The 144,179-nt window shown below is 42.5% G+C and overlaps 17 non-coding genes and 4 pseudogenes across 17 annotated transcripts; 8 read left to right on the top strand and 13 right to left on the bottom strand.

The window, feature by feature from the left end:
- Positions 1-16,061: 16,061 nt before the first annotated feature.
- Positions 16,062-16,143, bottom strand: trnas-gcu (transfer RNA serine (anticodon GCU)). The gene has a single exon. It is a non-coding gene; the product is annotated as a tRNA-Ser (tRNA).
- Positions 16,144-23,691: 7,548 nt separating this feature from the next.
- On the bottom strand, positions 23,692-23,763 carry trnaw-cca (transfer RNA tryptophan (anticodon CCA)). Its single transcript has one exon. It is a non-coding gene; the product is annotated as a tRNA-Trp (tRNA).
- A 2,457-nt stretch (positions 23,764-26,220) lies between these two features.
- trnal-uaa (transfer RNA leucine (anticodon UAA)) lies at positions 26,221-26,303 on the bottom strand. The gene has a single exon. It is a non-coding gene; the product is annotated as a tRNA-Leu (tRNA).
- Positions 26,304-35,713: 9,410 nt separating this feature from the next.
- Positions 35,714-35,795, bottom strand: trnas-gcu (transfer RNA serine (anticodon GCU)). Its single transcript has one exon. It is a non-coding gene; the product is annotated as a tRNA-Ser (tRNA).
- A 7,590-nt stretch (positions 35,796-43,385) lies between these two features.
- trnaw-cca (transfer RNA tryptophan (anticodon CCA)) lies at positions 43,386-43,457 on the bottom strand. Its single transcript has one exon. It is a non-coding gene; the product is annotated as a tRNA-Trp (tRNA).
- Positions 43,458-45,919: 2,462 nt separating this feature from the next.
- Positions 45,920-46,002, bottom strand: trnal-uaa (transfer RNA leucine (anticodon UAA)). The gene has a single exon. It is a non-coding gene; the product is annotated as a tRNA-Leu (tRNA).
- A 3,494-nt stretch (positions 46,003-49,496) lies between these two features.
- trnay-gua (transfer RNA tyrosine (anticodon GUA)) lies at positions 49,497-49,584 on the bottom strand. The gene is given in 2 exon segments: positions 49,497-49,532; positions 49,548-49,584. It is a non-coding gene; the product is annotated as a tRNA-Tyr (tRNA).
- A 7,544-nt stretch (positions 49,585-57,128) lies between these two features.
- trnak-uuu (transfer RNA lysine (anticodon UUU)) lies at positions 57,129-57,201 on the top strand. The gene has a single exon. It is a non-coding gene; the product is annotated as a tRNA-Lys (tRNA).
- Positions 57,202-60,059: 2,858 nt separating this feature from the next.
- trnat-agu (transfer RNA threonine (anticodon AGU)) lies at positions 60,060-60,133 on the top strand. Its single transcript has one exon. It is a non-coding gene; the product is annotated as a tRNA-Thr (tRNA).
- Positions 60,134-63,901: 3,768 nt separating this feature from the next.
- trnal-caa (transfer RNA leucine (anticodon CAA)) lies at positions 63,902-64,012 on the bottom strand. The gene is made up of 2 exons: positions 63,975-64,012; positions 63,902-63,947 (listed from the first exon to the last, which is right to left on the bottom strand). It is a non-coding gene; the product is annotated as a tRNA-Leu (tRNA).
- A 1,296-nt stretch (positions 64,013-65,308) lies between these two features.
- Positions 65,309-65,391, top strand: trnal-uaa (transfer RNA leucine (anticodon UAA)). The gene has a single exon. It is a non-coding gene; the product is annotated as a tRNA-Leu (tRNA).
- Positions 65,392-75,415: 10,024 nt separating this feature from the next.
- On the bottom strand, positions 75,416-75,487 carry trnaa-cgc (transfer RNA alanine (anticodon CGC)). The gene has a single exon. It is a non-coding gene; the product is annotated as a tRNA-Ala (tRNA).
- Positions 75,488-84,993: 9,506 nt separating this feature from the next.
- Positions 84,994-85,086, bottom strand: trnar-ucu (transfer RNA arginine (anticodon UCU)). Its single transcript has 2 exons — positions 85,050-85,086; positions 84,994-85,029 (listed from the first exon to the last, which is right to left on the bottom strand). It is a non-coding gene; the product is annotated as a tRNA-Arg (tRNA).
- Positions 85,087-110,144: 25,058 nt separating this feature from the next.
- On the bottom strand, positions 110,145-110,263 carry LOC148811488 (5S ribosomal RNA; annotated as a pseudogene).
- A 537-nt stretch (positions 110,264-110,800) lies between these two features.
- On the bottom strand, positions 110,801-110,919 carry LOC148811487 (5S ribosomal RNA; annotated as a pseudogene).
- An 11,653-nt stretch (positions 110,920-122,572) lies between these two features.
- trnah-gug (transfer RNA histidin (anticodon GUG)) lies at positions 122,573-122,644 on the bottom strand. The gene has a single exon. It is a non-coding gene; the product is annotated as a tRNA-His (tRNA).
- A 201-nt stretch (positions 122,645-122,845) lies between these two features.
- On the top strand, positions 122,846-122,917 carry trnae-uuc (transfer RNA glutamic acid (anticodon UUC)). The gene has a single exon. It is a non-coding gene; the product is annotated as a tRNA-Glu (tRNA).
- Positions 122,918-123,370: 453 nt separating this feature from the next.
- Positions 123,371-123,443, top strand: trnav-cac (transfer RNA valine (anticodon CAC)). The gene has a single exon. It is a non-coding gene; the product is annotated as a tRNA-Val (tRNA).
- Positions 123,444-126,218: 2,775 nt separating this feature from the next.
- On the top strand, positions 126,219-126,290 carry trnae-uuc (transfer RNA glutamic acid (anticodon UUC)). Its single transcript has one exon. It is a non-coding gene; the product is annotated as a tRNA-Glu (tRNA).
- A 6,978-nt stretch (positions 126,291-133,268) lies between these two features.
- Positions 133,269-133,387, top strand: LOC148811482 (5S ribosomal RNA; annotated as a pseudogene).
- Positions 133,388-133,794: 407 nt separating this feature from the next.
- Positions 133,795-133,913, top strand: LOC148811481 (5S ribosomal RNA; annotated as a pseudogene).
- The last annotated feature ends 10,266 nt before the right edge of the window (positions 133,914-144,179 follow it).

Genomic DNA, 144,179 nt, shown 5'->3' with positions numbered 1-144,179 from the left:
CTTTTTTAACTCTTTGCTTAAAGTACACAAAAAGCACCTTCCTTCGAGCCAGCGACCTAAGGATTCCCTGCTGATTCCACTACACTCCTCCGCTCTACCAACTGAGCTATAAAAGGGATGTCAGTATGCTCTTTGGCACATACTGCCCAATGTAGTGAAATGTTTCCAACTCGTTTCCTTAGTCTTGTTTACCTTGAATTTAAGCCACGAACCAGGATTCTACTGTATAATCTTCCAGGGATATTATAAAATGTTTGATCGGGCATCAATCATTCCAGGCGGAAATTGACTCCTTTTTTTTCTCGAGGGATCATATTAAACATTTCATTAGTATCGAGAGGAGGATCACCATGAGACACAAAACAAAGAGTTTCTTTCTGTCTTTATTATAAAGTAGCGTTTGTTCTACATTAATAATATTTTCGTGGAAATAAAGAAGTTGTAAATTTTAAAATTTATATTTGAATCGAAATGTGGTTTTGAGTTAAATATTAGCGTGTTCATGTAATAAGTTTGTGTTTGTCATTACTATATATATATTGCCATGTTACTAGAATTTGTAACTGAAGTTTACTAGTTGTGTTTTTTTTATCATGATTAGACATTTGTTGATTACAATATTGTATATAATCTATAATTTGAACTACATATTTTTCAGGTGTGAATAATTGTATATTTTAAGAATACATTTCTAAAATAAATCATTGGCTTTATTTACTAGTTTCTACACCTATAAAAATCTTTCTTTGATTTATAATAGACCTTTAACTATATATGTATTATAGTCTTCTAAATTTATCCGTATAATAGAACTCCAATCATTTATGTATAATAAACATATAATCATAGATGTCTAATTGACGTATAACGATATACGTATATTAGAATTTCATTCTAGACCAGTTACGGAGCACATTTACACGTCTAAGGTATGCGTTTAATAGTCGTATATTCTACATCTTTTGCCCACTGGGATGTGCCGATTTTAACTTAGCAAACCAAGATACACATTTTCTAATGAAGCCTTAATTAAAAGACAGTTTGTTTCTCTAAAGCGTGTTATGTAAAAAAAAAGAGAAAAACGAAAATATATGGATGACAATCTTTCAAAGCTGAAGATTTTACTTTTGAAAAATTGACATTTTATGTATGCAGATGCATTCGCTGGTTTTAGAACTTTACTGTACTTCCTGAATCATTTTCAGTATTATAAAGTGGGTGTAGATTTTTCTTTCAGGTTAGGACGCGAGTGTGTACATGTGTTTGATTTTCGTTTCACTGATTCTCATTGAAGATTTGGGAATTAACGACGAAAGAATGAGTTGCCTCGGAAAGCAGAAGGTTTGGTTCTCAACGATATTGAAGACACGCACATGTAGAGCAGCGGGTGATGTTTTGTACTATAAAAGACCAAGTGCTCAAAGTGACGTCTGCGTTTCCCGTTTAGACTTTTCATCTCGGGCGCACTTTTAGAAAGCAAAAATAGAGCAGTTGTGTTGAATCGCCACCTGACAGCTGTCAGCAGAGTGGCGCAGCGGAAGCGTGCTGGGCCCATAACCCAGAGGTCGATGGATCGAAACCATCCTCTGCTATGTGGACTTTATGCATGATTGATAAGCACACCATCAATTTAATGAAATGCATTAAAACTGTTTTTTTCTCTCGTGTGTATGCAAGCTTTACACTTAAGGTACTCTTTCATCTTTACCAATAGCAGATGCCCAAGTGTATCTTTGGTTGTTCTGCGATCCTTCATAGTTTCCTCAATTCCTTCAAATGAACATCCATATCAAAGCAATTATGTATGTATATATATATATTACAATTAAGGTACATATTAAAAATATCAACGCACATTTGTATAATGCTCATTTAATAATGATTGTCAAGGACTGTCAAGTTCTCCAACAAATCTGTGTTCTAATTTTAAAATCTTTTTGCTAAGGATACAACGGGTGTATAAATGAATTCTCCCAACAGCCAGTTAAAGAAAAATCCCACACGTGAAGATGGTTTTCTTGGACATTGACTTAGGTACTTAATTGTTTACTTGTTGTAGTTGCACACGAGTAAAACACGAAGATTTCCTGCAACATTCAAGAGGGTTTGCGAAGAAATCCCTTCAATTTTAAGCGGAGATTATGTTTACATCATCACAATCTGAAGCGCATCCCTGAGTGCGTTTGACCCACCAGCCCTTTGTTTAACAGCTGCACAAGGACACATTCCCGTTGCTTTTCACAAATCACTGGCATTTTATTGCAGCATTTCTTCTGTCCTGAGAAGCAAGATTTGTATTTTATCTTTCAGAAGTTGTATGAATTTCTTGAAGTTCAGAAACAACTTGTTCCAGAAAAGAAATGAACACTTGCTTCAAAGTAAATCAAGACGTATGTGTCTCTTGCTGTATGTGCTCTTATCTGTCCATCTCTCTCTCCTCTTCTCTCACTCTGGCAGTCTGTGCAGAGTATCTGAAGGAGATGTAACACCACTTGGAAAAGAAGAAAAATTCTCAGGAAAAATTCTCAGGAAAATTCTCAGGCAGAATAAAAAATCATTATTCTCTTCTCAGTCAGATTCACAGCTCAGACTCACACTCAGACAGGATCTCAACTCCGTACTGCTCTCTATCCTCACAATCCAGAACCAGAAGATATTCAGACAATCAGTGCTGCTACATGAACAATATCAGACAGAACAGCCTGGACTCATGTCACATTTCCCTTTTTTATCCTTCCTCCCAGCCCTCTTAGAGACATAAAAGAGCTCCTGGTTCTCCTCTCTGTGAACTGGGCTCAGGGGTCACTGATCTGGCAGTTGTGGGCTCTGATCCAGGTCGAAAGCAAGAAGGTTTTATTAACGCTTTCCAGGACTTCCAGCCCTTCAGTATTACTTTCTTTACTGTATGTCAGCCTCCCAAAATGTTTATAAATGTTTTATAACACATATGAGTATGGAATTATCTTATTATTTATATATAGTATTTATGTAATAAACACCAATAGTGACTCTATGATCAGTATATTGATTATTTGTAGCCGATGGTCCGATGGTCGTGTCTACAATAGTGACCATTTGACCAGTCTGTAGCTCTGAGCAGTGGGACTCAGATCACACAGAAGACCTGTCTGTGTGTGATTCCATACCAGCCCTGGGATTCAGCTACTCTCACAAATGTCTCATAGACCGTCTTATAAATTTACAATTTGATGAAGTCATGTAACAGTTTTACAGATAATTTAAATAATCAGACAGCAGTTTTGCCAGTGGATACATCTCCACATGGGGGAAAGAAACTGAAATATATGTGCTCACTGTAAAGTAGGAAGAGGTGGTCAGACAAGCAATACAACTTTGCAGGTAATGTGAAGTGACATTGTTTTATGTCAATCAGCTCACAGATTTCACTTCATGTGCCTTAAGCTGTGCAATTTGTATGGTTGTTGAATGAGATTGATTTCTTCACAAGCCCAGTCAATTGCCAGTGGAGAGCTTGCCGACGCACACCTTCATGAAGACTCTCTTTAAGATTTCATTGTCACGTCGCCTCCGTTGCATACAATAGTAGCTCCGACACTAAGAGAAAGGATGAGAAATGGCGTTTTTCAAGCGATTGCAGTGTTTGTTTGACTGAGGATCCTTGTGTGCTGAACTGGCCTCTGAAGAAAGTGTAGTGCAGTAAAACAGAAGGTTTGTGTCACTCAAGATTGTTACAGAACAATACAATTACAATACTTTTATGAGAGTAAATATTACTGGTGCATCACAGTTCTTATAATGGTGAAAACAGGAGCACTTCCTCTACATTTTTGACTGAAGTATTTAAACGGAAAGAAATACTATCACTATGCAATTCATAAATGCAATTGAGCTCCTCTAAATGTTCTAGTCTGATGAAACAATGTATAGAATTAGGTGACAATATCGGAATTCATTCAAATGCACAAGATTAATTTTCAGCAACAAAAAAAGTGCTTGGAAATATTTTACAAGAATGAAACCTTACATTCACCTAAATAAACATTCACCCTCTACATTAGCAGAGAACAGTAGGACAGAAGGTTAGTGTCACTGGACACTGCATCAGAGAGGCCGATCTCTTCTCCCTCATTATGCAGGCTTACCCAATCATGATGAACTGTCCTCCAGCGATACTCAGCTGCCATCATCGACTCAGACGTCATGTACATATCATACCTTAATATAGCACTGCGTTACAATAATTTGATCAAAACAACTGGTGAAAAAAAAAATCAAATATTTCTTTCCTTCTTTTAGTAGATAAAGACTTTGTCCAAAAAAGAAGCATTTATACCTTTACTCTCCTACCAGCCCTTACAAGTCACCCAGTTTTTAATTTAGAGCTGGATTAAAGCTCTAGTCTCTTTGGGGGTGTGAGTTGGAATCCCACTGCTGCCAAATATCTCCAACTATCTCAGTGTTAAGAAGCAAAAAAACACACATTTGCTGCAGAAGGAACAGGAGAATTTGTGCCATTCAGCCTTATAGCGTGATGTCATTTTCTCATGCTCATTTTTAGATGCTTGTGATTGAATCTATGATTATTATGAGTGTGCCCTCCATAAAGGTAGAACATATATAACGTGCCAAGTTTTCAGAGAATCATATTAAATACAGGTCAGAAGAAGGTGACAAAGTGTCTGCTAGACAGTTCAGCAATTTTAACGGTGTTCTCTGTTGTTTAGGTCCAGAATGACACCCGTTACAACCAGGAAACACACAGTGTCAGGCATCAAAAAGACTTCCCAAAACCCTGATCCTCTCCTTGATCCGGTAATGGCATCCAGACATTTCCTGCAACAAAGCCAGGATACAGTCTTCAACAACACGAGTGAAAGGCTAATTCCCAACCTTTGCAATCCTTTGCAAAGAAGGACCGCATGTGCTCAGTGTTAAATGCACTGTTCATTATTATTAATAATAATAATCTTTGCATTATATAGGGGCTTTAAAGGTGGCATTTCAAAGCGCTTTACAGAATGAAACCAATAAAGTTAAAAAATACACAAGATAAGCAGGATGAGAATACACAGTTAGAGGAGACAATAGATGGTGGTATTAAATACAGTAGGAACAGAGGGGTAAAGAATAGTTCATTAAAGGCTCTTCTAAAGAAGAGGGTTTTGAGTCTGGATTTGAAGGAGTTTAGAGAAGGTGACTCTCTGATATCCTTGGGGATAAAGATCCAGAGCTTTGGGGCAAAACAGGAGAAGGCCCTGTCACCCATAGAGTGTAGATGGACTGGGGGACAGATAGGAGACCAGATTTAGAAGAGCAAAGGTTGTGAGGTGGGGAGTAGGGCGATAACCCAGACAGGTACTGAGGTGCCAACCCATGGAGAGCCTTATAGGTGAGCATGAGGATTTTGAAGTTGACAGGAAGCCAGTGCAAGGACTCCAGGACAGGAGTAATGTGATCACAGTCCAGTGCTAATTTCTTTCTTGTGGCTGCTGGTTCATTTTCAACTGTGGACTCTTAAGAAGTCCTTTATTTGACTTGATCAACACCAATCCCTAGAGGATTTCGAAAGGTTGAATCAAAATGATACATGACTCTGGTGGGACTCGAACCCACAACCTTTTAATGACTTCATTCTATCAAGCCCTAAAAGTCCAATGCACTCTCATGGTTTTTAGTGAGGCATCTTAACCAGCTAAGCCACGGCGCCAAACCTGCTAAATGTTATCCACAACTTCAAACACCTGTTAGAAACGGGCAACTGCAGTGTTACGCCTGCTGGCTCAACAGATAATCCTTTTCAAAGTTTAAGGAGAGGATTTCTTTGTTAATTCAATTAAAAGTTTCAGAAATGCTGAACGATTGATGTGTTTCCCGCGCAGCGCTGGCTCTCCTTTGCTTACAAATATTTTTTTTTACACCAATTTACTCAACTACGATTTTTGCTGAGCATTTTGTTTGATTGCTTCCTATTGTATACTGCACTGATTTCTGTATTGTTCAATTTCCCTGTTGATTTTAATTTCTTGTTTTCTAAGACAATCAGACCAGCTGTTCTGACCTTACCTTGCACTGGAGCCACTCTTTTCTTTCCAAAGGCATGGAGAGAGATGCTACTGCAGGCAACACCCCATGAGAAACATCATGAGCATCTGTAAAAGCTCTCTACCTGCCCGCTCCCCACACCGACGTGTGTGAGCGGGGATTTAAAGGGACATTCTGAAGTGTAGAAACATTTTATCGTTACGTACTTTTCTGTGCAGTTAGTTCTCCTTCAACTCCGCCCAACAACAGAGGTCGTTTTTAATACAGGAGTAAAGGCACACTGCACATCTGCAAAACATCACGTACAGGTTTAGGGAGAGCGACATCAGTGATTGGAAGGTAGGAAGTTTCGGGTCACTTTTTATTATAGATTCAAGCAGCCCTGAATACCTTTTCAAGAAACATTTCAGAATCCCAGTCACATCCAGTATGATTTCTACACAGGTCTACAGTATACAATCAGAATACTGTTTGTGCGTTATATAAAACACACCGCCCAAAGCATTTCTAAAACAGTTACACGTTTCTGAATGCACTCTCCTTTATAAATCAAATAAAAGGTCTGAAGCCTGCTCCAAAAAAGAACTATATTCAGAGCTGACAAAAAAGTGATAGGAAACATCTCGGAAAACGAAGGTGCAGTCATTTCCACGCGTCTCACAAGAGCTGAACCCACCTGGCGCTCTCTGAAAAAGTAAGGTGTTGGGAGCGTGGCTGGGTGGTCTAAGGTGCTAGTTTTGTGCTCCAATTTCTTTGCTGGGTTACGTTTGAATCTCGCCTCTGCTAAGTATTTGTGGGTTAAGACCTTCCTTCTATTGCGAGTTCAATGGGTAAAAGCTTTGCTTGACAGTCTGTCGAGAGACTGAACTAGGTGTTTCAAGATAGTCTTTGTCAGCTTAACATCAAGGCATAAAAAAGCCTAATTTTGTCTTCCCAACACCAAAGCTCTTTGGTCCCTTCAGCGTTATGCAGGGAGCAACATCTGCCGTGATCACTTTTGAGTCAGTGTGAATCGTAGTGTGCCGCAGTTGTTTTTAAAATTGGTTTTGTAGGCATGGTGCATTTGTCTGTGAAACTTGAATGCTGTGCTTTTTCACGCCTAATCATCGGCAGGAGCAAAGCTTATTCAATCTTTACGCACAGTGCTCCATCAGAAATACTTTGTCCAAGTTTTGAAGAGATTGTGGGATTCTCTGCACACGTTCACATCGCGTACCTCAGACAACACCACCATTCGATGAGAAATTGATTCTGCTTCTTGCAGTTGGTCCTGTGGTTGTGATAGTTACAAAGTTGCACTTTCCTCCACGTTCTGCTATAGTATTCACTGGGTGAGCTTCATAATTTGGCTCAGAAAGGTCAACTGTGCTTCGGAAAAAATCAGCAATAAGTCTTTATTTTGTCGGTAAGTATGGCTGTCTTTTAAAGCACATGAAAATCACGAGTTTGTGGATTTCTCCAAATAGCAACGAATTCAGTTGTGCAGTGCTTTACTGCTTTCAGAGGGTCTTTTATCGCCGCTGCTGTAGTAGAGAAGTGACATAATCACAAACGCAACCATTTGTGCTGGCTGTTTCACTAAGTATTAAGCTTTTTTAACTATCACATGATTTTAACTAATTTAACATAATCTCCAGGAGAGCACCTCGCACTGCTCACTGAGCTGATGTATGTGCCCATTTCTCAAAAAATTAAATATCATCTGAACTGATTTTTTTCTACTTTAAATGCTTTCCTACTCTTTTAATATTTCAGTTAAATCTTTTATTTTGAAGTACTTTCCATTGATATTAATCCTAGTCCCGATGAATGAATCTGGGACATGGTGCGTCTTGAATAATGTTCTTATAGGTTTCAGTTTGGAAAAGTGCGCTCTTCAGAAGCTACCGAAACCTCTAATGGTCGCACAAAGCTTAATGAAATAGCAACGTTTGGGGTTGAAAAAGAATATAACTTGCTATGAATACGAACACTGTTACAGGAGGCGTGTAAGGACTATTTTAGCTCAGATCATCAATTTATCTTACATTTCTACTCCATTAATATCGCTATTGAGTGCTAAAGGTAGGTCCTGGCAATACTTCTTGAGATCTTCTTTAGAAAACTTAAAAAAATATATTTCCAGTACTAAACAAAAAGTAAAAAATACCGATTACGTGCAACTGATAAAATCTCTCTTCCAGGGACGTTGTAGCTACATGCAAATTACAATGGAAAACTTTTATCAGCTTTAAAAGTTTCTTTTGCATTTATAAGACGATCAGCATGACACTCAAAACATACCTGTATTCAGTAAGCGCTGAGTCTGCTGGCTGAGCAAGTTGCCTCCTCACACACAATAGCAGCCCCGACGCTAAGATAAATGAAGCTTTTATTGCTTTTATTGGGCACTTTTCATATCCGATGAGCTTGACATCTCCCAAAGGCGATGGAGTTTTTTTGCGACACTGCTTTTCCCTTTTTTCTTCTTTCTGTACTCTGATGGAAAAAAAAAAATAGAAATCATGTTAGGGAAAAATGTATTTTTTTTCGTGGAGAAAACGTGCACCAGGAAATGTTTTGTTTTGAAGAAGTGATTTAACATGATACATGACCTAATTTACTGGAGTAAATGCTCACACTGCAAGGTCTGCTTTACTACAAGAGAGAAGTAGAGTGAAATATGTCATAATTTCACTGCGTTGTTGAAGAAAACCTTTTTCTTTGAATTCTAAATCAATCAGAATTTCAAAGTGACACACAAACCCTTTGTCTGTATGAAAGAGATGATATTTTAAAACTGATAAAAATGTAGAAAACACGTTTCTCACTTAGAAATTTTAGATGGGATGGTGTATTACTAGTTGCAGCGCTGAACTCACCATGGTGCAATTCAGTTACATGATTGGCCAGTGGTTTAATGAATAACGCGTCTGATTTTGCATCATGAGATTGTAGGTTCGACTTCTACCGGGTTCGTGTGTTTTTAAATCAGGCTACTCAGAAATAGATGTCCATTATGTGAATGAACCGCACCTGAAAGCAAACGTTGGTCGGGTTTCCTTCTTTCCAGCATGAAATAGCAAATTGTTACAAAAAGCACCAGCTAATGTCCAATAGCGTTAGTCGTTTTAATTAACATGAATATACTGTAAGGTCTTGGTACATGGGATTGGATTTCATCCACAATTTAAAAGGGCAAATTATATTTATAGGCTTCAGACACTTTTTAATACAAAAGTGACCTAAAACTCTGTAACTTTCAGGTTAGTTTGAACCTGTAATGAAAAAGGGGCCTGAAACTTCCATTCTGTGATGTACAGATGCAGCCATTCAAAATGCACGGGCGATACCGCATTATTTTCCGGTACGCTGTATGCAGTCTACCGCGAGTTACCGGTAAATACCGCTAGCAAAATAATAGTATCCGGAATTTCCGCAAGTTGGAGCTAATAAAGCTCAACCTCTCATGTTTGAGCTGTAGCTATCAAAGTCTTTAACAAAGATATTACTGATAGTATTAATAATAAATGACCTTGGACAAGCTGTAAACTCAAAGTATTGCCCTGGTCCACATTCTTTTTTTCATTGACCGTCTTTGTAAAAGTAACACCACAGCATTTCGCAATCACGCATTTTTTTCCAATCATGCAAAGTACAGTAATTTTTGAGAATCGATTCACCATGCCTTTCACATGCTCATAAAAGAGATTGATTTAGGAACATAAACATATTACCGTATGCAAACTGTACTGTATACAGTATGTATATGTATATTTAATGTCTTAACTGTGCCCATTTAAGTATTGAATATTTATATGGAATTTTAGCTCTGAAGGGAAATCTTAGTGCCTGAGCATAAAAAAAATAGGAGCATACTGCAATGCGTGTGAAGGCCATAAACAATATTAATTTTGGAACATAAACATACAGTATATGGCTGGTCTCGGTACTTTAAAGAAAACATACACGAAACATGGTTTCATTATGACCAGAATCGGTCTTGAGATATTTTTAACTTGATTTACAGTATTTGAGAGGTATGTCTTGACACCAATACTACGTAAATACTGCTCAGGTATATGTTTCTAGGTTTATATTATGCATTTCATACGGTCAAATTACTTTTGAGCAACTGATAAGAAGCGCGAAACGGTAGGCCCAGGGCGTTTTAGTTTCGTTTTGTGCGGGGACTGCTTTAACTATATCGCCGTGGATTGATTAGAGATATCAAGTACATACAAGTCATTTTTTAAATGTTGTAGTTCGTCTTGTAAAAATGTTACGAGTACATCATCTGTCAACAATTACACAGGTTCTGTTTCCATATTGCGGATTTTGGTTACGTAATATTATTTTCTAATTTCATATTGTGAATATATGTGTAACGTTGCCATAGCCAAAATGTAATGTAGTGGCTCTCTGAAGGCACTAGTTCTGTAGGGTTTGGGCATTTACTGTGACAATTATTAATTGTAGCAGTAAATCACAAAGTTGATTCTTGCGATGGCTTTAGAATCCAACCATGCGACATAACTCAAACAACTCACACACACAGGTACTAATACACGAGGATACATTTATTAATACATAGAATATGCAAATAAACCTAACAGATCTTATCAAGAGGGTTATCAGAATACAAAAGGTATATATTCAATCAGTTACGAAGAGTTACACATCAAGAGGACATATGTTCAGTATATCATTCATTTAGACCGTTTCATAAATGAACTTGGTTATAACTTCTACATTAGATACTCAAAACAAGTACATAGCTCTTAGGAATTAAATTGATATCAACTGGTTGGGATAACAATTGAATTCTTGAGCTGTAATGCATTGAAGTTGAATACTCATCCAATCTCTGGGGATTCAGATCTCCTGCGGGCACAAAGAAACAGTTGCAGGCTGTTGCTGTCCAATCCGCGCTCTCTGGCTGCATGCCAGGCTGTGCTGTGCGGCTTGCGACGGTGCGCTGCAGATGCTCACTGGCCGGCTAGTTAGTGTTGGCTTTAACTAGCAAAGTTTGCGCACAGGAGAAAAGATGACTGTGAGTCCCAGCAAGTCAGGAAGAGGACCGGTTCGTTTCTGATGAAGAGCTAGTTCTGAATAGTGATTCAGCTGTCCACAGTTCCGACCTGTTCACGAGGCACGATGCTAACCTCAGGTGGATCCTCTGGTTACTCTCTGGCAACCTCCGCTCTAGACTCTTAAAACAAAGCAAAGTTCTGGCACTCGGACACACTGGCCGTTCCGTGGTTGTCCGGGCTGAGTCTCAGGATGGTCAGGAGGCGCGGTGCGAGAATGTCCTGCTCTTGGGAGCCTTCTGCTCCTGGGCTGTCCTGCCCTGGAATTCACCTTTGAATTCCCTTTAGAAAAGTCCACTGAATCTTCCTGAATCTCCCAGGCTCTCTGTGTTGCCTGTTTTTACCTGAAGGAACTTCAGCTCGTTGATTGGCTGAAAGTTCCATGGGCATCAGAGTCCCACGTGGGTTACTCGGCCCTACCAGTCCCTGATTGGTTGATCAAGGTGAGATATGAGTCACTTACTCCTGACACTTAGGAATGCAGTCCAGATGTCCATCTGGCACTCCCTAGACAGATAGGCGCCAATGGATGACCATTGATCATGATAGCCAGGCTTAGCTAAGTGCATCCCCCTTTGGGAGCTGTCCTAGGAAACCTTATCAAAAGAAACCTTAAATCAGCCTGAATGAATAGTTTCTCTGTGGCTGCACCACAGAGATGAACAGAGAGATGAGGCCTAATTTGGGAAAGCTCAGAAACACTTAATTCTTTCTTATTAATAAGCCTCGCCACTACATATGATTTGGGCAAACAGAGCCGCAAAGAAGTACATTATGGGTTGTTGTTTTTTTTGCAGTTTTATCTAGAACAAGCGATGCTTAAACCTTTGTCTGATTCTTGTGAAACTATCCACACGACAGTTACCTAGGAGTTGACTTCAGTGATGTCACTGATGGGATGTTTCTAAAAATCCATCCTCTGTAAAACTTCTTCTCCAGTTATCCTGCATATGTATTCGCTAATGAAGCTGTGTGTTCTGAGCCTGGTTCTCTACATTTCTGTATGAACCAGCTTAGAGGGCTAAAGACAGCTTGTGTTTAAATTGAGTGTAAGGTAATTTATGCTTCTAAAGTCATGGTCAGCATTTATTATTGTACTGTGCTGTAAACTTGTTCTGTGCCTAATTACATTATTTTATAGCTTTATCAAATCTGTACATTGTCTGTCGATAATGTTTCTGTAGTGCTTTTTCAGACCTCAGCATGCGACCATGCTGGTGGTGCTGTGGGTTAGTTTCCTGACTCCCATGTCACATGGTCTGCGATTGAATCCAATGGAACTATGACTTTATTTTTTAACAAACATTTCTTTGAAAAAATGAAACGTTTCCCTTGGTCAGAGATTAAATAAAACCTCACTAGCACCAAACAAATTTATATTTCTACATATCACAACATGATCGGATTGAAGTCTTTTTAATAACAATGAATAGTCACCTATGCGTTACAAAATAAACATTTATATTGATTTGAATCGCGTTTTGATTTAAATCGTAAACACGTGTTTAAATATATGTGTTTAAAGGCGATATACTGTATAAAAGTGCTGATTCTTATGGAATGTGTTCCACCGGGGATTCAAAAAATGTATTTTTTTTAATCGCGTATCTAATGAAAATTGCAGTATAACTTTGTTAAAAGTTACAAACAGTGACATGTTACATTATAATTTGGGTGTCTCCTCTTGCCAGAAAGCTCTAAATTGCATTTTGAGTGCGGTTTTTGATTTTTTCTAAATTGCAACCCATAAATAAAGCTGATACAGTTTAGACTTACTGTATTCTAAACTGTATTACAACAGCACATTGGACAATGCAATGTAAATTGCAAAAATGCACTTGGAATCTGTCCAAGCCCTACTACCAAAATTATTTAAACTGCGACACTTATCATTCACCTTTAATAAACTTTATTTTATATAGCGTTTTAAGCGAATAGGTAATTAGATTGCTCATAAACCTAATCGCTTTTTCTACATAAACACAGCGTGATTGCTCTCTGAAAATGCTTTTCCTTTATATTTAGGCTCAGATTTCAACTATAGATCGTATTATTATAAACTTTCTTGGAAAAATGTCTTTTATGTAAACCATGTTTGCTATTAATTCATTTAGGGCTAAAATACGTTCATTGTCTTCCAATCGAGTCAAGTTGACATTGGAAGCTTGCCACGCCCGGACTGTTACACCAACGCATTAGCATGTTAAAGCGATTTCATTGAGGAGCCTAGCTACTAGTTAACACTGTACTTACTACTTTGAAAATACCTGTGAAACCAGTTTAATTCGTCACAGCCAGCACTCCTGCAGAGAGGGGGGGTTGTACTCATTAATGTCCGATGACATACAAGTGGAAAGATTACAGATTTTAATCATCTTTTTTCTGAACCAGGGAAAATCTGATCATGTTTCTCTATAACAATAATAAAAAAACTTTATTTTACATATCACCTTTAAAAGTGGCATCTCAAAACAAATAAAATAAAATAAAAATAAATATTTTTATATTATATATTTTTATATATAAATAAAATGTAAAATAAAGTTTTTTATTATTGTTATAGAGAAACATGATCAGATTTTCCCTGGTTCAGAAAAAAGACGATTAAAATCTGTAATCTTTGCACTTGTACAGTATGTCATCGGAAAATACAATCAGTTTCTGCTTTGTGTAAGGATGGTGTCAAAAAGTAATCTAAGTGGTGAGAAAGCTGTGCTCCTCAAAGCGCTTTACAGGATAAAAACAATAACAACAACAGTGGCTGGGAAAACGATTTTTTTATATAGAAATACAAAATGAGATACTGTATAATGATGTGCATGAACAAAGTTATACTGCTATTTTCCTTAGATATGCGATTAAGAAAAATACATTTTTTTTAATCCCCAGTGGAACACATTCCAAACAGCAGAAATATTGGCGATCTGTGGCTACAGAAAATAGTGTGAACTTTATAGGCAAATGTAAGGTTATATTAAAGAAAAACACTTATTGTCACCTTTATCAACGTGATTATTTAAGACAGTTGTTCGGAACAGTATCTCTTCTCATATCTGTGGCTGTTGTCCTACAACAACGGTGGTGAAACAGGCAGAATGTGTGGAAAGGACTGGAGATGGAACAGGAGACTCATCCAGTCAATAGTAAGGTTGTGTAGGACCGCACACACTAGGGGACAGTGTTGAGTAGCGTGGTTTAAAAGCTTGACGAGCCAGGCAGGAATCGAACCTGCAATCTTCTGATCCGAAGTCAGACGCGTTATACATTGCGCCCTACTGTCACTTTAGTCAACTGCACTACAGTGAGCTCAGAGCCGCTACTAGTAATGCATTGCCCCTGTCCACATTTTCTCAATTAGATTCACGTGTTTTTTACGTGTGTCTAATTACTACGTCTTTCGTTTTGTCTGGTTTTAAAAAAATGTCTCTTTAAAACAGACAAAGGGTTTATGTGTCTCCCTGAAATTCACACACGAGGGAAGTCACACGAGGAAGGAAAGATATCGCGTTTAAAAGGAATCCGGAGTGGAGACGCCGGCGATTGAAAACGAAGCTTCATAGAGTACGTGCGCGCTACCACTGAACTAAACTCCCGATACCTAGTTTTTTCCGCAGGTCTTTAATAGTGTTAGGAAGAGTGAACCGTCAACAGTGCACATTTTAAAGGTCAAAGCAAGACAATCAGACGTGAGGATAGATCAGAACAGGAGCCTCTGCTTCTCTGTTTACTGAGCGTTTGGTGAACGTAAAAGTGAAAGACAAATTCGCTGTTTTCACTTTTTAATTAAGGAACAAGAAAACACCATGCTTCGAGCCGGATTCAAAACAGCGACATAACAATCACCCGTTGTTTTTTAAAACAGTTTTACGCTCTAGCAACTGAGCTATGGAAAGGTCACCTCAAAACGCCCACGTTTTGTCATACGCGTAGCCCAATGTAGTGTACTGTTTCTGTTTATTTAAATTCCAGTTCGACATCAAAATACTCACTCCCATAGTCTCTTTTAGTAGAAGAAATAGAGCACGATTCTACTGTATATTCTACCTGAGATCTTACAAATCGTTTGAAGGGATATCAGTGCAGGCAGAAATTGACTCTTTTTCTAGTGGAATCGGGATCATACAAAACCTTTCTTTTGAATTGAGAAGAGGATCATGGTGACACTCAAAACATCCCTGCCATTGTTTCTTTCGAGGACTAATGGATTATTGAGGTGCAAACATCGGTTCAAATCAAAACTCCGCTACTGGAGTTGCTTCTTGGAGAGTTTCTTCAAATCTTTCAGCTGAACGTCGATATCTTGGGATATTAACGATGATATACAGAGTGGTTTTCTTTTGATCGAAAATTTTATTAAAATATGAGCCTCTTTTACCTTTGTCTTGGATGTTTCGCAAGGTATAATACTTTCCCTTGCATCCTCAGATAAACATTATAAATACCACAAAGTTACAATATATGGAATAGCATTTACTTTTACATATATTTTAAAATTTACTCTTATTTAAAGCTACATTTAGTGCTAGGTAAAGATAACGTTGCTAATACTGATGTAGTAGAAATGTAAGATGAATTGATAGCTTTATCTGAGGTAAAAAAAAGTCCTAAAACGCCTCCTGTAACAGGTGAGGACTCATATCTAGATTCAACTCCAAACGTTGCTATTGCATTGCGCATTATGTAAACACGACCTGTTTCAGCTTCTAGTGAGTGCAGTTTTTCCAAATTGAAATTAACAAGAACATTTTTCAAGATGCACCATGTCCCAAAACCGTTCATCAGGACTACTATTAATATCAGGTGAAAGCAGTACAAAACATAAGTGTAACCTAAATATTAAGAGACTATTGTCTGTCATCTACTGCTGTAAGCCATGTTTAGCCAGCGCTAGAAATATTACTGCTCTACTACAGTAGCACAAGTGCACAAACCCGACTTAGAAACGGTTCACAAGTCAAAAGCTGAAGACGACGAGGATGGGATTCGAACCCACGCGTGCAGAGCACAATGGATTAGCAGTCCATCGCCTTAACCACTCGGCCACCTCGTCGAGAAAGTCAGCCCCTGCGGACATGAGTTGGCGTGCTCAAGATCATCTTTCTTCATTCTTGATGGTCATTTTCTTCTTCCACCTGCCATTTCACTATTTTGCTTGAGTGATGTCAATCCACCAGGCGTGTCCTGTGCTTCAGTGGCGAGTATAGAGGACACCCTGTTGTACACGGAAAGCACATCGATCTCCTTGGATATGAAAAGTGCCAGATAAAAGCCATTTCTCTTCCTGTCTCTTAGTATCGGGGCTGCTAGTGCATGAAAAGGAGGCAACTTGCTCGGCGAGCAGGCTCAGCGCACACCGAACGCAGATGTCTCAGAGCGGTGTGTCCACGCGGCTGTAAGCATAGCGCTCTGCCGGCGCCGTGGTTTAGCTGGTTAAAGCACCTGTTTAATAAAGAGGAAATTCTGCGTTCAAATTCTTAGCGAAACCTTTCTTCCTGTTTTGTTTTACAGAACAGATCATTTGGGACACTCACAGAAGGCTTGATTTGGTTTAATGCATGTATTCATTTCCTTTGTCGGACTTTTTTAAATCATATATCTTACGAAAGATGAAATGTGGGCGAATTTTGTGTTCACCAAAAGTATGTAAATGGCAAAAAGCGGCGGGTAAGCGTTTCTGTGGTGCATTTGGTTGGCGTGTTCGGATCTTAACCCAACGTTGGGTGTTTTGAGCCCACCCAGGGACGCACTTCCTCCCATAGTAAACATCATCACCCCAGATATTTAATTTGTCCGCAAAACCTTAACTATTTTGATATTTGCAGTAGCAAACAATTGAGGGTTGGTCAGAGGTAAAGACTGCGATAGAGTCAACATTACCGGGAATTTCCAATAATTACCGACAAGGGCAACTTCCAAGCAGATAGTATTCACCCATGGAAATTTATGTTCCAATGTGTGGCGGGAGAATTCACTTATACTCCTGTTGCATCCTCAGCTAAAATAATTAAAATTATCTGAGAACTTGACAAGCAAAAACGACAGATCGCCGGAGTTATATTTTAATATTTTCGTATATTTACCTTAATTTGAATTCTAAATGTTAACCTAGTGTAATTTTGTTGTTCCTTTAAAATATTTTAGCTGAAGATGCGAGGGAGGATATTACACCTTGCCAAACATCTAAAATAACTGTAAAAGAGGCTGGCATTTTAATAAAACAGGCGATCAAAAGAAAGCTACAGATAGTATGGTATTATCCACAATATCCCTCGATATTGAAAGTCAGATCAGGAATTTGAAGAAACTATCAAAGAAGCAACGGCAATAGCAGAGGATGTTGATTTTGAACCAATGTTTACACGTCAATAATCCAGCAGTCCTCGCTTGCCAGACTTCTTCAAGATATTCTGTGTTCTATACAGAAAATCGAAAATTAAGCGCACATGCCGCAAGAGGGGTGGTCCGAAGCAAAGACTGCGGTAGAGGAGGAAAAAACTCCGCACGATGACTCGTGTCTAATATTCGGCCCCTGAAAAGCATCATATTCGTTGAATTGCTTGTGAGCGTGTGATTTCGCAATGCCTGTGTGCGGGCTTATACTTCCGGAATATCAATGGTCAGACGCTTGCGATGAGTGATTGTGTTTTGTATTATTTAGATAATTGAAAATAAAACATTTTCAAATTTACAGCTCGAATGAAATAAAAAAGTTAATTTGTCTCTTTTTTGTAACAACATTGCCATAACTATTCAGATACATCAGAATAGTACCTGGACGTGACAGGACTTTATTGGATTTTAGGGGATTTATTTTTGCGCATCTTCGCCTACGATCAGGAATACCTTCCTGTTTTCAGCGTGTTTATTGTTTCTGCCTGTGATCTCGGAAAGAAAGACCCAACAAATGTTCACCGAGTTTGCTGTGGTTTGAGAGGAGTGTATGAAGGTAATAAAGGAGGGAGGACGCGCGCATTCCGCATGGGGAGCGCAGAGTAATGAGCCGCACCTGCAGCTCGCTGAGTCTTTTCTCATATAACCGCTCAGCCTAGACACACAGCGCCTCCAGTCTGTGTTGGAGATTTGCAGTTCAGAAAACAGCTGTGTCGAGCAGAAACTGATCTTCCTGCTTTAGTTAAGGTTATTGGAATCGACGGTTACTGTGGGGGTATAGCGCTTGTATCTCTCTTCTCTGGCTAAACACTATCTACTGTAAAGTATAGAAATAGACAGAAGCTGAAATACAGCTACAAATACTTCAGTAAGGCCAGGCACATAGGAAAGTTTAATACAAATGTTCTATGAATCACTTTGCCTAGATTTTCGAACTCTGTTCGAGCTCTGATATACTGTAATCGTCTCGGCTCCTGCCGCTGTCACTGGGAGAGTGACTGCATTCCGTAGGGCTACAGGTTGATTTCACAATGCCACATTTAGTGAAATACAGGAGAAACTGCAAGGAAAACAATGTTTTAATAAATCTTCTTCTGTTTTTTTTTTATTGCGGTCTTTCACATTTGAATGCATACCTTGGAGTAAATCTTTCCAGATTTCAGGCAGCCCAAACAGTTCTTAAGGCAGAATTCGAAGCCTATTTGACTTTCTGCTGATCACATTGAAGAGTTCACGAAGCATTTCCCTGCCTATCATGTGCCCGCAAACTGGTTTCTCCATTTTTCCGTGTTAGCGAGCACAACAGTCGGGAAACATGCAAGATAGTAGCTGTAAGGAGTGGGATATGAACCCACGCGTCTAGTCAGAGGACCGGGACACCCAAGCAAGGAAAGACAAGAGTTTTTGAGTTTGGCGCCTTAGACCACTCAGCCATCTTGATGAGCTAAATAAAACGGTCTGTTAAAAGCACCAGTAAAGTAAATGCTTTGCAGGAGAAGCGCCAAGTTCCCTGTTGGAGCCTAAACGGTTCGCGGAAATCAAATTTTCGGATCGATTCAGAGTGTGCTTTACAGCCTTTGTGTAATATTTTGATCTGCTAGGATGCAGTTGTCTTCACAATCTGGATTATCTCATAAAGAGCGACGTCAGTGTAAAACAGCTATCATTTTTAAGAACAGACGTTGTTTTGCATTATTCTAATTGGTTTATTTTCCTGATTGCAAGGTATTGTGAAGCATAAAAGCCAGCTGCATAAATCTCTAATTCGCGTCTTTGATGAAGGCGCTTCAAATAGCAGCCAGTGCAGGATTAACGCTTTTAGAGCATGCATTACATTGTATATAGTAATACATAAGCTTAAATTCGCACACTGTTATTTAGACAGTGCCAACCAGTCTGACCTCCTACAACTTTCTGTGCTGACGGATTAGGTCTTACAGCAGCTGCAGCCAGAGTAGCCGTAATGGCAACACAGTGCTTGGAGTTCGGCTATTCTTATTTCTTCTGCAGAACCAGCGGTATCGGAATATATTGATCCGCATAAGAAGCGCTTTCGGTTTCTGATCGTTTTTATTGAGCGCTGCTCTAAACTTTACATGTGCTCGTACTAGTTTTCCCTATGAACAAAAGACATTTCCCTAATTACATGATTTCACAATTTTCTTTTCAACAAGTAGAAAGAAATAAAATATAATTCCATATAAAAGCCCCAGGCAGGATGGTTGGTGGTCTAAGGCGTTGCATTCAGGTTGCAGTTTCTCCTTGAGGCGTTTGTTGAAATTCCACTTCTGACAAAGAAGTTAGAGTAGAAACGATAAAATCCCTAGGGAGAAAACATCTCTCATTTCACGTGTTTAATGTTAATTGTCTCAGTGGTTGCCTCGGTGATTGATGGATCTTCTCTCTTGCAGGGTGACGGCAAACGTCTTCAGAGAGGGAGTCTCACACGCACGGCTTTTCTTCATCAGGCGCGGAGACAACAGAAACAGACTTCAAACTGAAATGAATTACTTCTTGAGCGTTTATGACTGTCTATAAAATGCTGAGAGCAGGTGAAAACGTCTTTTGAAATGAGGAAATGTCTGCTGACAGTAAACAGAGCTCACGCTGAGCTGCAAACAAGTGCTCCTCGTTAGTACAGTGCTGAGTACCCCCGCTTGTTGCGCGGGAGACGGGGGTACGTTTCTGTGACAGGGCGCTGGTTTAATTTTTTAACAACCTGACTTCACTTAAAAAGTGTGTACTGTGTTCTAAGTTTCGGACTAGTTAGTGTGGTAGAATATGGAGATCATCCCCAGCTCTGAGCTCAAATGCAACAACATGTCATGCTGAACAAAGTCAGAGCCCAGCTGAACGTGTGCTCAGTGTAGTGCTCAGGACTCAGGAGCATTGTTGAGCAATTTATCTGATCAGTAAATTAAAATGCAGGACACTGTAAAATAGGATTATGACTGTGTCTCTGTCTCGTTTGTCCCTCACAGTTTAAAAGATACCAGTAAGGACACACAACTACTAATGTGATACTTATTGGAAATAGTCCCAAAACAAGCACGTCTGGCAGCTGGTAGACTCCTGTAATTTTGCAGTGACAGAACACTTAGAAGATTTGCAATCTATTTAAATATGAATTTACTAAATTTCAGTTCTCTTCACTCCCCGGCATAACTGAACTTTCACTGTCGCATACTAAAGGCTTTACATGCATTAGCTGTGATAAAGCTTCTAATAAACACATAATGAAACTTAGTTTTGTTCCTCATGATCCTCTTCTCGATCCAAATGAAATGTTTAATATGATCCCCTGAGAAAAAAAAATGAGTCCATTTCCGCCTGGAATGATTGATGCCTCATCAAACATTTTGTAATATCCCCGGAAGTTTATACAGAAGAATCCTGGTTCGTGGGTTAAATTCAAGGTAAGAAAGACTAAGGAAACGAGTGGGAAACGATGTCGATCTGTGATTTAAATCATCCGGAACATTGCACAACATCGGGCAGTATGTGACAGAGAGCAATACCTGATATCCCTTCGATAGCTCAGCTAGTAGAGCGAAGGACTGTAGTAAAAACAGCTGGGAATCCTTAGATGTCTGGTTTGACTCCGGCACGAAGGAAGGTAATTTAATCAAATAGTTAAAATAGCGAATCTGTTTCATTCAGACATTGTTCAAAAGCTCAATAAATGAAGCAGAGGCTCCTGTTCTGAATTCAGCTCACGTCTGATTGTCTTGTTTTGGCCAAGATCTGATCTTTCAATTAAGGGACAACTCTGTCTGCTTTGTAATTCAAAAATACATACAAATGTCAAGTTTTTTTGTAGATATAAAGGTTCTCTCTGTTTTCAAAGGATGGCTACTTAATTGGCTTTATGATTTGGTATTGATTTTGTATCGTTGTATTATTAAGTTTGTGCTTTCTGTGTTTTTATCGTATTGTGAACTTATTTTTTAAACAAATGCTTACAAAGGCAGACAAGGCACACATCTGTTTATACCAGTGGTGAATTGTACATTTTTATTAAGTACAATCTACTGTGCACTTTTGGGAGTATAACAGGTTCGATATAAAGTGGCAAAAAATATAAAAGGGAAAAATACCTCAGACTGCGTGTAAAGGCCTCGTTGTGACTGTTTTATTTTTAGATAAAGACGGTGTACTGTGCACAAAATGTTGCAGAAACACAATCTGATATTTTAATAACTATTATTTTAATAATTGGATAAGTATGAGGCCCCGGATCCAAATCATCAGTCTTGATATTTTTAAAAATGATATCTTCCCTTCCTCTCGTGGAAGTCACACGATGTGAACAATTGTTTTTTTTTTTTCCACGTTGTGATCCAAAGAGCCTCAGACGCACAGTCAACAGTAACCAAACCAGGATGGATTCTGCTGGGAGCCGGACTGAGCTCATTCTCACTCCCTGTGCTGAAAACAGAATTATCTCTTCCCCGAACATCGTCTACAGCTGCTAGATATTGCTCTGCGTCCTACTGCTCAAGCAATTCCTTTGACCAAAGACAGATCACTTGTGCGCTTTTAACCTTCTTGCAGCTACAGGCGAGACTGAAGCTGGAGATGTGAAGGCACCCGCTGGTGCATGTTCTCCAAATTTCACAATCGTGACAGACTTCTCTTTTTTAAAAAAGTAGATATAGCCCTGAAAAAGCATTAGCTTTATCAGTTTTTACATTAATCAAACATGATATTTTTATTACATTTGTTTAAACTTATATAGCGCTTTTCTGGACACTCCACTCAAAGCGCTTTACAGGTAATGGGGACTCCCCTAGTGCGCCAGAACACTCACCACACATCAGCTATTAATGGGGAGGAGAGCAGAGTGATGAAGCCAGTTCAGAGATGGGGATTATTAGGAGGCCATGAGTAAGGGTCAATGGGTAATTTGGCCAGGATGCCGGGGTTACACCCCTACGCTTTCGAGAGACGACCTGGGATTTTTAATGACCACAGAGTCAGGACCTCGGTTTTACGTCTCAGCCAAAGGACGGCACCTGTTTACAGTCCAGTGTCCCCGTCATAATACTGGGGCATTAGAACCCACACAGACCCGCCCAGCGACAGAAACCAGACGGTACCGTGTGTCGGGCTCGGCTGCGAGCAGGAAAATGACGTTATGGGGACAAAGTAGAGAAAATCAAAACGGTTCTATAAAAGAACTGTGTCAGCTGTCAGTTCGCAGTCTGTACTCTAAATCCACCGATCCGATTTCAAATCTCTCTAACACCTGAGCTGCGGCTTTTTTCGAGTAGTTATTCAGGAGAACATTATGTTAATCATATAGATGAAACGTTTAATATATTCAGGTGGGTAGCTACGTCAGCATTCGAATCTGCAAAGGAACAAGTAATACTGTAGGTTTATTCCATGCTGAAAAGAGAAGAGAGAAAACAAACCTGAAGAAGGTTTCACAGCTGAAACGTGATGTTTTCTCTCTTCTCTTTTCAGCATGGAATAAACCTATTCCCAGTGGGCGGTGATTCGTCGAATATAGGTATATTCACAGCGAAAATACGGCTATACGTATATATACGTCGTTGCGACGTATAATCAACGTCGAATTGCAACCGTAAAATTGACGACATTAATAAACGCATATATAACGTCGAAAACACATCTAACACAGTGCCTGAGGCTTTTTACTGTATATATTGTTTGTGCCGCAACTAGGAGTATACGGCACTCTGCATAGTGTACGAAGTAAATTTATTTTATTATTTTATTAATAAATATAATAAATTAATTAATTACTGCGAAAATAATTTACTTCGTACACTGTGCAGAGTGCCGTATACTCCTAGTTTTAAAACTGACAAAAATGTAGAAAACACGTTTCTCACTTAGAATTTAAGATGGGGGTGGGGTATTACTAGTAGCGGCGCAGAACTCACCATGGTGCAATTCATTTACGTGACGGGCTAGTGGTTTAATGGATAACGCGTCTGATTTCGTTTTATAAGATTGTCGATTCGACTTCTACCGGGGTTTTGTGATTTAAATCAGGCTTTTTGGGCAGTGTGCCTTTTCTCTTGTCGAGTTTAAGATGATTCGCTGCATAAGCTCCTGACTGGGTGTTCTGTACTGCTCTGTTATTTCATTCAGATTACTTAAGTGGTGTACAGATAAAACCCAACTGCGTGGTATAATTTCCGGGTTCGGCACCAGCAGCACCTGCAAACATATCAGCTGACCTCGACGTGAGTTGAACACACAACTTTCTAATCTGGAGTCAGACACGCTACCGTTGCGCCACGAGGTCACTCGCCACAAGTGCTTTTAATTCCCCCAAAGAGAAAAATCAGCGTCCCTGGAAAAGATTTTTTTCATTCTCTCCTGTGAGGAGCGCCGCTCTTCCAACGAGGGTCTCTTCTTCCCAGACCACAGATTATTCTTCCCGCCAGGCTCTCTCACAGAGAGCACACACACCGTCTCCACTAATGTGTTTACTACATCTATAGATCTGACCCCCTACAGCCCCGATATACAGCCCGGATATTCGATATTCCCCATTAAAGAACAAAAAATATTCCTGGATAGGATATTTACCACCAGCCTCGTGAACATCTCATCTTGACCTCTTCCAGGAGGAGCACAATTAACACAGAATCCTCTCTCCATTTAGCAAATAACACAAAACACTGTTTACCTGTCAAGACAGAAAACCAGGCTGCTCCAGGTGAGGCTTAAACTCACAACCTCGGCATGACTCCACTGATGATGTCATTTTACATGGCCTGAACCAGGAAAGAGTTTGGAAGTTATGGTGTTGTTTTAATACTTGCCTACTCTTTTAATTTTTCGGTCAAATCTTTTATTTGGGAGTACTTTCAATTGATGTTAATCCTTGTCCCGATGCACGATTCTGGGCCATGGTGCATCTTGAATAATGTTCTTATAGGCTTCAGTTTGGAAAAGTGCGCTCTTCAGAAGCTACCGAAACCGCTAATGGTTACATAACACTTAATGCAAAAGCAACGGTCGGGTTTGAAAAAGAATATTACTTGCTATGAATACAAACACTGCTACAGGAGGGGTGTTAGGGCTATTTTAGCTTAGATCATCAATTCATCTGACATTTCTTCTCCATCTATATCAACAGCGAAATCGCTACTGAGCGCTAAAGGCAGGTCCTGGCAAAACAATCTTCTTTAGAAAACATTATTCAAACTATTTCTACTACCATACGTCAAGTAAAAGATACCGATTGCACGCAACTAATACAATCTCTTTTCCAGGGACGTTGTAGCTAGATGCAAATTACAATCGAAAATGTATCAGCTTTAAAATTTTCTTTTGGATCCACAGGATGATCAGCATGAACCATCAAAGAGCCTGTAGCTGCAAGAAGGTTAAAAGCGCACAAGTGATCTGTCTTTGGTCAAAGGAATTGCTGGAGCAGTAGGACGCAGAGCAATATCTAGCAGCTGTAGACGATGTTCGGGGAAGAGATAATTCTGTTTTCAGCACAGGGAGTGAGAATGAGCTCAGTCCGGCTCCCAGCAGAATCCATTCTGGTTTGGTTACTGTCAGACTGTGCGTCTGAGGCTCTTTGGATCGCAACGTGAAAAAAAAAAAGAACAAAAAACATTTGCTCACATCTTGTGATTTCCACGAGAGGAAGAGAAGATATCACAAAAAAAATCAGAACTGAAGATTTGGATCCGGGACCTCATACTTGTCAAATGATTAAAATAATAATTATGAAAATATTAGGTTGTGTTTCTGCAACACATCGTGCACAGTACGCCATTTTTTCTAAAAATACAGTAGATTGTACTTAATAAAAATGTACAATTCATCGCTGGTGTAAACAGATGTGTGCTGTGTTTGCCTTTGTAAGCATTTGTTTAAAAAAGAAGTTCACAATATGATAAAAACACAGAAAGCACAAACCTAATAATATAACGATACAAAATCAATACCAAATCATAAAGCCAATTAAGTACCTATCCTTTGAAAACAGTGACATTTGTATATACATTTGAATTACAAATAAGACAGAGTAGTCCCTTAATTCAAAGATCTTGGCCAAAACAAGACAATTAGATGTTAGCTAAGCCTCTGCTTCATCGTTTATTGAGCTTTTGATCAACGTCTGAGCGAAAAAGATTCGCTATTTTAACTCTTTGATTAAAGTTCACAAAAGCACCTTCCTTCGAGCTGGAGTGAAAACAGTGACTTGAGGATTCCTAACTGTTTTTAATACAGTCCGCCACGCTACCAACTGAGCTATCGAAGGGATCTAAAGTGCTCCTCTCTGGCACATATTGCCCAATGTAGTGAAATATTCCGGGTGATTAAATTCCAGTTCGACATCAAGTTTCCAACTCGTTTCCTTAGTCTTGTTTACCTTGAATTTAAGCCACAAACCAGGATTCTACTGTATAAACTTCCGGGGATGTTACAAAATGTTTGAGGGGGCATCAATCATTACAGGCGGAAATTCACTCCTTTTTTTTTCTCGAGGCATCATATTAAACATTTCATTTGGATCGAGAAGAGGATCACCATGCGAGACAGAACAAACTGTTTGATTCTGTCTTTATTGGGAGCTGTATCACAGCTAATGGATGTAAAGCCTTCAGTATGCGATAGTGAGAGTTCAGTTATGCCAGGGAGTGGGAGTGAAGAGAACTGAACTGAAATTTAGTGAATTCATATTTAAATAGAGTGTAAATCATCAAAGTGTTCTGTCACTTCAAACTTAGTACGACACTACCAGGAGTGGGGATCGAACCCACGTGGACTTTCGTCCATTGGATCTTAAGTCCAACGCCTTAACCACTCGGCCATCCTGGTCTACAGCAATATGCTGCTCAGTTGTTTAACATTTGAATATGATTCATCTATTAAAAAAAAACAGCGCCCTGTCACAGAAACGTACCCCGGTCTCCCGCGCAACAAGCAGGGGTACTCAGCACTGTACTAACGAGGAGCGCTTGTCCGCAGCTCACCGTGAGCTCTGTTTACTGTCAGCAGACATTTCCTCATTTCAAAAGACGTTTTCGCCTGCTCTCAGTAATTAATGTCGGTTTGAAGTCTGTTCCTGTTGTCTCCACTCTTGACGAAGAGCAGCCTTACGTAGGAGACTCCCTCTCTCAAGAATTTTGCCATCACCCTGCAAGAGAGAAGAGCCATCAACCACCAAGACACTTAACATTAAACACATGAAATGTGAAATGTTTTTTACTTAAGGATGTTACCGTTTCCACTCTAACTTCTTTGTCAGAAGTGGGATATGAACAAACATCTCTAGGGGAAGCTACAACCTGAACGCAACGCCTTGGACCACCAGCCATCCTGCCTGTGGCTCTTAAATGGAATGATATGTTTTATTTCTACTTGATGATAAGGGAAAAAAAAAGTTAAATGTAATTAGGGAAATGTCTTTTTTTCATGGGGAAAACAAGTCTAAGCAAATGTAAAGTTTAGAGCAGCACTCAATAAAAACTATCTGAAACCGGTAGCGCTTCTTATGCGGATCAGTATATTCCGATACCAGTGGTTCCGCAGAAGAAATAAGAAAAGCTGAACTCCAAGCACTGTGTTGCCATTACTGCTACTCTAGCTGTAGCTGCTTTAAGATCTACTCAGCGGGCACAGAATGTTGTATGAGGTCAGACTGGTTTGCGATGTCTAAATAACAGCATGCGAATTTAAGCTTATTTAAGTATTTTAAGTATTTAGAATATAATACATGCTCCAAAAACGTTAATCCTTCACTGGCTGCTATTTGAAACGCCTTCATAAATGACACGTAATAGAGATTTATGCAGCTAGATTTTATGCTTCACCATACATTGCAGTCAGGAAAATAAATCAATTTTCTTTAACACCTCTGGATAAAGTTCTTGGATAAAGTGGAGCAGGTTTCAGACCTCTGCGTACAGCGCCCTTGATGTCATTTTATTTTTACAGCAGCAAGCATCCTGAAAGTTTTTTTTATATTTTTTTATTTGAACAACAAAAATACATATAATACAAAAAAGATCACATATGACGTATCAACAACATCGTCAGGGGCACGTGCTATAATCCAATTACACTTTCTGAAAAATCTACTGTCCATGCAAATGTACATGCTGGGTTCTTTTCTGCACTGAGCTGCTCATTTGAAATCCAGAAGGCAACACAGACGCGCTCCTATACCAAGAGTCTTATCTGGACCACCTGGGTAAAAAAAACAGGAAACCTAAGCACTATTCTATACTGACAGCTTTTGAAAAGGAGCTCTGTAATATGCACATATACAAAGACAAGGTATAAATACTCCATAGGTTTAAAATTCAGGAATATGAATGGTCAATTGTTTACAATTGGAGTTTTTATGTTTCGTATGATTTAGCGACTTTTTTTCAACATGTAAAAAAAAAAACAGCACACCTAAATGACAAAGCCTTAGAGCTACAGAGAAAAAACAAATTGCGTTTAAAGTAATTTTAAAGGCTCGAGAAAACATTGCACTATGAACGCAAATGTTTGTCTTCTTTGTCGCACTTACGTTTTGTTGCTTTAGCAAATTTCATGCAGTTTATTTCTGACACAAGACTTAACAAGCTTGTGTATTTATGACAAAAAACCAGGGCAACAATTTTCATTGACCTTGAAACTAAAATTGTTAAAAAGTAAGTTAAACGCACATATAGTAAATATATTTTCTCATATAATGGTGTGTTTTTCTGTCTAATAATTCTTCATGAATGGTTTAACAGACACTTTGCATGATTAAAACAAATATTTACGAATTTTAACGTTTTATACAATAAAGTTTTATTGTGAACATGAGCCCTGTTTATCGATATCACCAATACAGTTCTGGATTTTATTCTGCCTTCCTACGCACATATGAATTTTCTTTCACACAACAGCTCGCATGTGTGGTAGGGTATTAGCGCCAGGGATAAAAAGAATGATGTTGGCTTTTAAATGATAAACCATTTGCGTTTATACAAAATCACAATGCGTTGTCGCAGACATTGGGACATACTCTGTTTAAACACCTGTCGTTTTCTCTTATATTGGCTCCTGTGCTTCGGTCCATTCGGTCCATTCGGTCCAAAAAGTGGATTTTGCACCTGCGCCAGTGCTGTAGTGGTATCATACAGACGCCCATACAAATCCATCACACGCTGAAAGCTCCGGAAGGCAACATAAAATATTGCTCTGTCTGTTGGTGGATTAGGTATGCACGCTTTTTTCAATGTAAAATACAATGTAAAAAGATCAAATTTGATTTAAAATCGATTAATGTAAAAACCAAAAAAGCTCATGTTTTTTATCTAGTTTTATCTTTATCTATATCTATATCTAGTTTTTCAAAGGTCTTTTAAAAAGAAAGTTTATCGCGATTGTGAAAGTTAGAGAAGGTGTACCAGCACGTGCCTTCATATCTCGCCTGTAGCTGCGAGAAGGTTAAAAGCGCACAAGTAATCTGTCTTTCGTCAAAATAATTGCTGGAGCAGCAGGACGCAGAGTACCATCCAGCAGCTGTAGATGGTACTCTCAGTCCGGCTCCCAGCAGAATCCATTCTGGTTTGGTTACTGTCAGACTGGGCGTCTGAGGCTCTTCGGATCACAACGTGAAAAAAAAAAAGAACAAAAAACAATTGCTCACATCGTGTGATTTCCACGAGAGGAAGGGAAGATATCACTTAAAAAAAAACAGAACTGAATATTTGGATCCGGGGCCTCATACTTATCAAATTATTAAAATAATGATTATTAAAATATCAGATTGTGTTTCTGCAACATTTCGTGCACAGTACCCCGTATTTAACAATAAAACAACAGTCACAACGAGGGCTTTACACGCAGTCTGGGGTATTTTCCCTTTTTATATTTTTGCCACTTTATATCGAACCTGTTATACTCCCAAAAGTGCACAGTAGCTTGTAAATAAAAATGTACAATTCACCGCTGGTATAAACAGATGTGTGCCTTGTTTGCCTTTGTACGTTAAAAACACAAAAAACACAAACTTAATAATATAACGATACAAAATCAATACCAAATCATAAAGCCAATTGAGTACATATCCTTTCCTTTGAAAACAGAGAACACCTTTATATCTACAAAATAAAACGTGACATTTGTATATTCTTTTGAATTACGAAGCAGACAGAGTAGTCCCTTAATTCAAAGATCATATTTTGGCCAAAACAAGACATTCAGACGGGAGTTTAATTTGGAACAAGAGCCTCTGCTTCGTGGTTTATTGAGCTTTTGATCAACGTCTGAGTGAAAAAGATTTGCTATTTTAACTGTTTGATTAAAGTTCACAAAAAGCACCTTTTTTCGAGCTGGAGTCAAACCAGCAACCTAAGGATGCCTCACCATTTCCACTACAGTCCTCCGCTCTACCAACTGAGCTATCGAAGGGAAGGGGGGAATACTGTTTACCTTGAATTTAAGCCACGAATCAGGTTTCTACAGTATGAACTTCCGGGGATATTACAAAATGTTTGATGGGGCATCAATCGTTCCAGGCGGATATTGACTCCTTTTTTTTCTCGAGGGATCATATTAAACATTTCATTCGTATCGAGAGGAGGATCACCATGAGACACAGAACAGTTTCATTCTGTCTTTATTAGAAAGTAGTGTTTGTGCTACATTAATAATATTTTCGTGGAAATATAGAAGTTGTAATTTTTAAAGTTTTTAAAAGTTAAATATTAGCATGTTAATGTAATTAGTTTGTGTTTGTCATTACTATACATATTCCCATGTTACTATAATTTGTAGCTGAAGTTTACTAGTTGTGTTTTTTATGATGATTATCATGTTTATTACAATATTGTATAAAATGCATAATTTGAACTACATATTTTTCAGGTGTGAATAATTGTATATTTTCAGAATAAATTTCTAAACCAAATCATTTGCTTGATTTACTAGTTTCTACACCTATAAGACCTATCTTTGATGTATAATAGACCTTTAACTACATAGGTATAACAGTCCTCTACATGTATCCGTATAATAGAACTCCAACCATTTATGTATAATGGACATACTGTATAATCAGAGATGTCTAATTGACGTATAATGATATACGTATATTAGAATTTCATTCTAGACCCATTACGGACCACATTTATATGTCTAAGGTATGTGTTTAATCAACGTATATTCTACAGTACATCTTTTGCCCACTGGGGAGACACTACAACAGAGCATCTGTAAAAGCTCTCTACCTGCCCGCTCTTAACAGAGACGTGACGAGGGTCTAAAGGGACATTTTGAGCCGTAGAAACATTTTATCATTCTGTACTTTCCTGTGCAGTCAGGCCAATTCCACTTCAACTGCGCCCGACAACAGAGGTCGTTTTGAAAACAACGAGAGTAAAGGGACACTGCATATCTGCAGAACATCACCTCCGAGTTTCAGGACAGTAACATCAGAGATTGGAAGCTAGGGAGTTTCAGGTCTGTTTTTTTATTATAGGTTCATGAAAGTCATACCTTTGCAATAAATATTTCAGAATACCAGTCAAATTAAGTACAATTGCTGCACAGATCTGCATTCTACAATAAGAAAACTGTCCGTTTAATCAAACACGCCGCATAAAGCATTTTTAAAACAGGAGATATTGTTTTGGAATGCATCTTTCTATAAAAATAAAATGATTTGAAGGGCGCTATAAGCAGAGGTGTGAAAGCCTGCTCTACAGAAGAACTATATCCAGAGGTGCCAAATAAGTCGAGGTTTCACCTCGTGAGAGAAAGCATCTCAGAAAACGAAGTTGCAGTCGCTTCCATGCCTCATAACACCACTAGGTCAGACAACAAGAGCTGAAGAGCCGCTGTCGAGAGTAACGCAGCCGAGCTCTCTAAGGAGCTGGATTAAAGCTCCAGTCTCTTGTCAGGCCCCCCGGGTGATTCAGGGGCACGATCCGGCACACTTGCTCCCCGGCTTGCAGGCCCGGTCCGCTCCGGTGACTGCCACCGCCACTGCCTCTTTTTCCCCCGGCTCCGGCAAGCCCGTGTCCCTCGGCCTTCGCCGGGCCTGCCCTCCACCAGGTGAAGTCGCTCTCCCTGCCACACCAACTCCTGCCAGCCCAAGTACAAATTGGCCCCTGCCTGCTGCAGCAGGTCCAGCCCCAGGATGCAGTCCTCCTGGATGGGTGCGAGGTAGCAGGGGTGGCGCACCGTCACTGTACCCAGACGGAAGGCAAGCACCTGTTTCCCCTGGACTGCAGCAAGCTGTCCCATCATGGTCTTCAGCTGCAGGCTGGAGGCCTCCCATCCTGGGGGGTTGGTGCCCTCGGTGTCGGGGAGGACGCCAGGCCGGAGTAGGGTTACCGATGAACCGGTGTCGAGCAGGGCCAGGCAGGGTTGGTCCTCGATTCGGCAGTGGAGGTACAGGCCCTGGCTACAGCTGACTCGCCCCGCAGTGGCGTGCAGGGCGCCGGTCTTCACAGCGCTCTCCGGAGCTGGGGTTGAGGTGTTCCAATGGCGGCCGTCCCCGCGCTGAGCCGCCCCGTTCCCGTTTTCCGATGCCGATGTAATTGTGTGAGGCTTTGGGGCCCGGCAGTCCCGGGCTCGGTGTCCCCTCTTCCCACAGCCTTGGTAAAACCAAAACCAAAACCGTTGGTCAGCCGGCAGGGCGCACTGCATCTGCTGGCGCTTCCAGCCACCCCAAATACGGCCTCAGCCCATGTAGCAAGGGCCAAGGCCTGCCCCAGCGAGGCCGGCGCGGCCAGCTGTACGTGGCGCCGCTGCTCCTCAGGTGAGAGGGCCTTGAGAAAGGCCTGGAGAGCCATCTCCCGCTGCGCCTCCTGGGGGAAAGCTGGGTATCCTCGGCGGGCGAGGAATATGACATCAGCGGCGACCGAGCCCAGTCGCTCTCCTGGTCGGCGCCGCCGTAGGGCCAGCCTCTCCCGCATCAGGTCAGGCGCCTCCTCCACCTCCAGCCGGAGAGCTGCTGCCAGTGCCGCATATTCTCCTCGGTCCTCCTCCAGGACATCCAGGAGCACCTGGCAGGCTGCTCCTTCCAGCGCCACAGCCAGGTGGCTGGCCATCTCTGCCCAGTTCCAGCCATTCGTTTGGGCCGCGAGCTGGAACTGCCTTAGGTTTCCCAAGGTGCTTCCCAGTCGTAGAGACCGGGTCGCACCCGTACCAATGAGTGTGGGAATCGCTGGTCGGCTCTGGCAGGGAGAGTATCTTCTCTCTGGGGTGTCTGCTGGCCAGGCGTAGCAGGCAGTTGCCCCAATTCTACCGGCAGAACCACTACTGAGTAGCCCTGGTAAGGGCTGTGGCCACCTGTCGCACCCAGGAGTTGCTCAGGCTCCATATGTGCGCTGCCGGTGGGTTCTGTCTCTTTTAGAGTCAGCCACCGCTTGAAAGAATCGGTTAATGTCTGCCACGGTTTGTCCATCCTGCCCGCTTCTGACACCAATGTAGCATTTACAGGTTCTTCTCAGGACAAAGGACCAATGGAGATGAGATAAATGAACCAAACGATAGCTTTATTCTTTATCAACCACACAAAACCAAACACAGAATATACACACACATGAGGAGACTGACAGAGCATGTAAACATCTTTAGGGTGGTAATTACTTAACAACAAGCTATACACTTATAAGACTACACAGGACACTAGAACTACTATGACATTATTTACACAGGTAGGGTCAGCTGCTGGTCATCGTGCTGACCCTCAGACTCTCCCCGGCTACAACTCCCAGCCTGCCCAGCGGTACTATGAGCGCCTAGGGGCGCTTCCTCTTCACAACCGGGAGAGGGCGTTACAATACGTATGTTTGACGAATCACTGCCCACTGGCGTTGCTTTCCAGACACCACAACTATTCACGATGAATCTTATGAATACACATCTTTATGAATAATAGTATTATTTATTAATAATTAACTTTAATGTATATCTTTATTAGTAGCTGTATTACAGGTAATGCATGTACAGCCTTTATTATGTGATAGTGAATTTGCAGGTATCCTGGGGAGGGAAGAGAACTGAAATGAAGGAAATACATATTTAAAGGGGGTGTAAGTCTTACATCCGTTCTGTCACATCTGGGTGTTAACTGAATAGATTTGTGGTATTATTTATTGTGTTTGAACTCTATACTTGTGTTTCTCAGGAGACAGCAGAAATATTGGCGATCTGTGGCTACAGAAAATAGTGTGAACTTTATAGGCAAATGTAAGGTTACGTTAATGAAAAAAACTTATTGTCACCTTTATCAACGTGATTATTTAAGACAGTTGTTCGGAACAGTATCTCTTCTCATATCTGTGGCTGTTGTCCTACAATAACGGTGGTGAAACAGGCAGAATGTGTGGAAAGAACTGGAGATGGAACAGGAGACTTATCCAGTCAATAGTAAGGTTGTGTAGGACCGCACACACTAGGGGACAGTGTTGAGTAGCGTGGTTTAAAAGCTTCACGAGCCAGGAAGGAATCTATCCTCCAATCTTCTAATCCGAAGTCAGACGCGTTATCTATTGCGCCTCTGGCCCTACTGTCACTTTAGTCAACTGCACTACAGTGAGCTCAGAGCCGCTACTAGTAATGCATTGCCCCTGTCCACATTTTCTCAATTAGATTCACGTGTTTTTTACGTGTGTCTAATTACTACGTCTTTCGTTTTGTCTGGTTTTAAAAAAATGTCTCTTTAAAACAGACAAAGGGTTTATGTGTCTCCCTGAAATTCACACACGAGGGAAGTCACACGAGGAAGGAAAGATATCGCGTTTAAAAGGAATCGGGAGTGGAGACGCCGGCGATTGAAAACGAAGCTTCATAGAGTACGTGCGCGCTACCACTGAACTAAACTCCCAATACCAAGTTTTTTCCGCAGGTCTTTAATAGTGTTAGGAACTCCCATGTCACATGGTCTGTGATTGAATCCAATGGACCGTCAACGGTGCACATTTTAAAGGTCAAAGCAAGACAATCAGACGTGACGATAGATCAGAACAGAAGTCTCTGCTTCTCTGTTTGCTGAGCGTTTGGTGAACGTAAAAGTGAAAGACAAATTCGCTGTTTTCACTTTTTAATTAAGGAACAAGAAAACACCATGCTTCGAGCCGGATTCAAAACAGCGACATAACAATCACCCGTTGTTTTTTAAAACAGTTTTACGCTCTAGCAACTGAGCTATGGAAAGGTCACCTCAAAACGCCCACGTTTTGTCATACGCGTAGCCCAATGTAGTGTACTGTTTCTGTTTATTTAAATTCCAGTTCGACATCAAAATACTCACTCCCATAGTCTCTTTTAGTAGAAGAAATAGACCACGATTCTACTGTATATTCTACCTGAGATCTTACAAATCGTTTGAAGGGATATCAGTGCAGGCAGAAATTGACTCTTTTTCTACTGGAATCAGGATCATACAAAACCTTTCTTTTGAATTGAGAAGAGGATCATGGTGACACTCAAAACATCCCTGCCATTGTTTCTTTCGAGGACTAATGGATTATTGAGGTGCAAACATCGGTTCAAATCAAAACTCCGCTACTGGAGTTGCTTCTTGGAGAGTTTCTTCAAATCTTTCAGCTCAACGTCGATATCTTGGGATATTAACGATGATATACAGAGTGGTTTTCTTTTGATCGAAAATTTTATTAAAATATGAGCCTCTTTTACCTTTGTCTTGGATGTTTCGCAAGGTATAATACTTTCCCTTGCATCCTCAGATAAACATTATAAATACCACAAAGTTACAATATATGGAATAGCATTTACTTTTACATATATTTTAAAATTTACTCTTATTTAAAGCTACATTTAGTGCTAGGTAAAGATAACGTTGCTAATACTGATGTAGTAGAAATGTAAGATGAATTGATAGCTTTATCTGAGGTAAAAAAAAGTCCTAAAACGCCTCCTGTAACAGGTGAGGACTCATATCTAGATTCAACTCCAAACGTTGCTATTGCATTGCGCATTATGTAAACACGACCTGTTTCAGTTTCTGGTGAGTGCAGTTTTTCCAAATTGAAATTAACAAGAACATTTTTCAAGATGCACCATGTCCCAAAACCGTTCATCAGGACTACTATTAATATCAGGTGAAAGCAGTACAAAACATAAGTGTAACCTAAATATTAAGAGACTATTGTCTGTCAGTTACTGCTGTAAGCCATGTTTAGCCAGCGCTAGAAATATTACTGCTCTACTACAGTAGCACAAGTGCACAAACCCGACTTAGAAACGGATCACAAGTCAAAAGCTCAAGACGACAAGGATGGGATTCGAACCCACGCGTGCAGAGCACAATGGATTAGCAGTCCATCGCCTTAACCACTCGGCCACCTCGTCGAGAAAATCAGCCACTTCGGACATGAGTTGGCGCGCTCAAGATCATCTTTCTTCATTCTTGATGGTCATTTTCTTCTTCCACCTGCCATTTCACTATTTTGCTTGAGTGATGTCAATCCACCAGGCGTGTCCTGTGCTTCAGTGGCGAGTATAGAGGACACCCTGTTGTACACGGAAAGCACATCGATCTCCTTGGATATGAAAAGTGACAGATAAAAGCCATTTCTCTTCCTATCTCTTAGTATCGGGGCTGCTAGTGCATGAAAAGGAGGCAACTTGCTCGGCGAGCAGGCTCAGCGCACACTGAACGCAGATGTCTCAGAGCGGTGTGTCCACGCGGCTGTAAGCATAGCGCTTTGCTAGCGCCGTGGTTTAGCTGGTTAAAGCACCTGTTTAATAAAGAGGAAATTCTGCGTTCAAATTCTTAGCGAAACCTTTCTTCCTGTTTTGTTTTACAGAACAGATCATTTGGGACACTCACAGAAGGCTTGATTTGGTTTAATGCATGTATTCATTTCCTTTGTCGGACTTTTTTAAATCATATATCTTACGAAAGATGAAATGTGGGCGAATTTTGTGTTCACCAAAAGTATGTAAATGGCAAAAAGCGGCGGGTAAGCGTTTCTGTGGTGCATTTGGTTGGCGTGTTCGGATCTTAACCCAACGTTGGGTGTTTTGAGCCCACCCAGGGAAGCACTTCCTCCCATAGTAAACATCATCACCACAGATATTTAATTTGTCCGCAAAACCTTAACTATTTTGATATTTGCAGTAGTAAACAATTGAGGGTTGGTCAGAGGTAAAGACTGCGACAGAGTCAACATTACCGGGAATTTCCAATAATTACCGACAAGGGCAACTTCCAAGCAGATAGTATTCACCCATGGAAATTTATGTTCCAATGTGTGGCGGGAGAATTCACTTATACTCCTGTTGCATCCTCAGCTAAAATAATTAAAATTATCTGAGAACTTGACAAGCAAAAACGACAGATCGCCGGAGTTATATTTTAATATTTTCGTATATTTACCTTAATTTGAATTCTAAATGTTAACCTAGTGTAATTTTGTTGTTCTTTTAAAATATTTTAGCTGAAGATGCGAGGGAGGATATTACACCTTGCCAAACATCTAAAATAACTGTAAAAGAGGCTGGCATTTTAATAAAACAGGCGATCAAAAGAAAGCTACAGATAGTATGGTATTATCCACAATATCCCTCGATATTGAAAGTCAGATCAGGAATTTGAAGAAACTATCAAAGAAGCAACGGCAATAGCAGAGGATGTTGATTTTGAACCAATGTTTACACGTCAATAATCCAGCAGTCCTCGCTTGCCAGACTTCTTCAAGTTATTCTGTGTTCTATACAGAAAATCGAAAATTAAGCGCACATTCGGCAAGAGGGGTGGTCCGAAGCAAAGACTGCGGTAGAGGAGGAAAAAACTCCGCACGATGACTCGTGTCTAATATTCGGCCCCTGAAAGGCATCATATTCGTTGAATTGCTTGTGAGCGTGTGATTTCGCAATGCCTGTGTGCGGGCTTATACTTCCGGAATATCAATGGTCAGACGCTTGCGATGAGTGATTGTGTTTTGTATTATTTAGATAATTGAAAATAAAACATTTTCAAATTTACAGCTCGAATGAAATAAAAAAGTTAATTTGTCTCTTTTTTGTAACAACATTGCCATAACTATTCAGATACATCAGAATAGTACCTGGACGTGACAGGACTTTATTGGATTTTAGGGGATTTATTTTTGCGCATCTTCGCCTAGGAATTCGCGATCAGGAATACCTTCCTGTTTTCAGCCTGTCTATTGTTTCTGCCTGTGATCTCGGAAAGAAAGACCCAACAAATGTTCACCGAGTTTGCTGTGGTTTGAGAGGAGTGTATGAAGGTAATAAAGGAGGGAGGACGCGCGCATTCCGCATGGGGAGCGCAGAGTAATGAGCCGCACCTGCAGCTCGCTGAGTCTTTTCTCATATAACCGCTCAGCCTAGACACACAGCGCCTCCAGTCTGTGTTGGAGATTTGCAGTTCAGAAAACAGCTGTGTCGAGCAGAAACTGATCTTCCTGCTTTAGTTAAGGTTATTGGAATCGACGATTACTGTGGGGGTATAGCGCTTGTATCTCTCTTCTCTGGCTAAACACTATCTACTGTAAAGTATAGAAATAGACAGAAGCTGAAATACAGCTACAAATACTTCAGTAAGGCCAGGCACATAGGAAAGTTTAATACAAATGTTCTATGAATCACTTTGCCTAGATTTTCGAATTCTGTTCGAGCTCTGATATACTGTAATCGTCTCGGCTCCTGCCGCTGTCACTGGGAGAGTGACTGCATTCCGTAGGGCTACAGGTTGATTTCACAATGCCACATTTAGTGAAATACAGGAGAAACTGCAAGGAAAACAATGTTTTAATAAATCTTCTTCTGTTTTTTTTTATTGCGGTCTTTCACATTTGAATGCATACCTTGGAGTAAATCTTCCCAGATTACAGGCAGCCCAAACAGTTCTTAAGGCAGAATTCGAAGCCTATTTGACTTTCTGCTGATCACATTGAAGAGTTCACGAAGCATTTCCCTGCCTTTCATGTGCCCGCAAACTGGTTTCTCCATTTTTCCGTGTAAGCGAGCACAACAGTCGGGAAACATGCAAGATAGTAGCTGTAAGGAGTGGGATATGAACCCACGCGTCTATTCAGAGGACCGGGACACCCAAGCAAGGAAAGACAAGAGTTCTTGAGTTTGGCACCTTAGACCACTCAGCCATCCTGACGAGCTAAATAATACTGTCTGTTAAAAGCACCAGTAAAGTAAATGCTTTGCAGGAGAAGCGCCAAGTTCCCTGTTGGAGCCTAAACGGTTCGCGGAAATCAAATTTTCGGATCGATTCAGAGTGTGCTTTACAGCCTTTGTGTAATATTTTGATCTGCTAGGATGCAGTTGTCTTCACAATCTGGATTATCTCATAAAGAGCGACGTCAGTGTAAAACAGCTATCATTTTTAAGAACAGACGTTGTTTTGCATTATTCTAATTGGTTTATTTTCCTGATTGCAATGTATTGTGAAGCATAAAAGCCAGCTGCATAAATCTCTAATTCGCGTCTTTCATGAAGGCGTTTCAAATAGCAGCCAGTGCAGGATTAACGCTTTTAGAGCATGTATTACATTGTATATAGTAATACATAAGCTTAAATTCGCACACTGTTATTTAGACAGTGCCAACCAGTCTGACCTCCTACAACTTTCTGTGCTGACGGATTAGGTCTTACAGCAGCTGCAGCCAGAGTAGCCGTAATGGCAACACAGTGCTTGGAGTTCGGCTATTCTTATTTCTTCTGCAGAACCAGCGGTATCGGAATATATTGATCCGCATAAGAAGCGCTTTCGGTTTCTGATCGTTTTTATTGAGCGCTGCTCTAAACTTTACATGTGCTCGTACTAGTTTTCCCTATGAACAAAAGACATTTCCCTAATTACATGATTTCACTTTTTTCTTTTCAACAAGTAGAAAGAAATAAAATATAATTCCATATAAAAGCCCCAGGCAGGATAATTGGTGGTCTAAGGCGTTGCATTCAGGTTGCAGTTTCTCCTTGAGGCGTTTGTTGAAATTCCACTTCTGACAAAGAAGTTAGAGTAGAAACGATAAAATCCCTAGGTAGAAAACATCTCTCATTTCACGTGTTTAATGTTAATTGTCTCAGTGGTTGCCTCGGTGATTGATGGATCTTCTCTCTTGCAGGGTGACGGCAAACGTCTTCAGAGAGGGAGTCTCACACGCCCGGCTTTTCTTCATCAGGCGCGGAGACAACAGAAACAGACTTCAAACTGAAATGAATTACTTCTTGAGCATTTATGACCGTCTATAAAATGCTGAGAGCAGGTGAAAACGTCTTTTGAAATGAGGAAATGTCTGCCGACAGTAAACAGAGCTCACGCTGAGCTGCAAACAAGTGCTCCTCGTTAGTACAGTGCTGAGTACCCCCGCTTGTTGCGCGGGAGACTGGGGTACGTTTCTGTGACAGGGCGCTGGTTTAATTTTTTAACAACCTGACTTCACTTAAAAAGTGTGTACTGTGTTCTAAGTTTCGGACTAGTTAGTGTGGTAGAATATGGAGATCATCCCCAGCTCTGAGCTCAAATGCAACAACATGTCATGCTGAACAAAGTCAGAGCCCAGCTGAACGTGTGCTCAGTGTAGTGCTCAGGACTCAGGAGCATTGTTGAGTTCTAATTAGTACGAACTGCAGGGGTTCTGAATCAGAACATTTCAATTTATCTGATCAGTACATTAAAATGCAGGACACTGTAAAATAGGATTATGACTGTGTCTCTGTCTCGTTTGTCCCTCACAGTTTAAAAGATACCAGTAAGGACACACAACTACTAATGTGATACTTATTGGAAATAGTCCCAAAACAAGCACGTCTGGCAGCTGGTAGACTCCTGTAATTTTGCAGTGAACACTTAGAAGATTTGCAATCTATTTAAATATGAATTTACTAAATTTCAGTTCTCTTCACTCCCCGGCATAACTGAACTTTCACTGTCGCATACTAAAGGCTTTACATGCATTAGCTGTGATAAAGCTTCTAATAAACACATAATGAAACTTAGTTTTGTTCCTCATGATCCTCTTCTCGATCCAAATGAAATGTTTAATATGATTCCCTGAGAAAAAAAATGAGTCCATTTCCGCCTGGAATGATTGATGCCTCATCAAACATTTTGTAATATCCCCGGAAGTTTATACAGTAGAATCCTGGTTCGTGGGTTAAATTCAAGGTAAGAAAGACTAAGGAAACGAGTGGGAAACGATGTCGATCTGTGATTTAAATCATCCGGAACACTGCACAACATCGGGCAGTATGTGACAGAGAGCAGCACCTGATATCCCTTCGATAGCTCAGCTAGTAGAGTGAAGGACTGTAGTAAAAAACAGCTGGGAATCCTTAGATGTCTGGTTTGACTCCAGCACGAAGGAAGGTACTTTAATCAAATAGTTAAAATAGCGAATCTGTTTCATTCAGACATTGTTCAAAAGCTCAATAAATGAAGCAGAGGCTCCTGTTCTGAATTCAGCTCACGTCTGATTGTCTTGTTTTGGCCAAGATCTGATCTTTCAATTAAGGGACTACACTGTCTGCTTTGTAATTCAAAAATACATACAAATGTCAAGTTTTTTGTAGATATAAAGGTTTTCTCTGTTTTCAAAGGATAGCTACTTAATTGGCTTTATGATTTGGTATTGATTTTGTATCGTTGTATTATTAAGTTTGTGCTTTCTGTGTTTTTATCGTATTGTGAACTTATTTTTTAAACAAATGCTTACAAAGGCAGACAAGGCACACATCTGTTTATACCAGTGCTGAATTGTACATTTTTATTAAGTACAATCTACTGTGCACTTTTGGGAGTATAACAGGTTCGATATAAAGTGGCAAAAATATAAAAGGGAAAAATACCCCAGACTGCGTGTAAAGGCCTCGTTGTGACTGTTTTATTTTTAGATAAAGGCGGCGTACTGTGCACAAAATGTTGCAGAAACACAATCTGATATTTTAATAACAATTATTTTAATAATTGGATAAGTATGAGGCCCCGGATCCAAATCATCAGTCCTGATATTTTTAAAAATGATATCTTCCCTTCCTCTCGTGGAAGTCACACGATGTGAACAATTGTTTTTTTTTCCACGTTGTGATCCAAAGAGCCTCAGACGCACAGTCAACAGTAACCAAACCAGGATGGATTCTGCTGGGAGCCGGACTGAGCTCATTCTCACTCCCTGTGCTGAAAACAGAATTATCTCTTCCCCGAACAACGTCTACAGCTGCTAGATATTGCTCTGCATCCTACTGCTCCAGCAATTCCTTTGACCAAAGACAGATCACTTGTGCGCTTTTAACCTTCTTGCAACTACAGGCGAGACTGAAGCTGGAGATGTGAAGGCACCCGCTGGTGCATGTTCTCCAAATTTCACAATCGTGACAGACTTCTCTTTTTTAAAAAAAGTAGATATAGCCCTGAAAAAAGCATTAGCTTTATCAGTTTTTACATTAATCAAACATGATATTTTTATTACATTTGTTTAAACTTATATAGCGCTTTTCTGGACACTCCACTCAAAGCGCTTTACAGGTAATGGGGACTCCCCTAGTGCGCCAGAACACTCACCACACATCAGCTATTAGTGGGGAGGAGAGCAGAGTGATGAAGCCAGTTCAGAGATGGGGATTATTAGGAGGCCATGAGTGGTAAGGGTCAATGGGTAATTTGGCCAGGATGCCGGGGTTACACCCCTACGCTTTCGAGAGACGACCTGGGATTTTTAATGACCACAGAGTCAGGACCTCGGTTTTACGTCTCAGCCAAAGGACGGCACCTGTTTACAGTCCAGTGTCCCCGTCATAATACTGGGGCATTAGAACCCACACAGACCCGCCCAGCGACAGAAACCAGACGGTACCGTGTGTCGGGCTCGGCTGCGAGCAGGACAATGACGTTATGGGGACAAAGTAGAGAAAATCAAAACGGTTCTATAAAAGAACTGTGTCAGCTGTCAGTTCTCAGTCTGTACTCTAAATCCACCGATCCGATTTCCAATCTAACACCTGAGCTGCGGCTTCTTTCGAGTAGTTATTCAGGAGAACATTATGTTAATCATATAGATGAAACGTTTAATATATTCAGGTGGGTAGCTACGTCAGCATTCGAATCTGCAAAGGAACAAGTAATACTGTAGGTTTATTCCATGCTGAAAAGAGAAGAGAGAAAACAAACCTGAAGAAGGTTTCACAGCTGAAACGTGATGTTTTCTCTCTTCTCTTTTCAGCATGGAATAAACCTATTCCCAGTGGGCGGTGATTCGTCGAATATAGGTATATTCACAGCGAAAATACGGCTTTACGTATATATACGTCGTTGCGACGTATAATCAACGTCGAATTGCAACCGTAAAATTGACGACATTAATAAACGCATATATAACGTCGAAAACACATCTAACACAGTGCCTGAGGCTTTTTACTGTATATATCGTGTGTGCCGCAACTAGGAGTATACGGCACTCTGCATAGTGTACGAAGTAAATTTATTTTATTATTTTATTAATAAATATAATAAATTAATTAATTACTGCGAAAATAATTTACTTCGTACACTGTGCAGAGTGCCGTATACTCCTAGTTTTAAAACTGACAAAAATGTAGAAAACACGTTTCTCACTTAGAATTTAAGATGGGGGTGGGGTATTACTAGTAGCGGCGCAGAACTCACCATGGTGCAATTCATTTATGAGACGGGCTAGTGGTTTAATGGATAACGCGTCTGATTTCGTTTTATAAGATTGTCGATTCGACTTCTACCGGGGTTTTGTGATTTAAATCAGGCTTTTTGGGCACTGTACCTTTTCTCTTGTCGTGTTCAAGATGATTCGCTGCATAAGCTCCTGACTGGGTGTTCTGTACTGCTCTGTTATTTCATTCAGATTACTTAAGTGGTGTACAGATAAAACCCGACTGCGTGGTGTAATTTCCGGGTTCGGCACCAGCAGCACCTGCAAACATATCAGCTGACCTCGACGTGAGTTGAACACACAACTTTCTAATCTGGAGTCAGACACGCTACCGTTGCGCCACGAGGTCACTCGCCACAAGTGCTTTTAATTCCCCCAAAGAGAAAAATCAGCGTCCCTGGAAAAGATTTTTTTCATTCTCTCCTGTGAGGAGCGCCGCTCTTCCAACGAGGGTCTCTTCTTCCCAGACCACAGATTATTCTTCCCGCCAGGCTCTCTCACAGAGAGCACACACACCGTCTCCACTAATGTGTTTACTACATCTATAGATCTGACCCCCTACAGCCCCGATATACAGCCCGGATATTCGATATTCCCCGATAAAGAACAAAAAATATTCCTGGATAGGATATTTACCACCAGCCTCGTGAACATCTCATCTTGACCTCTTCCAGGAGGAGCACAATTAACACAGAATCCTCTCTCCATTTAGCAAATAACACAAAACACTGTTTACCTGTCAAGACAGAAAACCAGGCTGCTCCAGGTGAGGCTTAAGCTCACAACCTCGGCATGACTCCACTGATGATGTCATTTTACATGGCCTGAACCAGGAAAGAGTTTGGAAGTTATGGTGTTGTTTTAATACTTGCCTACTCTTTTAATTTTTCGGTCAAATCTTTTATTTGGGAGTACTTTCAATTGATGTTAATCCTTGTCCCGATGCACGATTCTGGGCCATGGTGCATCTTGAATAATGTTCTTATACAGTAGGCTTCAGTTTGGAAAAGTGCGCTCTTCAGAAGCTACCGAAACCGCTAATGGTTACATAACACTTAATGCAAAAGCAACGGTCGGGTTTGAAAAAGAATATTACTTGCTATGAATACAAACACTGCTACAGGAGGGGTGTTAGGGCTATTTTAGCTTAGATCATCCATTCATCTTACATTTCTTCTCCATCTATATCAACAGCGAAATCGCTACTGAGCGCTAAAGGCAGGTCCTGGCAATACAATCTTCTTTAGAAAACATTATTCAAACTATTTCTACTACCATACGTCAAGTAAAAGATACCGATTGCACGCAACTAATACAATCTCTTTTCCAGGGACGTTGTAGCTAGATGCAAATTACAATCGAAAATGTATCAGCTTTAAAATTTTCTTTTGGATCCACAATGATCAGCATGAACCATCAAAGAGCCTGTAGCTGCAAGAAGGTTAAAAGCGCACAAGTGATCTGTCTTTGGTCAAAGGAATTGCTGGAGCAGTAGGACGCAGAGCAATATCTAGCAGCTGTAGACGATGTTCGGGGAAGAGATAATTCTGTTTTCAGCACAGGGAGTGAGAATGAGCTCAGTCCGGCTCCCAGCAGAATCCATTCTGGTTTGGTTACTGTCAGACTGTGCGTCTGAGGCTCTTTGGATCGCAACGTGAAAAAAAAAGAACAAAAAACATTTGCTCACATCTTGTGATTTCCACGAGAGGAAGAGAAGATATCACAAAAAAAAATCAGCACTGAAGATTTGGATCCGGGACCTCATACTTGTCAAATGATTAAAATAATAATTATGAAAATATCAGGTTGTGTTTCTGCAACATATCGTGCACAGTACGCCATTTTTTCTAAAAATACAGTAGATTGTACTTAATAAAAATGTACAATTCATCGCTGGTATAAACAGATGTGTGCTGTGTTTGCCTTTGTAAGCATTTGTTTAAAAAAGAAGTTCACAATATGATAAAAACACAGAAAGCACAAACCTAATAATATAACGATACAAAATCAATACCAAATTATAAAGCCAATTAAGTACCTATCCTTTGAAAACAGTGACATTTGTATATACTTTTGAATTACAAATCAGACAGAGTAGTCCCTTAATTCAAAGATCAGATCTTGGCCAAAACAAGACAATTAGATGTTAGCTGAATTCGGAACAAGAGCCTCTGCTTCATCGTTTATTGAGCTTTTGATCAACGTCTGAGCGAAAAAGATTCGCTATTTTAACTCTTTGATTAAAGTTCACAAAAGCACCTTCCTTCGAGCTGGAGTGAAAACAGCGACTTGAGGATTCCTAACTGTTTTTAATACAGTCCGCCACGCTACCAACTGAGCTATCGAAGGGATCTAAAGTGCTCCTCTCTGGCACATATTGCCCAATGTAGTGAAATATTCCGGGTGATTAAATTCCAGTTCGACATCAAGTTTCCAACTCGTTTCCTTAGTCTTGTTTACCTTGAATTTAAGCCACAAACCAGGATTCTACTGTATAAACTTCCGGGGATGTTACAAAATGTTTGAGGGGGCATCAATCATTACAGGCGGAAATTCACTCCTTTTTTTTCTCGAGGCATCATATTAAACATTTCATTTGGATCGAGAAGAGGATCACCATGCGAGACAGAACAAACTGTTTGATTCTGTCTTTATTGGGAGCTGTATCACAGCTAATGGATGTAAAGCCTTCAGTATGCGATAGTGAGAGTTCAGTTATGTGAAGAGAACTGAACGGAAATTTAGTGAATTCATATTTAAATAGAGTGTAAATCATCAAAGTGTTCTGTCACTTCAAACTTAGTACGACACTACCAGGAGTGGGGATCGAACCCACGTGGACTTTCGTCCATTGGATTTTAAGTCCAACGCCTTAACCACTCGGCCATCCTGGTCTACAGCAATATGCTGCTCAGTTGTTTAACATTTGAATATGATTCATCTATTAAAAAAAAACAGCGCCCTGTCACAGAAACGTACCCCGGTCTCCCGCGCAACAAGCAGGGGTACTCAGCACTGTACTAACGAGGAGCGCTTGTCCGCAGCTCACCGTGAGCTCTGTTTACTGTCAGCAGACATTTCCTCATTTCAAAAGACGTTTTCGCCTGCTCTCAGTAATTAATGTCGGTTTGAAGTCTGTTCCTGTTGTCTCCACTCTTGACGAAGAGCAGCCTTACGTAGGAGACTCCCTCTCTCAAGAATTTTGCCATCACCCTGCAAGAGAGAAGAGCCATCAACCACCAAGACACTTAACATTAAACACATGAAATGTGAAATGTTTTTTACTTAAGGATGTTACCGTTTCCACTCTAACTTCTTTGTCAGAAGTGGGAAATGAACAAACATCTCTAGGGGAAGCTACAACCTGAACGCAACGCCTTGGACCACCAGCCATCCTGCCTGTGGCTCTTAAATGGAATGATATGTTTTATTTCTACTTGATGATAAGGGAAAAAAAAGTTAAATGTAATTAGGGAAATGTCTTTTTTTCATGGGGAAAAAAAGTCTAAGCAAATGTAAAGTTTAGAGCAGCACTCAATAAAAACTATCTGAAACCGGTAGCGCTTCTTATGCGGATCAGTATATTCCGATACCAGTGATTCCGCAGAAGAAATAAGAAAAGCTGAACTCCAAGCACTGTGTTGCCATTACTGCTACTCTGGCTGTAGCTGCTTTAAGATCTACTCAGCGGGCACAGAATGTTGTATGAGGTCAGACTGGTTTGCGATGTCTAAATAACAGCATGCGAATTTAAGCTTATTTAAGTAAGAGTATTTAGAATATAATACATGCTCCAAAAACGTTAATCCTTCACTGGCTGCTATTTGAAACGCCTTCATAAATGACACGTAATAGAGATTTATGCAGCTAGATTTTATGCTTCACCATACATTGCAGTCAGGAAAATAAATCAATTTTCTTTAACACCTCTGGATAAAGTTCTTGGATAAAGTGGAGCAGGTTTCAGACCTCTGCGTACAGCGCCCTTGATGTCATTTTATTTTTACAGCAGCAAGCATCCTGAAAGTTTTTTTTTATATTTTTTTATTTGAACAACAAAAATACATATAATACAAAAAAGAGCACATATGATGTATCAACAACATCGTCAGGGGCACGTGCTATAATCCAATTACACTTTCTGAAAAATCTACTGTCCATGCAAATGTACATGCTGATCTACAGGGTTCTTTTCTGCACTGAGCTGCTCATTTGAAATCCAGAAGGCAACACAGACGCGCTCCTATACCAAGAGTCTTATCTGGACCACCTGGGTAAAAAAAACAGGAAACCTAAGCACTATTCTATACTGACAGCTTTTGAAAAGGAGCTCTGTAATATGCACAAATACAAAGACAAGGTATAAATACTCCATAGGTTTAAAATTCAGGAATATGAATGGTCAATTGTTTACAATTGGAGTTTTTATGTTTCGTATGATTTAGCGACTTTTTTTCAACATGTAAAAAAAAAACAGCACACCTAAATGACAAAGCCTTAGAGCTACAGAGAAAAAACAAATTGCGTTTAAAGTAATTTTAAAGGCTCGAGAAAACATTGCACTATGAACGCAAATGTTTGTCTTCTTTGTCGCACTTACGTTTTGTTGCTTTAGCAAATTTCATGCAGTTTATTTCTGACACAAGACATAACAAGCTTGTGTATTTATGACAAAAAACCAGGGCAACAATTTTCATTGACCTTGAAACTAAAATTGTTAAAAAGTAAGTTAAATGCACATATAGTAAATATATTTTCTCATATAATGGTGTGTTTTTCTGTCTAAGAATCCTTCATGAATGGTTTAACAGACACTTTGCATGATTAAAACAAATATTTACGAATTTTAACGTTTTATACAATAAAGTTTTATTGTGAACATGAGCCCTGTTTATCGATATCACCAATACAGTTCTGGATTTTATTCTGCCTTCCTACGCACATATGAATTTTCTTTCACACAACAGCTCGCATGTGTGGTAGGGTATTAGCGCCAGGGATAAAAAGAATGATGTTGGCTTTTAAATGATAAACCATTTGCGTTTATACAAAATCACAATGCGTTGTCGCAGACATTGGGACATACTCTGTTTAAACACCTGTCGTTTTCTCTTATATTGGCTCCTGTGCTTCGGTCCATTCGGTCCATTCGGTCCAAAAAGTGGATTTTGCACCTGCGCCAGTGCTGTAGTGGTATCATACAGACGCCCATACAAATCCATCACACGCTGAAAGCTCCGGAAGGCAACATAAAATATTGCTCTGTCTGTTGGTGGATTAGGTATGCACGCTTTTTTCAATGTAAAATACAATGTAAAAAGATCAAATTTGATTTAAAATCGATAAATGTAAAAACCAAAAAAGCTCATGTTTTTTATCTAGTTTTATCTTTATCTATATCTATATCTAGTTTTTCAAAGGTCTTTTAAAAAGAAAGTTTATCGCGATTGTGAAAGTTAGAGAAGGTGTACCAGCACGTGCCTTCATATCTCGCCTGTAGCTGCGAGAAGGTTAAAAGCGCACAAGTAATCTGTCTTTCGTCAAAATAATTGCTGGAGCAGCAGGACGCAGAGTACCATCCAGCAGCTGTAGATGGTACTCTCAGTCCGGCTCCCAGCAGAATCCATTCTGGTTTGGTTACTGTCAGACTGGGCGTCTGAGGCTCTTCGGATCACAACGTGAAAAAAAAAAGAACAAAAAACAATTGCTCACATCGTGTGATTTCCACGAGAGGAAGGGAAGATATCACTTAAAAAAAACAGAACTGAATATTTGGATCCGGGGCCTCATACTTATCAAATTATTAAAATAATGATTATTAAAATATCAGATTGTGTTTCTGCAACATTTCGTGCACAGTACGCCGAATTTAACAATAAAACAACAGTCACAGTGAGGGCTTTACACGCAGACTGGGGTATTTTCCCTTTTTATATTTTTGCCACTTTATATCGAACCTGTTATACTCCCAAAAGTGCACAGTAGCTTGTAAATAAAAACGTACAATTCACCGCTGGTATAAACAGATGTGTGCCTTGTTTGCCTTTGTACGTTAAAAACACAAAAAACACAAACTTAATAATATAACGATACAAAATCAATACCAAATCATAAAGCCAATTAAGTACATATCCTTTCCTTTGAAAACAGAGAACACCTTTATATCTACAAAAAAAAAACGTGACATTTGTATATACTTTTGAATTACAAAGCAGACAGAGTACTCCCTTAATTCAAAGATCAGATTTTGGCCAAAACAAGACATTCAGACGGGAGTTTAATTCGGAACAAGAGCCTCTGCTTCGTGGTTTATTGACCTTTTGATCAACGTCTGAGTGAAAAAGATTTGCTATTTTAACTGTTTGATTAAAGTTCACAAGAAGCACCTTTCTTCGAGCTGGAGTCAAACCAGCAACCTAAGGATGCCTCACCATTTCCACTACAGTCCTCCGCTCTACCAACTGAGCTATCGAAGGGAAGTGGGGAATACTGTTTACCTTGAATTTAAGCCACGAATCAGGTTTCTAAAGTATGAACTTCCGGGGATATTACAAAATGTTTGATGGGGCATCAATCGTTGATCAATCGTAGCAGGGGTGGCGCACCGTCACTGTACCCAGACGGAAGGCAAGCACCTGTTTCCCCTGGACTGCAGCAAGCTGTCCCATCACGGTCTTCAGCTGCAGGCCGGAGGCCTCCCATCCTGGGGGGTTGGTGCCCTCGGTGTCGGGGAGGACGCCAGGCCGGAGTAGGGTTACCGATGAACCGGTGTCGAGCAGGGCCAGGCAGGGTTGGTCCTCGATTCGGCAGTGGAGGTACAGGCCCTGGCTACAGCTGACTCGCCCCACAGTGGCGTGCAGGGCGCCGGTCTTCACAGCGCTCTCCGGAGCTGGGGTTGAGGTGTTCCAATGGCGGCCGTCCCCGCGCTGAGCCGCCCCGTTCCCGTTTTCCGATGCCGATGTAATTGTGCGAGGCTTTGGGGCCCGGCAGTCCCGGGCTCGGTGTCCCCTCTTCCCACAGCCTTGGTAAAACCAAAACCGTTGGTCAGCTGGCAGGGCGCACTGCATCTGCTGGTGCTTCCAGCCACCCCAAATACGGCCTCAGCCCATGTAGCAAGGGCCAAGGCCTGCCCCAGCGAGGCTGGCGCGGCCAGCTGTACGTGGCGCCGCAGCTCCTCAGGTGAGAGGGCCTTGAGAAAGGCCTGGAGAGCCATCTCCTGCTGCGCCTCCTGGGGGAAAGCTGGGTATCCTTGGCGGGCGAGGAACATGACATCAGCGGCGACCGAGCCCAGTCGCTCTCCTGGTCGGCGCCGCCGTAGGGCCGGCCTCTCCCGCATCAGGTCAGGCGCCTCCTCCACCTCCAGCCGGAGAGCTGCTGCCAGTGCTGCATATTCTCCTCTGTCCTCCTCCGGGACATCCAGGAGCAGCTGGCAGGCTGCTCCTTCCAGCGCCACAGCCAGGTGGCTGGCCATCTCTGCCCGGTTCCAGCCATTCGTTCGGGCCGCGAGCTGGAACTGCCTTAGGTTTCCCAAGGTGCTTCCCAGTCGTAGAGACCGGGTCGCACCTGCGCTGATGAGTGTGGGAATCGCTGGTCGGCTCCGGCAGGGAGGGTATCTTCTCTCTGGGGTATCCGCTGGCCAGGAGTAGCAGCCAGTTGCCCCAATTCTACCGGCAGAACCACTACTGAGTAGCCCTGGTAAGGGCTGTGGCCACCTGTCGCACCCAGGAGCTGCTCAGGCTCCATATGTGCGCTGCCGGTGGGTTCTGTCTCTTTTAGAGTCAGCCAGCGCTTGACAGAATCGGTTAATGTCTGCCACGGTTTGTTCATCCTGCCCGCTTCTGACACCAATGTAGCGTTTACAGGTTCTTCTCAGGACAAAGGACCAATGGAGATGAGATAAATGAACCAAGCGATAGCTTTATTCTTTATCAACCACACAAAACCAAACACAGAATATACACACACATGAGGAGACTGACGGAGCACGTAAACATCTTCAGGGTGGTAATTACTTAACAACAAGCTACAGATGCAGCCATTCAAAATGCGCGGGCGATACCGCATTATTTTCCGGTACGCTGTACGCAGTCTACCTCAAGTTACCGGTAAATACCGCGAGTTACCGGTAAATACCACTAGTTACCGTAAATTCTCCTATAATACGACAAGCAAAATAATAGTATCCGGAATTTCCGCAAGGTGGAGCTAATAAAGCTCAACCTCTCATGTTTGAGCTGTGGCCATCAAAGTCTTTAACGGAGATATTACTAATAGTATTAATAATGAATGACCTTGGACAAGCTGTAAGTGTAAACTCAAAGTATTGCCCTGGTCAACATTCTTTCTTTCATTGACCGTCTTTGTAAAAATAACACCACAGCATTTCACAATCACGCATTTGTTTCCAATCATGCAAAGTACAGTAATTTTTGAGAATCGATTCACCATGCCTTTCACATGCTCATAAAAGAGATTGATTTAGGAACATTAACATATTACCGTATAAAAACTGTACTGTATACTGTACAGTATGTATATGTATATTTAATGTCTTAACTGTGCCCGTTTAAGTATTGAATATTCATATCTAATTTTACCACTGAAGGGAAATCTTAGTAGCTGAGCATAAAAAGAATAGGAGCATACTGCAACGCGTGTGAAGGCCATAAACGATATTAATTTTGGAACATAAACATACAGTATATGGCTGGTCTCGGTACTTTAAAGAAAACATACACGAAACATGGTTTCATTATGACCAGAATCGGTCTTGAGATATTTTTAACTTGATTTACAGTATTTGAGAGGTATGTCTTAACACCGATACTACAGTACGTAAATACTGCTCACGTATATGTTTCTAGGTTTATATTATGCATTTCATACGGTCAAATTACTTTTGAGAAACTAATAAGAAGCGCGAAACGATATGCCCAGGGCGTTTTAGTTTCGTTTTGTGCTGGGACTCTGCTTTAACAATGTCGCCGTGGATTGATTAGAGATATCAAGTACATACAAGTCATTTTTTAAATGTTGTAGTTCGTCTTGTAAAAATGTTACGAGTACATCATCTATCAACAATTACACAGGTTCTGTTTCCATATTGCGGATTTTGGTTACATAATATTATTTTCTAAATTTCACGATGAGAATATATGATTTGGGCAAACAGAGCCGCAAAGAAGTACATTATGGGTTGTTGTTTTTTTTTTTTGCAGTTTTATCTAGAACAAGCGATGCTTAAACCTTTGTCTGATTCTTGTGAAACTATCCACACGACAGTTACAGTACCTAGGAGTTGACTTCAGTGATGTCACTGATGGGATGTTTCTAAAAATCCATCCTCTGTAAAACATCTTCTCTAGTTCTGCATATGTATTCGCTAATGAAGCTGTGTGTTCTGAGCCTGGATCTCTACGTTTCTGTATGAACCAGCTTAGAGGGCTAAAGACAGCTTGTGTTTAAATTGAGTGTAAGGTAATTTATGCTTCTAAAGTCATGGTCAGCATTTATTATTGTACTGTGCTGTAAACTTGTTCTGTGCCTAGTCACATTATTTTATAGCGTTTTTATAGCGTTATCAAATCTGGTGGCGCTGTGTATTAGTTTCTTGACTCCCATGTCACATGGTCTGTGATTGAATCCCATGGAACTATGACTTTATTTTTTAACAAACATTTCTTTGAAAAAATGAAACGTTTCTCTTGGTCAGAGATTAAATAAAACCTCACTCGCACCAAACAAATTTATATTTCTACATATCACAACATGATCGGATTGAAGTCTTTTTAATAACAATGACTAGTCACCTATGCGTTACAAAATAAACATTTATATTGATTTGAATCGCGTTTTGATTTAAATCGTAAACGCGTGTTTAAATATATGTGTTTAAAGGCGATATACTGTATAAAAGCGCTGATTCTTATGGAGTGTGTTCCGCCGGGGATTCAAAAAATTTATTTTTTTAATCGCGTATCTAAGGAAAATTGCAGTATAACTTTGTTAATGCACAAACAGTGGTATGTTACATTATAATTTGGGTGTCTCCTCTTGCCAGAAAGCTCTAAATTGCATTTTGAGTGCGGTTTTTGACTTTTTCTAAATTGCAACCCATAATTAAAGCTGATAAAGCTTAGACTAACTGTATTCTAAACTGTATTACAACGTAAATTGCAAAAATGCACTTGGAATCTGTCCAAGCCCTCCTACGAAAATTATTTAAACTGCGACACTGATCATTCATCTCTAAATAAACTTTATTTTATATAGCGTTTTAGGCGAATAGGTAATTAGATTGCTCATAAACCTAATCGCTTTTTCTACATAAACACAGCGTGATTGCTCTCTGAAAATGCTTTTCCTTTATATTTAGGCTCAGATTTCAACTTTAGATCGCATTATTATAAACTTTCTTGGAAAACTGTATTTTATGTAAACCATGTTTGCTATTAATTCATTTAGGGCTAAAATACGTTCATTGTCTTCCAATCGAGTCGAGTTGACATTAGAAGCTTGCCACTCCCGGACTGTTACACCAACACATTAGCATGTTAAAGCGATTTCATTGAGGAGCCCAGCTACCAGTTAACACTGTACTTCCTACTTTGAAAATAGCTGTGAAACCGGTTTAATTCGTCACAGCCAGCACTCCTGCAGAGAGGGGGTTGTAGTCGTAAAGTAGAAGCAGGCGAGATTTCCAGCGAAAGACACCTCCCCCCCCCCCACTCAAAAACCCAGTAAGCAGTAATGCTTTATGTTGAAAATTGAGGTGGATTTTGTTTATGATAAAGAGGAGAAACTGGGATGGGAGGAGGGTTTGGTTTTGCATAAGGGGCGGGACTATGATAATTGGAGGAATTTGCGAGAGTATAATGGTTTGATATATTTGATTTTGTATTGTGGTTGTTATCTATGTTTTTGGTTGGTATTATGTTTATATGGTTGTTTTTGTTGGTTGGTTGTTATTATGGTTATTAATAATACGATCTATAGTTGAAATCTGAGCCTAAATAAAAAGAGAAAGCAAGTGATTAGGTTTATGAGCAATCTAACTACTTATTCGTTTAAAAAGCTATATAAAATAAAGTTTATTATTAATTTGCTGGACAGAGCGGTGAACATTATTATGCAAGACAAAGATAACGATCCTGATCAGTTTAGAAATCTGTGTCAGGTTTTTACTTCTTAAACTTTTAAAATACACGTTTCGAATAGAAAGAAATCCTCTTCCTGGTACAGTCGCATGAAGAGAGAGGCAAAACAGCCCTACACAGCCCTGTCGCAGTACACGAATATAATCATATCGTTATTAAATTCTTTAGATACGCGATTCCATATTATATTAGCAGAAAAGCTTAAACTACCACTTTTTCACATGCTATTTCAAATGTTAGTTAAATTTAATTTATTTATATATTATATATTTATATCTCTGATGGAAACGTCTCATTTTTCCAAAGAAATGTTTGTTCACAACGGCGACTGTCAGAAGATAGGACACAGTGGCTCAGGCACCCGCTGAATGGAAAAGGGGCACTTTAATGTTCTGTATGGCTAATACTAAAGCCAATACTAATATTCAATACTTTAATATCCTTTTCTGTATGTTTAACAATAGTGGGTACTGGCCTAATTCGTCCCTGCTCCCGTTGTTAGGTGTTAATGTGTTGTTAAGTGTGAATTTGTAGCTGTTTCCCTGGGGTCTGGCTTTTTTTCTGGAAAACCATAACTGGTCTTGTCCAGATTGACTGTCGGCGCCCAGGTCTGATCTTTGTCTTCTAAGATCTCTGTGTACAGTGGAACCTCCTGTCCAGCCAGCACATGTCCACAGACATTCACAACAGCGACATATCATAAAACGTTTGCACATATAGTGTGCAAAAATGCACTTTATTTACTAAAAATAAGACAGAGATACTGTATCAATTTATGTTGCATTAGCCTGATTATGATTAAAAAAACACATATAATTAAACACGCGTTTGCGATTTAAATCAAAACACGATTTAAATCAATATAAATGTTTATATTGTATCGCATACTGTCCAGCCTCCATTTCTCTATACAAATTTACTCTATTACACACACACACACAATAGAAGCAGGAAGCAGAAGCAGGGACCGTTTCCCGCAGAAGGGAAGAAGGTGACTATTCATTGTTATCAAAAATGACTTAGAATTGATCATGTTGCGATATTTTGAAATATAAAAGTCAATTGATTGTCCATAATATCGCTATTCTATTTTTTCGAAGAAATGTTTGTTAAAAGAGAAGTCCAGCACCAGCTGGAATTGAACACACAATCTGAAAATTGCTAATCAGGCACGTAGACCAGTAGGCTACAACACAACTCGCATGATAGGGAGGCGAAACAGCCCTACATAGCCCTGTCGCAGTACACGAATATAATCATATCGTTATTAAATTCTTTAGATACGCGATTCCATATTATATTAGCAGAAAAGCTTAAAACTACCACTTTTTCACACGCTATTTCACATGCTAGTTAAATACTTCGATGCTTGAAATGTTTAGGGAGAAATGGAATACCGGTGTGTATTTTTCTTTTAAAGTACCGATTCCTGGAATCTGACTGGCTGACACCCTTCTGAAGTGGTTCCATAAAATCTGGTATACGGAAAAGAAAGCGTTGATAAAAAAAGCCTGGATTCTCATGTATCTCATACAAGTATCTTTTAATACAGTCTTTGCTGTGCTCTTGAGGATCCTTGTGATATTTTGAGCTCTAGTTGAATGATAAGTGTCACATTTTAAATCATTTTCGTAGTTAGAAATTATGAAATGCCCTGTTAAAAGCAAGGGAGTTTTTATGCCCGTTGAAGTAAAACAAAATGCCTGACAAAATATGGCTTGGACAGATTTCAAGTGCTTGTACAAATGTGCTAAAGAAATTATACTTTGAGTATACAGCTTGTCCAAAGTCATTCATTATCAATACTATTAGTAATATCTTCAGTAAAGGCTTTGATGCATAAATATTTCTGATAAAGGTAGGTTGTGTACTTTTGTCCAGCTGAGCAATCTTGCTTTCATAAAATATATACGCGATTCAAAATTATATTCCCTTTTAATCAAATTCTAAAAGTATGCCTGTTGACTCCAGTATCTCTTTAGTTAAAGACTTTGATGCTTAAAATGTTTAGGGAGAAATGAAATACTGGTGTGTATTTTTTCTTTAAAGTACCAAGACCAGCCATATACTGTATGTTTATGTTCCAAAATTAATATCGTTTATGGCCTTCACACGCGTTACAGTATGCTCCTATTCTTTTTATGCTCAGCTACTAAGATTTCCTTTCAGTGGTAAAATTCAATATCTACAACGGGCACAGCAAAGACGTTTACTGTAAGTCTTTCTACGACAGACCAACGGACCACGAGTGCCCCTGTCGGTCAACCAATCACGTACTGCGGTGCCTCGCGTCATCTTGCGTCACAATGCGCGACGCCACCTGCAGTACGTGTCTATAACACGCACTTTGAATGGCTGCGTCTGTATGTGATCAGCTGATATTAAATAGGACTAATACGAATCAATACAATTGATGTCTGGCAAAGGCAAATAACCTTTGTACATGATCTGGAATGTGACTGGTTAAATTTCAGCACAGTTGCTACCCCCTTTATAAAGGGTGTGCACACGTATACAACCAAGACATTGAAGGTTTTTTTTTTATTATTGTTCCAAAAAATGTTCCATTTGTTTTCTTTCTTAAATGTTGTTGATTAAAGGATCTTATTAAATGTGAAAAAATCTGATTGTGAAAAGGTCAAATTCTTTGTGAAAAAATCAGTAATGTGAGGAAAGATGAATTGTGGGAGTCCCTTGACTCCTCGTGTCGTACTGTATTTCTCTCTCATTCTACTGGGAGTGGCGCCGTCACTTCTGGATAAAGTCCGTCAGTGGTCATTCCAGACGGGTCAGGTACGACTGCGCTTCGGAACAAGAAGAGACGTGACTTGCAAGAATCCCGACAGTATCGCTTTTCTTGTGGGGCCTGGATAGCTCAGTTGGTAGAGCATCAGACTTTTAATCTGAGGGTCCAGGGTTCAAGTCCCTGTTTGAGCGGTTGTGCTTTTCTTCAATCTATTGTGAATGTCATTCTAAATCATCTTTTATCTTTCCCTCTGCTAGCTGTACTGTGGTTATTTTAAATGTTCATCACTTGTATTTTCTTTAGTGTTTCCTTTCACAAACCGAAAATGTTCAAGGTGATCTTCTCACCACACTCCACGTAGATAAATTAAAAGAAATCACAGTAGAGTAAAGGACACGCAGTGAGGAGCTCCCGCAGTGAGTACTCTTGAATACGACAAGAGGAAAGGCACACTGCACATCTGCGGAACATCGCAAAGTATTTTTTTTTTATTAAAGGTTCAAGGAAACCTGAATATGTTTGCTAGAAGTATTTCAGAATCACAGTCAAATCGAGTACGATTGCTGCACAGATCTGCCGTGTTGAAATTAGAATACTGTTTGTGCGCTGTTCAAAGCTTTTCTAAAACTACAGAGATACGTTTCGGAATGCGTCTTCCTGTAAAAATAAAATCTCTACACGGGCGCTATAAGCAGAGTCTGAAGCTTGCTTAACAGAAGAACTATATTCAGAGGGCCAAAGAAGTGAATATTTCACCAAGTGAGAGAAAGCATCTCGAAAAAAGGAGGTGCAGTCTCTTCCATGGAGCATAACACCACAAAGTCAGACTACAAGTGCTGAAAAGCTGCTATCAAGCGTAACCCTGGTCGAGCGCTCTAAGGAGCTGGATTAAAGCTCCATCTCTTCGAGGGCGTGAGCTGGAATCCCACTGCTGCCCAGTATCTCCTTGTTAAGAATCATGGTTTTGTTGTTGTAGATTCTGCGCGATTAAATCAGTTTCAATAGAATTCATTTGAACAGTCATATTTGTTTTATTCCTCCTACCATGGCAATTTGTGCTCAAAGATGGAACTTTTTTGTATTTTAAAAAACATGCTAGCCTTGATGGGAAAGTAAGTGGAACTGCAGGCGTGGTGGCCAAGTGGTAAGACATCGGTATCAATTAGGTCAATAATCTGTTAAATATTTTATGCCATTTTTTCCATAGATGTTCACATTGGAACAGTGAGAAAGGTGTGCCTGGATGCACTTGAACCATCACCTTACTATAATTTTAGTCCCAACCTGGCCGCACTAAGCAATTGTACCACAGAGACTCCAAAGAGTCTGTTTTCTCCATTTGCAGTTTTGCGTAAAAAATAATCTGCACTTTTAAGCAAGTATTGTATTTCAAATTTTGCAAATTTCTTGAAAAACGTTGTTTCAGAGAGAAACTGAGTAGACAGGAATAGCCCAGTCAGTAGAATATCGAACTTTTTATCTCTAGGTCACTAGTCAGGCGACTGGTTTTCTTGCAACTACTGTGAACCTGCAAAATAGATGGTCTTTTGTCCCTCAGTTTTCAAGTTGTTCTATGAATGTTTAAAATGTTCAATATTTTTTATGCTCTTAAGCACTTTCCGTCACAAAGTTTATGGTGTTCTTGGTGCTGTGCTGCACATCGATAATGCAGACGAGAGCACAGGTAACAATACAGGACAAGCAGTGAGGAGCTACTGTAGCTTTCAACTCAGTGCAGAGTCCAGAGGGAGGCCTAGGTCGCTAAACGATCAACAGATATCTAATAATGACGTTCACAAAGGTGACAATACATTTTTTTCAACATATCCTTACATTTACCTGTACAGCACAACATATTTTCTATACCCTCAAACCCCCAATGTAACGACTTTCTCCTGAGAAACACAAGTATAGAGTGAAATCACAATAACTTATACAACAAATCTATTCAAACGCCCAGATATGACAGAACACACCCCTTTAAATATGTATTTCCTTCATTTCAGTTTTCTTCCCTCCCCAGGATACCTGAAAATTCACTGTCACATATTAAAGGCTGTACATGTAATACATCTACTAATAAAGATGGACATTAAAGTTAATTATTAAAAAATTACACTTTTCATTAAGACATGTATTGATAAAATTATTGTGAATAGTTGTGGTGTCTGGAAAGCAATTTTTGTTAAATATAACAATTTTCAAGCGAGTGGTGCATAAGCTTGTTATTTAGTGACTAAATTATTTCCACTGCATTCACAACAGTTCGAAATGTGTTCACTTGTTCTGCATAGCCTGCTACTGAGTTGTTTTCGGAACTGAAATCTATAAGAACATTATTTAAGATGCACCATGGCCCAGAATCGTTCATTGGGACTAGGATTAATATCAATTGAAAGTACTCCCAAATAAAAGATTAAACCTGAATATTAAAAGAGCAGGAAAGTATTAAAACAACACCATAACGTCTTGACTTCCAATCTTCTTCCTGGTTCAGGCCATGTACAGTAAAATGACAATAAGTGGAGTTATGCCGAGGTTGAAAGTTTAAGCCTCACCTGGAGCACCCTGGTTTTCTGTCTTGACAAAAAAAGCGTTTTGTTCCACAACGGTGTGAAATGATCACGTCTTTACTCTACTTCTCTCTTGTAGCAAAGCAGCTCTTGCTAGGTGAGCATTTGCTCCGGTAAATTAGGTCACTTTTCATGTTAACTCACTTCTTCTAAACACAACATTTCCTGGTGCACGTTTTCTCTATGAAAAAATACATTGTCCCTTACATGATTGCTCGTTTTTTTTCATCAAAGAGTACAGAAAGAATAAAGAAAGGAAAAGTGTCGTAAATGAACTCTGCCGCCCGTGGGAGATGTCAAGCGCATTGGACATGAAAAGTGCCCGATAAAAGCCATTTCTGTACCTTTCTCTTAGTGTCGGGGCACCTATTGAATGTAAAGGAGGCAACGTGCTCAGCCAGCCGACTCAGCGCTTACTGAACGCAGGTGTCTCAGAGCGGTGTGTCCAAGTGGAAGTAAAAGAGGCGAATGCTGCCGGCGTCGTGGCTTAGTTGGTTAAAGCGCCTGTCTAGTAAACAGGAGATCCTGGGTTCAAATCCCAGCGGTGCCTGTCATCCTGTCTTCGCGCACCGTTTATTGTTACAGACAATATTCTTCAGCATTATGTTTAAATGAAATGTTCATTTCGTTTTTGGCACGACTTGTTTTTCAAGAAATCCACACATTGCGAAAGATAAATTGCTCATCTTTCTTATCAGTGCAAAAGAATTACTGCCAGCAGGCAAGAAAATGACAACGATTTTTTTTTTTTACTTTAGCCAAAAATCTGTGAATGTAGAAAAAATACGACGTGTGTCAGTTTCTATGGCACACTCAGTCAGGGTGTCCTTCAGTTAAACACAACGTTAGTAGATCAAACGCACCCAGAGACACACTTCGAATTAATCCGATCTAAACATTACCTTCTCTAAATGTGATTGAGTTTCTTTCCACGTCCTTAGCCATCTTGATGCTTGCAGAGATTTTCAACTTTTGACACGAGTCAAACTACAAGTAAATAGTTGAGTACCTAAGTCAATATCACCGGGAATGTGAATATAAATGTAAACATCAATATTTCTGCTGTCTCCTGAGAAACACAAGTATAGAGTCAAAACACAATAAATAATGCTAAAAAAACTGTTCAGTTAACACCCAGATGTGACAAAACACATTTAAGACTTGCATCCCCTTTAAATATGTATTTCCTTAATATCAGTTCTCTTCCCTCCCCAGGATACCTGCAAATTCACTATCGCACATTAAAGGCTGTGTGTAAGTCTTACATGTGTTCTGTCACATCTGGGTGTTAAATTAATAGATGTGTTGTGTTATTTAATATGATTTGACTCCACGCTTGTGTTTCTCGGGAGACAGCAGAAATATTGGGGATTTGCGGCTACAGAAAAGAATGTGAACTTTACAGGCAAAAGTAAGGTTACGTTAAAGAAACAAAAACTTATTGTCACCCTTTTCAACTTGATTATTTAAGACATTTGTTCGGAATAGTATATCTTCTCGTGTCTGTGGCTGTTGTCCTACAATAACGGTTGTGAAATAGCAGGAATGTGCGGAAAGAATCGGGATGGAACAGAAGACTCATCTAGTTGATAGTAAGGTTGTGTAGGACCGCACACACTACGATGTCAGTGTTGAGTAGCGTGGTTTAAAAGCTTCTTCACGAACCGGGAAGGAGTAGAAACCTAAAGTCTTCTTATCCGTAATCAGACACGTTATCCATTGTGCCACTGGCGTTTGCATCGCATTCCCATACAGCACCACATTGAGTTCAGAGCAGCTAGTAATACTGTACATCGCCACGGTCAACATTTTCTCAATTAGATTCATGTGTTTTGTACGTGTGTCTAATTACTCCGTCTTTCATTATGTCTGGTTTAAAATAATGTATCTTTAAAACAGACAAAGGGTTTATGAGTCTCCCTGAAATTCACACACGAAGAATAAAAGATATCGCGTTTAAAAAGAATACAAAGATGCCGGCGATAGAAAACGGAGAGTCTTAAGTGCGCGCTATCACTGAACTAAACTCCCGATCGGTAACTTGTCGGCGGGTTTTTAATTGTGTTAGGAAGCGCAAACAGTCAACAGTGTACATTTTAAAGGTCTAAGCAAAACAATCAGACTTGAGGATTAATCAGAACAGGAGCCTCTACTTCTTTGTATACTGAGGTTTCGGGTGAACATCAAAGTGAAAGACAAATTCGAAATTTTCACTTTTTGATTAAGGAACAAGAAAACACCATCATTTGAACTGGATTCAAACCAGGGACATAAGAAACGCCTGCTGTTGTTGTCTACAGTCTTAAGAGCTAGCAACTGAGCTATCGAGAGGTCGGAAAGTAAATGTTTTGTCACACGCGTAGCCCAATGCAGTGTAGTGTTCCTCTTTATTTAAATCCCAGTTCGATATCAAAATACTCACTCCCATAGTCTCGTTTAGTAGAAGAAATGGACCAGGCTTCTACTCTATAAACGTCCATAGTTCTTATAAAACATTTGAAGGGACATCGGTGCAGGCAGAAATCGACTCTTTTTCTAGTGGGAACAGGATCACATAAAAACTTTCTTTTGAATTGAGAAGAGGATCATGGTGACACTCAAAACATACTTGCCTTTGCTTCTTTCGAGGACGAATGGATTATTGAACTGCAAACATCGGAACATCGGATCAAATCTCTCCACTACTGCAGTTGCTTCTTTGAGAGTTTCTTCAAATATTTCAACTGAAGGTCAAATTCAATCTTACGGATTTTGGTTTTCTTTTGATCGAAATTGTATTAAAATCCGAGCCTCTTTCACAGTTGTATAATACTTTCCCCTGCATCCTCAGATAAAAATTCTAAATACCACAAAGTTACAATATATGGAATAGCATTTATTTTTAAATGTATTTTAAAATTTGCATTTATTTAGAGCTACATTTAGTGCTAGGTAAAGATAACATTGCTAATATTGATGGAGTACAAATGGAAGATGGATTTATGAGCTAAAAGTGCTAAAACGCCTCTTGTAACAACTAAGGACTCGTAGCAAGATTTATTTTCAAATCCAATCTTTGCTATTGCATTGCGTATTATGTAAACACGACCAGTTCCGGTTTCTGGTGCGTGCATTTTTTTCAAACTGAAATTCACAAGAACATTTTTCAAGATGCGCCATGTCCCAAAACCGTTTATCAGGACTACTATTAATATCAGGTGAAAGCAGTACAAAACATAAATTTAGCCGAAATATTAAGAGACTATTGTCTGTCAGCTACTAAGCCATGTTCAGCCAACGCTAGAAATATTGCTGCTCTCCTAAAGTAGCAAAAGACCGCCAACCCAACTTAGAAACAGAACACAAAGGCTCAAACCGACGGGAGTGGGATTCGAGCCCACGCGTGCAGAGCCCAATAGATTAGCATTGCAAATTCGTGCCAAAACTATTGAGATACATCAGAATCGTACCTGTATTTCTTTGGATTTTAGGAAATTTATTTCAGCGTGTTTATTTTTTCTGCCTGTGATCTCGGAAAGAAAGACCCACTACCTGTTCACCGAAATATTCTGGGAGTTTGCTGTGGTTTAAGAGGAGTGTATGAAGGTAATAAAGGAGGGAGGACACGTGAATTGTATAGCTGCTGAACCCGGACACACACCGTCTCCAGCTACTGTTGGAGATTTACAGTTCAGAAAACTGCTGTCTCGAGCAGAAACTGATCTTCCTGCTTTAGTCAAGGTTATTGGAATCGGAGGTTACCGTGGGGTATAGCGCTTATATCTCTCTTCTCTGGCTAAACGGACAAGTTTAAGTTTACAACTGTAAAGTATAGAAATAGACAAAAAAAAAGCTAAAATACTTCAGTAAGGCCGAGCAGATAGGAAAGTTTAATAAAATGTTCTGTAAATCAATTTCCCTCGATTTCCGAACTCTCTGTTCGAGCTCTGATATAATCTCTCTGCTCCTGCCGCTGTCACTGGGAGAGTGACTACATTCGGTAGGGCTACAGGTTGATTTCACAATGCCACATTTAATTAAATAAAGGATAAACCACAAGGAAAACAGATATGTTTTAATAAATCTTCTTCTGGCTTTATATTTCGGTCTTTCACATTGGAATACATACTTTGCAGTAAATCTTTACTCGATTACAGGCAGCCCGAACGTAAGGGAGAATCGAAGCCTATTTGACTTTCTGCTAATCACATTGAAGTGTTCACGAAGCATTTCCCTGCCCATCATGTGCCCGCAAAACGGTTTATCCGTTTTCCTCTTCCTGTCATTGTCAGCGAGCGCAACAAGAAGGGAAAATGCAGGACAGAGAAAAGGTATTATTTGTCAGGAGTGGGATTTGAACCCACGCCTCTATTCAGAGACTAGAACACCCAAGCAATGGAAAGACAGGAGCCCTTGAGTCTGGCGCCTTAGACCGCTCGGCCATCCTGACGAACTACGTTCAGATTTCTTAAAAGCACCAGTAGTTCACTAAACTGAGAAATGCTTTGCTGGATAAACGTAAAATTGCCTGTTGTAGCCTAAACGGACCGGGAAATTAAATATTCGGATCGATTCAGAGTGTGCTTTACAGCCTTCTTGTAATATTTTGATCTGCTAGGGCGCAGTCGTTTTTACAATCTGGATTATTTCAAAAAGACCGACATCAGTGTAATACAGCTTTCACGTTTGGGAACAGACCTTGTATTGTACATTTCTTATAGGTTTATTTTCCTGATTGCAACATACTGTGAAGCATAGAAGCCAGCTGCATAAATCTCTATTACACGTCATTTATGAAGGCGTTTCAAATAGCAGCCACTGCAGGATTAACGCTTTTGGAGCATGTATTATATTGTAAATAATCTTATTTAAATAAGCTTAAATTCGCATACTGTTTTTCAGACAGCGCAAACCAGTCTGACCTCCTACAACTTTCTGTGCCGCTGAGTAGATCTTAAAACAGCTGCAGCCAGAGTAGCCGTAATGGCAACCCACTGCTTTGAGATCGGCTTTTCTTATTCTGCAGAACCACCGGCATCGGAATATACTGATCCGCATAAGAAGCGCTTTCGGTTTCTGATCGTTTTTATTGAGCGCTGCTCTAACTTTACATTTTGCTCGTACTAGTTTTTCCCATGAAAAAAGACATTTCCCTCATTACATGATTTCACTTTTTTATTTTCAACAAGTAGAAAGAAATAAAATATAATTCCATATAAGAGACACAGGTTGGATGGTTGGTGGTCTAAGGTGTTGCGTTTAGGTTGCAGCTTTTCCTGGAGACCTTTGTTTAAATCCTACTTCTGACAAAGTAGAAACGAAAAAATCCCTAAGTAGAAAGCATCTCGCATTTCACGTGTTTAATGTTAATTGTCTCAGCGGTTGCCTCGGTGAATGATGGATCTTCTCTCTTGCAGGGTGACGGCAAACTTCTTCAGAGAGGGGATCTCCCACGCACGGCTTTTCTTCATCAAAAGCGGAGACAAAAGAAACAGACTTCAAACTGAAATTAATTACTTCTTGATCGTTTATGACCGTCTTTAAAAAGCTGAGAGAAGGCGAAAACGTCTTTCGAAATGAGGAAATGTCTGCTGACAGTAAACACAGCTCCTCTTTAGTACTGTGCTAAGTACCCGTTTGTTGCGCGGCAGAACGGGGTACGTTTCTGTGACAGGGCCCTGGTTTATTTTTTTTAAATAGTTGAATCATATTGAAATGTTAAACAACGGAGATAAAGTCGCTGTTGACCAGGATGGCCAAGTGGTTAAGGCGTTGGATTTAAGACTTAATGGACAAATGTCCATGTGGGTTCAAACCCCACTCCTGGTAGAGTCTTGTAAATATTTTGAAGTGAGAGGTAACTTTTAAGACTTACACTCTATTTAAATGTCATTTTACTTAATTTCAGTTCTCTTCACTCCCTGGGATAACTGAACTCACAATCGCATACTGAAGGCTTTATATGCATTATCTGTGATACAGCTTCTAATAAAGACGGAATGAAACTGTATTAATAATAAATGACATTGTTTTAAATAAACGTGTATTGATAAACTTCATAATTAATAAAAGTGGTGTGACAGGAAAGCAAATTAAATATTACAATGATATTCCAAGCAACTGATGCGTAAATTCATTATGTCGTGACAGTTTTATTCCCACTATAAAGGGTAATATTCTAATGTGATCCAGTGTTCCGCTTAGTCTGCTTCTGAATTTCTTCATTTCAATCAGTCCTCTATTTCAGTAACCTCTAGAGGGCTCAGGATTGAGTTCCTTGAAGTTAAGAACAGGTTAATTAAGGAGCTGCAGGCTGAGTTCGTTGTAGTCTTAAATTCAAGAATTCTTCGATTTTAAGAAAAAAGACAGGTATGTTTTGTGTCTCATGGTGATCCTCTTCTCGATCCAAATGAAAGGTTTAATATGATCCCTCTAGAAAAAAAATAAGTCAATTTCCGCCTGGAGTGATTGATGCCCCATCAAACATTGTGTAATATTCCTGGACGTTTATACAGTAGAATCCTGGTTCGTGTCTTAAATTCAAGGTAAACAAGACTAAGGAAACGAGTTGGAAACTTGATGTTAAACTGGGATTTAAATCACCCGGAACATGACACTACATTGGGCAGTATGTGTAAAGAAACAACTCCTGTCATCCCTTCGATAGCTCAGTTGATAAAGCGGAGGACTGTTGTGGAAACAGCGTTGAATCCTTAGGTCGCTGGTTTGACTCCGGCTCGTAGGAAGGTCCCTTTTGTGTACTTTAATCAAAGACAATAAATAATTTTCACTCAGACGTTGATCAGAAGCTCAATAAACGACGAAGCAGAGGCTCCTGTTCCGAATTCCCCTCACATCTGATGGTCTTGTTCTAACCGAGATCAATCTAAAGTGGTACAAGGGATTTTAACAAATCTGTTCTTTGAATTCAGGGACTGCTCTGTCTGCTTTGTGCTGACCACATTTATATGTCTAAGGTATGTGTTTAATAGAAGTATATTCTACATCTTTTGCCCACTGGGCCAATTGCTGTTCACGAGCTCCTAGCCCCACTTGTTCCCAGTGGAACCAGCCTGAAGCAGCAGAACAGAGGTTTTGTTTCATTATATTGTCTGCTGTTGTAAAACAAGTCATCCCTTAGGGATAAAAACTCTCCCTCGAGTAACGCGTCTCCCGTATTTGCCCCATACGCCCAGGGCTCATCTCTCAGCTGAGTGATCAAAAGCTGAGCTCCAAGATTCTGAATTTCATGTTGGGGTACAACAGACCCTGCTGTGAGATTGGGCAGGGGAGAGCTGGTTGTGCTCCTGAACTAGTCCCTCCTCTCTTAGTTATTCCTGTATTTGCATCACAGTCTATAAACTCCATCAGTGCCCTATTGCTTTTCTTCCAGTTCCCATATTTTGTTATAAAAACAGCTCTGTTGAGTTAGGTATCTAACTCAAATTTCACAAACCTATCCAAAACGAGTTCTGGTACAATTCCTTTTTTACTTGAAGGTCTTTAGCTTAGTTGGCAAGACCTGGGTTCGAGCCTATACAGTGAGGCATGAACTAGGGCGGGAGCGACAAGGACAGAAACCCTAGAACCCGTTACAATAACAAAAGGACAGAAATATATGGGGATAATTTCGAAATCGCAAATATGAGATACCATAGCGCGGTTTTTTCTCACTCCCTGGCGGAAATGGGCTTCATTATTATGTGTATTCTTGATACATCACAAGGAGGTACTGTTCTCTTTATCGTAGCCCCGAACACCTCGTATGGAGTTTGCGTGAGTGAGGTCAGTAACGAGCTCGACCCAATCTACTGCTTTCATCCAAAACAGCCCTTTATTTGGCTTTAAACTCCACCTGTTACCCCTCACACTCAATGTTTCAGAAAAAGGTTTTAATTTAAGCTTTGCCCAGCAGAGTATTTGAGCAGAGAAAATGAATAGAAGCGCTATTCGCGCCAGTCTAGCACAGTAACCACTAACTCCAATAATAAAATAATAATAATAATAATAGCAGCGAAAAAATCCCGGCTCCTGCTTAAAAAAACAACTATTGAAATTGTACATCTCCAACACTGGCTGGAGACTTTGGGTACCCGGGCTCAGCGGTTATATAGGACAGGACTCGGCGAGTTGCAGGTGAAACTCATTGCTCTGCGCTCTCCATGCGGAATGTGCGTCTCCTCCCTCCAGACTCGTCACACCGCCTTCATACTCTACAGCGGGGGAAAAAAAACTCCCCTTTACTGTCTTCATACATCCCTCTTAAATCCCAGAAACACCGAAACTCCGGGGCGTTTCTGTGAGTCAGTACTGGGTTTTTCTGTTCGAGGTTACAAGCAGAAACAATAAAAGCGCTGAAAGCAGGAAGTTATTTCTGCTCTTAGGCATAAACGTGTAAAAATACATTTTCTGATTCCTAAAACCTAATAAAATCCATGTAAGTTTCCCTTTTGTTCCCAATGCACATAACTGAATATAAACCAGTCACTAGTTATGGCGCAGTTCTTACAACAAAGATACTTACATTACGAACTTTTTTTTCATACGAGCTCTTGCCGTTTTTAAATTGAATATTTTGTTTCAATTCGCTAAATCACACGAAACACCAGCAACACTCATCGTAAGCATCTGACCAATCACATTCCTGAATTTTAAAAGTATTAAGTATTTATTTTAAACTTTTTTTAATTTTATACACTTGTTTTACATATTCTTGCCATTTTTGGCATATTGTAAGTGGATTGTAACTTCAAAGTGATCATTCCTGAGCTTTATAACTGTGTATCATTTCTTTTAACCTTATTTTAATATTTTTTAATTATTTTTGCATTTTACAGAACGTTTTAAATATATTGTGAGCATTTTAGCATAATTTTAAAATAGGACTATCAATGCTCCTGACTTTTAAACCTGTATTTCTTCTGACATTAATCTCTCCACCTGCAGATGAGGAGGGAGGTATTTGATTTTAAATTTGTTGATTTGGGGGGGGGAATGTACATGAATTTCCTTGTGTGTATCACCAGTGGGAAACTTGGCATTTTTGGATGAATTGCAATCTATACTGCAAGGCCTTAAGACTGATATAGTAATGACTGGAGATTTAAATAACACATTTGATACATCACACAGGAACAGCATAACATCTAAAATGGCAGAACCCTCTAAATCACTGAAAAAATTCAGGCACATTCATAATCTATAAGATGTTTGGTGGTTACTGTGTCCTGCTTCCCTTTCATATTTTTTAGTGTGCACGAATCTGTCCCTCTTCTTTTACTAGTTTTTAAGGAATATTCTGATATCTCTGATTACAAGATCAAGCCAGAAAAAAAATGATGACAATTAGTAGGAAGAAAGATACAGTACAATGTATTGAAAATGTATCAGGATGGTCAGGAGGCGCGCTGCGAGAATGTCCTGCCCTTAGGAGCCTTTCTGCTCCTGGGCCGTCCTTCCCTGGAATTCTTTAGAATAGTCTCGCACCCCTGGAATTCTCCTTAGAAATTCTCCTTCTGGGAGCTCTGTGTTGCCTGTTTTTACCTGGAGGAACTTCAGCTCGTTCATTGGCTGAAAGTTCCATGGGCATCAGAGTCCCACGTGGGTTACTCGGCCCTACCAGTCCCTGATTGGTTGATCAAGGTGAGATGTGAGTCACTTACTCCTGACACTTAGGAATGCAGTCCAGATGTCCATCTGGCACTCCCTAGACAGATAGGCGCCAATGGATGACCATTGATCATGATAGCCAGGCTTAGCTAAGTGCATCCCCATTTGGGAGCTGTACCTTATCAAAAGAAAACATCTTTAAATCAGCCTGCATGAATACTGTCTCTGTGGCTGCACCACAGATTTGAATAGAGAGATGGGGCCTTATTTGGGAAAGCACAGCAACACTTAATTCTGTCTTATTAACAAGCATTGCCGCTACAATTAGTAGGAAGAAAGATACAATGTATTGAAAATGTAATATGTTTTAAAGGATTAAAGGGAAAAGAAATACTTTATCTACGCAAACTAATTCAACTGAGCTCCTCTAAACAATATAGCCTGAAGAATTGCCAAAGCACAATGTATCAATTTGGGTGACACTGGGGGAAAAGGATCACAACATTGAGAACCACAAGGCTTATTTTCAACAGCAAACATTGTGCTTGAAAATATTTGACAAAAAAAGGAATATTACACGCACGGAAACCAATATTTACCACTAGGGTAGAATGCAGCATAGAACAGTTGAGGTTGACTTGTTCACAGTGAACTGTCCTCCAGCGATAGTCAGCTGTAATCACCGACGCAGACATGATGTTAATACTCTGACAGCACCTTGGCTGATTTGGTTAAAGTATTTTCCCCCTGGTTATAAAAACGTCTCAAAATTCTGACACTGAGGTGTGAGACACAATGTAACAGGCTCTCATAATCCCAAAGTACAATAAATTTTACTGTAGTGTTTTTTAAATTTGATCCTGTGAACATTGCATGTCCCTCCTTCCTCATTACCAAAACATCTCAATGTCACCAACAGTATGTACATTTGTTATTACAACACTTCACTGTTGCATTTCTGATTTGTGACGTTGTGAACATGGCATGTTAAAGTATATAGAATATCTAGATCAGAACAGGCTAAATGCAATTCATAGTGATTTATCATTTTCTTATTTTCTAAATGAAAAAAAATATTTTTTCAGTGATTATGACACTTCGGTATGATATAAAATATGCTTCAATGACAGAATAAATAATCATGGAAAAAATACCCACAGTGGTATTCATATTTGTGATTATAGGAATGTTAAATATCAGGTGAGTAGCTGTGTCAGCAAGCGTAGGCTGCAAAGGAACAAGTAAAGGACTATTCCTGCTGAAAAGAGAAGAAAAGAATCACAACTTGTTGGCCGTGGAGCCTTCTTCAAGTGTGAGAAAGACAGGGCAGTAAGCAAAGATAATTTTCTTTTTATCTTTGCTGACTACAGTTTATCTTTGATGACAACATCAAAGACATTAAGTAATTTTTACTGCTAACAGCTCCACATCAACTTCCTTTTATATCTAACCTCATCAGATCTCTCAACTCCCAACTCTTCCAGTTTCTCACTTCAGAGAAGGATAAAACATTCAATCATCCTCTACAGAGAAAAACCATCAACACCCCTACCACCTCCACAAATCCTAACCTTGTTGTTACTATACCCTCTGACCTTTCCCTTTCAACCCTTTGCATCCTCAGCTGACATATTTTAAAATTACAATAAATTATGTTTAAATTTAAGGTAAATATGTCAAAATATCAAAATCCAACTGCACAGTGCTATCGTAACAATGCTTGTCAAGTTCTCAAACAAACCTGCATTGTATTTTTAATATATTTCAGCAGAGGATTCAACTGGAGTATAAATGACGATTCGACGATCATTTTTCTTGGGTGAATATGGTTTTCTGGGGAGTTACGATGTTGGGCATTATTGGACATTTCCTGGTGATCCTGACACGTGTAAAACACTCGCATTTGTTGCAAATATTAAAATGGCTATGGTTTCGCTGAGAAATCCAATCGAACGAAGACAATATTTACATCGCCAAAGAAACTCGTCCCTGGGTGGAATCGAACCACCAACTTTTTGGTTAACAGCCGAACGCGCTAACCGATTGCGCCACAGAAACTGACATGTCGGTTTTTCTCTCGAATCACAAATTCCCGATTAAAAAAAAAAAATCTCTAACCGTTTATTTTGCCAGCCGGTAATATTTCTTCTGCAGTGATAACCAAGAATTGGATTTCATTTTCCGCAAGCTGTGTGAATTTAATCAAAAATAAGTTTTCCAGAAAGGAAATGAACACATGCATTTAACGAAAACAAGCCCTTTGTGAGTGCCCAAAATGGTACGTTCTGTACTACAAGAAAGGAAGAAAGACACGGCTGGGATTTGAATTTGGTTTTTTTGTTTCATAAAGAGGCGCTTTAACCAACCAAGCTACGGTGACAGGACAACCGTCACCTTTTACAGCCACTTGGACACACCGCTCTGAGACATCTGCGTTTAGTAAGCGCTGAACCTGCTCTCAGAGCAAATTGCCTCTTTTACATAGCAGCCCCGACACTGAGAAACGAAGAGAACTGGCTTTAATCTGGCATTTTTCATGTCCAATGCGTTTGACATCTCCCAAGGGCGACAGAGTTCTTTTGCGACACTATTTCTTCTTCTTTTTTCTTTCTGTACGCTTTGATAAAAACGAAAAATCGTGAAAAGGGAAAAATGTACTTTTTTTCATAGAGAAAACGTGCACCAGGAAATGTGTTGAGAAGAAATGATTTAACATGATACGTGACCTAATTTATCGGAGCAATTGCTCACCTAGCAAGGTCTGGAGAGGTTGGAGAGTCTGGTGGATGTGATAATTATACGGTGTTGTGGAAGAAAACAGTCTTTCTCTGAATTCTCAATCAATCGGAATTTCAGTGCGAAACATAAAACCCTTGTCATATTTAAAGAGATTATATTTTAAAACTCATAAAAATCAGAAAACACATGTTTTTCACTTTGAAATTTTAGACGGAGCGGTGCATTACTAGTAGCGGCGCTGAGCACACTATGGGGGAATTCAGGTTATGTGAAATGTCAGCGGTTTAATAAATAACGCGTCTGATTTCGGATCATAAGATTGTAGGTTCGACTTCTACCTGGCTCGTGTAAATTATATTCAAGCTCCTCAGTAATAGATGTCTATTATGTAATGAACCGCACCTGAAAGCAAACGTTGGGTCTGTTTCCTTTGTTTTCCAGCATGAAATAGCAAATCGTTACAAAAAGCACCTGCAAATGTACAATAGCGTTTTTTTTTTCAAATTACATTTTCAGGCTTCAGACACTTTTTTAATAAAACAAAAGTGTCCGGAAACTCATTAACTTTCAGGTTTGATTGAACCTGAATTAAAAGAAGTTATCTGAAACTTCCGGGATTCCATTCTCTGATGCAGCTGTCTCTAAAGTTGGACGTGATGTTTAGCAGATGTGAACGGTGCCTTTTCTCTTGTGTTCAAGGCTATTCGCTGTGTGAGCTCCACACTGCGTGTCCTGTACTGCTCTATTTTGTTTAGATTATCTATGTGGTGTACAGATAGAACTCAACTGCATGGTGTGAATTCCGTGTTCAGGACCAGCAGAACCTGAAAAACCAATAGCTGACACGCAGCTTCCTGATCTGGAATCAGACGCGCTACCGTTGCGCCACGAGTTCACATCTGTCAGCGCCTTTGAATTCCCCAAAGGAGACAAAAAAAAAATCCGTTAAGAGCGCCGCTCTTCCGAAGAGAGTCTCTTCTTCCCAGACCACATTTTATTCTTCCTGCGCAGCTCTTGTGCAGGTGTTGTTCTCAATTACAGATCCAGGAACACTGATTTTTTTTCCTATTTTTTTAAATTAAGTACCCCATGGTGCAACGGTAGCACGTCTGACTCTAAATCCCCAAGTTCATTTTCAAAGTATATCGGAGTCAACTGATACTGATCAGGTTCTGCTGCTACTGAACCCGCAGTCTTCACCTTAAAGTTCAATTCCCCAAGCCTTTTGACCTTATATGTCCATCCCTTCTCGTCAAAACTCGTATTTCCACAGGGTACCCTCCAGAAATCGCAGTATAGAATGAAAAAACTCCAGTAGATCTCGGCCGCTGTTGGTGATTTTCATTTAAAAATAAATGAATCTCTGGAAATTTTACGGAGTGTATCACTTTCACCGAGACCGAGAAGTGTTAGCTGTACATGAGTCTTTGTGGTTCGGTTGTTAACCAAAAGGGTGGTGGGTTGAGCCCTCCCAGGGACGCTATGAGCCTTTTAATGTACACACCCGTCTCACTTTAACTCCACGGCCGGTCTTGTACCGCAATCAAATACAGAGCCCGTAGGAGGCAGTAAGCCCGCGTATATAGCTCACTGTGTGTATAATGAAGAAGCAGAGGTTAGTTTCTCATCTGCGCGTAACAGAGCCTTACGCAACTCGTACTGTACGAACAGCTAGAGTTTGATCCCCGCACGGGCTATTAGTTGAAAGGCCATTGTAAATGACGTGTAAGAGATTTATAGATAGATACTTTATTGATCCCGTGAGGGAAATTAATAAAGCTTATCCAGCTGGCGTTTATGTTTCACACTAAATTGCGATCTTGAAACCAAAATAATTAGAAATATGGAACACAACCGTTGTTCCCCAAGAAGGAAAGCTGTTTAACACTGTCGTCACTCCTTTTTATTTAACCCAGATTGTGAAGACAACTCTGCCCTATCAAAGGAAAATGTTGCACAAAAGTTGGAAAGCACACTCTGAATCCATCTGTACTGTATACTTGATTTCCGCGATCCGTTCAAGGCTGCTTGGTGCTTCGCTAGCGAGTCATTTCAGGGAAGAAACTCAGTTTAGAGAACTACTGGTGCATTTTCACTCATTGAATTTGATCTTTGTACTCTCTTTTCATTCTCAGCTATAATATTTCAAAATTACAGTTCGGATTTGTTGGAGAACTTCACAGGCATTATTAAGTTAGAACTGTACAATTGTATTTTAATATCTTGGTATATTTACCTTCATTTTAATATGGATGTAACCATAAATGTTGTACTTTTGTCGTACTTTTTAAAACATTTTAACTGAGGACGCACGACGACTATTATACCATGTGATACATGCAAGACATCTGTAAACGAAGATGTAATTACAGTCAAATTGGCAATTAACAGAAAACCACAAGTTGTATAATATTATTTCTCTATGTCGATGATTAGTTGAAGGATTTGAAGAAACTATATATTATTCCTCGATATCGATGATCAGTTGAAGGATTTGAAGAAACAGCAGCGATAGCAGCTGATTTTGGTTTTGAACCCATCTTTACACCTCAATAATCCATTTGTCCTCGAAAAAAGAAAAGACAGGCATGTTTTGAGTCTCATAATGATCATATTCTCGATCCAAAGAAACGTATAAATTTGATTCCTTCCGTAGTATTTTGGATTTTCTTACAATGATCTCACGAAGTATTGCCAGGATCTATATCTAGCGTTCGGTACCGATAAAACTGCTGATATTGATTGAGTAGAAATCTATGATGTATTGACAACTTTATCTGAAGCGAGAAGTCCTAGAACACTGCCTATGATGTGTTAGGATTCATACCAAGATATACTTTTTGTTTTCAACCCAAAATGCTGCTATTGCATTACACATTATATGAACATTACCAGGTTTGGTAGCTTCTCTGCGCGATTTTTCAAAACTGAAACTAATTACAAAATTACTTAAGATCAACCATGACAAAAACATATAAATCAGGACTAATATTAATATCAACTGATGTTACTACAGAAAAAAACTACAGTTAAAATTTAACTGAAATATTAATAAGACTATGCAAGCCTAAAAAGTAGAACAATTAAATTTATATAACTTTTTTTTGAGAAATGGGCTCACACACCGGAAGACACTAACGTTTCTCTTCGTTAGAGTATGTGAATAACAGTTTAACTAAAAATATTTCGAGTCCAGAGGGAGGACTCGCTCGCTGAATGATCTCTCAAGAAATCCCTGGTAAGATTCAACAGGTGTTTTCTTCAACAGCCACTAAAAGTCTGATGACCTTCTCTGGATTTTCTGAATATGACGTTAAATTAGTTCAAATCATTTGGTAGTTAACAGAACGAAATGCTTTGGAGGTACATTTAAAACAGCAGAGCAACACTGTAGCACTTCGTGTGTGACTGAAATTAATTGTGTAAACCTGGCTCTCTATGAACACGAGCAAAGAGTTCTCACTCACCAGAAGATTGCGATGTGAGCACAGTAACATAAGACACCTGGAGATGCCGGGGATTAAACCCGGGACCTCATACATGCGAAGGATGCGCTCTACCACTGAGCTACATCCCCTAGCCTACCGATGATGGAACTGACGTAAAGATGTTCATATGTTTACTGAACACAATCCACCCTTCACGAAGAATGCTTGCAGTTTCCCACTTTCGCGTTTCTTCTACTACAAAGTAAATTAATGGGAATGAAGAAATAAGGAAGGGAAAATAATCGCATCGAAGCTTCCAGAGACTGGGCAAAATGAATAATTTATTTTTATATCCAGTCACATGGGCGACGGTGGTTGATTCTTCAACGGGGGGGGGGGGGGGGGGTGCGTTTTTCTACCTCCTTACTCGATTGTCTTTCAATTATGTTTTCCTTGAAACCTTTTTGCATCTTTTAAGTGCTTGCGATTAAATTACGCATAGAAAAACACCAGTACAGTTGATGTTCATGGACCGATGCACACAACTCCAGTGATAAAGCCCTGTCTGTAAATATTGTAGAAGAACGTTAAAGGGCGAAACAACGCTCCAACCACGTGAATGGTAACAAGAAGGATCGTGTTCTTATTTAATATGTGCTTTTGAATTGCCTTGTCAATACACACAGGCTTTAGAGATGGACAAATAATTTACAGTGGTGTTTGTAAACAAAGATGGAACATGTTATTTCTATACCAGGAAGAAAGGAGCAGACTCTTAAACTTTAAGAGGCGGAAACAACACCTCATCACAGCTAACACTAATTAAAACGACATCACAACAGAAGAGTGAAGCCTTGAGTGAATCAAATCAGTTTTTGTTGGTCGTCTGTGTCTTCATAACTTTGTAGGTGAGAGAGAGGATTGCGAAAATGTGCAGGTGCTTCTCAGAAGTGCGTTGGTGGTATAGGTTCCTTCAAATAACTGAGCCAGTGCATCCCAAATCTTTTCAAGATGATCTGTGATCTGGTAACACATCTCCTGAAACAAACATTCGAGGTAGGAAGCATGCTCTTAAACACCAAAACACTCAAAAAGGAAGAAGCAGATCTCTGTACACAAGACGGCAGTGCGATATTAGAATTTCTGAGTTCTTGATGGATTCAGGCTCCTTCTCAGAGGTCCTTGCTCGCCAAATAACTTTGCATCTGAGGAAGAGCACCACGGAATAAAACCCAACTCAACAAGCGAGCGCGTTGGTTGCTCTTGCTCTTAATGCAAGGAGCTGTTTTTTTTTTCCTCGCAATAATCATTATTAACCAGAAACAGCAGCACAGGTAGGTCGCATTTGTGATTATGTCACTTCTCTGCTTCAGCAAGGTCAATAAAAGACTCTGAAAGTAGTAAAGCAAAACTGAACTCAAAATCATATTAGGAATTCTGAGCGATATCTCCATACAGGTAATCCAATAAGAACGTTGAAATATTTGAATATCATCTCTCTGTATATTGCGCTGCTTTTTACCCAGAGTAAAACTATTGGATTGAAGGAATGCTAACTGCTGGGTTAAAATGTATAGTTGTTATTTGGAGAAATCTATAAACTCGTGATCTTTTATGTTTTAAAAGACAGCACAGGAAAAAACGACAGTGCTTATTATTTTCCGGAGATGGAGCACTGATGACCTATCCGAGCTAATTGATAAAGCCCACCCAGTGGATACACTAGCAGAACGTCAAAGAACATTCACCTTTGTATCCAAAGAAACCACAGGAACAACATCAGGAAGCACAATCAATTCCCCTTTTAAATCTTTCCTGTAAATTATGCTATGTGAATTCATGAAGTTAATCCTCTGATCTCTTTTGATCATGAACAAAGTATTTCTGATGGAGCGCTTTGTTAAAAGGTTTAATAAGCTTTTCCCCTGCCAACGATTCGGCGCTAAGAATTAAAAGTTTCACAGACAAAAGCAGCTCACCGCCACAGCCAATATTAAATGTGCTTGCCGGAACACTATCATGTGCACTGCCTCAAAAGTGATCTCGGCAGACGTTGTTCCCTACATAAAGCTGAACATGCCAAAGAGAATTTCTGTTGAGAAAACAAAATATTTCTTCTGCCTTGATGTTAAGCTGACAGCCTGTCTTTTAGAAAGTCTATCTCTAAGCACCTCCCGCAGCCTAACAAAAAGCGCTTTTACTGATCGTATTGCAGGTCTTAAAATACTAACATTTGGCAGCAGTGGGATTCAAACCCACACCCCAAGAGAGACTGGAACCTAAAATCCAGCACCTTAGACCACTCGGCCACACTACTGTCCTCCATCCTCATCTTTCTCACATTGCTGGCTTGGACTGGGGGGCATCAGCTCTTGTCGTCCGATCTAATGATATCATGACATGTGGAAGTGACTGCACCTTCATCTTCCGAAATGCTTTCAATAGCACAAACGCTACTTTCACCGGCACAAACGTAGCAATAACAAAGGAGGTGGGATTCATCCTTTGTGCTGTTTGTAGGGGTGCAACTCTACGGTGATGCAAGAACAAAAATCAAAATCCTTTGCTACTACTGTTGCTTTTTTCATAGTTTCTTCAAATCCTTCATTTGAACGTCGATTTTGAAGGATATTGATGATAATACCACATAAATTGTGGTTTTCTTGTGATCGCCAATTTTATTCACCAGCCTTTTTTACAGTTCCTTCTGTGTTTCACAAGGTGTAATAGCCCCCCTCGCATCCTCAGCTAACATATTTTAAAATTACAATAGATTATACAGCATGCATGTTTACATTTATATTAAAATTAAAGTTAATAAACCAGAATACATACAGTGCTATCCCAATAATTCTTGTCAGGTTCTCCAACAAATCTGCTGAGGGTGCAACAGGAGTATAAATGAATTTTCCCGCCAGCCATTCAAAGACCAAATTCCATGAGTGAACATTATTTTCTCAGACGTTGCCGGCATTGGACTTTGCCGGTGGTATTGAATTATGTCCACAACTGTTGTAGTAGTTCCTTCTTGAAGTTCGACATGTGCAAAGCACTCGTAATATCATAGGTGTTAAAGTTTCGCTGAGTCTAATCGACGTAATTGAAGCCGTTTTGTTATTCTGTTGTAAAAGCCGAAACCCGAAACAATAGTAGTGTTAAGAGGAAATGCCTCCTAACAGCTGACAAGCGCTCCTAGTTAGTGTCATGGTGTGTATCCCTGCCTATCATTGGGAGACGGGTAGCTTTTTTACACTCAAGATTCCAATCTTCAATGCTTTGTGTGAGAGCTTACATAACTTTCCTTTTCTCACATTTTCTGACGACTATTCCAAAGGTGCACCCTGTCAATTCCGAATACTTTTCAAAAATCTGCCTGCATGTTTGATTATTGTCATTTCATTTCGAAAAAGTTCAATATTGATCATAACTAAAGAATATAATGATCACGAACAAAAAAGGGATAAAGATGCGAGTCGATCTTGAATCACAGCTGGGTGACACGGGCTTCTGTTCTGATATGGTTGTACGAGAAACAGGAGGAATCGCCAATCTCCTATAGAACATGAGTTGAATCAGGAGTGAGCCATTTCGTATACTCGTGCATATGTCAACGCCTGACCTACATCGTAAAACTAACATTAAGTTGTCAGAGACATTCATTTATATACAAACAAGAGACAGACCAAGTAATAATTCTACATTAGTTCAGGTGGGTAAACCTGAACTAACTAATAAACGTATTAATAATTCTACATTAACGTGTCCTACACTGATCAGACTAATTGACATGGTCTGATTCAGAGCCTGTGCAGCTCGTGCTAATTACAGCAATGACAGTTCTGAACCCTCATCACCGAACTGAGCACAAGTTCAGCTGTTCTCCAGTTTTGTTACACATGTTTTTTTCATTGCAATTGAGTTCAGAGCTGGAGCTGATCTCCAGACAGTACAGTGTTTTGGGTAAGTTGTCGAAATTCGCATGAGACTGTAGACAACTTACCCAAAGTGTTTTCTATAGCTTTCAGGTGCAGTTCATTTATATAAAAGAATGTAAGTGGTATAAACTCAACAAGCCAGACGGCAGTCCAACCTATAATTTTCTGACGCGAGGCCTGACGCGTTATTCATTACACCACTGACCCTGCAATTGTAGTACTAAAAAAAACACGTTTTCTACATTTATGTCTGTTTAAAAATCACTCTAAAAAAGACAAAGGGTTTGTGTGTCGCGCTAAAATTCCGCTTCATTTCGAATGCAAATAAAAACCGTTTTGTTTCAAGAAATCATAAATTTGTCACATCCTTCATACTATACTTCTCTCTTGTATTAGTAAAGCATTTTGATTTAAACTGAACAATATATGAAAGGTTTCATCTATACACTTACACATAATAAGTATACGAATAAATACTCGAAAGAAGCCGCAGCTCAGGTATTAGAGAGATTTAAAATCGGATCGGAGGATTTAGAGTCCAGACTGCAAACCAACAGCTGACACAGGTCTTTTATAGAACCGTTTTGATTTCCTCTACTTTGTCCCCGTGACGTCATTGTCCTGCTCGCAGCCGAGCCCGACACACGTCTGGTTTCTGTCGCTGGGCGCACACCCTGCGGTCCATGCGGGTCCTGATACGCCAGTACAATGACGGGAACACTAAACTGTAAACAGGTGCCGTCCTTCGGCTGAGACGTAAAACCGAGGTCCTGACTCTCTGCGATCATTCAGGAGAATGGTGGAGGGGAGTCCCCATTACCTGTAAAGCGCATTGAGTGGAGTATCCAGAACAGCGCTATATAAGTGTAAGCAATAATAATAATAATTATTATTATTATGTAAAATGCAATAAAAAATAAAAAAAATATCAAACTTTGATTCAAAATAGATTAATGTAAAAACTGATAAAGCTAATGCTTTTTTCAGGGCTATATCTACTTTTTTTTTAAAAAAGCGAAGACTGTCGCGATTGTGAAAGTTAGAGAATGTGTACCAGCGCCTTCATATCGCGAGCGTCAATCTCGCCCGTAGCTGCGAGAAGGTTAAAAGCGCCCGAGTGAGCTGTCTTTCGTCAAAGTAATTGCCGGAGCAGTAGGACGCAGAGCACCATCCAGCAGCTGTAGACGGTGTTCGGGGAAAAGCTAATTCTGTTTTTAGCACAGGGAGTGAGAATGAGCTCAGTCCGGCTCCCAGCACAATCCATCCTGGTTTGGTTACAGTGCGTCTGAGGCTCTTTGGATCGTAACGTAAAAAAACAATTGCTCACATCTTGTGACTTCCACGACAGGAAGGAAAGATATCACTTAAAAAAATCAGAACTGAAGATTTGGATCCTGGGCCTCAATTTGATCAAATTATTAAAATAATAATTATCAAAATATCAGATTGTGTTTCTGCAACATTTCGTGCACAGTACGCCATTTTTATCTAAAACAGTCACAACGAGGGTTTACACGCAGTGTGGGGTATTTTCCCCTTTTATATTTTTGCCACTTTATATCGAACCTGTTATACTCCCAGAAGTGCACAGTAGCTTGTACTTAATAAAAATGAACAATTCACCGCTGGTATAAACAGATGTGTGCCGTGTTTGCTTTTGTAAGCATTTGTTTAAAAAATAAGTTCACAATACGATAAAAACACAGAAAGCACAAACTTTATAATACAACGATACAAAATCAATACCAAATCATTATGCCAATTAAGTAACTATCCTTTGAAAACAGAGAACACCTTTATATCTACAAAAAAACTTGACATTTGTATGAATTTTTGAATTACAACGCATGCAGTGTAGTCCCTTAATTCAAAGATCAGATCTTGGCCAAAACAAAACAATCAAACGTGGGCTGAATTCGGAACAGGAGCTTCTGCTTCGTCGTTTATTGAGCTTTTGATCAATGTCTGAATGAAACAGATTCACTTTTTTATCTCTTTGGTTAAGGTACAGAAAAGCACCTTCCTTCGCACCAGAATCGAACCAGCAACCTAAGGGTTGCCACTGATTCTACTACACTCTTCTGCTATACCAACTGAGCTATCGAAGGAATGTCAGATATCGCTCTCTGGCACATGCTGCCGAATGTAGTGAAATGTTCCGGGTGATTTAAATCCCACTCCGACATCAAGTTTCCAACTCGTTTCCTTAGTCTTGTTTACCTTGAATTTAAGCCACGAACCAGGATTCTACTGTATAAACTACCAGGGATATTACAAAATGTTTGATGGGGCATCAATCATTCCAGGCGGAAATTGACTCCTTTTTTTCTCGAGAGATCATATTAAACATTTCATTAGTATCGAGAGGAGGATCACCATGAGCCACAAAACAAACAGTTTCTTTCTGTCTTTATTATAAAGTAGCGTTTGTGCTACATTAATAATATTTTTGTGGAAATAAAGAAGTTGTAAATTTTAAAATTTATATTTGAATCGAAATGTGGTTTTGAGTTAAATATTAGCGTGTTCATGTAATTAGTTTGTGTTTGTCATTACTATATATATATTGCCATGTTACTAGAATTTGTAACTGAAGTTTACTAGTTGTGTTTTTTATGATGATTAGACATTTGTTGATTACAATATTGTATATAATCTATAATTTGAACTACATATTTTTCAGGTGTGAATAATTGTATATTTTAAGAATACATTTCTAAAATAAATCATTGGCTTTATTTTACTAGTTTCTACTCCTATAAAAATCTTTCTTTGATGTATAATAGACCTTTAACTATATATGTATTATAGTCTTCTAAATTTATCCGTATAATAGAACTCCAACCATTTATGTATAATAAACATATAATCATAGATGTCTAATTGACGTATAACGATATACGTATATTAGAATTTCATTCTAGACCAGTTACGGAGCACATTTACACGTCTAAGGTAAGCGTTTAATAGTCGTATATTCTACATCTTTTGCCCACTGGGATGTGCCGATTTTAACTTAGCAAACCAAGATACACATTTTCTAATGAAGCCTTAATTAAAAGACAGTTTGTTTCTCGAAAGCGTGTTATGTAAAAAAAGAGAAAAACGAAAATATATGGATGACAATCTTTCAAAGCTGAAGATTTTACTTTTGAAAAATTGACATTTTATGTATGCAGATGCATTCGCTGGTTTTAGTACTTTGCTGTACTTCCTGAATCATTTTCAGTATTATAAAGTGGGTGTAGATTTTTCTTTCAGGTTAGGACGCGAGTGTGTACATGTGATTGATTTTCGTTTCACTGATTCTCATTGAAGATTTGGGAATTAACGACGAAAGAATCAGTTGCCTCGGAAAGCAGAAGGTTTGGTTCTCAACGATATTGAAGACACGCCCATGTAGAGCAGCGGGTGATGTTTTGTACTATAAAAGACCAAGTGCTCAAAGTGACGTCTGCGTTTACCGTTTAGACTTTTCATCTTGGGCGCACTTTTAGAAAGCAAAGATAGAGCAGTTGTGTTGAATCACCCCATAACAGCTGTCAGCAGAGTGGCGCAGCGGAAGCGTGCTGGGCCCATAACCCAGAGGTCGATGGATCGAAACCGTCCTCTGCTATGTACAGTTTATGCACGATTGATAAGGACACCATCAATTTAATGAAGTGCATTAAAACTGTTTTTTTCTCTTGTGTGTATGCAAGCTTTACACTTAAGGTACTCTTTCATCTTTACCAATAGCAGATGCCCAAGTGTATCTTTGGTTGTTCTGCGATCTTTCATAGCTTCCTCAATTCCTTCAAATGAACATCCATATCAAAGCAATTATGTATATATATTACAATTAAGGTACATATTAAAAATATCAACACACATTTGTATAATGCTCATTTAATAATGATTGTCAAGGATTGTCAGGTTCTCCAACAAATCTGTGTTCTAATTTTAAAATATTTTTGCTAAGGATACAACGGGTGTATAAATGAATTCTCCCAACAGCCAGTTAAATTCCACACGTGAAGATGGTTTTCTTGGACATTGACTTAGGTACTTAATTGTTTACTTGTTGTAGTTGCACACGAGTAAAACACGAAGATTTCCTGCAACATTCAAGAGGGTTTGCAAAGAAATCCCTTCAATTTTTAGCGGAGATTATGTTTAAATCATCACAATCTGAAGCGCATCCCTGAGTGCGTTTGACCCACCAGCCCTTTGTTTAACAGCTGCACAAGGACACATTCCCGTTGCTTTTCACAAATCACTGGCATTTTTTTGCAGCATTTTTTCTGTCCTGAGAAGCAAGATTTGTATTTTATCTTTCAGAAATTGTATGAATTTCTTGAAGTTCAGAAACAACTTGTTCCAGTAAAGAAATGAACACTTGCTTCAAAGTAAATCAAGACGTATGTGTCTCTTGCTGTATGTGCTCTTATCTGTCCATCTCTCTCTCCTCTTCTCTCACTCTGGCAGTCTGTGCAGAGTATCTGAAGGAGATGTAAAACCACTTGGAAAAGAAGAAAAATTCTCAGGAAAATTCTCAGGCAGAATAAAAAAATTATTTTCTTCTCAGTCAGATTCACAGCTCAGACAGGATCTCAACTCCGTACTGCTCTCTATCCTCACAATCCCGAACCAGAAGATATTCAGACAATCAGTGCTGCTATATGAACAATATCAGACAGAACAGCCTGGACTCATGTCACATTTCCCCATTTTATCCTTCCTCCCAGCCCTCTTAGAGACATAAAAGAGCTCCTGGTTCTCCTCTCTGTGAACTGGGCTCAGGGGTCACTGATTTGGCAGTTGTGGGTTCTGATCCAGGTCGAAAGCAAGATGGTTCTATTAACGCTTTCCAGAACTTCCAGCCCTTCAGTATTACTTTCTTTACTGTATGTCAGCCTCCCAAAATGTTTATAAATGTTTTATAACACATATGACTGTGGAATTATCTTATTATTTATATATAGTATTTATGTAATAAACACCAATAGTGACACTATGATCAGTATATTGATTATTTGTAGCCGATGGTCCGATGGTCGTGTCTACAATAGTGACCATTTGACCAGTCTGTAGCTCTGAGCAGTGGGACTCAGATCACACAGATGACCTGTCTGTGTGTGATTCCATACCAGTCCTGGGATTCAGCTACTCTCACAAATGTCTCATAGACCGTCTTATAAATTTACAATTAGATGAAGACATGTAACAGTTTTACAGATAATTTTAATAATCAGACAGTAGTTTTGGCAGTGGATACATCTCCACATGGGAGAAAGAAACTGAAATATATGTGCTCACTGTAAAGTAGGAAGAGGTGGTCAGACAAGCAAAACAACTTTGCAGATAATGTGAAGTGACATTGTTTTGTGTCAATCTGCTCACAGATTTCACTTCATGTGCCTTAAGCTGTGCAATTTGTATGGTTGTTGAATGAGATTGATTTCTTCACAAGCCCAGTCAATTGCCAGTGGAGAGCTTGCCGACGCACACCTTCATGAAGACTTTCTTTAAGATTTCATTGTCACGTTGCCTCCTTTGCATATAATAGTAGCTCCGACACTAAGAGAAAGGATGAGAAATGGCGTTTATCATGCGATTGCAGTGTTTGTTTCTTGTGGCTGCTGTTTCATTTTCAACTGTGGACTCTTAAGAAGTCCTTTATTTGACTTGATCAACACTAATCCCTAGAGGATTTTGAAAGGTTGAATCAAAATGTTACATGACTCTGGTGGGACTCGAACCCACAACCTTTGAATGACTTCATTCTATCAAGGTCTAGAAGTCCAATGCACTCTCCATTGCGCCACAGAGCCAACCAATATGTAACTCTATAAAACAGCTACAGAAAGCTGTAACTCATGCTTATCCCGTTGTCTTTAAATTAAGCTCCATAAATATTGACAATGAGTGGCCTGTTGTCTACGAATAGATACCGCTGGGATTCGCACCCAGGGTCTCCTGGTTTTTAGTGAGGCGTCTTAACCAGCTAAGCCACGGTGCCAAACCTACTAAATGTTATCCACAACTTCAAACACCTGTGAGAAACGGGCAACTGCAGTGTTACGCCTGCTGGCTCAACAGATAATCCTTTTCGAACTTTAAGGAGAGGATTTCTTTGTCAATTCAATTAAACATTTTAGAAATGCTGAACGATTGATGTGTTTCACGCGCAGAAATATTTTATCGTTACGTACTTTTTCTGTGCAGTTAGTTCTCCTTCAACTCCGCCCAACAACAGAGGTCGTTTTTAATACAGGAGTAAAGGCTCATTGCACATCAGCAAAACATCACGTACAGGTTTAGGGAGAGCGACATCAGTGATTGGAAGGTTGGAAGTTTCGGGTCACTTTTTTATTATAGATTCAAGCAGCCCTGAATACCTTTTCAAGAAACATTTCAGAATCCCAGTCACGTCCAGTATGATTGCTACACAGGTCTACAGTATACAATCAGAATACTGTTTGTGCATTATATAAAACACACCGCCCAAAGCATTTCTAAAACAGGAATTACATGTTCCTGAATGCGCCCTCCTTTATAAATAAAATAAAGGGTCTGAAGCCTGCTCCAAAGAAGCACTATATTCAGAGCTGACAAAGATGTGATAGGAAACATCTCGGAAAACGAAGATGCAGTCATTTCCACACGTTGCACAACAAGAGCTGAACCCACCCGACGTTCTCCAAAAGAGTAAGGTGTTGGGAGTGTGGCTGGGTGGTCTAAGTGCTGGGTTTGTGCTCCATTTTCTTCGCTGGGTTAGGTTTGAATCTTGCCGCTGCTAAGTGTTGGTGGGTTAAGACCTTCCTTCTATTGCGACTTCAATGGGTAAAAGCTTTGCTTGACAATCTGTCGAGAGACTGAACTAGGTGTTTCAAGATAGTCTTTGTCAGCTTAACATCAAGGCATAAAAAAGCCTCATTTTGTGTTCCCAACAGCAATGCTCTTTGGTCCCTTCAGCATTATGCAGGAAACATCTGCCGTGATCACTTTTGAGTCAGTGTGAATCGTAGTGTGCCGCAATTGTTTTTAAAATTGGTTCTGTAGGCATGGTGCATTTGTCTGTGAAACTTGAATGCTGTGCTTTTTCACGCAGAATCATCGGCAGGAGCAAAGCTTATTCAATCTTTGCGCACAGCGCTCCATCAGAAATACTTTGTCCAAGTTTTGAAGAGATTGTGGGATTCTCTGCACACGTTCACATCTCGTACCTCAGACAACTCCACCATTCGATGGGAAATTGATTCTGCTTCTTGCAGTTGTTCCTGTGGTTGCAGTAGTTACAAAGTTGCACTTTCCTCCACCTTCTGCTATAGTATTCACTGGGTGAGCTTCATCATTTGGCTCAGAAAGGTCAACTGTGCTTCGGAAAAAATCAGCTGCAGTGTCGTTATTTTGTCGGTGAGTATGGCTGTCTTTTAAAGCACATGAAAAACACGGGTTTGTGGATTTCTCGAAATAGCAATGAATTCAGTTGTGCAGTGCTTTACTGCTTTCAGAGGGTCTTTTATCGACGCTGCTATAGTAGAGAAGTGACATAATCACAAACGCAACCATTTGTGCTGGCTGTTTCACTAAGTATTAAGCTTTTTCAACTATCACATGATTTTAACTAATTTAACATCATCTCCAGGAGAGCACCTCACACTGCTCACTGAGCTGATGTACAGTATGTGCCCATTTCTCAAAAATTAAATATCATCTGAACTGATTTTTTCTATTTTAAATGCTTTCCTATTCTTTTAATATTTCAGTTAAATCTTGAAGTACTTTCCATTGATATTAATCCTAGTCCCGATGAACGATTCTGGGACATGGTGTACCTTGAATAATGTTCTTATAGGTTTCAGTTTGGAAAAGTGCGCTCTCCAGAAGCTACCAAAACCTCTAATGGTCGCACAAAGCTTAATGCAATAGCAACGTTTGGGGTTGAAAAAGAATATTACTTGCTATGAATACGAACACTGTTACAGGAGGCGCATAAGAACTATTTTAGCTCAGATCATCAATTTATCTTACATTTCTACTCCATTAATATCGCTATTGAGTGCTAAAGGTAGGTCCTGGCAATACTTCATGAGATCTTCTTAAGAAAACTTAAAAAAATATATTTCCAGTGCTGAAAAAAAAGTAAAAAATACCGATTATGTGCAACTGATAAAATCTCTTTTCCAGGGATGTTGTAGCCACATGCAAATGACTTTATCAGCTTTAAAAGTTTATTTTGCATTTATAAGACGATCAGCATGAGTAGTATAAAGCGACACCTTTCTTCAAACTTTTGACAGGTACCACGCCCCCTTTTCCAGCCAATGGTCGTCCGCGGTGGTTAATGTCCCGCCCCCTTGTCAGCCAATGGCGTGTTGTTATTTGTGCATGTCCCGCCCCCTCAGGAGCCAATGGTGTGGGTCGGAACTCCCGCCTCCCCCCGGCCGGTCGGTCCGGAGCCTCAGGGTCCCAAAACCCCAAGGCGGCGCATCCCTCGCTTTAGGTGTGTGAAAGTGTGTATTGGTTTGGAAGGGGACCATGTCTGCCGCGGGGTTGAGTGCGCTCTATTATAACCCTAGGAAATCGGGTAGTTACGGCGGCGCGGGGATTCTGGTGCGGGCCGCGAGATCCCGGGGTGTGAGCGGCACCAGCCGCGGCCGGGTGGTCGAGTGGTTGTCCGGCCAGACTGCTTATACGCTGCACAAGCCGTCTCTCAAAAGCAGCAGGGGTGTAAGCACACACACAAACACTGACTGCGTAAAGTCTCACGGACAAACACCATGTGAAATGTGAACCGCTTTATTTCAACAGGGGGTTTTCAAACACAGAAACAGAGCAGCAGCACTTTTTACACAAGTTACAGACTCCAGTTTGCAAGTATGTGAAATGTGAACCGCTTTATTTCAACAGGGGGTTTTCAAACACTGAAACAACGCAGCATACATGCGTTACCGGCTCCTGTTTGCATTCAACAATTAAATGTTGGTGCGGAAAATTAGTTCGGTACACGTAACCACCACCCCAACATTGCTGAGAAACTTTGCGGCATCTGAATAAGCATTCATAACCCCCTTCCGCTCCCTGTGTCTAAAGCCATGCGAACCACACTGGGCGATCCAATCTAGCAGGGCAAAAAAATTTGCCTGCGTAATCAGTGGGATGGTGTTACCACAGGTTCTGTGCAAAACATGCTGTATTTTGGAATACACACTGTAGAAACCCCAGGCTTCCTTTTCTGATCTGAAAACATCAGATCTGCAATAATTTAGAGCAGGTATACGCAATGTTCTTTCCAACACTATTTCCTGTACAAATTCTTGAGAGGTAATGTGAATATTGGGTGGTAGAATCCACCGTGGTACGACAGACATCACTTAACTCTGCTTTTGTTTTGAAGGCAACAACGCCTCAGGACCTCGTGACCTTCAAAAAGGGGGGATATGTAGCGGCAATACTTGTTAATAAGACAGAATTAAGCGTTGGTATGCTGTCCTAAAGGAGGCCCCATCTCACCCTCCATCTCTGTGGTGCAGCCACAGAGAAAGTATTCATGCAGGCTGATTTAAGATGTTTTCTTTTGATAAGGAACAAGCTCCCAGACGGGGACACACTTAGCTAAGCCTGGCTATCATGATCAATGGTCATCTATTGGCGCCTATCAGTCTAGGGAGTGCCGAATGGACATCTGGACTGCATTCCTAAGTGTCAAGAGTAAGTGACTTATATCTCATCTTGACCAACCAATCAGGGACTGGCAGGGCGTGGTAATACCACGTGGGTCTCCAATGCCCGCCAAACTCTCAACCAATCAGCACACATCTGGGTCTTGGTCAAAAAGGGAGAGCAAGCTCAGATCGGGGCTCTCCTTGGCCATTTTCACGCATCCTCAGAGACAATCACGTGACAACTGCTGTTGTCTGCAAAAGGACTTGGACTTTGTTCTAAGCGCGAGGCCGAGGATCCCGTACGTACTCAGAATTCTACCAACGTGAATGCTCCGCTGGATCAACGGCAGCCTACAGTTGGACCCTCATCGACAACCTGAATAGCTTATTCAGAAGCAGTGCTGGACCGGGGAACGAACCAGCTTCTTACCAGGCAAAAGAGTGACTTGTGAGGACTCGCGGTCACACTCTGTGCATAGAGACTTTCTACTAGCCAGCCGGACTGCTGGTAGATCCCCTCGGAGCAACGACTGCCCTGCGCGCCGCAGTCAGATTCCTCCGCCCGTCCTACTCCAAGCTGCACCTCGACTGGTTGGCCGGTAGCCAGAGGACGCTGACACAACGCCCATTGGACAAACGCTGCAACAGAGCCTGTCAGCTGGTTTGGTGTTCGTGCCGGGAAATTCCAAATCCATACACAGTGGATAAGTAAACCCCATGTTCTACATTGCGTCTCGAGAATTCAATTGTACCTCAACACAAGTTGTTATCAATTTAATTTATGAGTAATGTATTTACTTCCGAGTTTAGAGTAACAGTGGGTAATAACACTGATTAGCGATTTGGTAACCGAACGATATATATTGACATATATTCTCTGTTGTGTATCTCTTTGTGTTTGCATCTCTTCGAGATTATATACCTTGTATATTGATAACCCTCACAGTAAGGTCTGCCTCTCGTATCCAGGCAGACTAGTATATCTTTGGTGCACAATTGATATTAATAAATGTATCTCGTGTATTGAACCCGTGTGTGTGCGTTGTTAGTTGTTCTGACGATTGATTTTCTAAAAGCTACAACGAACAACCTCGTGATTACTGTTACAATTAATAATTGTCTCCGTAAAACCATCAAACCACTACATTTAATGGCGTCCCTGTGCGGGCTAGTTTAGAATGAAATGAGAATCAATCGCACAGAATAACTGATGTCGCTGTGAGTTCAAGTTCAGCACAGCACCGTGGCTTCTATACACGAATACCGGGTGTGCTGATAACTGCGTAAAGAAATCCCCCTGTTTTCTAGCGGTTAGTGTAACGTGTGCTGATTGGAAATCCATCTGCTCGGGTGTTTAGATTCCATACTGTATTTTGGTAAAAGGAAAAAAAGTAATACTCTTAAAGTTTCTCTGACGTAATGACAATGGCTGCTAAAATGTCTGAAGTGGAGTCGCTTATAAGTACTATTTCTAGCGACGACAATCCTGGTTACTGGATCGGTATCGAAAAGTTGAACTTTGATGATATTGAGAAGCTGCAAATAAATCTAGTAACTAAGGTAGCGAACCAGCTTAACACGGGAGGGTCTGTGAACGCAGTTCAGGTCCTATCGAGTTTCGCCTTAAATCTAGCTAAACAGCTGGAACTGTCTTTGCCCGAGCTGACAAAGTTTCAAAAGCTTCAGGGAAAGCTAGAAAGATATAAGGCGGAGCGAGTTGAGTTGTTGGATATAATCCGAGAAAAGAGAGTGAAAAATGAGGAAAGTGAAGACAGACTCAGGGAAGTTTTAGGTAAATTAGATGACCTGTCTGCTAGAGAAACTGCGGCTGAGGTAGCTAGGAGAGACCTGGAAGCGAGCTTGAAAGAAAAAGAAAAAGAAATTGAGTTTAAATGAGCTCAGCCAGGAAAGGCAAAAGGAGTTAGATGCTGCCGTACTGGAAGCAAAACAGGCTAGATCCCACTTGCATCCCAGCCCACCTAGCAGCCCGGAGCGCTCACCCAGCGCGCCGGGAGGAGGTTTCTCCCGGCCAGGGTCTGTGGTCGGATCGGCATGGGGGAGATCGCCAAGTCCTGCGTGAGACGCAAGGGCGATTCAATTCAGGCATAGACACCCTGCTCCTGATCACGGCCGTCTCCCTGCCCGCGGAGAAACCGAAAAATTAACCTCCACTCCCTGAGGCAGTTAGCCAAAGATGTAGAAAGGTTTGACCCGTCAGTGTCAGGGAATAATGTGGAAACCTACATCGATGAGCTGAGATATACTTTGCAGTTTATGCCCGAAGTGTCCGAACAGGAAAAGGCTATGTTAGTAAGGAAAACTACCAGCCGAGCAGTCCACGAGTGGATGTCTAGACAAGGACCGGAGGTCTGTAATAGCTTTGAGGAGCTGTGTCAGGCAATGATCGGAGAATTTTCGGCTTTTATCGATCCCATAGCTGCCGTGGCCGCTGCGCACCATATTAAGCACGAAAAAGCTGAAGTCCCTCGCGACTATTATGAGAGGCTTAGGTGCACTTATCTTGCAGGGCGGAATGAAGAGTGTTGCAAAGAGAACGTGAATTTCAAAGGTTTATTCATTGCTAATCTGCATCCCTCAGTCAGGAAAATGATTGTGATGCACACTGATGCAAAAGCGATGAAAATGGCAGACATTAGAAGGTTGGCTCAAAAGGCCTGGGGAGCTGAAGTCTCTGCTTCCTCAGAGCGAAAACCTGCTAAAACGGCCGTGTTCGCCACTAAAGCCAGCAGGGTTGACGACTCGCCTCAACCCGAGGGAGCTGAGGTTCCTGAGCCCGCTAAGCCCTGGCGCAAAATAGGCAGGCAGGACCGCAGTAAGCGTCAGAGCCGCCGTGAGCGCTACGGGGAAGGCAAGGGGTCAGGCAGAGCCTATCATAAGGCTGGACGAAGGGAATCGACTGCAGCCCGCCTGGCCAGGCTTGAATAAGCCCTGCTTGAGAGATCAGGACAGGGTAAACCTTCCATACCGAATGCCGGAAGCGTGAATGAGCGGAGGGGGACCACGCCCCTTCCCACTGGAGGAGGCGGGGATCCGTCCCAAGCCCCTCCCTCAGTCTATCTGATTGGGTGGGAGGGTTCCTGCCTGGAAGAAGGCTGTGACTCTGAGTTGGGCGCTGACCCCGCCCCTGAAGTCAAAGAAAAGGCAGGCTTCCAACAATTCTTAGGGAATCTCAGCCAGAAAGGCAAAGCAAGGCGTATTTATATCAAGGTTTCTCTTGAAAACGTCTTAGATAGATAAGCACTGATTGACACTGGGGCTGAAATTAGTTTGATGTCAGCCGATCTACTCAGCGAACTCAAACGAGTAGCGAAAGGAAAAGGCATCAGACTTAAGGTAGAACCGTGTAAGATAGATATTTCCAGCTATACCCAGGATCATGCCAGGATCACACACCGAGTGTGGGTGGCACTTAGGTTCGGGCCAATGAACGTGGTGCATCCTGTTTATATCTCTAGGTTTAAAACAGAGCCACTACTCATTGGCCAAGACCTGCTTGACAGGCTGGAGCCTCTGGTGGACTGCCAGCGTGGAAAATTGTGGACTCAGGTCAAGCACCCTAAGCCTGTTATACAGCAAAAAGGGGGGTTCAGTGGTTATGCTGTGATCACACAGTGCCCACTGAACACTATAGCTGAGTTGGAGGATCCTCCTGGTTCCTCTGGACGAGAAATAAATGTCTCCTCTTGCTTTCCAAAACTACAGGGAAGTCCTGCCCAGGCCAGCACTCCCACGGTCTGCCAACTACAGGAGCAGTGCTCTGAGCAGCTGCTTGACCCGCCAGGTAAAGCACACCCCTTTTTCATCCCTGAAGAAGAGTGGATCTCCCTGTCCGGTAATGAATGGGAGTCCTTTCTGTGCGCCCTGGTACCTCAGGGGGACCAGGACTACCACCCCATGGTGGTGGGAGGGGTCCAGGTGGCAGAAGTGCAGGTTGATGATGTAATTCTCAGCTTCAGCTCTGAGAAGTCCATAATCAGTGAAGGTCTGTTCGAGGACCTGTCGCGAAGCCGTCAGGTGACCCTGGTGACGCAATCACAGGTTCTGTGGTGGGCACCCCCACCTCATAGGTCCATTTGGAGCAAAGGAAGCTGTGCAGCTTCCATCTCCATCGGAAAAAGGAAGTTTGCTCACTACTTCCAGGTAGCACCTCAGCTGACCCACTCGGTCTGTATTGGTGCAGACCTGTTGGTTCGACTGGGCGCCCAGCTGGACACAGTAAACAGTGTGCTGTGGACACGGGTGAACCCAGATGCCCACTCTCTAAGCGGCGACCCCGAGAACATTCGGTCAGGTCAGACGATTCCTCAGGCCTGCCAGGTAGTAAACGAATCGGACGTGATCGTTCCTGCGTCAACAGCAGGGTTTCCGGTACGCCTTGTCCTAAAGAAGGGGCAGAGAATGGATGCTGAGATGGTTTTCTTCCAACCATCAGCTCAGTTTATCAGACTGAACCTAGCAGTCTGTGGTACCCCCAGACTGGAACGGAATGGCCGAGCCACCTGCCTGTTGGTGCAGAACATAGCAAAACAAGATGTCAAAATCCCTGCCCGCACTGACATGGGACTGGTGATTGACAATGGTTTCTATGATTTCGAACTGGCCATCCCAGTACTGGGGCAGCTCCCTGGTCCCTTGGCCAGGGAGGGGGGAACCGAGCAGGTGTACTACACCTACCCCCGACGGATGATTGCAATAGTGCCAATAGAGGGATTCTGCAACCAGGAGGTGTGCAGAGTGGACCTTAGCGATAAGGATGAGATGGTTGTGTATACAGTACACGCAGGTGTTCCGACGGACCACTCAGCCGAGAGTGCGACCCGGGATACCGCCATGCCGTCAAAAGCGGGGTTCCTAGAGCAGGTACAGGAACAGGTTGGTAAGGCAGATGCCCTGGAAACGGAAAGCCAGCGTCAGCAGCTGCGTCAGATCTTCCAGGATTTCCAGGAAGTGTTTGCACGGGACGCCTATGACTGCGGGGTGACGGATTTGCACACAGTGCGCATTCCTACGGCCCCTGGCGCCCGCCCAACCTATGTCAGGCAGTATCGCATTCCCCTCATGGCATACGAGTCCATAAAGCAGACGTTGGATGCTCTACTAGAGCGTCAGATCATAAGGGAGTGTAACTCCACTTATAACTCCCCACTGTGGCCGGTGCTGAAACCCAATGGTAAGTGGCGTCTGACCATTGACTACCGGCAGCTGAATAAACAGGTTCCTTTGTCACGATGGCCAATGATCTACCTAGATCAGGAGTTAGCCAAGGTGACAACAGCAATATATTTCACCACAGTGGATGTGGCCAATGGGTTCTGGACCCTTAAGATAGAACCGACAGACCAGTACAAACTGGCCTTTTCCTTTGGAAACAGGCAGTTCACCTGGAATCGATGCCCCTTTGGGTATTCCAACTCCCCAGCGGAGTTCAACATATTTCTGCACAAAGCCATGAGTGATGCAGCCGCCAGGGGCAACCTGGTCTATGTGGACGATATTCTGATGCGGAGTCAGACCTGGGAAGAACACATGGCCGAGATCAGGCATGTGTTGACCCAGCTCTCCCGTGCAGGGGCCAAACTGTCTCTGGCTAAGGGACAGTGGTGTAGGACCCAAGTGGAGTACGTGGGACTATTGGTTGGAGCCCAAGGCATACAGCCACAGTCCAGCAGAGTCCAAGCTATCCAGAATATGAGGTCGCCCACTAACCTGTCTGAACTGCGCAGCTTTCTGGGAGTATGTAATTATTCCCGGCAGTTCATTGAGGATTACGCTGAAATAGCAAGGCCCCTCCACAAGCTGTTGCAGAAAGACGTGCCCTTTGAGTGGGGACCTTCCTCAGAACAGGCTGTGATGGAGCTGAAGCGCAGACGTGCACCGTGCTTGGCCTACCCTGACAAAAATAAGGTCTTCTACCTTGAAGCAGGGTTCTCAGAGCACTGCCTTGGGGCTGCTCTGAGTCAGGAATATGACCAAGAGCGAAGGGTGGTGGCGTATGCCAGTCGAGCCCTGAGCCCAGTGGAGCAAAAGTTCTTGGACTGCGAGAAGGCCCTGTTGTCTACGGTCTGGTCGGTAGAACACTTCCGTAGTTATGTAGGGGGACAAAAGATCATCATCGAAACCTGCCACCAACCTGTGACATTCCTGCATAGCCAGAGACTGAAAGCGGGCAGGGTGTCAAATAGCAGGATTGTGGCATGGATGATGGCCCTACAAGGCTATGAGATAGAGGTACGTTATGCACAGAGCAAGAAAATGTACCTGGGACAGGGCCTGGCTTTGGGCCAAGTGTGTCACGGCTGTGACACTGACATGGAAGCTCCAGAAATGATTCCCGCTGCTGAGCTACCGAACAGTCATCGGTACTACGATGAGAACGTGGGCCAGGGCTTACCCATGGCCTATGTTGACGGTTGCTCTTTTCGCCACGAACAGCAGGTGCTAGCAGGGGTAGGAGTAGTCTGGCAAGACAATACTCCCTGTGGGCCGACCCGCTATAAGCTAGGACCAAAGACTAGTCAGTATGCGGAAGTAGCTGGGGTGCTGATCACCCTCCAGCAGGCCCTGACAAATGGCCTTAAACAATTTGTCATCTGTAGTGACTCAAACTACGCCCGACATAGCTTCGTGTCCCATCTTCCGTATTGGAAGGGTAAAGGCATGAAAAATGCCCGGGGAAAGGAAGTAAAGAACAAAGAGTTGTTCCTGGCCAGTGACAAGCTCACGACCGAGGCTGGAATGATGGTTTACTGGAGGAAGGTGAAGGGACACTCCCAGGTGAAGGGACCCGACAAAGACGGGAATGATGAGGCCGACCGGCTGGCCAAATCTGGCGCCTTAGAGGGTGAACCCTGGCAGTTCCAGCAGGAATGGCTACCCCCAGAAACCGTGGCTGAGGTCAAGGCGGTCACCCGAAGCAGGGCTAGACAGGATGTCGGAGCTGACCCTCAATCTGTAGTGCTTGGGTCACAGGGTTTTAACACCGATCTTGCGGAAATGCAGAAACAGGACCCAGCAATTGGGCAAATGTATCAGCATATCGCTGACCCAGTGCGTCAACCTCTTTCGGAGCAGGTGCTGAGCCAGTCTCCGGAGCTGAAGGAGCTGGCAGAGGTGAAAGACAACCTAAAAATTATAAAGGGGTTGTTGGTTTGTGTACCAGTTGCACAAGGTGTCCCAAAGTGGGTAGTTCCCCGCTGCCATCGGGGGGTCATGATCCAACACGCTCATGACGAGCCCTGTGGGGGCCACCGGGGAATCAAGGCCACGTACGACACTATCCAGCAGGTGGCATTCTGGCCTCACATGGGCCAAGACATCGCCGCGTATGTAAAGGGGTGTCTGACGTGTAGCCAGTTCCAACCATCACGGCCCTTGCACCGTGCACCACTCCAGAAAAAGGGCATGACATTCCCCTGGTCCAATCTACAAATGGATTGGGTGGGGCCGCTGGTGAGGTCATCCAGAGGGAACAAATATTTCCTCACTGTTACGTGTGCATTCACAAAATGGATTGAGTGCCTCCCAGCACCCAACGACACGGCAGAGACAACTGCAGTGCTGTTGGTGAAACATGTGTTCAGTCGATGGGGACTCCCCCTGACCGTGGACTCGGATCGGGGAACCCATTTCACAGCTACAGTAATGGCAACCCTGTGGAATATGCTTGGGGTCAAGGCCCAGTTGCATATCTCCTACCACCCTCAATCCTCGGGCCAGGCAGAAAGGGCAAACCGAACGGTGGTTAGTATGCTCAAAAGGTTTGTCTCCACCAGCAGTAGGGACTGGGACATTAAGCTGCCCCTGGTTCTGATGGCCATCCTAGCCACGCCCCATTGCTCTACGGGGGTCCCACCTTTTGAGATGATGACAGGTCGGAAGATGACTCTTCCCCTACACTGTCTTTATGGGGTGGAGGACCTGAGAACGACGGGGGCTGCTACGGCCCATCAGTATGTGTCAGGCCTGCGAGCACATCTGCAGGCAACCTTTGCTTTTGCCCAGAACAAGCTGGGAAGGAGTGCAGAGGGTAGGAAAGCATACTATGACCGAAAGGCAGTTAACCAGGAACTCCAAGTAGGAGACAAGGTCCTGTACTTCCAATTTGCCAAACCCACAGGGGTGGCCCGGAAGCTCTTACCCAGTTGGACAGGACCCCACGAGAATGTCGATAAGGTATCACCGGTAGCTTATCGAATTCGGATTGAAAAAGGAAGGCAATCTCTGGTCTACAAGTGGGTGCATCGCAACCACCTCCGGTTGTATCGCCCACCTCAAATGGTGCCGGAGGACACAGAATAGGGTTAAAAGTCTAAACCCGATCAAGAAGGGGGTGCCCTTTTGTAGCTGCAGGTAGTTAGGTACTGTAGTGTAGGTCCTCCTAGGAAAATATATTCAAAATTATAGTGGAACTGTACCATGTGCCTCATCTGTGTTCCAGAATGGGAATCCTAAAACTGCCACGGCTGGTCCTGACAGTGCTGTGGATCGCCTCGACACAGCCCCTTGAAGTTGTGGAACCCGGTCCTCCTACCGGCATAGTCCTGCAGGATGCTCCCGGATTGTTGTTAACAAATTGCAGAACACATACTCAGCGAGTGTATGTGCGGCTGGACCCAAGTGATGTGTTTCGGAAGCACATCAACATGAACAGTAGGGTGTCCTATCATGGCAGGCAGTGGGCTAAGGATGCTGTATGGCATGCCCAGCTAGACACTATACACATGCTCCGCCAGCTGAGGAAGGCAACAGTCAGCCAGGAGGAGATGACAGGCCTCAGCCGCCCCAAAAGGTTCTTGGGGGGTCTGATTGCTGCGGCCTCCGCCGTGGGTTCGCTATTTTCAGCTGGTCTGTTTGCTGCTAACACTGTCACCCTGACCACCCTGAGAAGGCAGGTGTCTGGGTTACGTAAGGAAATGCCAGAAATTCAGGACAGGCTGTATCAACAGCAGCAGCGGCTGGAAAGCCTAGGGAAAACCTTCCAGGGCACAATATTAGCAGTAAACCTTCATGCAGCAGTGTTAAATAACACCCTCCACACCGTGGGCAGGATTGTCGACGTGTTACAGTGGGATTATGCTTACGTGCAACAGGTCAAGATGCTGATGCAGGATTTGCTTAGGGAGCTTAGTGCCACGGTAACTAGCCTAGCCATGGGACAGATTCCAACCTACTTGGTTCCACTGTCCTTAGTAGAAGAAGTACTGAAGACAACCACTTCCGAGATGGTGCAGCCATTGCAGGTACATCTTGCATACAGTCTAGGCAGTGCCATTCCTATACATGTCAACCCCGAAGCCAAGGAAATAGGTTTCCTGTTGAACTTTCCCATCGTGAGTAGCAAGAATATCTATAGACTCAAGTCTATATCGAACGTTGGCTTCTAGAGGGGGGACATGCATGTGAAGTTGACCACCCCACCGCTCGTAGCTTACCAGGAGGATGATCCAAATTTGTATCTTGTTCCAAACCTGGAACTGTGTATATCAACCAAGGATATCCACTGGGTATGCCCGAGTAAGCCATTCCTTAGGGACACAACTCAGAGGTTGTGTGGTATCAGAAAGGGGGCTGCCACTAAAAAAAGTGTAAAGCCACAGTGACGAGCAAAAGTGAGGTTAATGAACCCCAGGTTGAGCAGGTGGGAAAGAAATGGCTGGTCAGCACACCACAGTTAACGGTTACAATAACATATGACAGGCATGATACAGCTACCGAAGTGCAGCTACCCAACCAAACAGTTTTTCTACAAGTTCCTGAAGGAGCTATAGTGCATCTCAACGATTTAGCACTGTATCACCTGGAGTCAGAACTGCATGAAACGGAACTCGAGATTGTGGACGCTTTCAGAGGACACAGCGTTGACTTGGATGAGAGAATCCAAGAGACAGTAAGTCTTGAGGGTGTACAGGTAGTCGAATTTGTTCTTAATGACACAAACTTAAAAACTACACTGGTAGGTCCCAAGCACAGTCGTTGTGGATCCTCTGGGGCACTAGGAACAATAAACGTGGTCATCTTGACACTGCTGCTGGGTAGCTGGATCATGGCTGGGGTAATGTGTTGGATGCTGTTCTCTCGTATCAAAGCCTTGCGGGGTAGTTTGAATGAGACAAAGGGAGCAATGGTTTATCACCGAAATCAGGTAACCACTCCCAAACGTCTGCCTGCTGCAGAGCTATCCGATACTGATAGTGAACTGCCAGAAGTTTAAGGTCTAGGGCTAATGATGATGCCCAATGCCTCATTCCTAGGTACCTTATAACTGAGAGCAGGTATACGCAATGTTCTTTCCAACACTATTTCCTGTACAAATTCTCGAGAGGTAATGTGAATATTGGGTGGTAGAATCCACCGTGGTACAACAAACATCACTTAACTCTGTTTTTGTTTTGAAGGCAACAATGCCTCAGGACCTCGTGACCTTCAAAAAGGGGGGATATGCAGCGGCAATGCTTGTTAATAAGACAGAATTAAGCGTTGGTATGCTCCTAAAGGAGGCCCCATCTCACCCTACATCTCTGTGGTGCAACCACAGAGAAAGAATTCATGCAGGCTGATTTAAGATGTTTTCTTTTGATAAAGAACAAGCTCCCAGACGGTGATGCAATTAGCTAAGCCTGGCTATCATGATCAATGATCATCCATTGGCGCCTATCAGTCTAGGGAGTGCCGAATGGACATCTGGACTGCATTCCTAAGTGTCAAGAGTAAGTGACTTATATCTCACCTTGACCAACCAATCAGGGACTGGCAGGGCGTGGTAATACCACGTTGGTCTCCAATGCCCGCCAAACTCTCAACCAATCAGCACACATCTGGGTCTTGATCAAAAAGGGAGCGCAAGCTCAGTTCTGAGCTCTCCTTGGCCATTTTCGCTCATCCTCAGAGACAATCACGTGACAACTGCTGTTGTCTGCAAAAGGACTTGGACTTTGTTCTAAGCGCGAGGCCGAGGATCCCGTACGTACTCAGAATTCTACCAACGTGAATGCTCCCCTTGATCAACGGCAGCCTACAGTTGGACCCTCGTCGACAACCTGAATAGCTTATTCAGAAGCAGCGCTGGACCGGGAACGAACCAGTTTCTTACCAGGCAAAAGAGTGACTTGTGAGGACTCGCGGTCACACTCTGTGCATAGAGACTTTCTACTAGCCAGCTGGTAGATCCCCTCGGAGCAACGACTGCCCTGTGCGCCACAGTCAGATTCCTCCGCCCGTCCTACTCCGAGCTGCACCTCGACTGGTTGGCCGGTAGCCAGAGGACGCCGACACAACGCCCATTGGACAACCGCTGGAACAGAGGCTGCAACAGAGCCTGTCAGCTGGCTTGGTGTTCGTGCCGGGAAATTCCAAATCCAAACACAGTGGATAAGTAAACCCCATGTTCTACATTGCGTCTCGAGAATTTAATTGTACCTCAACACAAGTTGTTATCAATTTAATTCATGAGTAATGTATTTACTTCCGAGTTTAGAGTAACAGTGGGTAATAACACTGATTAGCGATTTGGTAACCGAACGATATATATTGACATATATTCTCTGTTGTGTATCTCTTTGTGTTTGCATCTCTTTGAGATTATATACCTTGTATATTGATAACCCTCACAGTAAGGTCTGCCGCTTGTATCCAGGCAGACTAGTATATGTTTGGTGCACAGTTTATATTAATAAATGTATCTCGTGTATTGAACCCGTGTGTGTGCGTTGTTAGTTGTTCTGACGATTGATTTTCTAAAAGCCCCAACGAACAACCTCGTGATTACTGCTACAATTGATAATTGTCTCAGTAAACCCATCAAACCACTACAGGCTCCTTATCCAGGAGGCAGGCTCAGTGTTTTTCACGAGCATCAATGCACAGTTTTTGTGCAGGTTCATCTGAAAAGAAAAGACATCTCATGTCTCCCTCTGTCATCTGTGAGCTTCAGCAGTTGTCTTTGTGATGACCTTGCCGTTGTAATCACACACCACCTCTCCCTTCTGGAAACACCTGGAAGTCACAAACTTCTTCCCCTTCACAGGATCGTCAGTGATGCTCAGGCCTTCCCAGATTTGATACTTTATCAACTTTTTAATTTGCATGTCATTTGGTGGCAGACCTGTGTTGGGCTTCCACTTCTCAAGCACTTCAGACACTGTTGATACATTGGCTGACCAGTCCATCTTCTCCATCTCCTTTCACAGCTGCTGACTTGGGAATTACAGCGCAGTTTAGTGAAGTAAAGATGAAACGGCTGATAAAACACAAATAAAATGCAATTAAGGTACATTCCAGATTTTCTTAAATACTGTACATGATTGGAGCTATGCAGGTGGAGGTCTTTTGTTCGGTATTAACATGGATTTTAATTGGCTTCTATTAAAATTGGCCATGGTGTGAGTGAGTCCTGTGATGGACTGGTGTCACATTATGGGTGATACAGTACTTTGCATCCACTGCTTGCCAGGATGGTTCCAGTTCTACCACAACCCTGAATTGAGTGGATGGGTATATCAATGTAGCCATCAACTTGCATGTTCCTCTTCTTCACTCAATGCAAAGGAAGCCAGCTGTTGTTTGAGGTTTTGTGCTCTTTAACAGGAATTATGACCATTTTTGTGCCCACTTGTTGAAACAACACTTTCTTTGCACCCATTCCTCAACCTGTAATAGCGAGAAAATAAAAATGAATACACCAAACTGTAAAAATCCCATCTATGTAATTTCTTACTTTTGTTGTATGAAAGTATTCTTACTGTCATGTTCTTTACCACCCCTGGGTGCTACAGGTGCTTCAGCTGGAGAAAGGCCTGCAGGTAATACAGTACAAGAAGCTGCTCAGGCAAGGTGATGTCTTGCCCAGTCTGTGCAACACATCTCTCTTTGCAACACTTTGCAACACCTTCCAGCAATCCTTCGTACTTGGTTCTGGACTCTGCAACTGTCTATATCTGTGGGAGAAATTAATACTCATCAACTTTTTTTGTATTCAAATTAAAAGTACAACTGAAAGAAGTTTTAAAATGAAAATGACCTATTTTTAGTAATCTCTTGGCAACATTCTTACTGTTCTTCTTCTGAATATCCTTTAGGATACTTTGGAAGTTGATGATGAGGTTAGCCAGGCTGGGATCCTCTACTTTCACACTGATATCATTTAGGATGTAGCCTGGAAAATGGTTTATGTTCTTAATATAATTAGCAATGATTTGGTGAGACAGTCCAGTGGTCTTCATTTGGTTACAATAATTGTTGTTTTGGATAGGCCCTTTACAAAGTTTAAGGAAGATGCAGATGGATCCATAAAAACAGGAATCTGGAAACATTTTCTACCTGACAAATGTAGAGTCACTATGTTTATGGCTGAGATTTCACATGGGTGAATTTTAAGCTAAGGAGTAAAAACATGTGCTATGGAAATATCACTGCTCAATTTTAAATGCCTTTAAAAATAAATACCTCCTGAGAGCAATCTGCCACTCCAAGATCCTTGGTAAGGTCCTGTTTAAACCCAGCCAGGTGAGGAGCATCCAGGGAGTGCGTTCTGTCCAGTCCAGCCTGGGTCACCGTCTTCCTGAGAGCCTGCTGATGGCTTTTAAGAACTGGGGGGACAGTAGGAATACAAAATACACATTTAAACATTTTTACTTCTAAGACAAACTAGAATACAAGTATAAAACAAAATATACATTTGGAAAAAATAGAAAGTTCTCCAGAACTCACATCTTCCCCTTCCTCTTCCACTTCAGTCTCTGGCATCTCTTCCTCCTGGACAGCAGCCTCTTGCTCAGGGCTTCTGGACCACTGGTATATCATTTTAACATACCCTTACATAAAGGTAAAGGTTAGAAATGAAACAGAAGAAGCCTTATAAATTATAAATATCTTACCTTGCTGATGTGTCTTCAGGATTCCACATAAAACAGTCCATGGACTCCGCCAGTCTCACATTCTCACCACACATGAGCCCTATGCTCTTGCAATCCCCGACCTGCCCATTCCTCAGGTGATTCAACAGGTCCTTCCTGGCCTGGAGAAGGAACTTGCTGATCTCCTCTGCTGAGGCTCATTTCATACACACCCTCTTTAGGTGAAGAGGAAACTGGTCAAATGTCTTCAGGCAGGTCTTGCACACCAGAGGAATCCTCATGGGTCTCTTTTGAAAATAAATAACTTTTGTGTAAAGGAACAAGTCAAGACTGTTTCAGTTTCTTAACCGAGCCTTAATTTTCTCTCCAATAGCTTCACCATATTGTTTATTGTATTTTTATCAGAATTATACCTTGCTCTAAAATAATGACTTTATAAAACAACTCAACTCTTACTTGGTCTTGTTCGCAGTCTTTCCAGTAGAAGTCGTTGTAGAATTTAAAAACTGCTGTGATAATTTGATCTGCCAGAGTGTCCTTCCCTAACCCAGTATTGATAGCTTGTGTACTGTAGGGTCCAAAGGTGGTGTTCTGCAATTTCCTCCCATAATGTTTCTTTGATCAGTTGGAAGCAAGTGTGAAAGCTTCCTCCCAGTGGGGAAGCTCAAGATCCTCTAGTTGTATGACAGATTTTCTTCGTAATGCTCTTCGAGGATCTGCAGTGTGGTGTGAAGCCAATTTTTGGCATTGCTTACCAGCTTCAAATATGTGAGTTTGGGTGGCTTGGAAGGTTTTATGAATTCCTCTGTCTTCCGTCGTAGGCTGGCGGGTGCTCGGTTCTCCCGTCCAATAAAACTGCTGTGTTTTGTAAATGGTGGACTGTTTGGATCATTTTGTAGATGATCCTGGTTCCTTGTTGGAAGGTATCCTGTCTGTTTGACATCTTTGTTGTGTAGGCAGTGTGGAGGGTGACCGTACGGTTGCGTGCGTTGTCAACTCTGGATTGATCCATACTTACCATTTAAATGCCTAAAGCTTCGTTGACACCGTTAGGTTTCCACTGTTAGGCAGCTTTACCTCTGTAGAATCTGTGGCTCCATAGGAAGACAATCTTGCCTTTCTGTGTGTCGCTATGTTTCTGCCTGGGTCTTCTTCAGGCATTGTTCTGGAACACTGTGTCCATGCTGGCCTGTTTTTATCCTGTTTTGTAAGGGGCAGTGTGTTGTAGTTCCTCCTAGGGGGCTAGATTGTATCCTATGGTCTGTGTTCCTTCTGTACGTTTCTGTATGAGTAGGTGCAGTTTCAGTTGGTGAATGGGTTTCTGCTTACCCTGGTGGGGATTATGCATGGACCATTAACATCTCAATAGGCAATCAGGGTCTTTTGTTTTCCTCCCTAGTAGGACTGTGCAAGCTGTGCGAGTTTCCATAGCTGATTGGTTTCAGTTATTCTTCTGTTTGTTGCGTGTTAGTATGGTGAAGAGTTCCAGTCCCTGTAGGATCTGGCTAGTTAGGAGAGGGGAACAAAGCTCCTTCTCCCAGATTTTATCCGAGAGGGGACCATCTGGGACAAGGAGAGCACTCTCCTTCCAACGACTAAAACCCTCCCGGTTTTTCTGATGTTCAGGTCTTGTGTAAAGATAGTATAAAGTCTTTTGATCCACTCCCTTTCCTTTTTCTTTCTTTCTATCTCTGTCCAGTTGGGGTTGCTTTCCAGTCCCGTGGTTCCTGATGTACCTGTGTTGTGTCAGCTGGGTTCGGATGGAGTTACCCGTTCCCCCCCACATAGGTCACCCCGCACTTTTTGCACTAGATGCTGTAGATGGCGTTATTGATGTTTTCTGAGAGTGCCCTTTGCAACTGGAAGATTTCTTTAGTTTCTTTGTTTTGGATCGTTGTTTTCTGTTAATAAATGTTTGGCTCTTGGTGTATATGATCTGTTGTGTACAGGTTTTAGCTTGCTTTGGACTAATTAATGCTGAAGGTTTTTGTTTTTTTCTGTGTGCAGATATGATTTTGTGCTCCCTTCGTATGTTTGTGTTTTCTAATATCATGGTTTTTGGTTGGTTTTTATGCTGAGTTGAGAATATGATGTGTTGAGGGGTATTTTTCTGTCATCTGGAGTTTTTCTATTTAGAAATGTTTGTGCCACATTTTTGAGGAAACTTTGTGTGTATCTTCTCTGGCATAAAGCTTGGAAGAGTGTGTATTTGGCCTCCTCAAAGTCTTGTTGTGTACAGATTTTGTGGAAGTGTAGGAGTTGTGATTTTACCAGTCCTTTTAAAGTATGTTTTGGGTGGAAGCTATCCTTGTGCAGTAAGCCGTGTGAATGTGTCTTTAAAAAATACCTTGATGTCCAGTTTGTCTGTGTTGTTGAAGGAAGAAACCTTGTATGTGGTGGTGTCTAGGAAGTCTATCAGGCTACCATGCTTGGTGTATTTGAGTTTAATGGACCGGTGGTGTGTGTTGAGGCTGTTAATGATTTCTTGTAAGGCTTGATATGTGCTGCCTATATGTTTATTTTTTATATCTTTGCCCTGGGATGGACTGGTGTCCTTTCCAGGGTGTAGCCTGCCATGTGTCTATTTCTTGCCACGTTTTAAAGTGGAGTTACAATCCTACTATTTTTACAGTTTTAAATTGACATTTACAAATGTAAAGGAACAAGTAATAGGTTTATTCCATGCTGAAAAAAAGAAGAAAGAGAACACAACGTTTCGGCCGTGGAGCCTTCTTCAGGTGTGAGAGAGACAGGGCAGTGGGGAAAGGTAAAGTAGCGGGAGAACAAAGGTTGGGAGGGAGGAGGAGTGAGAGGCGGGAGCAGGGGACAGAAAGAGAGGCCAATCAAGAGGTGTGAAGTCAGAATGGGTGCAGAGAGGTGTGAAATGAAACTTCCAATGAATGGAGAAAGTTTAAAAGAACAGTAGTCTGTCGTTAAGGGAAGGGAGAAGGTGTGATCCTAGCTGCAGAATAATTTTAGTTTCGGTGGTCTTTCTGATGTATGAGTTTGGAAAACCGTCTTTGAGAACACAGACGGAGAGATTAGAGTGGTCGTGGCCGTCAGAGGTGAAATTTACAAATGTATATTGAAGCAGCTACCCACCTGAACTACACTATGTCAGCATGTGTAGTCTGCAAAGGAACAAGTAATAGGTTTATTCCATACTGAAAAGAGAAGAGAGAAAACTCAATGTTTCGGCTGTGAAGCCTTCTTCAGGTGTGAGAAAGACGGGGCAGATTACAAAGATTAAATGGCACAGAAGAACAAAAGCTGGGAGAGGGGAGGAGGCAGGAGCAGCAGAGAGGCCACTCAGGAAGTGCTAAATGGAGAGAGGTGAAGAAAGGTGTGAAGTCAAAACCTGCAAGAGAATAGAGAAGATTATTTTAAAATAAATCAGTCATTGAGAGATCCTGGCTATTTGAGGTGAAAAGAAAAACTATGGGCTTGGAGAAATCTTTAACCTTCCCAGCCCTAATATGTTCTCTGAAGTGTTCTCCTGGTCTCCTTTCGGTTTCCCAAATGTAGATAGCTGGGCATTTTTTGCAAGAGATACAGTAAATGAGATAGAGGATGTTGTCAGGGTTATCCGGAATTGTCCTGTGATGCCCTGAATGTCGGTAGATATGTATTTGCAAGTGATGCAGCGAGTGCTATTGCAGGGGAAGGTGCTGAGTGCGAGGGAGCTGTGAACAAGAAGCTTATGTGGTGGTCAGCGATAAGAGATGATTGGGCGGTCGGAAAAAAGAGTACCAATGGAGGGATCGTCCTGTAAAATGTAGTCATTGTTAATGATGGTCCTGGGGATAGAAATTGGGTTAGGGTGGTAGGGAAGCACCGAGGGAATGCAGTTGTGAGACTGGGAGTTCCTGATTGAGTTGATGATCCGAGGGCTGTTTTTGGCCCGGGAGTAGAATAAAGCGACACCTTTCATCAATCATTTTGACAGGTACCACGCCCCCTTTTTCAGCCAATGGGAGGCCGCCATGGGCAGATGTCCTGCCCCCTTATCGGCCAATGGTGCAATGTTATGGGTGGATGTCCCGCCCCCTCCAGAGCCAATGGTGTGTCATAATGAGTGTTGTTGTCCCGCCTTCCACCCTGAGCAGCCCCAGGCCTCAGGGTCCAAATGCCCACCACCGCATCCCCTTCGATTTATAAATAAGTGTGTGAAAGCGCGTATTAGCGATGAGGGATGGAAGGTGATAATGTCTGCTGCAGGTTTGAATGCAATCTATTATAACCCTAGGGAATCGGCGGTGTGGGAAGTCTGGTGAGGGCCGCGAGTTTCCGGGATGTGAGCACACACACACACACACACACACACACACACACACACACACACACACACACTGACTGACTGACTGAGTAAAGTGTCACAGAAAGAACTCGCAGGACAAATAGCATGTGAAATGTGAACCACTTTATTTCATCAGTAGGTTTTAAATTACAGAAACATCCCAGTATACACTTTTAAACTTTTCACACACATTACAGACTACTGCTTGCAATCGCCAATTAAATGTTGGTGCAGAAAATTAGTTGTAGCTATCGCCCCAACATTGTTCAGAAACTCAGCAGCATCTGAAAAAGCATTCATAACGCCCTTTCTCTCGCCATTTCTATAGCCGTGAACACCGAACTGGGCGACCCTAACAGAGCAAATAAATTAGCCTGAGTGATCAGAGGGACGGTGTTACCACAGGTTCTATGTAAAATACGTTGTATTTTGGAATACACACCGCTGAATCCGCCAGGCTTCAGTTTCTGATCTGAAAACATCAGAATCGCAGTAATTTCACTCATGTTCTTTACATGCACATCTATCTCTTTAACAAATTCAAGGACATTAGTATTCAGTTAATTGATTTTCATTTCAAGCTTTGCAGAAAGAAGAGTGTAAAGCACTTTTTGTAAGAATTCTTACGTATACATTCGAAATTTTTCATTCTTCTCACGATGGCACACCTGTGTCTATAAAACAGAGTGAAAGCTCTATTCACATTGCGAGTATTTCACAGCCCTGGTTTTACATAGATCTTTTTTCTTTTCTGTAAAAATATGTATAAATAAGTATAAAATAAGTTTTGCAACGCACCAAAAGTCACGTGTAGTATTTTTCCATCTACCTTTACAAGTAAGGAGCGTACATACTCATATGGCGAGCGGTCGTCAATTATTTTTCTCAGCAAGTGCTTTATACTCCGCTCAGTATCATCTGTAAAAGTATAGGCACCCAGGCCACTGGCGATGTACAGAACAGCCGATAAAATTCGGGCTAAACTGAGACGCTTATAAATTTCTAATGCGGCAAACAACACATCTTTGTACTGTAACATGACCAGGGGAAGGGTCATTCATAACAGGTATTTTCAGAATGACCTACTTAAAATACTAGATATGGACCTTAGCAAAATGGCTGCCAAAAAGAATCAGCTGACCGGTAAATGGAAAGGGTCTACCCTGAGAAACAATGAGACACAGCTGAGCCGCATCAGGAACCGAAATATAAGTGCCCTGGAGGCAGTGAACAGGGCGGAAGCCGATAAGGTGAATGCGGTTTGGAGGAAAAGAGAGGAAAGAGGTGTATGTTAAAGATCGGGCTAAAGAATAACGGACTACTGAAAGGAGAAAAGGTTTATGGTTTTTGGATTACGGACACTGGATAAGGATACATCGCGGATTGGCTTTATTACGGACTTTTGGAACTCGGATCGGATCAGGATTAAGGAAACGGATTACGGACTGTATTTGGAAGATAGTTGGAGGAAGAAACGCCACGAAACTCAGGAAAGAAAAGTGTGGTGTGAGTACTACTTTCATTTACATAAACTTTCCCCCGGAGACACCACAGTACCCATCCGCGCACCCGACAACCAGGCATGTGTGACCCCGTTGACCTGGATGATTAATCAAACAGGCCGCGCATTCATCAACCACAACCCCCTTTAAACAATGGTTGAAGGTGCAACATACCACCGACTTTACAATCTGATCCATAGCATCGGGCTCATTAGAGCCATCGTTAGCTAAACTAGGTTGAACATCATCATTAATCACATTTTGGCGAACACACATGAACAGACACGAAACATTCAAGCTTGATGGTAGTTTGAAGATTGATGCGTCGACCTCTTCGTTATTCTATTAAAGGAAAAAAGAAAAGGAAGGCTTAACAAAATAAATAGGCATGCTTTTTACCTAAAATATTTAAATTGTAATGCCTCTTTTGTGTTAGAGTTCTTCGTTTGCTTCGAACTTGTTGTGGTTTAATATTTACCATTTGTAGCAACTCTTCATCAGTCGTTGACAGACCCCCAACACCTGAATCACCATCAGAGTTCACATGACAGCCACTGTCACACACCACTGAGTGCTGGGTCAGCTTTTGCTAAAAAGAAGACAAAGTGTTGAAAACGAAATACGCTAAACGCAGATTGAAACGACAATTCTACTATCAGAAAAAATATTTTAGCAACCTACTTCTTCAGTTTGCAAAGCAGAGGAATCCGATGATTCACTACTCAAAGAAGCCATCTTCGCAGCAGTCAAAATCGGGGCCTGACAGCTCAGGTGTCACACTTCAAAACCGGCAAGTCGGCTAATTTAAGCATAAACTCCAAATTTGTAACCATGCCTACATAGCTCAAGACATTTTTCAAATGGTTGTGATGTTTTAGAACACCCCACCATATCCCCCCGCCCCAAAATCACACGTGTTTTATCGAGAGTGAAAAGTAATCACGTTGAATTAAAATATGTAAGCTTATTTCAATGACAAATTCTCAACAACTTTTCAAAAGTTTGAAATGATTTTCCACGTACCGTGAACGTAAAGTCTTTAAACCTTAAAAATATTAACATGCAACACAAGTCTCAAATGATGTGTGTTTCTCTAGAAAATAAATTACATTGAATCAAAAAATGTAAAACTTATTTTATCTTTTGAGAAGAGCGTTGTAGGGCAGGTCTTTATATTTTAGTGGATAGGTCATAAAAGTGTTTAAATAATTGAATAAGACACATTTAGCAGTGATAAATTATAAGCACGAGCAAAAATTGATATTTATAACGCTTATAGATTTTAACAATATAACAGACTTTACTAAAATGTTTACTTTTAAATTAAATATTACATCACAACATGTCCACACCCAGGCACCTGCCGTTAAAGGTTATGGGATGTAGAGATACAGTATATAAGGTTCATGATGAGAATAAAAAACGCTCATGCTAATACACAAGCACCTGTGTCTCACCAAAGCTGACAAATAAAAAGCCAAAAAGCCGCACTGCACGTGTGAAAAGGAGAATGAGCGAGTGAGCGAAGATAGGGTGCCTCCTGCAATTAAAGGCTTACAGCACCTGGTATTCCCAGGCGGTCTCCCATCCAAGTACTAACCAGGCCCATCCCTGTTTAGCTTCCCAGATCAGACAAGATCAGGCGTGCTCAAGGGGGTGTGGCCGTAAGCCAGCGCAAGGCTCGCTGGCACCCTTCTTATAGAGAGGACAGCTCCGTCACCTCTTTTACGACGCTGCTTTTTTTCCCTTGCGTTTTTCTCTTCTTCCCACGTTCTCTCTCTTCACTGCCTTCGTCCCTGCTCTATTTCACTTCAGCCTTTCACTCTTGCTTCCTTCCAATGAGGACGGAGCTGCGGGAGAAAGGGCGCTATAGAGGATCGCTGTGGAGAGCTGCTGCTTTGCTTTGACATCTGAGCTCTGTGGAAAACGATCTCAATACAATTCTGAAAAACGCGACTCCCCGAACGCCAGCCGAACAAGTCTCCACAGCCGAAGCGCTGTGTCTCTTTTCAGCTGGCGATAAACCTTTCCTCGATCCTTTGCGGACTTGTAAAACTGTTCATGATCAGAATAAAAAACGCTCACGCTAATACACAAGCACCCGTGTCTCGCCAAAGCTGACAAATAAACAGACGGAAAAGCCGCACTGCTCGTGTGAACAGGGGAATGAGTGAGCGAGCGGGGATAGGGCGCCTCCTGTGCTTAAAAGCTTACAGCACCTGGTATTTCCAGGCGGTCTCCCATCCAAGTACTAACCAGGCCCATCCCTGTTTAGCTTCCGAAATCAGACAAGATCAGGCGTGCTCAAGGGGGTGTGGCCGTAAGCCAGCGCAAGGCTCGCTGGCACCCTTCTTATAGAGAGGACAGCTCCGTCACCTCTTTTACGACGCTGCTTTTTTTCCCTTGCGTTTTTCTCTTCTTCCCACGTTCTCTCTCTTCACTGCCTTCGTCCCCGCTCTATTTCACTTCAGCCTTTCACTTGTAGCGGCAATGGTTGTTAATAAGACAGAATTAAGTGTTGCTGTGCTTTTTCTAATGAGGCCCCATCTCTCTGTTCATCTCTGTGGTGCAGCCACAGAGAAACTATTCATGCAGGCTCATTTAAAGATGTTTTCTTTTGATAAGGGACAGCTCCCAAATGGGGATGCACTTAGCTAAGCTTAGCTATCATGATCAATGGTCATCCATTGGCGCCTATCTGTCTGGGGTGTGCCAGATGGACATCTGGACTGCATTCCTAAGTGTCAGGAGTAAGTGACTCACATCTCAACTTGATCAACCAATCAGGGACTGGTAGGGCCGAGTAACCCACGTGGGACTCTGATGCCCATGGAACTTTCAGCCAATGAACGAGCTGAAGTTCCTCCAGGTAAAAACAGGCAACACAGAGGGCCTGAGAGACTATTTCCTGGACTTTTCTAAAGGGAATTCAAAGGAGAATTCCAGGGCAGGACGGCCCAGGACCAAAAGGCTCCCAAGGGCAGGACATTCTCGCAGCGCGCCTCCTGACCATCCTAAGACTCAGCCCGGACAACCACGGAACGGCCAGTGTGTCCGAGTGCCAGAACTTTCTTTTGTTCTAAGAGTCTAGAGCGGAGGTTGCCAGAGAGTAACCAGAGGATCCACCTGAGGTAAGCACCAGCAGCAAGCCTTGTGAACAGGTCGGAACTGTGGACAGCTGAATCACTATTCAGAACTAGCGCTTCATCAGGAATGAACCGGTCCTCTTCCTGACTTGCTGGGACCCACAGTCATCTTTTCTCCTGTGCACAAACTTTGCTAGTTAAAGCCAACACTAACTAGCCGGTCAGTGATCATCTGCAGCACAGCACAGCCTGGCACGGAGCCAGAGAGCCCGCAGGAGATCTGAATCCCCAGAGATTGGATGAGTATTCAACTTCAATGCATTACAGCTTGAGAATTCAATTGTTATCCCATCCAGTTGATATCAATTTAATTCCTAAGAGTTATGTACTTGTTTTCAGTATCTAATGTAGAAGTTGTAACCAAGTTCACTTTATGAAACGATCTAAATGAATGATATACTGAACGTATGTCCTCTTGACATATGTAACTCTTTGTAACTGATTGTATATATACCTTTTGTATTCTGATAACCCTCTCGATAAGATCTGTTAGGTTTATATGCATATTTTATGTATTAATAAATGTATCCTCGTGTATTAGTACCCGTGGGTGTGTGCGTTGTTTGAGTTATATCGCATGGTTGGATTCTAAGGCCATCAAAAGAATCATTTTGTGATTTACGGCTACAATTAATAAATGTCCCCGTACATGCCCAAACCCTACAGAACTGGTGCCTTCAGAGAGCACACTACATTTATTGGCATCCCTGGACTCATTTCAGTCATACCTGGGCTATGGTAAGACTAAAATGAGTCAACCAAGCGGAATAATTCAATATAAAACGCCGCGGGTTTCATACGCGACAATACAGTGTGCTGAAAGCCGAAAGGAAAAAAGTTCCCCTTGCTCTTTAAGCAGTGCTTGATTGTTTTGTGATCTTTTGCGATCTACCGGGTTGATTGCATACTTGATCTTGTGGTTTTCTGTGGTAGAACTGTGATTTCGTACTTAAAAGTAATACTCTTTAAGTTTAACGATGGTTGCTAAAAGGTCTGAATTCGAGTCGCTATTAAGCACTCTCTCTAGCAGCGACAGGTCTGACCACGATCTCCGTCATATCTCCGTCAGCGGAGAAGCTAGGAGAATAAACCTCCATTCTCTGAGAGAGCTAGCGAAGGACATGGAGAGATTTGACCTGCAGTGTCAGAGAATAATATCGAGAGGTATATTCAAGACCTCAGGTATACCCTGCAGTACCTGCCAAACGCCACAGAACAGGAGAAAGTGTTTCTGGTCAGGAAAACTAGCAGCAGAGCTGTACATGAGTGGATGGCTAGGCAGATGAAGAACGTCTGTGATGACTTTGAAGAGCTGTGTCAAGCACTTATCCGAGAATACAGTGCGTTTATTGACCCGACTGCCGCGATAGCCGCCGCCCTTAACATTAAGCACGAGAGAGCATAGTCCCCTCGCGAATATTAGGAGAGACTTAGACGAACTTATTTTGCAGGGCAAATGATGAGGGTTGTGAAGAGAACACACATTTCAAGGGTTTATTCATTGCGAATCTCCACCCGTCAGTCAGAAAGATGATCTTAATGCATACAGATGCACAGACCATGAAAATGACCGATATTAAGAGATTAGTGCAGAAAGCCTGGGAGTATGATGTCCAAAGTCGCTTTGAGCAAAAAGGTGCTAAAGCGACTGTGTTCGCCGTCAGAGCCAGCAGGGTTAATTCCCCCCTGCTCGAAGGAGCACAGGCTCCTGAGCTGGCTAAGCCCCGTTCCAAAGCAGGCACACAGGACCGCACCCAGCGTCCTAAGTGCCATGAGAACACCGGGGAAGGGAAAGGGCTAGATAAAGCTGAACAAAAGGATTCAGTAGCCGCCCGCCTGGCCAGGCTTGAACAAGTTTTATTAGGACAGAGACAACCGCTCCCCAAGGCTGCCAGAAGCGTGAATGAGCTGATACTCTCCACTGGAGGAGGCGGAGACCCGCCCCCTCTCCCCCCCTCAGTCTATCTGATTGAGCGGAAGGGTTCCTGCCTGGATGAGGTCAGCCACTCGCAAGCGAGAGCTTACTCCACCCCTGAAGTCACAGAGCAGGCAGTAAAACAGAGAGGAAAAGCAGGAAGCTTTTACCTCAAGGCTGCCATGGGAGATGTCTTACACAGTGAGACATTGATTGACACTGAGGTTGAAAGGTGTTTGATGTCATACAGCAAGCTCAAACGGGTAGAAAAAGAAAAGGGCATGCGACTCAGAGATGAACCTTTGGTGGATCACCAGAAAGGCAAGGTGTGGAAACAGGTCAAGGCTCCTAAGCCTTTTGTACAGAAGGAAAGGGGGGCCAAGAGGCAGACTGTGCTCACACAGTGCCCACTGAACACAGAAGCCTTTGTGGAGATTCCTTCTGTTCCCTCTGGACAAGAAATAAAAATATTTTCTTGTTCCCCGGATATACAGGGAAGTCATGTCCCGGCTGAGGTCACAACAGCCTCCATGCCACAGGAGCGGTGCTCCAAGCAGCCGCCTGATCCACCAGGTAAAGCACACCCCTTTTACATCCCTAAAGAGGAGCAGATCTCCCCACCTGGCGATGAAAAGGAGCTTTCCCTGTGCACCCTGGCACCCAAGAGGGGTCAGGACCACCACCGTGCAGTGGTGGAAGGGATCCAGATGGCAGGAGAGCAGGTTGGTGATGTAGCCCTCACCCTTAGCCCTGAGAGGTCCTCTATTAGTGAGGATGTGCTTGAGCAGCTGTCACAGGGCCACCGCCAGGTGCCCCTGGTGCAACATTCACAGGTTAGAGAGGAGGTCCAGCTGGACGCTGAGACTACTGCGCTGTGGACACACCTGATCCCAGATGCCGATTCCCTCTGCTGTGACCCAGGGAACCTGCAGTCAGGTAACATTATTTCTCACAACTACCAGGTAGTGAGTGAGATTGACCTGATTGTTCCTGCCTCAACGGCAGTGTTTCCAACACACCCAGTCCCCCGGAAGGGACAGGGAATGAAAGCCGAGCCGGTTTTCTTACAGCCACCAGCTCAGTCTGTCAGTCTGAGTCTGACCAACAGTGGTTCAGCCAGATTGGAGCTGGATGGTCAAGCCACCCGCCTGCCAGTGCAGGACATCGCAAAGAGGGGTGTCAGAATCCCCGCCTGCACTGACATGGGCCTGGTGGGTGATAGTAAGTTCAAAGACAGTGAACTAGCTATCCCAGTGCTGGGGAAGCTTCCTGAACCCCTAGCTAGGGAAGGGGGGAGCGAGCAGGTGTCCTACACCCACACCCAGCGAACGATTGTAAACATGCCGATAGAGGGATTCCTCAATCAGGAAGTGTGCAGGGTTTACTTGAACAGTGAGAATGAGGTAACAATCCCAGATCACTCAGGTGCTCCAGATGACCACTCAGCCGAGGGTCAGGCATGCTCCACAGCTGCACTGCCCCCTGCAGGGTTCCTAGAGCACAGGCATGAACAATGAACAAATCGAAAAAGCAGATGCCCTGGAAATGGAGGAGCAGCATCAGCAGCTGCGTCAGATCCCCCCAGATTTCCAGGATGTTGGTGTCCAGGATGCCACACGGCATACTGAGAAAGACACCATGTACATGCTGCGCCAGCTTAGAAAGGTGACAGTCACTCAGAAGGAGATGACTGGGATTAGCCACCCTAAAAGACTTTTGGGAGGACTGATTGCTGCCACCACTGTTGTGTATTTGCTATTTCTGGTAGGTTTGTTTGCTACTGGCACTCTCACCCTGACTGCCCCAAGAAGGCAGGTGTCAGAGATGCCCGAGGGTAGTGACAGACGGTATTAACAGCAGCAAAAGTTGGAAAGCTTAGGGAAAACCCTACAGGCAACTGCCTATGCAACAGGGTTAAACCTTATTCCCCAACCAGTGGACATGATTGTTGGTGTTATACAGTGGGTTTATGCTTGTGTGCAACTGGCCAGAATGTTGACACAAGACCTGTTAAGGGAGATTAGTGCCACTGTAGCCAGTCTAGCCATGGCACAATTCCCAACCCACTTGATTCCACTCAGTAGAGGAGTATGTGACATTAACCTCCCCATCGCTCATAGCTCACCTAGAAGGCAATCCAAGATTGAATTCGGTTCCAAATCTTGAGATGGGTATAGCTACCAAAGCTATCCATTGGCTGTGTCTAAATGATTCACCAATGAAGGGTGTAAAGCTACTAATGGGCAGAGGGAGGTTAATGAACCCCATGAAGAGCAGGTGGGAAGTAAATGGCTGGTCAGCACACCACATTTAACTGTCACCATGACTTGTGACAGGCATGATACAGCTACCACAATGCAGCTAACTAACCAACAGTCTCCTGCAAGTTCCCAAGGAGGCCATAGTACAGCTTGGTAACTTAACACTGTACGGTCTGGAACCAGACAACATAAGACCAAACTTGAGGTCGCGGATGCCTTCAGGTGCCACACTATTGAATTGGATAGAAATCCAAGAAACAGTAAGCCCTGAAGAGGTACAGGTAGTTAGTTTGCTTTAATGGAACAAACCTCCAACCCACCCTGGCAGATACCCAACACAGGTGTCGTGGTTTACCGGGGGGCTGGGAACAGGAACTGTTGTTATTGTAACACTACTGCCAGGTAGCTGGATCATAACTGGATGTACTCTGAATGCTGTACTCTTACATCAAGATGTACTCCGGGTAGCATGAATGAGTCAAAGGTACCATGTCAAAAGAAAGGAAGTTACTTCTTCCCAAATTTCTGCCTACAGAGGTATCAGATATTGACAGTGAACTTCCTGATGTGTAATGCCTAGAATGAGACGATGTCTCCTACCGTGTTTATACATACTCCAGATGTTATTCATCCTGTTTGTTCCCAATGCTGGTTCCTGTATGAATTCTCGAGGAGTAATGTGGAGATTTAAGGTTAATGTCCTAATGACAAGGGACATCACTTAACTCTGTTTTGTTTTGAAGGCAACAATGCCTCAGGACCTCGTGACCTTCAAAAAGGGGGGATATGTAATGGCAATGCTTATTAATAAGACAGAATTAAGTGTTGCTGTGCTTTCCCAAATGATGCCCCATCTCCCTCTTCATCTCTGTGGTGCAGCCACAGAGAAACTATTCATGCAGGCTGATTTAAAGATGTTTTCTTTTGATAAGGGACAGCTCCCAAATGGGGATGCACTTAGCTAAGCCTGGCTATCATGATCAATGGTCATCCATTGGCGCCTATCTGTCTAGGGAGTGCCAGATGGACATCTGGACTGCATTCCTAGGTGTCAGGAGTAAGTGACTCATATCCCACCTTGATCAACCAATCAGGGACCGGTAGGGCCGAGTAACGCACGTGGGACTCTGATGCCCATGGAACTTTCTGCCAATGAACGAGCTGAAGTTCCTCCAGGTAAAAACAGGCAACACAGAGGGCCTGAGAGACTATTTCGGACAATTTTAAAGGGAATTCAAAGGAGAATTCCAGGGCAGGGCGGCCCAGGAACAGAAGGCTCCCAAAGGCAGGACATTCTCGCAGCGCGCCTCCTGACCATCCTGAGACTCAGCCCGGACAACCACGGAACGGCCAGTGTGTCCGAGTGCCAGAACTTTACTCTGTTCTAAGAGTCTAGAGCGGAGGTTGCCAGAGAGTAACCAGAGGATCCACCCGAGGTTAGCACCAGCAGCAAGCCTCGTGAACAGGTCGGAACTGTGGACAGGTGAATCACTATTCAGAACTATCTCTTCATCAGGAACGAACTGGTCCTCTTCCTGACCTGCTGGGACCCACAGTCATCTTTTCTCTTGTGCGCAAACTTTGCAAGTTAAAGCCAACACTAACTAGCCGGTTAGTGAGCATCAGCAGCGCACTGTCGCAAGCCGCACAGCACAGCCTGGCACGGAGCCAGAGAGCACGGATTGGACAGTTTAGAAGCCTGCAACTGTTTCTTTGAGCCCGCAGGAGATCTGAATCCCCAGAGATTGGATGAGTATTCAACTCAATGCATTACAGCTCGAGAATTCAATTGTTACCCCAACCAGTTGATATCAATTTTATTCCTAAGAGTTATGTACTTGTTTTCAGTATCTAATGTAGAAGTTGTAACCAAGTTCACTTTATGAAATGGTCTAAATGAATGATACACCGAACGTATGTTCTCTTGATATATGTAACTCTTGGTAACTGACTGAATATATACCTTTTGTATTCTGATAACCCTCTCGATAAGATCTGTTAGGTTTATATGCATATTCTATGTATTAATAAATGTATCCTCGTGTATTAGTACCTGAGTGTGTGCGTTGTTTAAATTATATCGCATGGTTGGATTCTAAAGCCATCAAAAGAATCAATTTTGTGATTTACAGCTACAATTAATAATTGTCCCAGTAAATGCCCAAACCCTACAGAACTGGTGCCTTCAGAGAGCACACTACACCTGATTGTTCCTTAGGCTGGGACAGCAGATCATAATCTGCTCTCTTATTATTGAGAGACTGGCTCACTCCTGTCTGTTCCTCAGGTTGGGACAGGAGATCACACACTGTATTATTATTATTGAGAGACGGGCTGACTGTCTGTTCCTCAGGCTGGGACAGTGGATCACACACTATATTATTATTACTGAGAGACAGGCTCACTTTCAATTCCCCAGACTGGGACAGGAGATCACACACTGTATTATTACTGAGAGACAGGCTCACTCTGTTCCTTATGCTGGGACAGGAGATCACACTCTGTATTATTATTATTGAGAGACAGGCTCACTGTCTGTTGCTCAGACTGGGACAGGAGATCACACGGTTTATTAATATTATTGTTGAGAGACATGCTCACTGTCTGTTCCTCTAGCTGGGACAGGAAATGACACACTGTATTATTAGTATTGAGAGACAGGCTCAGTGTTCCCCAGGCTGGGACTGGAGATCACACACTGTATTATTATTATTGAGATACAGACTCACTGTCTGTTCCTCTTGCTGGGACTGGAGATCACACACTGTTCTATTATTATTGAGAGACATGCTCACTGTTTGTTCCTCAGACTGGGACAGGAGATCACACACTGTATTATTATTATTGAGAGACAGGTTCACTGTCTGTTCCTCAGGCTGGGACAGGAGATCACACACTGTATTATTATTATTGAGAGACAGGCCCTCTGTTCCTCAGGCTGGGACAGGAGATCACACTGTATTATTATTATTGAGAGACAAGCTCACTGTTCCTCAGGTTGGTACAGAAGATCACACTGTATTATTATTATTGACAGATAAACTCACTGTTCCTCAGGCTGGGACAGTAGATCACACTGTATTATTATTATTGAGAGTCTGGCTCACTGTTCCCCAGTCTGGGACAGGAGGTCACACAAGGTATTGTTATTAGTGAGAGAAAGGCTCGATGTCTGTTCCTCAGGCTAGTACAGGAGATCACGCACTGTATTATTATTATTGAGATACAGGCTCACTGTCTGTTCCTCAGGCTGGGACAGTAGATCACACTGTATTATTATTATTGAGAGACAGGCTCACTGTCTGTTCCTCAGGCTGGGGCAGGATATCACACACTGTATTATTAGTATTGAGAGATAGCCTCTGTGTTCCTCAGGCTGGGACAGTAGATCACACTGTATTATTATTATTGAGAGTCTGGCTCACTGTTCCCCAGTCTGGGACAGGAGGTCACACACTGTATTATTATTATTGAGAGAAAGGCTCGCTGTCTGTTCCTCAGGCTAGTACAGGAGATCACGCACTGTATTATTATTATTGAGAGACAGGCTCACTGTTTGTTCCTCAGACTGGGACAGGACATTCCACACTGGATTATTATTATTGAGAGACAGGTTCACTGTCTGTTCCTCAGGCTGGGACAGGAGATCACACACTGTATTATTATTATTGAGAGACAGGTTCACTGTCTGTTCCTCAGGCTGGGACAGGAAATCACACACTGTATTATTATTATTGAGAGACAGGCTCACTGTCTGTTCCTCAGGCTGGGACAGGAGATCACACACTGTATTATTATTATTGAGAGACAGGTTCACTGTCTGTTCCTCAGGCTGGGACAGGAAATCACACACTGTATTATTATTATTGAGAGACAGGCCCTCTGTTCCTCAAGCTGGGACAGGAGATCACACTGTATTATTATTCTTGAGAGACAAGCTCACTGTTCCTCAGGCTTGGACAGGAGATGACACACTGTATTATTATTATTGAGAGACAGGCTTACTGTCTTTTCCTCAGGCTGGGACAGGAAGTCACACACTGAATTATTATTATTGAGAGACAAGCTCACTGTCTGTTCCTCAGGCTGGGACAGGAGATCACACACTGTATTATTATTATCGAGAGACCTGCTCTTTCCTGACTGTTCCTTAGGCTGTTACAGGAGATCATAATCTGCTTTATTATTATTGAGAGACTGGCTCACTCCTGTGTGTTCCTCAGGTTGGGACAGGAGATCACACACTGTATTATTATTATTGAGAGACGGGCTCACTGTCTGTTCCTCAGGCTGGGACAGGAGGTCACACACTGTATTATTATTATTGAGAGACAGGCTCACTGTCTGTTCCTCAGGCTGGGACAGGAAGTCACACACTGTATTATTATTATTGATAGACAGGCTCACTGTCTGTTCCTCAGGCTGGGACAGGAGATCACACAGTTTATTCATATTATTGTTGAGAGACATGCTCACTGTCTGTTCCTCAGGCTGGGACAGGAGATCACACACTGTATTATTATTATTGAGAGACAGGCTCACTGTCTGTTCCTCAGGCTGGGACAGGAAGTCACACAGTTTATTCATATTATTGTTGAGAGACATGCTCACTGTCTGTTCCTCAGGCTGGGACAGGAGGTCACACACTGTATTATGATTATTATTGAGAGACAGGTTCGCTGTCTGTTCCTGAGGCTGGGACAGGAGATCACACACTGTATTATTATTATTGAGAGACAGGCTCACAGTTCCTCAGGCTGGGACAGGAGATCACACTGTATTATTATTATTGAGACAAGCTCACTGTTCCTCAGGCTGGGACAGGAGATCACACTGTATTATTATTATTGACAGATAAACTCACTGTTCCTCAGCCTGGGACAGTAGATCACACTGTATTATTATTATTGAGAGTCTGGCTCACTTTCCCCCAAGCTGGGACAGGAGGTCACAAACTGTATTATTATTATTGAGAGACATGGTCACTGTCTGTTCCATTGGCTGGGGCAGGGAATCACACACTGTATTATTAGTATTGAGAGATAGGCTCAGTGTTCCCCAGGCTGGGACAGGAGATCCCCCACTTGATTATTATTATTGAGAGACAGGCTCGCTGTCTGCTCCTCAGGCTGGGACAGGAGATCACACACTGTTGTAGTGTGCTCTCACGAGGCACCAGTTCTGTAGGGGGTTGTGCATTTACTGGGACAATTATTAGTTGTGGCAGTAAATCACAAAATTGATTCTTTTATTGGTCTTAGAATCCAACCATGCGATATAACTCAAACAACGCATACACAGGTACTAATACACGAGGATACATTTATTAATATATAGAATATGCATGTAAACCAAACAGATCTTATCGTAAGGGTTATCAGAATACAAAAGATATAAATTCATTCAGTTACAAAGAGTTACACATATCAAGAGGACATACGTTCGGTATATCATTCATTTAGACCGTTTCGTAATTGAACTTGTTTACAACTTCTACATTAGATACTCAAAACAAGGACATAACCCTAAGGAAATAAATTGATATCAACTGGTTGGGATAACAATTGATTTCTCAAGCAGTAATGCAGTGAAGTTGAATACTCACTGACGGTGGGCTTGTTTTCCCACCGTTTCCGTAGTGGTTATCACGTTTGCTTCATACGTGAAAGATACCTGGTTTGAAACCGGGTGGAAACAGGCCAGTTTCGTTTGTTGGCACGCACTCTTTGGGGATTCACCTAGCGCTGTGAACACTCTCCCGCTCCTCTTGGTGCGCTCCTGCCACAACACAGGAAGGCTGGAGCAGGTGGCTGGGGGCGATGCGCAAAGCCGAAATAACTCCGTTGGGTGAGCGTTCGACTGAAGATCTAAAGGTCCCTGGTTTGATCATGGGTTTCGGTATTTTGTTTCATCGCGCCCTTTGTTCCTCTCTCCAGTGCCCCCTGCCTAAAGTGACGCTTCCCTTTCTCAGCCCGAAACGCAAGCGAGACACCAGCAGCGGTCCCTGCAGGTTTCCGTAGTGTAGCGGCTATCACGTTCGCCTAACACGCGAAAGGTCCCCGGTTCGAGACTGGGCGGAAACAGCCTCTTTTTGCACGCTCCTGTACTTCACAGAGGTCTTGAGCGACCGGTCATTTGTTCCCAATGTATTTCCGGTGCCTTCATGCACTCTTGTACCAAACGCACGTTCCTTCTGTACGCGGAGCCGATCATTTGCAATTGGGCTGTGCCGACAGACCAGGACGAGCTCTGTCGGCTCAAAAGCAGCGCAGGACCTGCAACAACAACAGAAAGATTAGCATCCAGCGGGGGCCTCTTAGTGAGCCCAAGATCTCATCAAGAATCGGCTCCAGCAACAGGGCTGGGCGCATTGTTCCATTCTCCGACCACTCTCGGTGTAAACAAGTCCCTCCTGGTCTCTGCTTGAAATGCACTTTCCTGCGTTTGCTTTGGTGTAACTGGCTTCCCCTGCATGGGCGAATGTGAAGAAGATCCTTAGTAAGTCATTGAAGAAAACCGAGAAGAGGTCAGAGTGGCCTCTGTCGTTCATCAACGATCCAGTCAGGCAGTACTCCTCTGTAAAGCGCCGTTCCTTCACATCGATTGGCTTTTTTTTGCCTTCATTCGCGCAAGTAGAAAAAGCAGACGCCCCTATTCTGCCGTGACCCGGATTCGAACCGGGGTTGTTGCGGCCACAACGCAAAGTACTGACCACTATACGATCACGGCGAGTTACCGATACCCACGTGGCAGGGCGGAAAAGGCTGTGCTCTCTTCGTGTGACCTAATTCGGAAAAGTCCTGACGTTGCATTTCAACTGAGCCCCAGTATACATCGACCCTTCGACACTCTGAGTGACAACTCTCTTGCGCGTTTTCTCATATTTATGTAGTTTGCTTGCATGATGCCCGGAACAGCAGGGGTGTGTGCTCCCATATGGTCTAGCGGTTAGGATTCCTGGTTTTCACCCAGGCGGCCCGGGTTCGACTCCCGGTATGGGAACCTGTCAGTTTTGCCTCCTGCTTTCCAAAAGATCAGCACCGTGTACGAAGGAGCCGCATTAAAACCACTCGAACGTGCAAAACACGCGAGAAGAGGGGGCGCTTGTTTCCAACCGAAGACTTCTCGCGTGTGAGACGAGCTGATCATCCCTGCAGGAGGTGGGAGGGTTACTCTGGTAGACAGGGCTGACCTTCGGCAATAGGATTTATACTCTCCAAGATGATATTTGCACTTTCTGGAGAGGCGATTTTCTCCACTTCAGTAGCCCGATTTCGTCGATTGCGTGGAGAGGGCTGTAGAATGTGGCGCCGCCTTTCCTGCTCCGTCCATGACAGGCGTGCTGGTCTCTGGAGAGAGAGCACGGTCCATCAGCGCACTCCAATAAAGGCACTGGAAGCAGCTGAATCGCATTGGCGAAGCTCAGCGCTGGGCCGCTGGGCAGGGATTGCCACCGTTTCCGTAGTGTAGTGGTTATCACGTTCGCCTCACACGCGAAAGGTCCCCGGTTCGAAACCGGGCGGAAACAGACCGGCTTCCTTTGTCAGCACGCACAAAAGGGGATTGGGGATTCGCCTAGCGCAGTGATCGAACAGACCCACTCACCTCTTAGTGTGGCGGGATCTGCACAGTGCATGTCGCAGCGCATCCTGCTTTCACTTCAATGCGCGTCCTGATGTACCCCAGTCTCCCGCGTGACAGGTGGGGATAATCACCACTATACTAACGAGGAAGACATCGCTCTCTCCGACCCCCGGCATCGTGTCCCGACCCACCGTGCTGGAAGCCGACGCCTGCTGTGATTCCTTTACGGAGCAGAAATGACAACCGAAGAGCCGAGAGATCATTTCAGCATTTCGCGTCTGAACAGAAAACACAAACGACCAACTCGGAATGATTTGCCTTTGACGCTTATCAAAGCGTTCTTTGTGCATCGAACAGACCCACTCACCTCTTAGTGTGGCGGGATCTGCACAGTGCATGTCGCAGCGCTTCCTGCTTTCACTTCAATGTGCTTCCTGATGTCGAGTCGTGTGCCGTGCGGAGGCTCTGAAAGCGAGAGCAATGAAAAGGTGCACGGCGCTGTGAAAGAAAACAGAGAAGTGAAAGGCAGTCCTTTCTCTAAGGACGTAAAAGAAAAGCTTTCTACTCCCCGTCAGGGAATCGAACCCTGGTCTCCCGCGTGACAGGCGGGGATACTTGCCACTATACTAACAAGGATGACACCACACTCGCCGATCCTCGGCATCGTGTCCCGACCCAGCGTGCTGGAAGGCGACGCGTGCTGTGATTCCTTTACGGAACAGAAATGACAACCGAGGAGCCGAGAGATCATGTCAGCATTTCGCGTCTGAACGGAAAACACAAACGACCAACTCGGAATGACTTGCTTTTGACGCTTTTCAAAGCGTTCTTTGTGCACGACGACTGCGCCGCCTAGCAGATACAGATGGGTTGTACAACTCTGAACTAGCAAATGGAAGAGGGCTAAGCCCCCTCTCTTTTAGCCCAGGTTCGATCTGTCTCCCAGAATCACCAGGGCGCACGCACACACACCCGTGCCGTTGAAGTGCTCTGCTTCATTTCTAAGGGCAACTCAACATTCACTCCTACCCCGAGAACAGAAAAGACAGCGTCCGCAGCAACAACAGCTCAGGTCTCTGCACAGGAGCTAAGCTGCCCCCATCTCCTCTGCTCTGCGGCTCCTGCGGAGTGGAGTCCTGCCTGGAGCCGTGTTTGCAGGCGGCGGCTCCCCGCGCTCTGTCTGTGCGTCCAAGAGCTCCTGGGAGGAAGAGAGAGCCCTCCCACTCGGGGGCTTTTCCACGGTCTGTGTGAGGAGGGGCGGGTGTGTCCAGTAGCTTATCGAGCGGAAGCCTGGGGCGGCGGAGAGCTGTGATCGTGCAGACCTTGAGGTGTCACCTCTTTGTCTGCTTTCCCGCCCCCCCTCCGCCCAAGCTCTGCTCCAGAGTAGCCCGGCAACCCCTCACACCTGCATGTGTCACAACCTAAGGTGTGGTCATGAGACACCCATGGGGTGCTGTTCTGTTCTTGCTAATTGTTTCCTGCCCGTCGCAGGCAGGAGTCCATGCGAGGAAGATGCGCTGGACAGAGCTCAGAGGGCGCAGCTGGGTGGCTTTCCTTCTGAGTGACGTTCCTGCAACACTCTCCCGCTCCTCTTGGTGCGCTCATGCCGCAACACAGGAAGGCTGGAGCAGGTGGCTGTGGGCTTTGTGCACTGTCGAAATAGCTCAGTTGGGAGAGCGTTAGACTGAAGATCTAAAGGTCCCTGGTTCGATCCCGGGTTTTGGCATTTTGTTTCATCGCGCCCTTTGTTCCTCTCTCCAGCGCCCCCTGCCTAAAGTGACGCTTCCCTTTCTCAGCGCGAAACGCAAGCGAGACACCAGCAGTGGTCCCTGCAGGTTTCCGTAGTGTAGCGGCTATCACGTTCGCCTAACACGCGAAAGGTCCCCGGTTCTTGTTGCACGCTCCTGTACTTCACAGAGGTCTTGAGCGACCGGTCATTTGTTCCCAATGTATTTCCGGTGCCTTTATGCACTCTTGTACCAAACGCACGTTCCTTCTGTACGCGGAGCCGATCATTTGCAATTGGGCTGTGCCGACAGACCAGAACGAGCTCTGTCGGCTCAAAAGCAGCGCAGGACCTGCAAGAACAACAGAAAGATTAGCATCCAGTGAGCCCAAGATCTCATCAAGAATCGGCTCCAGCAACAGGGCTGGGCGCATTGTTCCATTCTCCGACCACTCTCGGTGTAAACAAGTCCCTCCTGGTCTCTGCTTGAAAGGCACTTTCCTGCGTTTGCTTTGGTGTAACTGGCTTCCCCTGCATGGGCGAATGTGAAGAAGATCCTTAGTAAGTCATTGAAGAAAACCGAGAAGAGGTCGGAGTGGCCTCTGTCGTTCATCAACGATCCAGTCAGGCAGTACCCCTCTGTAAAGCGCCGTTCGTTCACATCGATTGGCTTTTTTTTGCCTTCATTTGCGCAAGTAGTAAAAGCAGACGCCCCTATTCTGCCGTGACCCGGATTCGAACCAGGGTTGTTGCGGCCACAACGCAAAGTACTGACCACTATACGATCACGGCGAGTTACCGATACACACATGGTAGGGCGGAAAAGGCTGTGCTCTCTTCGTGTGACCTAATTCGGAAAAGTCCTGACATTGCATTTCAACTGAGCCCCAGTATACATCGACCCTTCGACACTCTGAGTGACAACTCTCTTGCGTGTTTTCTCATATTTATGTAGTTTGCTTGCATGATGCCCGGAATAGCGGGGTTGTGTGCTCCCATATGGTCTAGCGGTTAGGATTCCTGGTTTTCACCCAGGCGGCCCGGGTTTGACTCCCGGTATGGGAACGTGTCAGTTTTGCCTCCTGCTTTCCAAAAGATCAGCACCGTGTACGAAGGAGCCGCATTAAAACCACTCGAACGTGCAAAACGCGCGAGAAGAGGGGGCGCTTGTTTCCAACCAAAACTTCTCGCGTGTGAGACGAGCTGATCATCGCTGCAGGAGGTGGGAGGGTTACTCTGGTAGACAGGGCTGACCTTTGGCAATAGGACTTATACTCTCCAAGATGATATTTGCACTTTCTGGAGAGGCGATTTTCTCCACTTTAGTTGCCCGATATCGTCGATTGCGTGGAGAGGGCTGTAGAATGTGGCGCCGCTTTTCCTGCTCCGTCCATGACAGGCGTGCTGGTCTCTGGAGAGAGAGCACGGTCCATCAGCGCACTCCAAAAAAGGCACTGGAAGCAGCTGAATCGCATTGGCGAAGCTCAGCACTGGGCCGCTGGGGAGGGTTTGCTACCGTTTCCGTAGTGTAGTGGTTATCACGTTTGTCTCACACGCGAAAAGTCCCTGGTTCGAAACCGGGCGGAAACAGACCGGCTTCTTTTGTCACCTCGCACAAAAGGGGATTGGGGATTCGCCTAGCGCTGTGATCGCACAGACCCACTCACCTCTTAGTGTGGCGGGATCTGCACAGTGCATGTCGCAGCGCATCCTGCTTTCACTCCAATGCGCGTCCTGATGTACCCCAGTCTCCCGCGTGACAGGTGGGGATAATCACCACTATACTAACGAGGAAGACATAACTCTCTCCGACCCCCGGCATCGTGTCCCGACCCACCGTGCTGGAAGCCGACGCGTGCTGTGATTTCTTTACGGAGCAGAAATGACAACCGAGGAGCCGAGAGATCATTTCAGCATTTCGCGTCTGAACAGAAAACACAAACAACCAACTCGGAATGACTTGCCTTTGACGCTTATCAAAGCGTTCTTTGTGAATCGAACAGAACCACTCACCTCTTAGTGTGGCGGGATCTGCACAGTGCACGTCGCAGCGCTTCCTGCTTTCATTTCAATGTGCTTCCTGATGTCGAGTCGTGTGCCGTGCGGAGGCTCTGAAAGCGAGAGCAATGAAAAGGTGCACGACGCTGTGAAAGAAAACAGAGAAGTGAAAGGCAGTCCTTTCTCTAAGGAGGTAAAAGAAAAGCTTTCTACTCCCCGTCGGGGAATCGAACCCTGGTCTCCCGCGTGACAGGCGGGGATACTTGCCACTATACTAACGTAGAATTTGGGCATGTAAGGGGACAATTATTAATTGTAGCCGTAAATCACGAAATTGATTCTTTTAATGGCCTTAGAATCCAACCATGCGATATAACTCAAACAACACACACACACACACACACAGGTACTAATACACGAGGATACATTTATTAAAACATAAAATATGCATGTAAACCTAACAGATCTTATCGTGACGGTTTTCAGAATACAAAAGATATATATTCATTCAGTTTCAAAGAGTTACATATATCAAGAGGACATAAGTTCAGTATATCATTCATTTAAACCGTTTCGTAATTGAACTTGGTTACAACTTCTACATTAGATACTCAAAACAAGTACATAACTCTTAGGAGTTAAATTGATATCAGCTGGTTGGGATAACAATTGAATTCTTGAGCTGTAATGCTTTGAAGTTGAATACTCATCCAATCTCTGGGGATTCAGATCTCCTGCAGGCTCTCTGGCTCCGTGCCAGGCTGTGCTGTGCTGCTTGCGACGGTGCGCTGCTGATGCTCACTGACCAGCTAGTTAGTGTTGGCTTTAACTAGCAAAGTTTGTGCACAGGAGAAGAGATGACTGTGGGTCCCAGCAAGTCATGAAGCGCTAGTCCTGAATAGTGATTCAGCTTTCCACAGTTCCGACCTGTTCACGAGGCTTGCTGCTGATGCTAACCTCGGGTGGATCCTTTGGTTACTCTCTGTCAACCTCCGCTCTCGATTCCTAGAACAGAGGAAATTTCTGGCACTTGGACACACTGGCCGTTCCGTGGTTGTCCAGGCTCAGGATGGTCAGGTACCCTTGGTACCCTTCATTGGTGAATCATTTAGAAACAGCCAATGGATAGCTTTGGTAGCCATACCCATCTCAAGATTTGGAACCAAATTCAATCTTGGATTGCTTTCTGGGTGAGCTATGAGCGATGGGGTGGTTAATGTCACATACTCTTCTACTGAGAAGAGTGGAATCAAGTGGGTTGGGATTTGTGCCATGGCTAGACTGGCTACAGTGGCACTGAACTCCCTTAACAGATCTTGTGTCAACATTCTGGCCTGTTGCACACAAGCATAAATTCACTGTATAACACCGGCAATCATGTCCACTGGTTGGGGGATAAGGTTTAACCCTGTTGCATAGGAAATTGCCTGTAGGGTTTTCCCTAGGCTTTCCAACTTTTGCTGCTGTTGATACAGTCTGTCACTACCCTCCGGCATCTCTGACACCTGCCTTCTTGGGGCAGTCAGGGTAAGAGTGCCAGAAGCAAACAAACCTACTATAGCAAATGCACAACAGTGGCGGCAGCAATCAGTCCTCCCAAAAGTCTTTTAGGGTGGCTGATCCCAGTCATCTCCTTCTGAGTGACTGTTGCCTTTCTAAGCTGGCGCAGCGTGTACATGGTGTCTTTCTCAGTATGCCATGTGGCATCTTGGGCACCAACATCCTGGAAATCTGGGGAGATCTGATGCAGCTGCTGATGCTGCTCCTCCATTTCCAGGGCATCTGATTTTTCGATTTGTTCATGTCTGTGCTCTAGGAACCCTGCAGGGGGTGGTGCAGCGGTGGAGCATGCCTGACCCCCGGTTGAGTGGTCATCTGGAGCACCTGAGTTATCTGGAATTGTTACCCCATTCTCACTGTTCAGGTCCACCCTGCACACTTCCTGATTGAGGAATCCCTCTATCGGCATGTTTACAGTCGTTTGCTGGGGGCCGGTGTAGGACACCTGCTTGCTCCCCCCTTCCCTCGCTAGGGGTTCAGGGAGCTGCCCCAGCACTGGGATAGCCAGTTCACAGTCTTCGAACTCGCTATCACCCACCAGGCCCATGTCAGTGCAGGCGGGGATTCTGACACCCCACTTTTCTGTGTTCTGCACTGGCAGGCGGGTGGCTTGACCATCCAGCTCCAGTCTGGCTGAACCACTGTTGGTCAGCCTCAGACTGACAGACTGAGCTGGTGGCTGTAGGAAAACTGGCTTGGCTTTCATTCCTTGTCCCTTCTTGGGGACTGGGTGTGTTGGAAACCCTGCCGTTGAGGCAGGAAAATCAGGTCGGTCTCACTCACTACCTGGTAGTTGTGAGAAATAATGTTACCTGACTGCAGGTTCCCTGGGTCACAGCAGAGGGAATCGGCATCTGGGATCAGGTGTGTCCACAGCGCAGTAGTCTCAGCGTCCAGCTGGACCTCCTGTCTAACCTGTGAATGTTGCACCAGGGGCACCTGGTGGTGGCCCTGTGACAGCTGCTCAAGCAGATCCTCACTGATAGAGGACCTCTCAGGGCTAAGGGTGAGGGCTACATCACCAACCTGCTCTCCTGCCATCTGGATCCCTTTCACCACTGCAGGGTGGTGGTCCTGACCCCTCTTGGGTGCCAGGGTGCACAGGTAAAGCTCCTTTTCATCGCCAGGTGGGGAGATCTGCTCCTCTTTAGGGATGTAAAAGGGGTGTGCTTTACCTGGTGGATCAGGCGGCTGCCTGGAGCACCGCTCCTGTGGCATGGAGGCTGTTGTGACCTCAGCCGGGACATGACTTCCCTATATTTCCGGGAACAAGAAAATATTTTTATTTCTTGTCCAGAGGGAACAGAAGGAATCTCCACATAGGCTTCTGTGTTCGGTGGGCACTGTGTGAGCACATTCTGCCTCTTGGCCCCCCTTTCCCTCTGTACAGAAGGCTTAGGAGCCTTGACCTGTTTCCACACCTTGCCTTTCTGGTGATCCACCAAAGGTTCATCTCTGAGTCGCATGCCCTTTTCTTTTTCTACCCGTTTGAGCTTGCTGTATGACATCAAACACCTTTCAACCTCAGTGTCAATCAATGTCTCACTGTGTAAGACATCTCCCATGGCAGCCTTGAGGTAAAAGCTTCCTGCTTTTCCTCTCTGTTTTACTGCCTGCTCTGTGACTTCAGGGGTGGAGTCAGCACTCGCTTGCGAGTAGCTGACCTCATCCAGGCAGGAACCCTTCCACTCAATCAGATAGACTGAGGGAGGGAGAGGGGGCGGGTCTCCGCCTCCTCCAGTGGAGAGTATCAGCTCATTCACGCTTCCGGCAGCCTTGGGGAGCGGTTGTCTCTGTCCTAATAAAACTTGTTCAAGCCTGGCCAGGCGGGCGGCTACTGAATCCTTTTGTTCAGCTTTATCTAGCCCTTTCCCTTCCCCGGTGTTCTCATGGCACTTAGGACGCTGGGTGCGGTCCTGTGTGCCTGCTTTGGAACGGGGCTTAGCCAGCTCAGGAGCCTGTGCTCCTTCGAGCAGGGGGGAATTAACCCTGCTGGCTCTGACGGCGAACACAGTCGCATAAACAGCTTTTCGCTCAGAGCGACTTTGGACATCATACTCCCAGGCTTTCTGCACGAATCTCTTAATATCAGTCATTTTCATGGTCTGTGCATCTGTATGCATTAAGATCATCTTTCTGACTGACGGGTGGAGATTCGCAATGAATAAACCCTTGAAATGTGTGTTCTCTTCGCAACCCTCATCATTTCACCCTGCAAAATAAGTTCGTCTAAGTCTCTCGTAATATTCGCGAGGGGACTCTGCTCTCTCGTGCTTAATGTTAAGGGCGGCGGCTATCGCGGCAGTCGGGTCAATAAACGCACTGTATTCTCGGATAAGTGCTTGACACAGCTCTTCAAAGTCATCACAGACTTTCTTCATCTGCCTAGCCATCCACTCATGTACAGCTCTGCTGCTAGTTTTCCTGACCAGAAACACTTTCTCCTGTTCTGTGGCGTTTGGCAGGTACTGCAGGGTATACCTGAGGTCTTGAATATAACTCTCGATATTATTCTCTGACACTGCAGGGTCAAATCTCTCCATCTCCTTCACTAGCTCTCTCAGAGGATGGAGGTTTATTCTCCTAGCTTCTCCGCTGACGGAGATATGACGGAGATCGTGGTCAGACCTGTCGCTGCTAGAGAGAGTGCTTAATAGCGACTCGAATTCAGACCTTTTAGCAACCATCGTGAAAATTAAAGAGTATTACTTTTAAGTACGAAATCACAGTTATACCACAGAAAACCACAAGATCAAGTATGCAATCAACCCGGTAGATCGCAAAAGATCACAAAACAATCAAGCACTGCTTAAAGACCAAGGGGAACTTTTTTCCTTTCGGCTTTCAGCACACTGTATTGTCGCGTATGAAACCCGCGGCGTTTTATATTGAATTATTCCGCTTGGTTGACTCATTTCAGTCTTACCATTGCCCAGGTATGACTGAAATGAGTCCAGGGACGCCAATAAATGTAGTGTGCTCTCTGAAGGCACCAGTTCTGTAGGGTTTGGGCATTTACGGGGACATTTATTAATTGTAGCCGTAAATCACAAAATGATTCTTTTGATGGCCTTAGAATCCAACCATGCGATATAACTCAAACAACGCACACACACACGGGTACTAATACACGAGGATACATTTATTAATACATAAAATATGCATATAAACCTAACAGATCTTATTGAGAGGGTTATCAGAATACAAAAGGTATATATACAATCAGTTACAAAGAGTTACATATATCAAGAGGACATACGTTCAGTATATCATTCATTTAGACCGTTTCATAAAGTGAACTTGGTTACAACTTCTACATTAGAAACTAAAAAACAAGTACATAACTCTTAGGAATAAAATTGATATCAACTGGTTGGGATAACAATTGAATTCTCAAGCTGTAATGCATTGAAGTTGAATACTCATCCAATCTCTGGGGATTCAGATCTCCTGCGGGCTCTTTGGCTCCGTGCCAGGCTGTGCTGTGCTGCAGATGCTCACTGACCGGCTAGTTAGTGTTGGCTTTAACTAGCAAAGTTTGTGCACAGGAGAAAAGATGACTGTGGGTCCCAGCAAGTCAGGAAGAGGACCGGTTCATTCCTGATGAAGCGCTAGTTCTGAATAGTGATTCAGCTGTCCACAGTTCCGACCTGTTCACGAGGCTTGCTGCTGGTGCTTACCTCAGGGGGATCCTCTGGTTACTCTGTGGCAACCTCCGCTCTAGACTCTTAGAACAAAGGAAAGTTCTGGCACTCGGACACACTGGCCGTTCCGTGGTTGTCCGGGCTGAGTCTTAGGATGGTCAGGAGGCGCGCTGCGAGAATGTCCTGCCCTTGGGAGCCTATTGCTCCTGGGCCGTCCTGCCCTGGAATTCTCCTTTGAATTCCCTTTAGAAAAGTCCAGGAAATAGTCTCTCAGGCCCTCTGTGTTGCCTGTTTTTACCTGGAGGAACTTCAGCTCGTTCATTGGCTGAAAGTTCCATGGGCATCAGAGTCCCACGTGGGTTACTCGGCCCTACCAGTCCCTGATTGGTTGATCAAGGTGAGATGTGAGTCACTTACTCCTGACACTTAGGAATGCAGTCCAGATGTCCATCTGGCACACCCCAGACAGATAGGCGCCAATGGATGACCACTGATCATGATAGCTAAGCTTAGCTAAGTGCATCCCCATTTGGGAGCTGTCCCTTATCAAAAGAAAACATCTTTAAATCAGCCTGCATGAATAGTTTCTCTGTGGCTGCACCACAGAGATGAACAGAGAGATGGGGCCTCATTTGAAAAAGCACAGCAACACTTAATTCTGTCTTATTAACAACCATTGCCGCGACAAGTGAAAGGCTGAAGTGAAATAGAGCGGGGACGAAGGCAGTGAAGAGAGAGAACATGGGAAGAAGAGAAAAACGCAAGGGAAAAAAAGCAGCGTCGTAAAAGAGGTGACGGAGCTGTCCTCTCTAATAGAAGGGTGCCAGTGAGCCCTGCTGTCCCTTATGGCCACACCCCCTTGAGCACGCCTGATCTCGTCTGATTGTGGAAGATAAGCAGGAAGGGGCCTGGTTAGTACTTGGATGGGAGACCGCCTGGGAATACCAGGTGTTGTAAGCTTCTAAGCGCAGGAGGCGCTCGCTCACTCATTCCCCTGTTCACACGTGCGGTGCAGCTTTTCCGTCTGTTTATTTGTCACAGCGCTTCGGCTGTGGAGACTTTTTCGGCTGGCGTTCGGGGAGTCGCGTTTTTCAGAATTGTATTGAGATCGTTTTCCACAGAGCTCAGATGTCAAAGCACAGCAGCAGCTCTCCACAGCGATCCTCTATAGCGCCCTTTCTCCCGCAGCTCCGTCCTCATTGGAAGGAAGCAAGAGTGAAAGGCTGAAGTGAAATAGAGCGGGACGAAGGCAGTGAAGAGAGAGAACGTGGGAAGAAGAGAAAAACGCAAGGGAAAAAAAGCAGCGTCGTAAAAGAGGTGACGGAGCTGTCCTCTCTATAAGAAGGGTGCCAGCGAGCCTTGCTCTTGCTTACAGCCACACCCCCTTGAGCACGCCTGATCTTGTCTGATCTCGGAAGCTAAACAGGGATGGGCCTGGTTAGTACTTGGATGGGAGACCGCCTGGGAATACCAGGTGCTGTAAGCCTTTAATTGCAGGAGGCACCCTATCTTTGTTCACTCGCTCATTCTCATGTTAACACGTGCAGTGTGGCTTTTTGGCTTTTTATTTGTCAGCTTTGGTGAGACACAGGTGCTTGTGTATTAGCATGAGCGTTTTTTATTCTCATCATGAACCTTATATACTGTATCTCTACATCCCATAACCTTTAACGGCAGGTGCCTGGGTGTGGACATGTTCTGATGTAATATTTAATTTTTAATTTATTTAATAAGTAAACATTTTAGTAAAGTCTGTTATATTGTTAAAATCTATAAGCGTTATAAATATCAATTTTTGCTCGTGCTTATAATTTATCGCTGCTAAATGTGTCTTATTCAATTATTTTAACACTTTTATGACCTATCCACTAAAATATAAAAACCTGCCCTACAACGCTCTTCTCAAAAGATAAAATAAGTTTTACATTTTTTGATTCAATGTAATTTCTTTTCTAGAGAAACACATCATTTGAGGCTTGGGTTGCATGTTAATATTTTTAAGGTTTAAAGACTTTACGTTCACGGTACGTGGAAAATCATTTCAAACTTTTGAAAAGTTGTTGAGAATTTGTCATTGAAATAAGCTTACATATTTTAATTCAAAGTGATTACTTTTCACTCTCGATAAAACACGTGTGATTTTGGGGCGGGGGGATATGGTGGGGCGTTCTAAAACATCACAACCATTTGAAAAATGTCTTGAGCTGTGTAGGCATGGTTACAAATTTGGAGTTTATGCTTAAATTAGCCGACTTGCCGGTTTTGAAGTGTGACACCTGAGCTGTCAGGCCCCGATATTGACTGCTGCAAAGATGGTTTCTTTGAGTAGTGAATCATCGGATTCCTCTGCTATGCAAACTGAAGAAGTAGGTTGCTAAAATATTTTTTCTGATAGTGGAATTGTCGTTTCAATCTGCGTTTAGCGTATTTCGTTTTCAACACTTTGTCTTCTTTTTAGCAAAAGCTGACCCAGCACTCAGTGGTGTGTGACAGTGGCTGTCATGTGAACTCTGACGGTGATTCAGGTGTTGGGGGTCCGTCAACGACTGATGAAGAGTTGCTACAAATGGTAAATATTAAACCACAGCAAGTTCGAAGCAAACGAAAAACTCTAACACAAAAGAGGCATTACAATTGTAAATATTTTAGGTAAAAAGCATGCCTATTTATTTTGTTAAGCCTTCCTTTTCTTTTTTCCTTTAATAGAATAACGAAGAGGTCGACGCATCAATCTTCAAACTACCATCAAGCTTGAATGTTTCGTGTCTGTTCATGTGTGTTCGCCAAAATGTGATTAATGATGATGTTCAACCTAGTTTAGCTATCGATGGCTCTAATGAGCCCGATGCTATGGATCAGATTGTAAAGTCGGTGGTATGTTGCACCTTCAACCATTGTTTAAAGGGGGTTGTGGTTGATGAATGCGCGGCCCGTTTGATTAATCATCCAGGTCAACGGGGTCACACATGCCTGGTTGTCGGGTGCGCGGATGGGTACTGTGGTGTCTCCGGGGGAAAGTTTATGTAAATGAAAGTAGTACTCACACCACACTTTTCTTTCCTGAGTTTCGTGGCTTTTCTTCCTCCAACTATCTTCCAAATACAGTCCGTAATCCGTTCCCTTAATCCTGATCCGATCCGAGTTCCATAAATCCGTAATAAAGCCAATCCGCGATGTATCCTTATCCAGTGTCCGTAATCCAAAAACCATAAACCTTTTCTCCTTTCAGTAGTCCGTTATTCTTTAGCCCGATCTTTAACATACACCTCTTTCCTCTCTTTTCCTCCAAACCGCATTCACCTTATCGGCTTCCGCCCTGTTCACTGCCTCCGGGGCACTTATATTTCGGTTCCTGATGCGACTCAGCTGTGTCTCATTGTTTCTCAGGGTAGACCCTTTCCATGTACCGGTCAGCTGATTCTTTTTGGCAGCCATTTTGCTAAGGTCCATATCTAGTATTTTAAGTAGGTCATTCCGAAAATACCTGTTATGAATGACCCTTCCCCTGGTCATGTTACAGTACAAAGATATGTTGTTTGCCGCATTAGAAATTTATAAGTGTCTCAGTTTAGCCCGAATTTTATCGGCTGTTCTGTACATCGCCAGTGGCCTGGGTGCCTATACTTTTACAGATGATACTGAGCGGAGTATAAAGCACTTGCTGAGAAAAATAATTGACGACCGCTCGCCATATGAGTATGTACGCTCCTTACTTGTAAAGGTAGATGGAAAAATACTACACGTGACTTTTGGTGCGTTGCAAAACTTATTTTATACTTATTTATACATATTTTTACAGAAAAGAAAAAAGATCTATGTAAAACCAGGGCTGTGAAATACTCGCAATGTGAATAGAGCTTTCACTCTGTTTTACAGACACAGGTGTGCCATCGTGAGAAGAATGAAAAATTTCGAATGTATATGTAAGAATTCTTACAAAAAGTGCTTTACACTCTTCTTTCTGCAAAGCTTGAAATGAAAATCAATTAACTGAATGCTAATGTCCTTGAATTTGTTAAAGAGATAGATGTGCATGTAAAGAACATGAGTGAAATTACTGCGATTCTGATGTTTTCAGATCAGAAACTGAAGCCTGGCGGATTCAGCGGTGTGTATTCCAAAATACAACGTATTTTACATAGAACCTGTGGTAACACCGTCCCTCTGATCACTCAGGCTAATTTATTTGCTCTGTTAGGGTCGCCCAGTTCGGTGTTCACGGCTATAGAAATGGCGAGAGAAAGGGCGTTATGAATGCTTTTTCAGATGCTGCTGAGTTTCTGAACAATGTTGGGGCGATAGCTACAACTAATTTTCTGCACCAACATTTAATTGGTGATTGCAAGCAGTAGTCTGTAATGTGTGTGAAAAGTTTAAAAGTGTATACTGGGATGTTTCTGTAATTTAAAACCTACTGATGAAATAAAGTGGTTCACATTTCACATGCTATTTGTCCTGCGAGTTCTTTCTGTGACACTTTACTCAGTCAGTCAGTCAGTCAGTCAGTCAGTCAGTCAGTCAGTCAGTGTGTGTGTGTGTGTGTGTGTGTGTGTGTGTGTGTGTGTGTGTGTGTGTGTGTGTGTGTGTGCGCGCTCACATCCCGGAAACTCGCGGCCCTCACCAGACTTCCCACACCGCCGATTCCCTAGGGTTATAATAGATTGCATTCAAACCTGCAGCAGACATGATCACCTTCCATCCCTCATCGCTAATACGCGCTTTCACACACTTATTTATAAATCGAAGGGGATGCGGTGGTGGACATTTGGACCCTGAGGCCTGGGGCTGCTCGGGGTGGAAGGTGGGACAACAACACTCATTATGACACACCATTGGCTCTGGAGGGGGCGGGACATCCACCCATAACATTGCACCATTGGCCGATAAGGGGGCAGGACATCTGCCCATGGCGGCCTCCCATTGGCTGAAAAAGGGGGGGTGGTACCTGTCAAAAAGTTTGATGAAAGGTGTCGCTTTATTCTACTCCCGGGCCAAAAACAGCCCTCGGATCATCAACTCAATCAGGAACTCCCAGTCTCACAACTGCATTCCCTCGGTGCTTCCCTACCACCCTAACCCAATTTCTATCCCCAGGACCATCATTAACAATGACTACATTTTACAGGACGATCCCTCCATTGGTACTCTTTTTTCCGACCGCCCAATCATCTCTTATCGCTGACCACCACATAAGCTTCTTGTTCACAGCTCCCTCACACTCAGCACCTTCCCCTGCAATAGCACTCGCTGCATCACTGGCAAATACATATCTAACGACATTCAGGGCATCACAGGACAATTCCAGATAACCCTGACAACATCCTGTATCTCATTTACTGTATCTCTTGCAAAAAATGCCCAGCTATCTACATTTGGGAAACCGAAAGGAGACTAGGAGAATGCTTCAGAGAACATATTAGGGCTGGGAAGGTTAAAGATTTCTCCAAGCCCATAGTTTTTCTTTTTACCTCAAATAGCCAGGATCTCTCAATGACTGACTTATTTTAATGTAATCTTCTCTATTCTCTTGCAGGTTTTGACTTCACACCTTTCTTCACCTCTCTCCATTTTGCACTTCCTGTCTGGCCTCTCTGCTGCTCCTGCCTCCTCCCCTCTCCCAGCTTTTGTTCTTCTGTGCTATTTAATCTTTGTAATCTGCCTTGTCTTTCTCACACTTGAAGAAGGCTTCACAGCCGAAACATTGAGTTTTCTCTCTTCTCTTTTCAGTATGGAATAAACCTATTACTTGTTCCTTTGCAGACTACACATGCTGACATAGTTTAGTTCAGGTGGGTAGCTGCTTCAATATACATTTGTAAATGTCAATTTAAAACTGTAAAAATAGTAAGATTGTAACTCCACTTTAAAACGTGGCAAGAAATAGACACATGGGAGGCTACACCCTGGAAAGGACATCAGTCCATCCCAGGGCAAAGATATAAAAAATAAACATATAGGCAGCACATATCAAGCCTTACAAGAAATCATTAACAGCCTCAACACACACCACAGGTCCATTAAACTCAAATACACCAAGCATGGTAGCCTGATAGACTTCCTAGACACCACCACATACAAGGTTTCTTCCTTCAACAACACAGACAAACTGGACATCAAGGTATTTTTCAAAGACACATTCACACGGCTTACTGCACAAGGATAGCTTCCACCCAAAACATACTTTAAAAGGACTGGTAAAATCACAACTCCTACACTTCCACAAAATCTGTACACAACAACAAGACTTTGAGGAAGCCAAATACACACTCTTCCCAGCTTTATGCCAGAGAAGATACACACAAAGTTTCCTCAAAAATGTGGCACAAACATTTCTAAATAGAAAAACTCCAGATGACAGAAAAATACTCCTCAACACATCATATTCTCAACTCAGCATAAAAAACAACCAAAAACCATGATATTAGAAAACACAAACATACTAAGGGAGCACAAAATCATATCTGCACACAGAAAAAAACAAAAACCTTCAGCATTAATTAGTCCAAAGCAAGCTAAAACCTGTACAAAACAGATCATATACACCAAGAGCCAAACATTTCATAACAGAAAACAATGATCCAAAACAAAGAAACTAAAGAAATCTTCCAGTTGCAAAGGGCACTCTCAGAAAACATCAATAACGCCATCTACAGCATCCAGTGCAAAAAGTGCGGGGTGACCTATGTGGGGGGAACGGGTAACTCCATCCGAACCCAGCTGACACAACACAGGTACATCAGGAACCACGGGACTGGAAAGCAACCCCAACTGGACAGAGATAGAAACAAAGAAAAAGGAAAGGGAGTGGATCAAAAGACTTAATACTATCTTTACACAAGACCTGAACATCAGAAAAACCGGGAGGGTTTTAGTCGTTGGAAGGAGAGTGCTCTCCTTGTCCCAGATGGTCCCCTCTCGGATAAAATCTGGGAGAAGGAGCTTTGTTCCCCTCTCCTAACTAGCCAGATCCTACAGGGACTGGAACTCTTCACCATACTAACACGCAACAAACAGAAGAATAACTGAAACCAATCAGCTATGGAAACTCGCACAGCTTGCACAGTCCTACTAGGGAGGAAAACAAAAGACCCTGATTGCCTATTGAGATGTTAATGGTCCATGCATAATCCCCACCAGGGAAAGCAGAAACCCATTCACCAACTGAAACTGCACCTACTCATACAGAAACGTACAGAAGGAACACAGACCATAGGATACAAACTAGCCCCCTAGGAGGAACTACAACACACTGCCCCTTACAAAACAGGATAAAAACAGGCCAGCATGGACACAGTGTTCCAGAACAATGCCTGAAGAAGACCCAGGCAAAAACATAGCGACACACAGAAAGGCAAGATTGTCTTCCTATGGAGCCACAGATTCTACAGAGGTAAAGCTGCCTAACAGTGGAAACCTAACGGTGTCAACGAAGCTTTAGGCATTTAAATGGTAAGTATGGATCAATCCAGAGTTGACAACGCACGCAACCGTACGGTCACCCTCCACACTGCCTACACAACAAACATGTCAAACAGACAGGATACCTTCCAACAAGGAACCAGGATCATCTACAAAATGATCCAAACAGTCCACCATTTACAAAACACAGCAGTTTTATTGGACGGGAGAACCGAGCACCCGCCAGCCTACGACGGAAGACCGAGGAACTCATAAAACCTGCCAAGCCACCCAAACTCACATATTTGAAGCTGGTAAGCAATGCCAAAAATTGGCTTCACACCACACTGCAGATCCTCGAAGAGCAAAATCTGTCATACAACTAGAGGATCTTGAGCTTCCCCACTGGGAGGAAGCTTTCACACTTGCTTCCAACTGATCAAAGAAACATTATGGGAGGAAATTGCAGAACACCACCTTTGGACCCTACAGTACACAAGCTATCAATACTGGGTTAGGGAAGGACACTCGGGCAGATCAAATTATCACAGCAGTTTTTAAATTCTACAACGACTTCTACTGGAAAGACTGCGAACAAGACCAAGTAAGAGTTGAGTTGTTTTATAAAGTCATTAATTTAGAGCAAGGTATAATTCTGATAAAAATACAATAAACAATATGGTGAAGCTTTTGGAGAGAAAATTAAGGCTCGGTTAAGAAACTGAAACAGTCTTGACTTGTTCCTTTACACAAAAGTTATTTATTTTCAAAAGAGACCCATGAGGATACATCTGGTGTGCAAGACCTGCCTGAAGACATTTGACCAGTTTCCTCTTCACCTAAAGAGGGTGTGTATGAAATGAGCCTCAGCAGAGGAGATCAGCAAGGTCCTTCTCCAGGCCAGGAAGGACTTGTTGAATCACCTGAGGAATGGGCAGGTCGGGGATTACAAGAGCATAGGGCTCATGTGTGAGGGAGAATGTGAGACTGGCGGAGTCCATGGACTGTTTTATGTGGAATCCTGAAGACACATCAGCAAGGTAAGATATTTATAATTTATAAGGGTTCTTCTGTTTCATTTCTAACCTTTACCTTTATGTAAGGGTATGTGAAAATGATATACCAGTGGTCCAGATGCCCTGAGCAAGAGGCTGCTGTCCAGGAGGAAGAGATGCCAGAGACTGAAGTGGAAGAGGAAGGGGAAGATGTGAGTTCTGGAGAACTTTCTATTTTTTCCAAATGTATCTTTTGTTTTATACTTGTATTCTAGTTTGTCTTAGAAGTAAAAATGTTAAATGTGTATTTTGTATTCCTACTGTCCCCCAGTTCTTAAAAGCCATCAGCAGGCTCTCAGGAAGACGGTGACCCAGGCTGGACTGGACAGAACGCACTCCCTGGATGCTCCTCACCTGGCTGGGTTTAAACAGGACCTTACCAAGGATCTTGAAGTGGCAGATTGCTCTCAGGAGGTATTTATTTTTTAAAGGCATTTAAAATTGAGCAGTGATCTTTCCATAGCACATGTTTTTACTCCTTAGCTTAAAATTCACCCATGTGAAATCTCAGCCATAAACATAGTGACTCTACATTTGTCAGGTAGAAAATGTTTCCAGATTCCTGTTTTTATGGATCCATCTGCATCTTCCTTAAACTTTGTAAAGGGCCTATCCAAAACAACAATTATTGTAACCAAATGAAGACCACTGGACTGTCTCACCAAATCATTGCTAATTATATTAAGAACATAAACCATTTTCCGGGCTACATCCTAAATGATATCAGTGTGAAAGTAGAGGATCCCAGCCTGGCTAACCTCATCATCAACTTCCAAAGTATCCTAAAGGATATTCAGAAGAAGAACAGTAAGAATGTTGCCAAGAGATTACTAAAAATAGGTCATTTTCATTTTAAAACTTCTTTCAGTTGTACTTTTAATTTGAATACAAAAAAAGTTGATGAGTATTAATTTCTCCCACAGATATAGACAGTTGCAGAGTCCAGAACCAAGTACGAAGGATTGCTGGAAGGTGTTGATGGTTGCAAAGAGAGATGTGTTGCACAGACTGGGCAAGACATCACCTTGCCTGAGCAGCTTCTTGTACTGTATTACCTGCAGGCCTTTCTCCAGCTGAAGCACCTGTAGCATCCCAGGGTGGTAAAGAACATGACAGTAAGAATACTTTCATACAACAAAAGTAAGAAATTACATATATGGGATTTTTACAGTTTGGTGTATTCATTTTTATTTTCTCACTATTACAGGTTGAGGAATGGGTGCAAAGAAAGTGTTGTTTCAACAAGTGGGCACAAAAATGGTCATAATTCCTGTTAAAGAGCACAAAACCTCAAACAACAGCTGGCTTCCTTTGCATTGAGTGAAGAAGAGGAACATGCAAGTTGATGGCTACATTGATATACCCATCCACTCAATTCAGGGTTGTGGTAGAACTGGAACCATCCTGGCAAGCAGTGGATGCAAAGTACTGTATCACCCATAATGTGACACCAGTCCATCACAGGACTCACTCACACCATGGCCAATTTTCATAGAAGCCAATTAAAATCCATGTTAATACCGAACAAAAGACCTCCACCTGCATAGCTCCAATCATGTACGGTATTTAAGAAAATCTGGAATGTACCTTAATTGCATTTTATTTGTGTTTTATCAGCCGTTTCATCTTTACTTCACTAAACTGCGCTGTACTGCCCAGGTCAGCAGCTGTGAAAGGAGACGGAGAAGATGGACTGGTCAGCCAATGTATCAACAGTGTCTGAAGTGCTTGAGGAGTGGAAGCCCAACACAGGACTGCCACCAAATGGCATGCAAATTAAAAAGTTGATAAAGTATCAAATCTGGGAAGGCCTGAGCATCACTGACGATCCTGTGAAGGGGAAGAAGTTTGTGACTTCCAGGTGTTTCCAGAAGGGAGAGGTGGTGTGTGATTACAACGGCAAGGTCATCACAAAGACAACTGCTGAAGCTCACAGATGACAGAGGGAGATATGAGATGTCTTTTCTTTTCAGATGAACCTGCACAAAAACTGTGCATTGATGCTCGTGAAAAGCACTGAGCCTGCCTCCCGGATAAGGAGGCAAATCAGAAGATGGATAAATCCATCAAAGAGAAAAGACAATGTAAGGGCTGTAAGAAAGTCATTTATAATCAACGAACAGCCTGTCATAATTCTGTCTGTGACAAAAAGGGACATTGTTGAGGGGAGAAGAGCTCCTCTGTGATTACAGCATTTCCAGGAAATAATTTCAAGGTTGAAGGACAAGCTCTGGAGTGGTTGGTTCACTGACCATTTCCAAAAAAGAAACTAAGTAAGTATATTAAAGTGCATATTTTGAAGATATTCATTTTCTTGTACCTTGGAATTAATGTAAAAATTATATTCGTGTTAATGTCTTGAAAATAGCATTTCTCATTCTCATCAGCAAGGATATAAGGAAGGGATATGGGACTGCTAAAAAGATACATGATTTTCAGAAGAGTATAGAAGGCAGATAACTATCCCACTCAATTGTTACTGCAAAGAAATGCCACAGTGTAAACAAAAAGGTGAACCATTCTTGAAATTTATTGATAGAATCTGAATAGCACGGCATTCCCAAACCAGGCACTGGAGTTTCCTGCAGCGTTAGATGGGTAGTCTCTTGGTAAGAGAGAGATCGACAGAGTACTGGACTTCATGAACGACACCTTTCCAATTCATCGAGAACAGAGCCCACAAGATCTAGAGCCTAGAGAACAATTTCTTACAATATTAGTGGTAGTTTCTGAATAGGTTAAGGACAACATAGTTGTAGAGCTATCTTGCAACTTCTTAAAAGTTGTAAAAGTGATTACCACATTGCCAGTGGTTTATATTTAAAACCTAAAGATTTTAAATTGAATCTTTCTTAAACAAAGGACATTTTTCACAGGAACAGCAGCCTAAATCAGTTGATGACTGTAAATATGACAAGCTTGTGATAAATTGTAAAGTGCAAAACAAAGTTGTATTGTTTTGGTTTTGTCTTCAACATCATACTAATAGGCATGTTATTTTTAGAGCAGCTGCCTGCCATTCACCACCAGCCAAGATGCCACGAGGTACATGAAATGACCCAGAAGTACTTAATGATACAGAGAAGAGCATATGGGGGGAAAAAAAAGAAGACAAGAAATATCCATTAACACGTGCATCTAGAAGCCAGAAGACGGGTGATGATCAGCATTTCAAAAGCAGACACTGGAGGTTGAATTCAAGTTTTAACAGTGATTGTCTATGTTTGGCTTCAACACAAATCATATTAATATGCTCACGTTATTAATTTGTACAAAGTCCCCAATATTCATTACAGGCG

This window comes from Atractosteus spatula (assembly GCF_055471065.1).
Source record: "Atractosteus spatula isolate fAtrSpa1 chromosome 10 unlocalized genomic scaffold, fAtrSpa1.hap1 SUPER_10_unloc_9, whole genome shotgun sequence".
NCBI lineage: Eukaryota > Metazoa > Chordata > Actinopteri > Semionotiformes > Lepisosteidae > Atractosteus > Atractosteus spatula.
This window is presented reverse-complemented; position numbering and strand designations above follow the sequence as displayed.